This window comes from Musca domestica, unplaced genomic scaffold (assembly GCF_030504385.1).
Source record: "Musca domestica strain aabys unplaced genomic scaffold, Musca_domestica.polishedcontigs.V.1.1 6, whole genome shotgun sequence".
Classification (NCBI taxonomy): domain Eukaryota; kingdom Metazoa; phylum Arthropoda; class Insecta; order Diptera; family Muscidae; genus Musca; species Musca domestica.
The window spans coordinates 13,224,538-13,368,716 of record NW_026712363.1 but is presented as its reverse complement, the minus strand read 5'-3'; the positions used below and the strand labels follow the sequence as shown (position 1 = coordinate 13,368,716).

The 144,179-nt window shown below is 35.4% G+C and overlaps 2 protein-coding genes across 3 annotated transcripts in view; both read right to left on the bottom strand.

The window, feature by feature from the left end:
• The window catches only part of LOC109611688 (uncharacterized), a 400,312-nt gene extending 374,075 nt beyond the window's left edge, over window positions 1-26,237 (bottom strand). The window contains exon 1 of the mRNA XM_059129259.1: window positions 25,423-26,237. The gene's annotated coding sequence lies outside the window, so the exon portion shown is untranslated. The remainder of the gene's footprint in view (window positions 1-25,422) is intronic.
• A 51,948-nt stretch (window positions 26,238-78,185) lies between these two features.
• Window positions 78,186-139,224, bottom strand: LOC101888148 (hemocytin). 2 transcript variants are annotated; one of them, XM_005188771.4, is made up of 30 exons: window positions 139,074-139,224; window positions 125,430-125,537; window positions 125,114-125,329; window positions 124,883-124,984; window positions 120,863-121,264; window positions 120,680-120,807; window positions 120,314-120,610; window positions 120,081-120,250; window positions 116,878-117,035; window positions 116,652-116,806; window positions 115,990-116,592; window positions 110,057-111,746; window positions 109,587-109,903; window positions 109,131-109,507; window positions 99,739-99,910; window positions 89,853-90,886; window positions 89,448-89,794; window positions 89,130-89,382; window positions 86,067-86,808; window positions 85,822-86,002; window positions 85,456-85,766; window positions 85,295-85,394; window positions 84,815-85,230; window positions 81,600-82,083; window positions 81,321-81,526; window positions 80,940-81,250; window positions 79,571-80,864; window positions 78,837-79,508; window positions 78,624-78,776; window positions 78,186-78,558 (listed from the first exon to the last, which is right to left on the bottom strand). In XM_005188771.4, the coding sequence occupies exons 1-30, from the start codon at window positions 139,169-139,171 to the stop codon at window positions 78,326-78,328; spliced, it is 11,730 nt and encodes a 3,909-aa protein (XP_005188828.2). In that variant the 5' UTR covers window positions 139,172-139,224; the 3' UTR covers window positions 78,186-78,325. The 2 variants fall into 2 exon arrangements, with proteins under 2 accessions (XP_005188828.2, XP_011294685.2); XM_011296383.3 differs by lacking the exon at window positions 124,883-124,984.
• Window positions 139,225-144,179: the final 4,955 nt, after the last annotated feature.

The window sequence follows — 144,179 nt, the reverse complement described above, 5'->3', positions numbered from 1 at the left end:
TGAATATCCAGCACTACTAGCCACTTTAAATTAGTATTTTCAATATTCCTGCCTTGCACGAACCTTCTTCTGAATTTCAAAGTTATAACTCTTAAAGATAGCTATATAATAATGTTGTATTATTTTATATCTTAAATCCTGATATTCGTATAAGTTTTTTTGAAGTCTCGCCAATCGTTCAATAATACCAATAATTCAATGATAATGATTTTTGATTTTTATGAATTGCGAATTCCAAAATGCGCCTCTGCCTTAATACGGATCTCTTTTAAAAATGCAAAAAAATATAGCATGTATTTTAGTCTTTCCTTTACACATTAAAATTTTTTTGATTTAATTTTACTTCTGAACAAGTAGGGTCCTCAAATCTGGGTGGATGAGAATGATGTATTGCATGGATTAAACCTAATTCAATATATAACAGAGGTTTTCATCTTACACAAAAACTTTCAAAATCTTCTTTGAAAATCTTCAGAATCATCGAAAAGAGTCTCAACATTCTCAAGTGCTGTGCAAAATTTAAATCATTTTTGATATGAAAAATTTTAAATTAAATTTTGTCTCAGCCATCTTCACTGCAAGCTAAACTACACCTTCACTTTATCCTCACACTGTGACATACCTTTAGGCCACGGTTTCTAGATTTTCAGCATATACAAACCGTACCTGGATGGGACACACCAGAGAAAAAAAGCAAAGTCAGATAATAAGAATTCAGTTTTGGAAATATTAGCATATTTGGCTGCAAGAGAATGAATAAACTCCAACATAACACAAGAACCAAAAAAGCCAGCTCAACGAAGCGAAATCCCAAAAAACATGGCTGACTTTTAGGCTGACACTTAAACATTTTTTTGATGGAACTGAAATACAAAAAAAATTGAATAATTCAAATAACCTGAAGAGTGCAACAGAAAACCTCGTTTAATATACAGCTCGAATTTCACAACACTGACCTAAACTGGCAACGAAACAAAACCATGCAACAATGAACAAAAATAAAATTCTCCCAAAAATAGTCATTTATTGCAAACGAAACCAAGTAGTCATCTGCGGGCAAGGCGGAGAACTACCTTGTGGTATTTCGAAATAGTATTTGTTGGGGTTTTCACAACAAATGTTGAAATGTCCTTTTTGTGTCCCCCAACTAACTCGGAACTCTTCTCGAACTAAGCAGGCAATGACTCTTATTTTGACAATATTTCATTAAAGAAAAATTGCACAAGTGAGAGTTGGAGTGGCACACAAACACACACACGTAGACGAACAGCAACAACTGCCTAGAGGACTGGAAAGCAAAATAAAAGAAGGCAACAAACCTAACATAGCCACGAAAATATGAAGGGAAAACTCTAACTAACCTTATGGTTTTAAGTGTTTTCTAAGTGGAGTATAAATAATGAAAAAGAGACCTGTATTTGTAAAACCACGCGGGGTAATGAACTCCAGTGTCTAGTTGAGGCCGCCATCCAGCCATCCAGCCAGCCAACCAAGTAACCAACACACCGACGACCAATACCAAAACAACCTACACCCCCTAAATTGTGGAAGGTGTGGGGCGCTGCAACTGAAGTAGTTCGTGTAACACACTTGTGGGTCCAACGAGAAGAAATATGAAACGAAGTAAAAGTATAATTCAACAACATAAAATAAAAACAGCAGCAACAACAACAACCTTCAAGTCAGAATGACACACAACTGTAATGGTAACTTAAAGGACAGCCCAGAAAGACTCTTAGAGAGGGCATCCACCAACACACAGGCAAGCCGAAGAAAATGTAATCAACACACAGAGGCAAGCCAACAAAACGGCAGCAGGAGCAGTAGCGAGAGTAACAGCAACAGAAGAAATACAAACGAGTCTAAGCAACAACAATTTTCTTGTTTTTTTTTTTTTTTTTTTTTTTTTTTTTTTTCAAAATGTCACATACACCATCCAGAAGAAGTCGTCGTCAGCGAAGGAAAAGCAAGGCACGTAGCAACAAAAATATACCATGCAAAATTGTCGCACAAAACAAGAATGCAAAAGACTTCTTAAGAAGCGGGACGAAGACGACAAAAGCAAAGCAAAACATCTACAAGAGGAGGTTAAACATAAATTTATAATGAATTTTTTTCCATAAGATCGACTCTCAACAAACGTCGTTGAAGTACTGCCTTATGGTTATTTCTTCCCCACCAAAAAAATGCAAATAATTTTAAAGTGATTTTCAGTTTTTAGGGTCGAAACCTAACCGAATTTCATGCAATTGATTTAACTGAAATATTTTTTGGGTCTGTTATTTTTGGCAATACACTAAGAAGATTTTCTTGGTCCTGAAATCAAAACAATACTCACTTGAAGTTAAATGGAAATATGTCAAACATGCATGAGAATTTAATGTCATATTTCCAGTTAAATTCCAGCAAAGTGTTTTAAGAAATGAAAAGAGTTCGGAAAGGTCAAATGTCAGGAGGAGATTCCCATGGAAAGTGGCGTTAGCGCAGTATAAATTTAAAAGCTTATAAAATATATTTTTGTTTGTGAGCTTCATCTTAAAGTTAGTCGATTTCCACCAAATTTTGCAGTGGTATTTTCTATCGTAGCCAATCTCAAAGCTATAATGAAACATGGTTAAAGGTGCTAGTTCCAATTACACTGTTCAACCAAAAATTACGTGAAATTGTAGCAGATTATAAGAGTAGAGCTAAAAATATTTTGAAAAGAATTGGATGCTGATTTCGGAATTTTTGAGCGTTTTTTTATTAAAAAATTTGATCCCTTTGTAGGTGAGATACCAGAAGGAGTGGCACATCCTATCATCTCACCAGATCTAGTTTTATCAAAAATGTTGAGATGTCTAGAATTTAACAAGTAAAAAAACAGTAAGTTCGGCCGAACTTTGAATACCCTCCACCATTTGGAACGAATTAGAAAATTTTCAAAAAAATCCATTGAAAATTCTTTTAAAATCTTTAAAATACTTAATATCGGAAGGTGCCGTTATATGGGGGAATATACGGTATTGTGGACCTATATAGACAAATCTATGTCTGCCGTAAAGTACTCACAAGGAACTCCTTGTGTGGATTTTCAGATAATTCCATTGGGAAATGTGGCTAAAATCATCAAAATCCCGAATATCGGGGGTACCGTTATATGAGGGATATACGATATTGTAAACCTATATAGACAAATACTTTTCAGGGGTTAAAGTGCTCACAAAGAAATCCTTGTGTGGATTATCAGACAATTCCGAAAAATGAAAAATGTGGGTAAAATCATCAAAATACCGAATAACGGGGTACCGTTAAATGGGGGCTATACGATATCGTTAACCTATATAGAGAACTCTATGTCAGGGGGTAAAGTGCTCACAAAGAACCCCTTGTGTGGAATTTCAGACAATTCCGTTGAAAAATGTGTCTAAAATCATCAAAATACCGAATATCAGAGGGTACCGTTATATGGGTGATATACGATATCGTGGACCTATATAGGCAACTCTCTTTCGGGGAGTAAAGTACTCACAAAGAACTCCTTGTGTGTATTATCAGACAATTCCGAAAAATGAACCAGTAAGGAAAGCTCAAAAGTCGGGAGGGGCCGACTATATGATACCCTACACCACTATGCATATTTAGTAGAGTTCTCGTAAAAAGGTTTATACAGGGCATTTCAGAGCTCTATGAGATATTTGGCACAAAATCAAAATCTATCTAATTCTATCGTGCATTTTACGAACTATAGCTATCTCTGAACCGGGTTTCTCCAAATTTGACGTATTAGCTTCTAGACTGAAATCGGTCTTATGTACGAAAATTCATGCCATTTGATGCACAATTAACACGAAATCGGTTGAAGATATATATGGGAGCTATAGCTTTATCTGAACCGATTTTTACTAAAATTGGTGTACTTGCTTCTAAGCTGGTTTCGGTCGGATTTGCCAAAATTTATGCTATTACGGCCATTTGGTGGTCAATCACCCGAAATCGGATGAAGATATATATGGGAGCTATATCCAAATCTGAACCGATTTCGGTAAAATTTAAAACAGCTATTCCTGTGCTCCATCTAATACATGGTACCAAATATCACGGTTGTGGAGTGAATATTACGAATGTAAGGGACTAAAACACTAAATCGGATGAAACATATATATGGTTGCTATATCCATATCTGAACCGATTTTCACTAAATTTGATATACTTGCTTCTAGGCTGAATTTGGTCCGATGTACTAAAATTCAGTCCATTTGGACTTATATCGGCCATTTGGTGCATATTTAACCCGAAATCGGATGAAGATATATATGGGAGCTATATCCAAATCTGAACCGATTTCGATAAAATTACAAACAGCTATTTCTGGGCTGTATCTTTTATCTGGTACCAAATATCATTCTTGTGGAGTGCATATTACGAATGTGAGAGGCTTAAACACCAAATCGGATAAAACATATATATGGGAGCTATAGCTGTTTCTGAACCGATTTTCGCCAAATTTGTTGTATTTGCTTTAAGGCTAATCTCGGTCACATGTGCCAAAATTCGGGTCATTTGGGCTGATATTGACCATTTGGTGCCCAATTAACCCGAAATCGGATGAAGATATATATGGAAGCTATATCCAAATCTGAACCGATTTCGATAAAATTTAAAACAGCTATTTCTGTGCTCCACCTAATACCTGGTACCAAATATCACAGTTGTGGAGTGCATAGTAGGAATGTGAGGGACTTAAAGATCAAATCGGATGAAATATATATATGGGAGCTATAGCTATATCTGAACCAAATTTGATATACTTGCTTCTAGGCCGAACTCGGTTGTGTGTTCCAAAATTCAGGTAATTTGGACTGATAGTGGACATTTGGTGCACATTTAACCCGAAATCGGATGAAGATATATATGGGAGCTATATCTAAATTTGATCCGATTCTCACCAATTTCAATAGGGTTCGGGCCAAAAAAATGTTGCTTGGAAAATTTCATCCCAATCGGATAATAAATGCGACCTGCATTTTGTTCACAAGAATACATGGACAGACGGACGGACGGACGGACAGACGAACTGACATGCATAAATCGACTCAGAAAGTGATTCTATGAAGGTTCTCAAAAGTAACTATGGGTCTATCTCGTTTCCTTCTCCATGTTACAAACAAATGCACAAAGACATAATACCCTTACCACTATGTGGTGTAGGGTATAAAAATGTGGGTAAAATCATCAAAATACCGAATATCGGGGGGTACCGTTATATGGGGGCTATAAGATATCTTAATTCGTTTAGACTGTAGCGTGATTACAACAGACGGACGGACAGGTCTTAGAATTTTACGCTGATCAAGAATATATATACTTTGTTGGGTCTAAAATGATTATTTCGATGAGTTACAAACGGAATGACGTACTTAATATACCCTCCATACTATGTATGGTGGAGGGTATAAAAAGGATCTAATGTTTATTATGAGCGTTTTGTTATTCACAATTTTGAAACCTTTGATCACACCATATCTTGTGTTAGTAGAAATTTTGTTATGTGCGAAGTTTGAAGAGCATCGAATGCTTATTTGCATTTTATAAGAGTTATAATTATTTCACATTTTCACAATTTCTGTGGAAGATAGAGTGTACCGATATTGTCTATTTTCGCACCTGCCATAGCACTGACAAAAATATTGAGCATTGATAAGATTCCACAAAATTGGATGATTCCTTCGTGTTCTATACAACATATTATTTTCCATGATATTTTTAATCTTTTGTGATGGGGAGGTTCAAGAAGTGTTGGACCAATGTTGCTCATCTCCCAACTGGATCTAGGTTTGATAAAAAATATGACAATGTGCCAAGTTTGGATTAAATCGGACACTCCATTCGAGAGCTATGTTGGCACAAGCCAGACATACGGACGGATGCTCACCCTTAGATCGACTCCAAATGTTCTGAAGCGGATTTTGTCCGTTTTTTTTCGAGGTTTATTTCTGTATCCATATGTCCGTGGGTATAATTAAGAAATATTTATGGTTTTTTCGAAACACTGATGCAAAAATATTTTGGCTTACAATGAAAATAGAGATTTCTTTTCTTTGGTGACTTATAATAAAATTTGATGAAGAATGTTCTTGTCTCTGACCTCATACTTCACAAACGATAATTTGTTGGAGATTTTTGCACAAACTTACACAAAGTTGTTATACCCTACAACACTATGTGTTGGGGGTATTATAAGATTGATAGGGCCAAAAAATTATGTAGCACCTCGAAAAAATGGTTTCCCACATAGGAAAATATATATGGATCTTTCTATCTCGGCAAACTGAGTCGATCTAGCTATGTATGTCCGTCCGTCCGTCTGTCCATGTTAATTTGTAATCACTCTTCATGTCGCAATTATGGCCCGATCTTCACGAAATATAGAATGGAGATGGGGCTAGGGCCAGAATAAAAGCCTATTGCTTTTGGAGATGATAACATAATATTAAGGGGTTTGAAATGCACCAAAAACTGAAAAATTTCCTGATTTTGCAATCGCTCTACAGCTCGCAATTATAGACCAATCGCCGCTAGAGGAAGCATGGGACTAGAGCTTAGGCTTGGGCAGTAGCCTTCCAATTTTTTCATCGGGTCACATTTAGTGGGTGAGATAGACCATAACATTTGTGTTAAATAAAAGTAAAATTTTCCATTAAACCACGAATATTTTTAATCCTGGCGAAATCACAAATAGACGAACAGGTCAATTCTCACCGTTACGTAGATGCCGATAGTAATATGTATAGAGAAATATATAAATGTGTATATACAAAGGAAGAGGATGTTAGCTAGAATGCTTCTATCTCAAGAATGGTCGGACCGATTTTGACAAATTTTGTCAATTCAGAATGCCCTCTTGGCATAAAAGTATAAAATCTAAGAAAAATTGACCACTACTTTTGTGTGAAGAAATACCAGCATTACTTACAGGCGATATCCGATATACACAAATGGCGAACTTCTGGCTTTTTTATGCTGATTTCATTGACGAATATAGCCAAATGTCGTAGGCAGGCAAATCATATAGACGAGTCTGAGTCTGAGAAGAGAGTTTAGGACCGGGAAGAAGTTTTACATTTTGGACGACCATTGTATTATATTTAGCTGTTAAATAGACCGCTACAACTAATAGCACGACGGAGTGCGTAAATATTGGGCATATATCCCTGGTCTTAAAGGTAAGGGTAATATCTGGGCAATGCTCCCTGACATAATTTCAAAGCGAAATCTTCTAAAATGGATTTGGACATAAGGGGGCTTCTAACATATTGTAGTGTTGTAGGGTATCACATGGTCGGGCCGCACGACTATAGCCTTTGCTTACTTGTTTATTGTATGCTGTAGTATCCATTTCAAATATCAAATACCGAATTTGAAACAATTCCGTTGAAAAATGTCTCTAAAATCATCAAAATACCGAATATCGAGAGGTACCGTTATATGGGGGCTATACAAAGACGTGGACCTGCACATACAATCTTTGCATCCATCGCTAACATCAAATACCAAATTTGAAACAATTCCCGTGAATAAGGTCGCTAAAATCAAAAAAGTACCGAATATGGGGAGATACCGTTATATGGAGAGGTACCGTTATATGAGGGCTATACCAGAACGTGAACTGAAATGACCCATTTTCAATACCAAAAGTCTTGCAGACATAATATACATTTAAGCAAAATTTTATCTATCGACTTCATTTCGTTCGGAAGCTAGAGTGAGACGGACGGACATCGCTAAATCGACATAGAATTTTATGCTGATCAAGAATATATATACTTTGTGGGGTCTAAAATGTATATTTCTAGGTGTCACAAACGGAATGACAAACTTTCATGGTGTATGGTATCACATGGTATCAGGCGGGCTGACGTTTGATCTTTCTTTACTGGTTCATATTAATACTCCCCACATTAAAACAATAATAATAAACCATTTTTAAAAGCTTTATATATATAGGTTTATATAAACCTATTTTGACTTGACTAGAAGAATACATTATTTAGCTTAAATAAGAGAAGATTCTGCATATAAAGCTGAATATAATCTTTAAGTATTAAGCTGAGTATTAAATATAAATATTAATTTCGAATATTTAAATACTACTCATCATTATATGCAGGACATTCTCTTATTTGATTAAAATTCAGTCAAACTAGATTTATATGTATATAGTAGTCCTATATACCATTAATTATTGTCCCCCGTAAAAAATTGCTAAATTAGTACAAAAAGACATTTCACTCAACCGCTGAAAATCACAGAACCGTAACGAAATGTTAACTACCTTCCATATACTTAGAAAATTCCTCATCAAAAATTTGACATAAAATACGCTGGCACTTCAATTTGACATTGCAGGCGATGACAAATGACATGGCCAAATATGTGTGCAAGAATGTAAATACACGGTAGTTGGTACATACATATTTGAATTTGTAATGCAAAATAAGTCTATTTGCTAAACGAAGCAAATAACAAAGAAAAATTTATAGCCAAGAAAAGCATGACAAATTTGATTTATAAATCATTGTTTTTCTTTCTCTTTTTTATATTTTGACAATAAGAAAACAATGTTTTTTTACCTCAGCCTTAATGGTATTCTTAGGTTTGTGGTGTATCAAATTTTCTTAAATTCCATAAATTCTTATAAAGAAAAAGGAAGCTTTGTATTTTTTTTTTTGTTTTTTTTTTTTTTTATTTGTAAAAGTGATTATTTGTCCTTTCTTTAGTTTGCAATTATTTATGAAAAATGAAGCAAATATTTGAGGCCAATTAATATTTATTTTTTAAGAAATAATGCAAAACCAAACAGAAAAATAAAATCAGGTCATAGTTGAATAAGGCCGACTTTAATATACCTTACAAAATGAAATTCGGGCATCATTAACATTGTAAAGAAGTAATAAATACCCCCATTAGGGATGTACCCGAAGATTAGACCTAAATATCCAAACTATACGTTGGTAAAAATGTTGCAGAGAACTGGAGAATAATTTCGAATTTATGAACTGGCATAAACGAAGTTTGAAGAAAATCGGTAACTGAGTTTACTTTTTTAGAGCGAAGCAATGCACCAATATTTTCCACGACCATTCCTGCCGTTAGTTAAGATATAAATATTCCCCGCAGCTCTAGTGTTTAACTTTATAGTAAAGATAGACCGATATATTATATTTCTCCAAAAGGAAGAAAAATATTGTGATGGGAAGAATTTGAAGAAAATCGGATATTGATTCCCAACTTTGTTATTATTATTTAACGTTTGGGGAAGTACTAGAAGAGTGTACAAATATTGTTTATTTTCGGCCTTTAGCTAAGTCTTAAATAACACAATATGTCAAGTTTGAACTATATTGGGAATTTTCTGCGATCAGTATAAGACTTTTTTCAGCAAAATGTTAAACTTTTGTGAGATAAATTCCAGAGACAGTCAGTCTAGTGTTTTTTTTTTTTTTTTTTTGTGGTATTCCCCGATGGAGTTATGTGGAAACAAATACTTCTATACTAAAAACGTTTTTATGCCCAGAGGAACTAAACATTTAAAAATAACTCCTTTGACAAAATATTTTTATACTCAAGAGTTTGGTTAGTTATCAGCAAATATTGCAGAGCTATCAGTTGTCGTTGTGAACCAGCAAAACAGGCCAAAAGTCGGACAGGGCCAACTATGAGATACCCTACACCACTTTGTATAATTGGTAACAAATTAGCATTATAGTTTAAGAGAAGTTATAATTTGGAATCGAAAAGAAATAACATGATCGAAGTCTACCCTAAATCGATTTGCAGTAAATTTGATGCAGGTATTTGTACCCATGGTACAATAAAATCAAGATAGGGCTATGATACCATATGATTTTCATTTTTTTTTTTTCGGCTTAAAATGTCAACTTTATTTGTTTATGTGTGTGTATTTTTTCAATAATAAAAAAATGTTCAGAAAATATTCAAATTCGGTTGCTTTCAAAATGATTTGCAAACGTATGCATCGACAAAATTTACAGTTTTTGTAGCGAAATAAACCTGTAGAGATATATAGAACATGATTTTGTAAAGAAATTTTGACCTTTCATTCAGGTTTCGCGGTTTTCAATTATTTATTCATAATCAAAGCAACAAATTGTTTTGTTTTTTGATTGTTTTGATAGTAATTCTGATTACACTGCCAGCAAAACAATGTTAGCATATTTTGTCTTCATTGTTTCATATTTGTACCCCTTTCAACAAATAAATGATATGACTTTGAGATGACTTAAATTAAAATTAGTTTAAATTAAATTTAGTTCATATGCTTCGTAATAAATTCAGTATACCAAATTTAATACTATCGGGATTGACTCTACACATTTGCTACACAATAAACCTTAAATCGGATGAAGGTCTGTATGGGAGATGTGCTGCATTTAATATCTTGTACCGAATATCATCATTGTTAAGTGCAAATTGCTACGGCTCAGACTTAAACGTCTAAGAAAGGATGAAACAATATATGGGAGCTAAAGCTATATCTGAACCTAGTTTACCAAATTTAACACACTTGCTTCTAAGCATATTTCGCAACAGCAATTTGGATATTACACATTTGGTTCACAATAAACTTGAAATCGTATAAATATACCGATCCGAACCGATCGCGATAAAAATTTGGCAATATTGTTTCTCAGCTGTTTATATACGGCGGTGGAGGACTTAAATATAAAACCAGTTGAATCTTATATATGACAGCTATGGATATATCTGAACCGATTTTCACCAAATTTTACATACTTGATTCTAAGCTATTTGGGCTGATATTACACATATGGCGCACATTAAATCGGCAAAAGATATATATAAGGCCTATTTTTAAATTTGCACCGATTATAACTAATTTAAATTGCTTAAAATTATCCAAACCTTCTATGCATCCGACTAAATTTCTTAGTAGCCTTTCTTTTAGTGTGCTTTTTTACTATCCGTGTTCTTTAACATGCCCTTTAAAATATATATAAATATCCGCACCATTTGGCAACCTCTTAAATGCATTTGAAAGTATACGCGTCCTTTTAGTAGCATCTCAAATATATATAAAGGGTCCAATTTCCTTAAGTGGTCTTAAACAAATTTTAAATATCTCAACGCCTTTCTTCTTAAATATGTAGTTTCTTAAAATATTTAATAACAAAAGAAATCAGTAAAGAAAGTCTTAAAGTCGGGCGGGGCCTCATATTATGGCTGTGGGTAACAAATACAACAAATCGGATGAACAATATATATGGGAGCTATAGCTATATCTGAACCGATCTTCACCAAATTTGGCGTACTAGCTTCTAGACTCAATTCGGTCGTATGTGCCAAATTCCATCCTATTTGGGCAAATATTAGACGTTTGGTGCACAATAAATGGTAAATCGGACGAAGTTATATATGGGAGCTATGTCCAAATCTGAACGGATCTCGATAAAATTTAGCAAATGTATTTCAAAATAATTTTGTTACAGAGTGCATATTACGGCTGCGGAGGACAAAAAAAAACAAATCGGATGAACAATATATATGAAAGCTATAGCTATATCTGAACCGATTACGATCAAATTTGGCATACTTATTTTCAGGCCTAATTTGGTTGTATGTGCAAAATTCTATACTCGGGCTGATATTACACGTTTGGTGCACAATAAAAAGCAAATCGGACGAAGATATATATGGGAGCTATGTCAAAATTTTTACCGATTATCTCCAATTTCAATAGGGTTCGTCCTTGGGCCAAACAAATGATTTGTGCAAAATTTCATCTGGATAGGGCAATACATGGACGGACAAACGGACTGACATGCATAAATCAACTCAGAAAGTGATTCTATGGAGATCCTATATGGGGGCTATATGAAGACGTAAACCTGTATGAGCAATTTTCTGTCGTAATTTTTCGCTGAAAAGTGTGATACAAATCATCAAGATACCGAATATCTGGAAGTGCAGTTATATGGGGACTATATCGAAACATAGACCTATGCAAGGATGTCTCCTAGATAATGGGAACACAAGCTGCCAATTTAGAGCAATTTCAGATTAATATTGTGATTAAAACAACTAAAACCCTTAAATCCGTTGGTAAAGTGGGGGCTATACCAAAACGTGGACCAAATGTCCTGCAAATTTAACACACTACCTACTCATTCCCTTCGGGAGCTAGAGTGATTTCCACAGACAGACGGGCGGATGGACGGGCAGACTGATTATAAATATATTTTTGTGAGATCTAAAATGTATATTTCAATGTTATGAATACGGAATGACAAACACAATATATCCTCCCTAATATGCTGGATGGTAAAAAAAAATTCCAGTTCTACAAATTTTCAAAATTTTCATGACAGCTTTTGTGGAGCCATTGCGTATAATATAAGATAATTTTTTCCATTTCTGTTAAAATTTTCCGTCGAGATGAGATACTTTTTGCATAACTTCAAAGAAAAAACTCCACTCTGTAAAAATCAGTGTATTTCGTTGCTAACCTATATTTCTAATTTCTAATCGCCGTCACTTAATTTGCGACTTGTAAAGTTTAGGGACAAAGGTAGAGTGTAGGGTGTAACAGATTACTAATTTTCAAAAGTCATTCTAGAATTCTTTACTTAAAGACATTTAGTTAAACACATGCCAAATAATTTAATAAAACGTTGTCCATTACATCCATACATACGTATAAATACTTAAATACGCTCGAATTATTTTCATAAATAAAAATTATTTCTTTTCGCTCGCTGCCAATAAAGAAATAATCAAATTGTTGTTGTGTGTGTGTTCAGTTTCAACCCAAAACTCAAAATATAACAATTTTAATCCTATCAACTATATCATAAACAGCAATGGACTTTGCCTTCCTTACCTCCCAGCCACTCACTCACCCTCTGCTGTACTTCCTAACCTATCAATTTTTAATCCCAGTTTTTCTGGAACTTGCATGAAAACTATTACAGAGCATATGGCTGATAAGCCATATGACTCGAATTGTGGTAAGTACAAGAGGAGCTTATGTGTGTGTGTGTGGGTTTGTGAATAAGTTTTTCATGGCCCGGTTGCTCTTCGTGGCCACAAAATAACGCTTGTATTGGATTTTTGTTTCACTGCATTCGTTCAAGCTATGTGTGTGTGTTTGTTGAATGTTTTTGTGTGTCAAAACGCTCATTCACATTGGAGCCAATAAAAAACTTGCATTAAAATTATAAAAAAAAATTCGCTCACTTTCACACACACACACACACCCATACATTAACAATCAACAAAAATAACACTTGCCATTTGAAGAAGAGTTCAGGCTATGTCGTATGTGTATGTACGTATGCATGATTGTATGTGGTGCAGTATTGCTACGAAAAATTAAAATGTCAATAAATTTTTATATGTAAAAATAGCATTTTATTGTTGACTGACTATAATCCTTAGCCATAAAGAGGATTTAATGTGATGTTGATACCGCTGCTGCTGCCACAGCTACCAGCATCAGATGAAGTATGAAGTTTTTTTTCATTTCGTTTAATTCATCTTCATTTATATTCAAAAATAATTATTTTTGAACAGGGCCATGCCAATAAGCGGCAGCTAATAATAAAGAAATATAAAAAAAAAGATTCACTTGTGTTCACATAAAGATAAAATTAAAATACATTTATTTTTTGCATTATGAAATCCTTAAAGAGATTATGAAGGCTAATGGTTGAATTAATTGATAGCTCGAAAAGAAGTGATATGTGCATATACAAATGGTGGTTTTACTAGCCTCCTCAAATAATTTAAAAATTTCCATATCCGCTTAGTACCCTCTTCAATTCAATTTTTAATGCACAAATAATGTTCATATTATCTTATTACATCCTAATTAAAAGCTATGCTCTATGTAATTTTCACGTCAGTCCAAATACCTCCTTAAATTATTTTGATATATATTCGTATATGGCCTTCCAGTAACTTCCTAAGATTACCCAAAATTACATTAAATGAGAATATTCAAACACCCAAGGCGTCCTGTAGTACGATTCTCTGACTATTTTGTCATTGGAGACTTTCAAATGTTAAAATTTGGAGGACTTATAAGTCACATTCAGTATAACTAGTAATGACATTATTTGGCATTACTAATATTCCACAAGTAATGACAACTTCATATCCTCTACATTAGCAGCAAGCTAACAAATAATGACGTTTTCTTAACTAAATTGAAAAGCAAAATAACTTATTAACTAACAACGGTACAGAGCAAGCTCGACTTTATATGTTTTGTGGCCTTCTTACGATATTAGGCATCGTTATAGGGATTGCTTCATTATATCCCCGGTCATATGGCTACACAGACTACTTTTTTGTTACAAATTAAGAAGACGGGTAATATCTGTCGAATGATTCCCCTTCTAGTGCCCCATGAAAGAATTAACTAAATTTTACTAAATTGAATATCTCAGAGAGAGAGAGAGAGAGAGAGAGAGAGAGAGAGAGAGAGTACAGGAAGATGCGAAAATTGTCAATATCGGCCCTGTGGTACCTCCCTCTTAAAAGATCAAAAATTATAGCTTTTATAGCAGAACTAGCCGAAATATCATTTTTTTTGTATAAAATTTGAAAAAAAAAAAAATGGAGAGGACATTGAACGCGAGTTCGCAAGGGAACTCCACCCCGATGCATTGTTTCTGCAAACATTATATATTGTAAAAAGATGAAATATATAGGTCTCATATTTATGGTATGTCTCCAAAAAATAAATAATGTATATAAATAAAGAAAAGTAAAAAAAAAACAAGTTGAAAAGCAGTAAGTTCGGCCGGGCTGAACTTTGAACACCCTCCACCATTTGGAACGAATTTGGAAATTTTCAAAAAATAAAATCCTAAAAACATTCTGTTAAAATTTTAAAAATACCGAATATAGCCGTTATATTGGGGTCAATGTGACGTGGACCTACATAGCCATTGTTTGCCATTAGCCATTACCATATGCAAATTCAAAACTTGAAATAAACGGTGAATAACATAGCTAAAATCATCAAAATATCGTATATAGGGAGGTACCGTTATATCGGAGCTGTGCGAAGACCTGGCCCAGCATAGACAAATTTCTGTCACTGGCTATAGCATCCATTACTAACGTCAAATACGATATCTGAAACAATTTCGTTGGGTATTGTACCTAAACTCGTCAAAATACCGAATATATGGGGCCTATACGAAGACCTGGACCTGCATAGGCAAATTTCTGTCACAAACTGTAGTTCCCATTACGAACTCTAAATACGTAAATTGAAACAATTCCGGTGAATAATGACGCTAAAATCATCACAATACCGAATTTTGGGAGGTACTGTTATATGGGGCCTATACGAAGACGTGGACCTATCTTGCCTACTCAAAAAATAAACACGTGTGCAAAATTTTAGCCTTCTATATCAATTCGTTCGAAAGATTGCGTGATTACAACAGACAGACGGACAGACAGACAGACAGACGGACATGGCTAAATCGACTTAGAATTTTATGCTAATCAAGAATATATATACGTTGTTGGGTCTGACATGAGTATTTCGAGGAGTTACAAACGGAATGACAAAGTTAATATACCCTCCATAATGCTGAGGGTGTATATCATTTGGAATAATGTTTGGAGCTTTCTAACTTGTTTTAAGTCACAATTAGTTTCAATTTGCTAAATCTGGTTAACAAGATATATTTTGATTGATTATAGCCAAAACTTCAAAACATTTAGGAATTATATGTACTATTTTCAAAATACCGAATATCCGGTGCCACCTTAATATAAGGTTTTAGGAGATTTGGAACCGATGGAAGATTGTCTGTCCGTCCTCCTGTCTGTCTGGCTTGATGGTGGGTACCTTAACTTTCGAAGGTAGTATCCGATTGGATCCGAACTCGGAACATCGTAATATCATTGTCAAACTTAAATCGAGTTCGGAGATGAGCAACATCTACTCTTTGTGGTACAAAGTATGAAAAAAAGTTACTTATAGCAAGAGAAATTTCAGCAAACTTGGGAAATCACAAAATCTTTTTCAGTGCTATGTCAATTACGAAAATGGAAAATATCGGTTCACTCCATCAGGTACCTCCCCCACCAAGGGTCAAATAATTATAACCATATAACAATTCGTTCTTATACATCCCACCACAACGGGTCTAAATTTGGAATAACTTAAACTGATGTAAATATGGAATGCATAGGCGCACCCCTACTAGTACCTCCCTAACAAGGGGTAAATATTTTGAATAACTATAACCCTTAACTTTACTTGTTGAACTTTTCAACTAATAATTATTACTGTAGAATTGTAAATAAGTTTTGGATTTTCTTTAAATTTTGTACAACTCCTAATATTTTTACCAGAAATAAAGTGCAGGATGTTATCGAGATATATGAGTCAGGTTAATATATATGTAAATAAACAGACATTGGTTGAGAGTATACATCTGACGGAAAAGCTGGCTGATTCTTTTAAATACTATGACGGAGGAACCGTTATATGGGCGCAAAATCAAAACGTAAGCCATCTTGACAATATTCTACTACAAGGATTGTGTCCATTACGAGTCTTAGAATCATCAAAATGCCAAATTACTTAAAAAATGTGTGTGTGTAATACAGGCAGCAAAAGTAATTTAAGAATAGAGTATGATAACAAATATTTGGGATATATGCATGTACCAAATCGTTGACGAGATCCTAAGCTGGAAAATTAGGTCTATTGTTTGTTTACCCTCAACCTTATGGTAAGAGAGAATTTGAAAAATTTGATATGGTTGATATGGTTTGATATGGAGCTTTCAAGATACATTAAACCGCTTTTGCAGGCCATGATATGGGTCATAACCCCCGGATAAGGGTACAACCCAATTTTAAGTATATGTTACATTTTAACCATATTTGTCATACTAATTTCGGCAAATATTGGCAATTTGAGAAGAAACCATCCTTGCAAAAAATGATCACGTTTTAGTATAACAATCATATAATTGAAGCGGGGTCTTCGATACTTTTTTTAATCTTTTAGTTCTTTATTTGGCATCTTTGTTTCTTACGGGGCTAAAAACTTTCTTCTCATGAAATTTTAAATTTTCGAAGTAGGGTCTATCTTGTTCTTGACCACATTCATCAATTGATTTGGCTAAAAATTTGTATTTAAGCTACTCTGGGGTAGAGAATCATCTTACAGATAATTGTCCACATCGGCATTTATTTGAGAATAGTTCCCATATTAGTGTACCCCTGAGTCCACTTTCCCAACCAATGTGTGGTAAGAAAATAAAATTTTGTATTCTATTGAATTTGAAACTCCCAAGAGAATATTAGTTGGGGACGTAAATGTGGGATGAACGTCTATATGACCTAAGCTCCGAAATGTTAAATTGTGGCAGAATCATGAACAAATCACGAATATTAATTTCTTTGATCGTCATTGAATAATACTATGATGAAAAATATGGACTTTATGGGGTCGCACAATTTAAATGGCAAAAATAAATTAATTCCTATCTTACGGTAAGGGTGTAAAAGAGTAATTTTCTTTGACTATTTTGAAATCATTCTGCCCTCAATTATGGACAAAAGGTGGACAACAATAAATACCACGCAGTACGGTATTCTAAACATTGGAATTACAAATTCCAAATTACAGTTAATTTGAATGGAAAATGTTGCTCTTTGCAATACAAAAAATTGAGCTGAGTTTTCACATGGGGCTATTATAGAAGTTCTGTATCATACAGGTTTTTAACACTCAATTATATCTAAAACCGACGGTAGGTGATTATCTATATATATAAAAGAAAGTTGTGTTAGTTACTACGCTTATAACTTAAGAACCGCTGGACTGATTTTAACGATTCACACAAATTCGGAATTGTCTCCTCTCCGAAAAGGATAATATCCAAAAAAATCGCGTAAAAATGTTATATATTAACATTTTCATTTTGACTTTTGAAATGTACAATAGTAATGTTTTATTTTGCATGATTTTTTTCTTTTTTGACTTACTTTTTTCTAATGTACATTTGTAGTGTTTTTTATATTTTATTTTTGAAATCGAATATTAATTTAAATTGACTTGATTTCTTGAGAACTGATATTGATGGCGGGTTACATGGAAGTGTAGTGCCGAATTATGTGGTGGCGAAATGGAATATCGAAATAATTTAACGCTTTCACACCAAAGTTAAAAGATAATTACTTTTTCAAAATCGCTAAAAAATCACAAAAAAGAGATCTCATTGCAAAAATTCTCAAATCGGGAAAAAATCTAAAAAAAATCAATGGAATCGAATTTAAAAATAATTGTACATTCTATTGACAAACTTTACAAGGATCTTTAAACATTTGCTGTAAAAATCAGCGAACAAGTTGAAGATTTTTTCACTTTGTATTATCATATTGAATTCAATGGAATTTTTTGTGAACAAAATAAAGAATAATTTTTCAATATATATAATTTTTACCAAAAAAATGAAATAAGTGCGAAATACTATGTAAACTGACATCTACCTTTCAACTCCAGGGCCTACACCGTTTTTCAGCTGGAAGATGCGAACACATTTAAACAAACAAAAATGACCAAAAAACCTAATGGGGCTCATTTCAAAGCCTGGACCTACTTCTTTCAGGTGACAATAATCCGTCCAATGAGAGCTCAAAATGCAAAATTCTTTGGGAGTGCAATCAGTAAAATACTAAATATAAAGGGTGCAAAATAGTAGAGCGAATGGGACTTTTAGTAAGAAAAGGATTTCTATCCTTTCCAAACATTCAAGATACCTTAAATCGCTTTGCAGGTCATGATATCGATCATAATTCTCGGATAAGGGTACAACCCTATTTAACCCATATTTATATAACCTCCGAATGATTTAAGATATTTTTGCGGACTTGGCCACTTTTTTCTTTGTTTGGCCCTCATTTGGCATCTTTGTTTCTAAGGGGGTAGAGAACCTCTCCGCATAAAATTTGAAATTTTTAGAATAAGGCCCATATTTGTCTTGACCACATTCATCAATTGATTTGGCTAAAAAATTGTACTTATGTTACCCTGGGGTGGGGAACCATCATACAGAGTGCCACATAGGAATTTATTTAAGTAAAGTCCCCATATTGGAGTATCCCCAAGTCCACTTTCACATCTAATGTGTGGTCAGAAAAGAAAATATTGTATTCTATTGAATTTGTAACCCCCAAGAGAATATTGGTTGGGAACGTAGATTTGGGATGTAGATCTATATGAAATAATTTGTGAAAACATGAACAAATTACAAATATAAGAAAGTAGCACGGGACCAAATATTTGTTGAGTCGTCACTGAATTATACTATGATGAAAAATATGGTCTTTATGGGGTCTCCAACTTACAATTTAAATGGCAAATAAAATTAATTCCCATCTTACGGTAATGGGTGTAAAATCTATATATATAAAAGAAAGTTGTGTTAGTTACTACGCTTATAACTTAAGAACCGCTGGACTGATTTTAACGATTCACACAAATTCGGAATTGTCTCCTCTCCGAAAAGGATAATATCCAAAAAAATCGCGTAAAAATGTTATATATTAACATTTTCATTTTGACTTTTGAAATGTACAATGGTAATGTTTTATTTTGCATGATTTTTTTCTTTTTTGACTTACTTTTTTCTAATGTACATTTGTAGTGTTTTTTATATTTTATTTTTGAAATCGAATATTAATTTAAATTGACTTGATTTCTTGAGAACTGATATTGATGGCGGGTTACATGGAAGTGTAGTGCCGAATTATGTGGTGGCGAAATGGAATATCGAAATAATTTAACGCTTTCACACCAAAGTTAAAAGATAATTACTTTTTCAAAATCGCTAAAAAATCACAAAAAAGAGATCTCATTGCAAAAATTCTCAAATCGGGAAAAAATCTAAAAAAAATCAATGGAATCGAATTTAAAAATAATTGTACATTCTATTGACAAACTTTACAAGGATCTTTAAACATTTGCTGTAAAAAATCAGCGAACAAGTTGAAGATTTTTTCACTTTGTATTATCATATTGAATTCAATGGAATTTTTTGTGAACAAAATAAAGAATAATTTTCAATATATATAATTTTTACCAAAAAAATGAAATAAGTGCGAAATACTATGTAAACTGACATCTACCTTTCAACTCCAGGGCCTACACCGTTTTTCAGCTGGAAGATGCGAACACATTTAAACAAACAAAAATGACCAAAAAACCTAATGGGGCTCATTTCAAAGCCTGGACCTACTTCTTTCAGGTGACAATAATCCGTCCAATGAGAGCTCAAAATGCAAAATTCTTTGGGAGTGCAATCAGTAAAATACTAAATATAAAGGGTGCAAAATAGTAGAGCGAATGGGACTTTTAGTAAGAAAAGGATTTCTATCCTTTCCAAACATTCAAGATACCTTAAATCGCTTTGCAGGTCATGATATCGATCATAATTCTCGGATAAGGGTACAACCCTATTTAACCCATATTTATATAACCTCCGTATGATTTAAGATATTTTTGCGGACTTGGCCACTTTTTTCTTTGTTTGGCCCTCATTTGGCATCTTTGTTTCTAAGGGGGTAGAGAACCTCTCCGCATAAAATTTGAAATTTTTAGAATAAGGCCCATATTTGTCTTGACCACATTCATCAATTGATTTGGCTAAAAAATTGTACTTATGTTACCCTGGGGTGGGGAACCATCATACAGAGTGCCACATAGGAATTTATTTAAGTAAAGTCCCCATATTGGAGTATCCCCAAGTCCACTTTCACATCTAATGTGTGGTCAGAAAAGAAAATATTGTATTCTATTGAATTTGTAACCCCCAAGAGAATATTGGTTGGGAACGTAGATTTGGGATGTAGATCTATATGAAATAATTTGTGAAAACATGAACAAATTACAAATATAAGAAAGTAGCACGGGACCAAATATTTGTTGAGTCGTCACTGAATTATACTATGATGAAAAATATGGTCTTTATGGGGTCTCCAACTTACAATTTAAATGGCAAATAAAATTAATTCCCATCTTACGGTAATGGGTGTAAAATAGTAATTATATTTGACTATTCTGAAATCATTCTGTCCTCATTTATGAGGTGGATAAAACTATTTTTACTTATTTAAATCACTCGAATTTTTCAGTTTGACATGCTATGCTGTTCCGCTATGTTTTGATTTGGCCTCTATTTGTCATCTTGGATTATAAGAGGTAGAAGAAAGTTTTCAATGTAGGTCGGAGTAGTGCCCATATAAAGGTACCTCCTGATTTACCATATTTCTAAGAATTTGGCTAAAAATGTGTATTTGCGGGGTGAAAATCTTACACAAAAATTTCAAGATATCTACAAAATTTTAGAATTTTCTCCATGTAGTAGTACCCCTCAAGTTCACCTTTTGGCGGAAAAACAGACAGACATGGTTAGTGGGACTTATGAGGACTCTAATGCACAATGTAAGGTGTTACTGGGTTTAAAAAAGTAATTAACTTTGGCTATTCTTAAATCGTTCGGCCCTCAGTTATGAGGTGTAGAAAATACAGTAAATTCCAAATTACTGCTCATTTGACTGGAAAATTTTGCTACGATTTTTACCACACTAAAAATTAATTTAATCCCTTACATGGGGATACGATTAATATATACTTTTTAATAGATGTGTACATCCACACATTTGAAGCCCTCGGTTTAAATATGAAAGCCCACGGCTTAAAAATGGGCACAGGTATTTCAAAACACTTTTAATCGACCAGTACGTGAACACTTATATCAGTCATATCTGTGAATAATTATGCTTGGGAAAATATGCATAATAGACAAAAACTACGGGCCGGCAACGCGGACCGGGCCAGCTAGTCCATTATAATTTTTGCCATGAATGTTTATTTCTATTTAGAAATTACTATGGAGTTATTTTTCTTATAATAAAAAATGTGCCGCTTACATAATTCAGATCTGTGTTCTATTATGCTTTAAAAATATGCATTGAAGACCAAAAGTACGGGCCGGCAACGCGGACCGGGTCAACTAGTGTTTAATAAATTCCTGTACCCTGTAGAGAGAAATAAGTGTCCGATATATTTCGAACATCGTATATTTTAAACGGTGAATTAAGTTTCCGGCAGGTGCAAAAGTGAACAATAGTGGCTTCATCTTTCTCATGTCATAAAAATTTTTAAAGATACTTAGATGCCATTTATGGGCACCTTTTGCACAATGCAAAATAAGTTTTAGTGTAAAAATTGAATATTTAGCCTTTCTCCTACTGGTACCTCTACCACGCGGATTATAGAAAAATATATGGTAACATACTGAGGCTATATTTCTATTTGCAAAGTAGAGGTGTGTTGTGTAGTTCATAGTTCAGTACACCAGTTCCTAAACGTATGTGTGATTTCATAAAATTCATATCACTCATACGCAGAGTTTTATTACAACGAACGGAGTTCATACGTTGTTAGTAAATACAATGCTTGACAAAAATTCATTCAAAGTTTATCCCAATTCGACATTAAATAAAAGATTTCCCTCAACGGGTAGAAAAATACTTTAATTTTTATACACTCCACCATACTATGGAGGGCATATTAACATTGTCAATCAGTTTGTAACTCCTCGAAATACTAAATACCCAACAAAGTAAATACCCAAAAAAGTATACATATTCATGATCGGCGTAAAATTCTAAGTCGTCTGTCTGTCTGTATGCCTGCACGCTATCTGTAGAACGAATTGAGATGAAAGGCTAAAATTTAATTAATTAAAAAGCAAATTTAGTCATATTTTTCAATGGAATTGTCTAAAAATCCACATAAGGATTTCCTTCCGAGTTCTTAATCCCGTGGAGGATTATTGTCTATATAGGTCCACGGTATCATATATCCCCAATATAACGGTACCTGCCGATATTCGGTATTTTGATGATTTTAGCAAAATTTTTCAATGGAATTGATTAAATATCCATACTAGTTCTTTCCAAGCATTTTACTCCCCGGAAGAGAAATATCCCGATATTCGATATTTGGCGATTTTAGGGACATTATTCACTGGAGTTGTTTCAAATTTCGTACCTAGAATTCGTAAAGGGTACTACAGTTTATGAAAGAAAATTGTCTTCGTCTTCGTATAGCCCTCATATAACGGTACCTACCGATATTTGGTATTTTGATGATGTTAGCTATATTATTAATCGATTTTTTCAAGTTTCGTATTTGAATATTGTAATGACTTAAGACAAAAGTTGCCTATGAAGGTTCGCGTCGTCCTACAGAAACTTATATAATGGTTCATTGCGTATTCTTAAAATTTTATCAGAATATTTAACGGATTTAATTTTTTGAAAATTGAAAATTTTCTACAAATAATGGTTCGGCGCGGCCGAGCTTACAACTTTTTTAATTGTTATTTTTTGTTTCGAAAAAAAAAACAGTTAAAAAAATTTAAAGTCTACACCACTTTGCACATTTACTAGAGCTTCACATAACAAATAAGTTTTAATGAGGAATTTATGAGAATTTAATCATACCAAATATGATTATAGTAATAACTAAAAGTTCAAAGGAACTAACATATGGGAGGCATATCCTCCTCTGAATCGATTTCTACTAAATTTGTCGAGATATTTGCGCATTTTCAATTCGGGCTTGTATTACCTATTTGGTGCACAATTAACTTGAAACCGAGTTCTACCAAATTTGACATACTGGTTTGTAGACTCAATTTGGTCGTAAGTACCAAATTCCATTCCCTTTGTGCTAATATTACACGTTTGGTACACAATAAAAGGCAAATCCTAAGAAAATATATATGGGAGCTATACCCAAATATTAACCGATCTCAAAAAAAATTAGCAAGGTTATTTCTGAGTTATATTTCATATATTTCCCCAAATATTGTTGTTACAGAGTGCATATTACGGCTTCGAAGGACAAAAATAACAAATCGGATGAACAATATATATTGGAGCTACACCTAAATTTTGACCGATTATCTCCAATTTCAATAGAGTTCGTCCTTTGATCAAACAAATTATTTGTGCAAAATTTCATCTGAATCGGGCAATAAATGCGACCTGTACTTTGTTTACAAAGATACATGGACAGACGGACAGACAGAAAGACGGACGGACGTACATGCATGAATCGATTTAGAATGTGATTCTATGCAAAGCATCAAAAGGAACCATGGGGGTATCTACAAACAATTGCACAAAGACATAATACCCTGACCACCTTGTGATGTAGGGTATAAAAACAGAATTCGATTTGGCCAAATGAAATGGTTTCTTTGAACAAATCGATTTCATGTTATTTCAAAAAAAAAAAAAAATGCATTAGGCCAGACTTTTGATAACATCGTCCTTTTTCTGAAGACATCTTCATGTTGGTGTTTCTAGAAAATAGTTTCCATCCCTCGAATTTTCTCGAAACTCTTCGATACGTTCACATTGACCTGGTAAATATCACACGCACCATTGGAACGAAAACATAATTTATTTGAAATCTGAAAATTTGTCTCTTTTTCAAAAAAGTTAGACTATTTTCGCCTTATTCTCAAGTTTAAAGTCCATATTTCTTTTCGAGAGTCTCACATACTCTTGCAATAATTATTTTAAAGAAAATATGAAAAGATTCACATATTATTGTTTATAATTTTTTTAATTTCACTTTTCGGATAATTTTAGGTAATTTTTTATTTACAAATCTTTCATAATTGAAACATCAGATTATTGAGATTTTTTCACAATTTTTCTGAATAGTAGTTCTAATATTGATATAATTGTGATTGTTAAATTTTAAGAAACGGTATGAAACAATTCTATAATTTTATACCACAATTAAAAATTCTTCAGGCTTTAATTTTTCTTTCAAACGATTGCAATTTTGCATTTAGCCTCTCAACACTTTAAGCTAAATAAATTTCATTCAAAATTATGCTATCCTCAATTTTTTTTTTGTGTTAAAAAAATTGGTAAATTTAATAGAGAAATCATTTAAAACAATAATTCATGTCTTAAAGCTCTCCTGAAATTTGTAAAGCATCTTCACAATTCTTAAAATGTTCGTTTAGCTAATGCTTATTACGACCTTCCCTATTCAATATCTAAGTATTTGCTATGAACACGTTTATCCATAGCCTTAGATAAGATTTTTCAAATGAAAACATAAAATACGTTGCATATTTTTAGGAGTTGAATTTCATTTACAGCGACACATTACATAGCTTAACAAATGCCGTTCGTTATTGAATATTTATAAACCTATTTTCCAAGAACATAAGAATTCATTTGAAATTTTAATAGAATTTCAAAACAAAAGTTTTCTAAAGATTTTCATGTCTTCTATTGTTTTATTTATTTATTTATTAAAAATACCTTTTGTTTTGTTTGGCAAACAGTAACGACGAACTTTGCACAAAGAGTAATGAATGCTGTAGGTGTGGTAGGTTCCTTTTACATTGAAGACATTAATTCTGAGGATAACACCAGCTGTTTTATGTTTAATAACTTGCGAAGTTGCTGTTTTACGAATTTCAATTAAAATTTTATTCTTTATTTTTTTGACACACACACAGACACACTCACAAACACTGGCACATACACCCGCAATAGTGTAAGCAATATCTGCATGGAGAGGCTAAGATATATTTCAATATATAGAATACACAAACACTAATGCACTGAATAATAAATAATAATGAACTTTGTAAACCTTACTTATTTCAAAGGATATTCAAGGACTTTCTTTTCTTTAAAAGGATACTTCTTTATAATGCAAGCTATTTTTTTTTCTTAAGGCGGCTATACTGGGACTATTTTTAAAGCACTTTTTCTTAGAGAAATTTGAATTTTTTTCTTCCCACGTTTTAATATTGGTTTACGAGATATGGGACAGTATTGGTATTTTTTTTTACAAAACTTTTAATACAACGACACGGAACGACCGTTCAAACTCTTTTCTTTTACATAGAAGCGTTTCAAAACGCTCCAGACTTACGCAGAATAATAACGCACGTTTATTATTTTTTTACAACAAAATATTTTCACGCTCGTTTTACAAAATTTGCGACAATTTGTCATACGCTAAAAAAGGACAGAGGACGCGATTATTTCTCGTCAAAAACGTCAACGTTGTTCATACGGAACGCAACGTTCATGTGTGATAAAGCAAGTGTGAATGCAACGACTTCGGCCACACAACTGAATAGCGCCAACGTGTATTGAAATGTTGGTTGGTTCAATACTAAAAAACACACATTGTGTGAACGGCTGACAGCAGCAGTAGTAGTGGCATGCAGTGGTATTGGTGGTGTTGATAACAACAAGAACAACAACACCACCAACAGCAATAACAATAACAGGCCTAAAAGGATAGTTAGACAAAGGCAAAAACAAGGATAATGCAAAGGAATCATGGACGGAAACGGTGGGAAAACAAAATACAGCAATAGAGAGAATGGGAGAGAGAGACAGAGAAAATGTAGCATGCGGCAAAGATTCCAGGAGAAAATCAAAATAAAAATCCTGACTCTCTCCAACTAACCAATACTCATACAAATTGTGGGTGTTCGCAACAAACGTAAATCGGGAGATAGAGAGTAAAATAAAATCCGGAGAATAAAAAAGAAGACTCAGAGAATTATTCTCACAAAAAACTTAATTATTACAATTGTTCTAATGGTCATTGAAACATAATTATGACAGGTTATGATAATAATCATTTGGTAAGATTCTAAGCTAATGATAATTGGCATTTGTAATGACGTTCTCTTAGCATGAAGTCGGATGATGATGAATAGTGTTTGTTTGCTTTTTTCAACACGACATTTTTGTCGCTGATGATGCTGCGGCTGAAAACCGGGGAAGGGAGATTTCCTTTTTTGTTTCTTATAAAAAAGGTTAATGCATTTGTGACGTCATGTCAAAGCTTTTACTCCTCATACCATCATACCATGGCTGTAGACGTCTTAGAAACACATATTTCATAAATTCTTTAAAAAAATATCTAACACATTTAACAAGGAAGTGTTTGGGTAATTATTTATGATTTAAACTGATTATTTAAAGGAAAATTGAGTAGCGTATTTTGAGTAGCGTATTGAATTTCTCTTTAATGCTTTTTATTGGTATTTGAAGAAAGCAAGGTTCAGAAATTCTCTCCGAAGTTTTACTAAGAAATAGGGGAAAATCGGTATTTTAAAATTTTTATTTTTGTATTCTATTTCCGGATCTATTAATTTTATGATCTGAGATTGAATACATACTATATTTCGCCGAACAAAATATTGTGGCACCAACCAAAACTTTCATTTCGAAAAACCATTTAAAGGAATAGTAAACAAACTACTTTTTATACCCTCCACCATATATAGCATGGTTCGTATTAAGTTCGTCATTCCGATTGTTACTCATCGAAATAATAATTTTAGACAACCCAACAAGTATATATATTCTTGATCAGCATGAAATTCTAAGACGGAAGCTAAAATTACACCGATCTGTACTTTGTCTGCAGGCAGGTCAAATTAAAGATGGGCTATATCGTTTCACCATAACGTATATCCACCATATAACTGTACCTCCTGACAATCGGAATTTTGATAAATTTAGTCACATTTTTCAATTGCATTGTCTGAAATTCTACACAAGGAGTTCTCTGTGCGCACTTTACCCCCTGAAAGATAATTGCATATAGAGCTGCACGATATCGGGTAACCCTCATATAACTGTACTTCCTGACATTCGGTATTTAGATAATTTCAGTCACATTTTCCAGTTGCATTGTCTGGAGTTCCACACAAGGAGTTCTCTGTGAGTACTTTACCGCCTGAAAGATAATTGTCTATATAGCTTCACGATATCGTATAGGCTCCATAAAATGGTACCCCGATATACGGTATTTTGATGACTTAAACCACATTTTTCTGAAAGTCTGAAAACCCACACAAAGAGTTCACTCTAATTACTTTACCCCCTAGAAGAGAATTGTCTACATAGGTCTATGTTTTCGTATAGCACCCATTTAACGCTACTCCGAGATATTCGGTATTTTCAGATTTTCGCGACATTATTCGCCGGAATTGCGTCAAATTTCACATTTGAAGTTCGCAATGGGTACTACAGCATATGACGGAAAATTGTCTATGCAGGTTTACTTATCCAGCACCACGTCTTCGTATAGCCCCCATATAAAGTTTTTCATTTGAGCGGTAATTATCGACGGATTTTTTATACCCTACACCACATAGTGGTAAGGGTATTATGTCTTTGTGCATTTGTTTGTAACATGGAGAAGGAAGCGAGATAGACCCATAGTTACTTTTGAGGATCTCCATAGAATCACTTTCTGAGTTGATTTATGCATGTATGTCAAATTTGGTGAAGATCGGTTCAGATATTGCTATAGCTCACATATTTATTGTTCATCCAATTTGTTGTATTTGTTACCCACAGCCGTAATATGCACTCCGTAACAACGATATTCAGGGAAATATATCAAATACAGCTCAGAAATGTCTTTGCCAAATTTTATCGAAATTGGTTCAGATTTTGATATAGGTCCCATATATATCTTTATCTGATTCCATATTAATTTTGCACCAAATGGGCAATACAAGTCCGAATTTAAAAGATACAAATGCTTCGGCATATTTAGTCCTTTGAATTTTAAATTATAATTGTAATCATAGTGTGTATGATTGAATTCTCCCATAAAACTTTTAATTGTTATGTGGAGCTCTTCTTAATTAGCAAAGTGGTGTAGGGTATCAAAAAGTCGGCCCGCTCGACTTTAGGACTTTCTTTACTGTTTTTTTTTTTTAATTTTTAAGTTCCTTCCGAATGGTGGAGTGTACAAAAACTATGCTGCTTTTTTACTTGTTTTTTAAGTATAGTCGCAATATTTCCTAGCGTTCTTTAAGCGTACGCACACCCATTATCGTTCTGCGGAATAATCATTATTTTTCAAATTAAACAAAAAAACACATTTTATTGCGGATCCAATACAAAACTCAACCGATTTCCAGCATTGTGTGTAATTTTTAGAAGTATTTTGAAAAACATACTGAACTTAATAGGTATTTAAAATCTCATAATAAAAGTTACTAACAGAATTTTATCAACCAAATCCTAAATATATGGTACATGTTCAAATATATCTTTTTTATGTATATTCCCGTCAATTAAAAATTTAACTTGTACGACCGCCGTATAGATAAAAATGAGATTATTACACAAAGTTTTCTGATTTGATATATTTAAGGGCTTTATGTTGAAAATTTAAAAGAAAACAAGTTAAAAAGCAATGCCGAACTTTGAATACCCTCCACCATTTGAAACGAATTTGAAAACTTTCAAAAAATGAAATCTTTAAAGCATTCTGTTAAAATTTTAAAAATACTAAATATAAAAAATACTAAAATTCGGCATATAGAGAGGTACTGATATATGGGGCCTATATGAAGACCTGGACAATTTCCTCTCACAGACTTTAGTTCCCATTACGAACTCTAAATACGTAATTTCAAATAATTCTGGTGAATAATGACGCAAAAATCATCAAAATACCGAATATTGGGAGGTACCGTTATACGGGGGCAATGCGAAGACGTGGACCTGCACAAACAATTTTCTGCCTCAGGGTGTAGTACCCATTTCTAACTTCAAATACCAAATTTAAAACAATTCCGGTGAATAATGTCGCTAAAATAATCAAAATACCGAATGTAGGGAGGTACTGTTATATGGGGGCTATACGAAGGCGTGGACCTGCACTGACAATTTTCTGTCTTAGGCTTTAGTATTCATTTCGAACTTTAAATACCAAATTTGAAACAATTCCGATGAATAAAATCGCTAAAATCATCAAAATACCGAATATCGGGAGGTACTGTTATATAGGGGCTCTATGAAAACGTGGACCTACATGGGAACTTAACCTGCCTACTGGAAAAATAAGCATGTGTGCAAAATTTTAGACATCTATCTCAATTCATTCAAAATATAGCGTGATTACAACAGACAGATAGACGGAGAGACAGACAGACGGACATCGCTAAATCGACTTAGAATTTTACGCTGATCAAGAATATATGTATATCATTTGTTGGGTCTGACATGAGTATTTCGAGGAGTTACAAACGGAATGACAATGTTAATATACCCTCCATAGTATGGTGGAGGGTATAATTACTATCTCAAAGAAATTACTATCTCTAAGACGGATTTTCTGAATTATGCCACTCTTTGAGCGCTATATAACCTGTAACTACCACCGACAATAAATGCTTACACATGATTATAAATGGGTAAAGCTTCTCTTCGATTTCACATTTATCACACTGAAAAGACACTTATATTTTATATTTTACGGTTAATTTCCAGAGTTGACATCTTTATTTAAAGTACACAACATTTTCCTTGAGTGAGCCCATCAGACTTTTCCCCCTTTCTCCTGGTTTAATATCCCTTAAAGCCTACAAAAATAATTCTTATTGTATGATTTTAAGATTCATTTCAAGAATATTCCAAAATTTAATTTTTCTGTGATTATTTTCTGGAAGTATTCACTCCTTCAAAAAGACTACTAAGGCTTTGGTAGTTCTTAAACCATTTTCTTAAATCTTGTACATGTCGGTGATATTAAGAAATTCCAAGGTGTCCTTCAACTCTTTTCCTTAAATTCATTTTCTTCACAACTTTAATATTATCCAGGAATTTTAAATTAAAAATATTTTCAACAAACAAAGTAATGTCTTAATTATCATTAGAAAGCTTTTATTGTAACAAGCAAAAGCTTTTCTGCTCTCCAAACGAAATATTTCCAAATGCTCTTCTCTCCTATATGAATGAGAGAATTAAATATTCTCTTTGTATTGTGCTCTCTCAAAAAAACTACCGTTAGCCATGTGACCCCATGTGCTCAAACCCCAAACCAACCTACCACAACAGTTTATTACTTGGCATCTTCTTATCACACCACCGCCACGTTCGCTGTTAATAAAGAGTGTACGTGCATGTGTGCTTGTGTTTGATGGCAGCTTGAGAGAGGAATGAGAACAATTCTACACTCAACAGCGACAGCAGTGAGCCTCAACTACAGTACAATGAACACAGGACATAACACAACGACAGTTAATCGTTAGACTTTGACAACTCAAAATGTGTAGGCGCACAAAAACCGATAACGACTAAGGACGACTGACTGAGACACAAGTACCGCAAAAAGGGTAATGACGAAGGAACAGTCGAAGGGATGGGTTGGGAATGGAGCCTGGAATGTCATTGTGGACAAAACATATTAACACAATAACGATGTTGATGAATAAGATGACGATGACGACTACGTTTACGAAGATGAAAACAAAAACAAACCAAAAAAGTATACATCCAGCAATTGGAATAAAAGTGCCGCATATGGAAAATAAAAACATTGGCCAATGTGGCATGTAGATGATGTATGTGTACATTTTCCATGTGTGTGGCTGTGGCTGTATATGTGTGTGCGTGTGAGTGTAAATTTAATAAGAAGGCATGCAAGTGTTTGTTTAGTTACTTATTGCGAACATGCCCATTTAAAAGCTGATGACGATGACGACGACAACGATGTTGATGCACCCGTCATGTAGAATAAGAACAAGAAGAATCGCATACCAGTACGACATCGAAAAGAAACCAAGAAAGAACAACAACGCCAACAACGTATTCTATTCATAGGCATGTTAACGTACGATAAGAAAAAGGAATTGTTAATTTTTCGTTGCAGCGCAAGCGTTGATTTGCTTGTGATGCAGATTGCTGCTGTTGGCTGGCTGGCTGACTAACTGGCGTATTAGTGTTGGTTTGCCTGGTAGTGTTGATGATGGTGCTGATGCTCATCGTCCTCACGATGACGAAAATAGCATACCATGGATGCATTCGACTTGACACGATTTATAAGAAGAAACTACCCGGTAAAAACAGCATCATAGGCCTAACTTTCACAAATACACAGACAATGTTACCCTCTTGGCTACACCCATACAATTACCGTGGTACTATCAGAAATTTACTACCACCACCACCATCATCATCATGCCAACAACATCTAGGCCTATGGTGTATTTGTGTGGCATGTTGCAACCACACTTAAACAGGCAACAAATACAACGACACTTCGACAACGAACTAAAACCCCAGCAACATGAACGAATCACAAATATTTTAAAAGAGCCCCATTACAACTACAACAACAGCAGCGGCAGCAAGGAAATAGTAAAATAAACTAAAAAAAACCAACTAGAACAACAACTACAACAAGTTTGGTGGCATGCATGCAAGGCGGAGAAGGCCCATGTTTGATGATTATTTTGTTGAAACGCTGCCAAAAATACGAAGTTGAGAATAGTGCAATAACAACTTTTAGTAATAGGCCTGTCTAAGTACCCACCACCACCACTAGCACATCGAGAACAACCACAATAGTTCGCCGAACAATTTTCTCCAGTGTATTTTCATTGCTAAAATCAACAAACAAGAAATTATCCGAACTTTTCTAGCACCCACAGCCACCCCGAACACAATTTTTTTTTGTTACTGGAAAATTTGCTTTAAAGCAAATTTTGTTAACACTATATTCTTTAAATTGCAAATGTAAAGAAGTTTACAACTCCAAAGCAACAACAACAATGGCAATTGTAATACGTCATACTACCCCCTATTTTTGTTGTTTTTTTTTCTCTTTTTTTGGAGCCAAGCACGTGCTTTTTAGTTGTTGCCGGTATATAAAACGCATTCACATGCACACGCTTTTGTTATGGTATATAACAGGGTTGAATATATAAGCAAAGCAATTGTTGTTGCATTTGTTCGTAGAAATGTGTGCTAGTTTGTATGTGCGTGTATTTGCTGCCATTGAAAGCATGTTACACGCAATTTACTTTGTATACTTATATAGAATAATTGTATTAAAGTTAAACGGCTATGTAGAGTGGGGCCTAGGGAAAAGAATTTTTTAAACTCAAAAAACTCAAATTGTATAGGATATTTATACAATACATATGTGTATAGGTTTTAAAAGACGATGACACATTGGCAAACTGACTGATTGTCATTGGCTAGATGAAAAGAGTCACTAATGGTGCGCAGGTGGTATTTAAATTAATACCATTATTATTGGTTAAGGTAAGGATTTTTATATTTTTATACCATACACCAATAAGATTATTATGTCTCTGTAAGTTTTGCGGGTAGAGTTTTTGTACGGATTTATTTTTGTATAACAGTATTAATAATGCATGAAAAGAATTAGTACTGGCATTGGGTGACAAAGGTATTTGGATAACATTCACCCTCAGCCATAGGTATATATCATTTAATACGGCCAAAACGTACCTTATCTAAATTTTTAGACCCTAGGTCACTATGAACCAAATCCATTTCAGATCATTGGGAGTCGATCTAGGGGTTCCCGTCCTTCTGCGTGTCTGGTGCCAGCCTTCTATAACTCTCAAAGAGAGTATTCGATTTGATACAAATTTGGTACATCGTAATAATATTGCCAGACTCCTTCTAGTACCTCCCCCGCTAATGGTCAAAACTGTGTTTACCCATGAAGCTCATAAAACGCGAAAATAACATTCGATTCCATTTCAAACTTGGCGTATCATAATAGTTCTGTCAACACAAGATCTGTTATAGATATGATCGAGGTCGGACCATTTCTTCTGGTACTTCCCACACAAAGGATCAACATTTTGTAAAACAAAACGCTTATAAAACGGGAAATAAGCGTCTAACTCTTTTTAAATTACATACATCCAAACAATTTTGTTAACGCAAGTATTGTTGTGAAGATGACAGGCATTTACAAAACCCTCTGGTACTTTACATACAAAAGGTCACAATTCTCAATACTTTTATCTGACATAACTTGTGAAACAAGTAAGCGATTCTTTACAATTTACTATATTTAAATATATTTCTTAACCAAAAATTTGATATGGAAAAAGGAATACTTCAGCCAACAATAGCTGGTACCTAACGCACATTTCAATATGTTCCTAAAAATTATCACATATATCATATAAAATGAAGTAAGAAGTTGACATAGTCCAAACCTGGCACGCCGCAATAGTTAAATCAAATTTATATAGGTCTGATAAGATACGGACATTATTTGAGTTTGACTAATCATAACAGAAGTCAAAATATATTTATATAATCGAACATTGGGTATTTATATAATCGAACATCTGTCGGCAAAACCGACGGATATTTTTAACTTGTTTCTTGTTACATCTAGAATTCTGCTAAGGATTGGTAGGTGCTAGGTTTGTACTAATTTTAAAACTTGGTGTGAAGTGAAATATTAGATAAGAGTTTGTACTTTTTGGCCCTAAATAGAGTACCAAGAGCATACAGTGTATCAATAGCACACAGTGCCAATAGATTTCCACAGTTCTAACACCTCACGCAAAATACACATTTTGAATAATCATAACCAGCATAAGATAGCTGAACTATCAAAACTTTATATTGGTTCCGCCAAATAACTTTTTATACCCTTCCACATAGTATGGAGGGTATATTTTTAGGGTAACACCTCGAATTATACTTTTTAGTCTCCACAAAATATATATATATTCTTGATCAGCATAAAAATCTATGTCGATTTAACGATGATCGTCCGTCTATCTGTCCGTCAGTGGAAATCATTCTAGCTTCCGAACGAATTGAAGTAGGTTGAAAAACATTTTCTCAGATGTGTCTTTGGTCTGCTCAGATGTGTTTTTTTCGAATTCAAAATGGTCCACGTTTAGTTATAGCCCCAAATATAATTCCTAATTGGTACTACAATCTATGACAGAAAATTGTCTATGCTGGTCCAGGTCATCGTATCGGCCGGTACCTCCTTATATTCGGTATTTTTACGATTTTAGCGACCTTATTTACAGGATCTGTTTCAAATTTTGCATTTAAAGTTCGTAATGGGTACTACAGCCTATGACAAAAAATTATCTATGCAGTTCTAGGCCTTCGTACCTATGACAAAAAATTTTCTATACATATCCAGGGGCTGGATTCTTGTTCTATGAAAATATGAAACAAAAAATATTTCATTTACAAAAATTTTTATTTGACACTTCTTTCCTATATAAAAGTTTTTATTTCCCATTTTCATAGAAAAAGAGTTGAGGTCCAGGTCTTCGTATTTTTGAAAATTTTCAAGTTCCTTCCAAATGGTGGAGGGTTATATAAGTTGCCCCCTATTCAATTTGTATTAACAAAAATACGCTCAAAATTGTCAGATAACGTAAAAGCCACATTTCGATGGAAATGGCACAATTATGACTATGCGCCAAAATCTGCAAAAAACATTAACACGTACGAGGTGCATTAGCCTTGCATGCGTCCTGGTTTTCTCTGCCCCAAATGTGACAATCTGGCTTGTTTAAATACGGAGATGATAGTGATTCTCGCACACATTCCGCAACATTACCAAAGGAATGTCGTAATATTTCTCATCATTTTTCAAGCGTATGCTCAAATATAATCTTTGCGCGGAAGGACAACCAAATATTATTCATATCAGCAAAGTGTTACTATTCACGATATAAACACTAGTTGAGTAAAACGCCAGATTGCGGATGCCTTACAACTTATTAAGTATATATTATTTCCAACTTCGTCTGGTACAGCATTGGAGTACATAAGATTTAAGAACTGTCATATCAGTATATCTGGACGGTAAGAATAGCAACTCTAGCTGAGAGTTTTCAAACCGGAACATAGTTCAAATATAATAAAAGTCTAAAATATGAACGGAAACTCAACCATTTTGAACCTCTTGATACTTTTCGTGCCACACCGTCTCACTCCTGCATCAGGACTGACCATCGACGCTTAATTTCAAAGTTTCCGCTCTTTCGAATCGCTCAATAACAATGCTATACTATTTAAAATTCTCGGGTTCTGGTAGGAAGGTCGTAAGTTTGGATATTTCTCCGAAAAAAATTAAATCACTTATGTCTCCTAAAGTTAAATATGGAAAAGGAAACACCGCCGATATGACGTCACCGAAGTATCTGAACGGTGTAGATATGATATTTATAAATTAAATATTGGTCAAAAGATATACATCTTGCGGAATGCCAATTCTAATTTCTAGGCTTCATATTTGGAGTTTATTTTTTAATTGATTTCTTATTTTCCAAAATCGCTTAAAATTTGTAAACTAAATATTTCGCCTTAATTTAATTTTTAAAAATTTTAAAATACTTATTTTAAACTTTAACTAATATCCTCGCATATTAAATATTTCTAGTATATAACGAATTACTTCACATACCCATTCGCCTATTTGTTTACATAGCTATGGTAAATACTCTTTATTATATACAACAACAAAGCTATGTAAAATGCTTTGTGGCTAAATAGAAAGTCATCTAAAGTTGTTCATACCTGCACATCAAACTAAATGCTTGAGTTTTCCAATACCCACCCATACATCCAAGCAGCCACCTACAGCCTGGCGCATGAGGTTAGCACGTGTTTGCCTTTTGTAGCCAGTCAGCCAGCCAACCAGTTAGGCAGCCAGCCATGTATCCAAACACAAGTCAGTTGCTTTTTACAGTTTCAGTTGTTCCCACGTCTAACGTTACTATGTTGTCGTCGCTACGTGAGTAGGAATTTAGACATTTCTTTGTTAACGTTAAATTTTCCATTTTCTTCGTCTTCAACGAAAAAGCCAACATGTGTTTATTTCTTTAGCTGGCGGGCTGAAATAGCTAGCGTTGTTTGGGTGGGTGGATGGTTGTCATTTAAATGCATTTGATTGGGTGGCAGTAGGTTAAAAAAAGAAGACCGACGAAAAAACAAAAATCTTTCTCTCGTCTGAGTTGTTTCTTGCAGCTGCTTTAGCTATTTCATCGGATTGTTGCTCTCCTCTGTGGTGGTGGTGTTGGTATCGCTGTTGCAGCAGTGCCTCGCTCGTCGTTTGTCTCAGCTGCAGTAACGAAACTCATGTGCAAGCATGTGGCCCGAAAACAGACAGACTAAAAGAGAATTCCATGATAAATAAATAAGACTGTGAAAGGCTTAAGGATAAAGTGTGAAAGAAATTACAAGTGAAATAAATAACCAAGTAAATGCTGGCTGCTGGATTTTCTTGCCGCACTAAATATGGTTTGCAGTAATTTAAAGTTCTTAACTTTAATACTTGAAAGGGTGTTTTTGAGGGAAATAATTTTTGGGTTAAAATTTATGTCGAAGGCTTACTTTGTGTAAAAAAATGGAAGAAAACGATTGAAGGGATTGTTTAATCTTCTAAATGGCAATATTAATTTTTGGTAAAATAAAAAACAATCCCATGTGTCGTATACGTATTGGAGTAAATTGATAAAAAAAAATATTGCTCATACGCACCATACAGCAATTTTACGAAATGAACGTCAAACTATATGACGGAACAACTTTTTCTAATGAATTTATTTGTTTGGCCCAAGGACGAACCCTATTGAAATTGGTGAAAATAGGTAAATTTAGATGTCCTATATATTTCTTCATCTGATTTCGGGTTAGTTATGCACCAAATGTTCAATATCAGTCCAAATGACCTTAATGCTTTGGCACTTCCGATGGATTTCAGCATAAAAACAAGTGGTTCAAATTTTGGTGAATATCGGTTCACATATAGCTATAGCTCCCATACATATATTTCATCCGATTTGGTATTAAATCCCTCACATGCGTAATCTCCACATCAATGATTTTTGATATCGGGCATTAGATACTGCTAAAAAATACCTCTGCCAAATTTTATGGAGATTGGTTTAGATTTTATGTAGCTTCGATATACATCTTCATCTGAGTTTACGGTTATTACTCACTCTATATGTAATATCAGCCCAAATTGAATAGATATGCATAGTGGTGCAGGGTATCATTTAGTCGGCCCCGCCCGACCTAACCTTACTGGTTTTTAAATTTCTTATGTTGTTAAACGGCCTTTTAATTGGTTTTTCTTTTAAATTTAAGCGGAGATCTTTACCAGCTACCCTGAATTCTTAAGTTGTATGTGAGATATTGGTAATGCAGAGGATATGTGGTTTCCATTACGAATGTAATTTTTTTATTTTGAGCTTCATAGTGTATTTTTAGCTATATTTTTTTAAGAACTTTGCAGCCAAAAAAATTGTGAATTTTATTAATAGACTCTTTGGGCATACCAAATTAAGAAGACTTGTGATAATTTCTTTCTAGATGAAGTTCGTGATTATTTTAAGAAAATCGTGGAATTTTAAGAAAGGTTTTAGATTGTTTTTTTAAAAAAATTAGAGTTTGAAACATATCAAAGATGGGGTTTTACAAATAATGTCTGCTAGGCCTAAGACTGAAATGACGATGACGAGTATATGGCGACTTTACATACACAGACTAACATACATACTGCTAACACAAACTGCCAGTTTTCAGCAAATTCGGCTATGTTTAAAGCACCTAAAATCTGGCGGTTCCGTTCTATGAGAGACAATTCAAAATTAGGATAAACTTATTAAAAAAGGACGACAGATTTATACCCTTAGCCAATGTCCGTTTATATAAATATATTTTGACTTGCTTGCAAGTTATAAACCCTTCCAATAATTAACCCTTAGGATATTCAGAAGGAGTGGGCCAATATTATCCATTTTGTATCTGACAGAAGTCTGATCTAAATATTAAAACGCGCCAGATATGGACTCTATGTTTTACTTCCTTCATTTGAGATATGATATGATTTTTGGAAACTGTGGAAATTTGAGGGAGGTACCAGATACAGTAAATCTAACTATTTCACTTCATATATTGAAATACTCAAAATTTAAAGAACGTAGAATATTTATTTCCAATTGTAATTGTTAATTGGATGTACCAGAAGGATTATGTAAAACAAATTCCATATTCACGTCAGATCTGTGGCTAAGATAAATATTTACAAATACCATGTTTGAAAGATTGATGAGATATTAGTGTTGAAAATTGTGTCCCTTTGTAGAGGTGGCAGCAGAAGGACTAAACCGATATATCCCATCTTCACATTAGATCTTGTGTCATCAAAATGTTGGGAAGACTGAAATTTGAAGAGAATCAGAGGCGTATTTCGCATAACATGAGTTTTGCGAGGTTGGTTATTTAAAATGTTGACCCGTTTTGGGGAAGGTATAATTATTCAAAAATTCTACCAGTTGTAGGGAGATACCATAAGGAGAGATCTGACGCATTCCATGTTCATACCTTAATATAATATGTGTTGATGGGAATATTGGGATATGACAAGTTTAAAAAAATCGCATGATAATTTCGCGATAGATGAACTTATTCGAAATTTTGACTCCTTGTGGGAGAGTTACTAGAAGGTGTGGTAAAATTTTGCCTAGAACTCAATAATATTAGGATTTGCAAAGTTTGGATTTTTTTTTTTGCATAAAATTTTGACTATTTGTGGGGGAGGTACTCGATCTGCGTTTGATAATAATATTGCTATGTCTTAAGTTTATACCGATTTACTCCAGCCAAGAACGACTACATTATTCACCAGAATTATTTCAAATTTAGTATTTGAAGTTCGTAACTACAGCCAATGACAGAAAAATGTCTTTGCAGATCCACGTCTTCGTATAGCCCCCATACAACGATGCCTCCCGATATTTGGTAATTTCATGATTTCCGATTTTTTTCACGTGTCGCATTTGAATATTGTAATGGTTTGCGACAAATGTTGCCTATGCAGTTCCACGTTGTCGTATAGACCCTAAATTTCAAATTGCCAAATTCGTTCCAAATTGTGGAAGGTATTCAAAGTTTGGCCAGGCCGAACTTACAGTTTTTATACCCTACACCACAAGGTGGTCAGGGTATTATGCCTTTGTGCATTTGTTTGTAACAGGCAAAAGGAAACGAGATAGACCCATAGTTCCTTTTGATGGCCTGCATAGAATCACTTTCTGAGTTGATTTATGCATGTCAGTCCGTCCGTCCGTCCGTCTGTCCATGTATTCTTGTGCCAAACAACATTTGTTTGGCCCAAGGACGAATCCTATTGAAATTGGAGATAATCGGTAAACATTTAGATATATCTCCCATATATATCTTCGTCCGATTTGCCTCTTATTGTGCACCAAACGTGCAATATCAGCCCGAATAGTATGGAATTTTGCACATACAACCAAATTAGGCCTGAAAATAAGTATGCCAAATTTGATCGAAATCGGATCAGATATAGCTACAGCTCCCATATATATTGTTCATCCGATTTGTTATTTTTGTCCTCCGCAGCCATTCTATAACAACAATATTTGGGGAAATATATCAAATGCAGCTCAGAAATACCTTTGCTAAATTTTATCGAAATCGGTTCAGATTTGGATATAGCTCCAATATATATCCTTATCTGATTTCAAATTAATTTTGCACCAAATGGGCAATACAAGCCCAAATTTAAAAGATACAAATGCTTCGGCATATTTAGTCCTTTGAATTTAAATTAAGGGTATCATAAAGTCGGCCAGGCCGACTTTAGGACTTTCTTTACTGGTTTTACTTGTTTTATTTATTTATTTATTCATTTTTTTTTGTATTATATTTTTCATCAATGTTTAATTAGATCAGCAGTAGCCTTAAGATATTAAAATTGTTTTTGAACCAATGCGTTTTCAAATTTTGGGGACTTCCGAGACGGAATTTCCTCTCTGCAAGATATTAATGTTATTTATATGTTGCTTTTGTAAATATTTTCAGAATAATGTATGCATCTCCTATGTTAAAGGGGCTAGATGACAACACATGAGTTAGCGTTGCAGTTACCAAACGTACTATTTTTTAATGTGGGAATGTTTTACAGTAGACCTCGTTTAAGAAGGATTTTTAGGTATACACATTGAATCAAAAATGATGTATTTTATTGTATAGAAATATTATGAATATTTTCATAAGTATTCTCCAGAAAGTAACAAGTAATTATTGTTCGTTAACAAAAGGTTCCACTGTACACGTTAATAGACTTTAGAATTTTTTGGCTTACACCATTACACACAAAATGATGAAAAACTGTCTTTTACATTGAATTTGTTTTCCTCAGAACTTTAGGCAGACATGCAAGCACGCATTTTTAGAGCTATGCCATCCAGTGACTTGAGAGAGTGAGAGGGAGGGTTAGTCTCTAGATTTCCCTTTCACTGCCAGTGCATATACAGACATATATTTTTAATTTTTGCTCCCATTCTGTATAACAAAAATAGACTTCTATGCTGCATTTCATTTTACTTTTGTGTGTTACTGACGCATGTCATCGTCATGCCACCATCATCATCATCGTCATCTCGTCATAGACTACTAAGCCCTGCTTTGCAGCTTATTTTATTCTATTTGTAGTTTTGATGTTGTTTTTGTTAATACGTTGTTGTTCTAAAGAAAAACTTTCACTACTGCATGGGAGTTAAAGTAAAGGGAAAAAGTAACGTTACTCGGCGTAGAAGCGGGTTAACAAACTGTTTTGTTAATCTTTTGTCTTTAGCAAGTTGACTTGGTTCAGTTTTTACAATTCTGTGCCAGCAAGTAAATGAACAATGAACAGATATGTAAGAAGTGAAAGTTCTGTTAATAATTTAAATATGAAAAGGTATTATAATTTGTTTACATTATGCGAAATATTAAAACTTGATGTACGCATTCGACTGAAATATGATAAAACTTATAAGGAAACATCCTTATGAAGATACCCTAGCAAATTAAGTAGGGAGGTTATACAGGGTTGCCCATATTTGACGGACCCATCTGGGAACGCCATAACTTTTGACAGAGATGTCACATAGCTTAATGACATACCGCGTTTGAAGCGTCAGTCCATGCAGATTTTTACCATGAACCAATACACGCCACGCGAGCGCTCTGAAATAGTTGAAATTTACATTCAACAGAAGAAGTCATTTGTGAAAACTCAACGTGCTTTTAAAACATTAAAACATGTGAGAAGTGCGCCTTCTAAGAACACCATTAAGCGTTTATACGAAAAATTTTCGACTGGTAAGGCTCTTTCTAATCCGAAGAGGCCATATAAAAGTCGACCAAGGCGATCGGCCGAGAATATCGCTGCCGTACGAGCCAGTGTTGAGAGGTCCCCAAGAACATCCCAAAAACGCCGTTCTCAGCAGTTGGGCATGGCTCGGTCCACAACGGATTATTCGCATTGATTTGCATTTGTTCCCGTACAAAATTCAATTGACGCAAAGAATGTTGCCTGCGGACAAGCCTCGTCGATTGGAATGGGCCAAAAGAGTCATCGAAAAAAACACGGGTCCGTCGAATATGGGCAACCCTGTATGTAGTTTGTTAAACCACAAACCACTTGAACCACATCAGAATATTTTAGGACAACAAATTGTTGTACTCTTAAAACTATAACCATCGTAAAATCTACTTCATTCTTCTATGTTCCAGATTGGTAACTCAAAAACATAATACAAGTGGTAAAATATGTAACATTTTTATACCCTCCACCTTGGAAAGGAGGATATATTAACTTTGTCATTCCGTTTGTAACATCCTTAAATATTCGTCGTAGACCCCATAAAGTATATATATTCATAATCAGCATAAAATTCTAAGTCGATTCAACGATGTCCGTCTGTCTGTCTGTCTGTCCGTCTGTTGAAATCACGATACAGCCCACATTATTTGACGTGGAGCGCCAATATTTAGCAGAGCAATTTGTATTGTGTCTAGGATGGTTGGTATTGAAAATGAGATATATCGGTCCACGTTCTGGTATAGTCCCCATGTAACGGTACCTCCCGATATTCGGTAATTTTATGATTTTTACCACATTTTTTCACGGATTTGTCTAAAAATTGATATTTGTGGGTTATAATGGGTTCTAGTTCGTGTGGCGAAACATTGTATGTGTAGGTCCACGTTTTGATATAGTCCCTATATAACGGTACCTCCCAATATTCGCTATTTTGATGATTTTTGACACATTTTTTCAAGAATTTCTCTGAAAATTGGTAGTTGTAGATCATAATGGTTGCCAGTTCGTGTGGCGAGTAATTGTAATTATAGGTCCACGTTTTGATGTAGGCCCCATATAACGGTACCTCCCGATATTCGGAATTTTGATGGTTTTTGCCACATTTCTTCTAATGTTGCCTTTACCCTAAGGTGGAGGGTATTAAAAGTTTGTCCCGGCCGAACTTAATGTTTTTTTTACTTGTTATAATTTTTTTTATCCCCTCGTATAGAGGGTATATTTAGTTGGTCATTCCGTTTGTAATTCATCGAAATAATAATTTTAGACCATTCATCGAATAATAATTTTGTATTCTTGATCAGCGTGAAATTCTAGGACGATTTAGCCCTGTCCGTCTGTCTGTCTGTTGTATTTTTATGATTTTAGCAATTGTCTGAAATTTAACACAAGGAGTTACTCGTGAGTACTTTACTCCCTGAAGGAGAATTGTTTATATAGGCCCACGATATCGTATAGCCCCCATATAATAGTACCCCCGATATTCGGTGTTTTAACGATTTTAGCCACATTTTTCAATATAATTGTCTGAAATTCTACACAAGGAGTTCTTTGTGAGTACTTCACCGTCTGGAAGAGAATTATATATATATAGGTCCAAGATATCGTATAGCTCCCCTATATCGGTACCCCCCGATATTCCGTATTTATATTTGTAAATTGTTTATATAGGTCCACAATATCGTATAGCCTCCATAAAACTGTACCCTCCGATATTCGGTATTTTAATGATTTTAGCCACATTTTTCAATGGAATTGTCTGAAATTCTACACAAGGAGTTCTTTACCCCCTGAACTAGAATTGTCTATATAGGTTCACAATATTGTATATCCCCCATATATCGGCATCTTCCGATATTCGGTATTTTTAAGATTTTAACAGAATTTTTAATGGATTTTATTTTTTTGAAAATTTCCTAATTCGTTCCAAATGGTGGAGGGTATTCGGCCCGGCCGAATTTACTGCATTTTCACTTGTTTTTTTTTTAGAATTTCTAAAATAGATTTTCTTAAAATCAATGATACTAAATTATAATAATTTTTTGCACTTTTTTACGCATTTCCAAAACATTAATTTTAGCTTTGATGTTGATATTGATAAGTTGGAGAAATACTCGCACTCTTGCAAAGTTATGGTCACTCTGTCACTCCGTTTGCAACACGTCGAAATATTCTCCGGAGATCTCGAAAAGTACATATATTCCTGGCCAGAATACAATTATAAGGCGATGTACCGATGTCCGTCTGTCTGTTGAAATCACAATAGAATTCACATTTTTTAGTCTAGACCTTTGAAATATAACACAAAGGTTTGTATTATATTCCGTCTAAATTATACTGAAAATTGTCTATATTGATACACGTTTAGGTATAGACTCCATATAACGAACGGTATATTTAATATTTTCGGTATATTTAAGGTTTCTGCCACAATTTCCAACCAAATCAGCTGAAACTTTACCTTTGGGATTCTTGAAATATGTGTTCTCTCCTTGAGAAAGACATTCGGTTCAGGTACACCAATTGGTATAGCCCGATTTTCGGTACTTTGATGATTTTTTCCACAATTTCCAACCACATTAGCTGAAACTTGATAACTGGTGATCTCGGTAAGTCCGTTCTCTCCTTGAAAAAATGTTTGACAGCCTCTATAAAACGATACCTCCAGATTTTTAGTATTTTGAAGGATTCTGCCACAATTTCCAACCAAATTAGACAAAACTTTACATTTAGAGTTCTTGAAATGCTTGTTTCCTCATTGCTAAAAATTTCCGATTAAAGTCCACTAATTGGTATAGTCCCATATATAACGGTACCTCCCGATATTAGGTATTTTGATGATTTCTGTCACAATTCCCAACAAATCAGCTGAAACTTGACATTTGGTGTGCATGCATCAGGGATTTTTAACTAAATTTTTGATTATCTTTTAGCTGAAAACTCTGCCTTGTTTAACTCAGTGGTTTAGCTTTTATCGATAGCTCAAAACGATATTTTACCATTTTACATCTGTCTTTGTCTTTGTGCCTTTGTTTGTAACAGGAAAAGGAAACGAGATAGACCCATACTTCCTTTTAATGATCTGCATAGAATCACATTCTGAGTCGATTTATGCATGCCCGTCCCTCCGTCTGTCCATGTATTGTTGTAAACAAAGTACAGGTCGCATTTATTGCCCGATCCAGATGAAATTTTGCATAAATCATTTGTTGCACTTAAGGAAGAACCCCATTGAATGATAAATGGTCAAAATTTAGATATAGCTTCCATATATATCTCCGTCCTTTTAATGGTGCATGAAACGTGTAATATCAGCCCGAGTAGTGTGGAATTTTGCACATACAACAAGGTCTGAAAATAAGTACGTCAATTTTAATCGAAATCGGTTCAGATATAGCTATAGCTCCCATATATATTGTTTATCCGATTTGTTATTTTTGGCCTCCGCAGCCGTAATGTGCACTCTGAAACAACGGTATTTGGGAAAATATATCAAATATAACTCAGACATACCTTTGCCAAATTTGATCGATATCGGTTCAGATTTGGATGTAGCTCCCATCCTTCGCCCGGTTTGCCTATTATTGTGCACCAAACACATAACATTAGCCCAAATGGGATGGAATTGGACACTTACGACCAAATTGAGTATAGAAACAAGTGTGTCAAATTTAGTGAAAATCAGATAAGATATAGCAATAACTCCTATATATATTTTTCATCCGATTTGTTGAATTTGACCTGTACACCCGAAATATATCAAATACGGTTTAGAAATACCTCTGTCAAATCGGTTCAGGTTTGTATATAGCTCCCATATCTTTATCCGACTTAATATGGGTAATACAAGCCTGAATTGAAAAAGCACAAATGTTTCGGTAAATTTAGTAAAAATCGATTCAGAGGAGGATATTCCTCTCATATATTAGTTCCTTTGGACTTTAAATTATAACTATAATCATAGTTGGTATTATTTAATTCTCACAAATTTCCCATAGAAACTTTTATTTGTTTAGTGAAGCTCTACGAAATATGTGAAGTGGTGTAGGGTATCATAAGCCCGCCCATTAATACTTTTTTAAACCTCAAAGTAAAAATGTCAAAAATATCCTACTTTACACAACCCCACTACACATGTACTCTTGTGAAAAAAATGCAGGTTACATTTATTATCCGATTGAGATGAAATCTTGCAAACAATCTCAAGAACGAACCCTATTGGTGATAATCGGATCAGATTTAGATATAGCTCCCATATATCTTCAACCGATTTCGGGTAAATTGCGCACCTAATGTCTAATATAAGTCCAAACGACCTGTATTTTGGTACATCCCACCGAATTCAGTCTAGAAACAAGTAAATCAAATTTGAGAAAATCGCTTCAGATATAGCTATAGCTCCTATATAAATGTTTCATTCGATTTGTTGTTTATGTCCTTCACATCCGTAATATGCATTTCGACAACATTGATGTTTGGCAAATTTTATCGAGAACTGCAAAGATTTGGATATATCTCCCATATATATCATTAATCCGATTTCAGGTTTATTATGCAAATAATGGCTAATATCAGCCCAAATGGAGTGAATTTTTAATATAATCCTCCTCCAAGTGGTATTATCCACTCTATAGAAACTATAACTGCTCTAAAGCCAAATGTTATGTATGATCTACTTGAAATAATTTATTTTGTTACGGAAGCTCTACTAAATATGCATATGCAATGATGTAGGCTATCATATAGTCGGCCCCGCCCGACTTTTGACCTTTCCTTACTGGTTTTTATTATTTTTTGTACATTAAAACAACTAATTTTTAAATATTGTTTTTTACCCAAGATTTGGGCTCAAGCTAAATTTCCGGCTCTTACTAAGGCTTTTTTCTCAGCTCTTTTTGTCACTACGATGCTTAGAAAATACTGGCATATTTCACACTCTACACAAATAGTGACACCAAATCCAAAGTTCTAAAAAAATCTAAAATTTTGTTTTATTTTACCTCTCAAGACGAAAAACGTAACTCATGCAAAATTTGGAAGCTATGATTGTTACTTATCGCTCAATACAATTTGTTGTACCATTTTGCACCTTTCTATACTTCTCGTACGCTTGCTGTACAAGTTTGCGCAAATCTCACCTTGACTTAAGCAAGAGAGATCATTAAACAAATTTCTAGCACTTATAATTCGCTTAATAGGAATATTATATTATTTCGCATATTTTAGTCCCTGTTGTCTTTTAAGAATAAAGTTCCGAAATCTTTCTTCATCTTGCATCTTACATTCAACACAAAGAGTCACACGAAAACCAAATTTAAATATTCAAGCTCTTGTCGATTGCTTAGTTGCAATATTGTACATTAGGTACCTCTTAGTATTTTTTATACCCTTAAAGTACTAATTTTTCTAAATCTCCCGCCATATTTTTCTCATGTGTGCTTCTCATACATAAGTTTATAATTCTGGCTCGTAGCACTCACTCAAAAGCAAAACATTTTAACTTGGTACTTTTGAAGTAGGAATTTTCAAAAGCTATCCTTATTTCATATCATAGCTTAAGGGATGATCCACATATAGAATTTCAGATCTGTAATACTTGCTGATCGGCACAAAACACTGTAGCAAAATTTTAAAATTTTTTGTACTTTTAGTACCCTTTAAGAGTTTGAATACATGAATCCATTTTAAAATTTATTATATCGGACTAACTCCAAATTGTGGGTGGTAGTGTTGTGGTTGTATGCAGCTCTGTGTGCATTTCTAGTTTATGCTCAACACGTTTATGTTGTTATCACATGCGAAAGCTTATCATAAATGTCTTCCTTTTCATGTTTCATGGGATGTTGCTGTAGCACAAATTTTGAAAACTGTTTTGTAAACTAGTTCAACCACATGCACGCACACTCACACACACTTGTAAGCTTCCAGATCCGTAGTGACAGTTCATAGCATATTCAGCTGTTTATCATCGTAACCATCATCCAAGAGTGCGAGAACACGCTGTACAACAAGCCAACAAAAAAAGAAAAAATCTAGTTAAAATAAAAATTTCTATTTTTTTCCGGTTAATGTTGCTGTTGTTTTTCTTGTTATAGTTGCACATATAAGAATTGCTTTTTTTGGTTGTAGTGACAATTTTGTTGTTATTGCTGTTGTTAGCCGAATTTTAGGTGGTCCGCGTTGTTGCCGCTGTCGTGTAATATGTTACCTCTGGTGTCACGTGACATGTGTTCTTTGAAACAAATTTTAGTTTATTTTTGTTGTTTTTTTTTACTAGTGCTTCGCTATTAGCCAGTATTTTACTTTTAGTCGGTAGCTGTTGTCGTTGATAAAGTTGCAAAAAATTCATCATGCCCCTGTTATTCATATTTTTTTATACTTTTGATATGTTAACATAAATGTCATGGTTGCCATGTGTTACTTCTTTTAAGGAAAGTTATGGTTTATATGCCAAGAAGCACTACTTCACTGCTGAATGAAACATATAAATTCATACAAGGAAAATTTTAAAACATAGGAATAGGAAATTTTTAAAATTCTAAATAACTTATGACGAACGCCTTTATCATATTTATTATATTCTTTCCGACATCAGCTGCTGAGGTTTCTTATTCTTTTCCTATAGAAACATTCCAAGATCATTTTACAACATAATTTTTATGTACAAAATTCCGTAGTTTCTCCTATAAAACCGGTATCAGTCTTTTCTATAGAAAACCCGTAAGGAACGGTCAAAAGTCCGGCGAGGCCGACTATAGGACTCCTACACCACTATGCTTATTTAGTAGAGCTCCAGTAACAAAAAAGTTCATAATGGGAATTTAAGTGAAGTAGATCGTACCAACTATGATCAAAATAACATTGCTGTATAGTGCATGATATGAGTTCGATAAGGATCATATTAAAAAATATTTATTGGAGCAAAAAAATTCCAGTAAAATTCGGTTGAATATGAAAATTTTATTTATTTCAATTTATTTATTTTTTATTTTATTCAATTTGGGCTGATATTATATATTTGAATGAAGATTTATATCGAAGCTATATAAAAATCTGAACCGCATGCAGCATTTGATGTGCGGTACCAAATATCATTGTCGAAGAGTGCATATTATGAATGTGATTGACTTTAACACCAAATCGGATGAAACATATACATGGGAGCTATAGCTATACATATATTAACCGATTTTCACCAAAATCTGAGGCGCTGGCTTTTAATCTGAATTCCGTCGGAAGTACCAAAATCCAGTCCATTTGAGCTAATATTACCCATTTGGTGCACTAAAAACCTGAAATCGGATAAAGATATATATGGGAGCTATATCTAAATCTTAGCCGACCTCTACAAAATATTAAACACTTATTTCTGAGCTGTATCTGATATCTGGTATTAAAGATTATTGTTGTGGAATACATATTACGCATGTGAGGGACTTAAAACCCCAAATCGGATGAAACATATATATGGGACCTATAGTTATATCTGAGCCGATTTTCTCCAAATTTAATGTACAGGGTGGGATGAAAAAACTGCAACCAGACTGTTGTCATTTCTAAGCCACTCGTTCGATAGCTGTTAAAATTATTCCAGTGACAGCTCATTATATTGTTGACAAGCGTACAAAAGCATTTTGGTCAGAAAAAAGTTATTCGTGATGGAATTCAAGCGTGACAATGTGATTTCTTTATATTTGGCTGCAAAACCACAAGTGGCAATCGTTAAAGCACTCCAGCGTTTGAATGTGAATAAATCTTTTGTGACTCGTACCATCACTTGTTACCGCGATAATGGTAGCGTAGAAGTGGATGGAAGAAAACAGCAATATCAGCAGAAATGGTTCGACAAATAAAGAAGCGACTTGATCGAAAAATGGAAAATTTCACTTGGCCGAAAGTGGTTAACTGCCGTATTTGGTCTTCTCCGAAGAAAAAACATTCGTTATCCAGCAGTTACTTGCCAAAGAGGTCAGCTGAAAATGTGCACCTTCGGTTGGTCACCAGAACTCAAGCGCCCGCCATGGTGATGGTGTGGGCCGCCATAACAGCCGATGGTCGCTCTCCGCTCGCATTAATCGACCGTGGCATTAGAATAAATGCCGAATAAAAAGCCTTGGACGCGCAAACATTTTGGCCGCAGACCTTGGACATTCCAACAGGACTCAGCACCATCGCACTCAGCACAAAATGAGGTTTCTCGCTTCATTTCCAGCGCACAATGGCCACCAATCTCTTTGACTATTGTGTCTGGAGTATTTTGGAAAGCAAGGTTCGCACTAAAAAGTACCAAAGTGTCGATCACCTCAAGCAAGTGCTTCGTTAGGAATGGGCAAAAATGCCGCAGAGCAACATTCGGGCAACGTATGGCGGTTTCATTGGCCGTTTGAAGGCCATAATTCGTGCCAAGGTGATCACTTCGAACAAATCTAAACTTCTTACAAAATTTGATACTATTTCCGACATTTTTTGTTTCATTCAATAAAATTTTGAAAAAACAAATGTAAAAATTATGGCGTTTGACTTTGTTGCAGTTTTTATACCCTCCACCATAAATACTATGGAGGGTATATTAAATTCGTCATTCCGTTTGTAACTCATCGAAATAATAATTTTAAACCCAACAAAGTATATATGTTTTGATCAGCGTAATATTCCAAGACGCCCGTCTGTCCATCTGTCGTAATCACGCTACATTCAAAACGAATTAAGATAGGAAGCTAAACTTTTGCACAGTTCTCTCTTTTGTCTGCAGGCAGGTCAAGTTCGAAGATGGGCTATATCGGTCCACAATATCGTGTGGCCCTCATATAACGGTATCCCCTGATATTCGGTATTTTGATGATTTTGCCCAAATTTTGCAGCAGAATTGTCTGAAAACCGCATAAGGAGTTCCTTGTGGGTACTTTATCCGTTGGAAGAGAATTATCTATATAGGTCCACGATATCGTATAGCCCCTACATTACGGCACCCGCCGATATTCGGTATTCTTAGGTTTTAGCCACATTGTCTAATTTAAAGTTCTGAAAATCCACACAAGGAGTTCCTTCTGAGCACTTTATCGCTTGAAAGAGAATTATCTATATAGGTCCACGATATCGCATACCCCCATATATCGGCACTTTCTGATATTAGGTATTTTGAAAATCTTAACAGAATTTTTAATAGATTTCATTTTTTGAAAAATTTCTAATTCGTTCCAAATGGTGGAGGGTATTCAAAGTTCGACCCGGCCGAACTTATGCTTTTTTACTTGTTTTGTCTCTCCCTGTATTCGAATGTGCAAAATTTGAAGGAAATCGGACATTTATATCCAATTTTATGCGAAATCATAAATTTCCATAAATTACATATCCATATCAGATTTCTGGTTTCGCAAGTTATGACAGATATAAGTATCGGAAATTATGACCCTTTGTGGTAAAGGTACCAGAAGAGGTTGGCAAATATAAATCATCTTCACAACAGATCTTGCGTTAGCAAAAATATTTGGATGTATTCTTTGCGATCATGAACCCTATGTGGGGGAGGTATCAGAAGAAATGATCCGATCTGTACTATCTTTATAACAAAATTTGAATGTAATTAAGTTAATTTTGCGTTTTATGAGTTAAATGGATATTCAAAATTTTGACCCCTTGTGGGAGAGGTACCAGAAGGAGTGAACCGATATATTCCATTTTAACAACAGACCTTGGGTTAATAAAAATATTTTGATGTGTGTAATTTCAAGACAATCAGACACGTACATCACATTTTATAAGAATTTAAAAAGTATTTAAAATTATGACCCTTTGTGGGTGAGGTACTTGATGGAGTGGACCGCCAATGTCCATTTTCTCAACTGATCTATTACTGATGTAAATATTAGGAATTGCAAAGTCGGAGCAAAATTGGATTATCCTTTATCTTTCTATGCAATAACTTATTTTCTTTGAAAATTTTGACCTTTTCTGTGGGAGGTACAAGAAAAAATGGAGCGATATTGCTCATCTCCGAACTCGATCTAAGTTTGACAATAATATTACGATGTACCAAGTTGGATCAAACCGGATACTCCCTCCGAGAGTTATCGTGCGCACCAGCCAGACAGACAGACGTCTGAGGGTATAAAAATCCGACCTCAGTTGCTGAGGTATTTTCTTCTATAGAAAAAAAGTGTCCTGAAACGGATTTGGTACAAAGAGACCCATAGACTAAAATATTATTATTTCAATGAGTCACGTTTTGGCCGCATCAAATGATATATACCCTCTGTTGCCATATAGCTCAGGATATAAATACCACAGGTGCCTTTTTAGCAACATCATCGAATTACCATAACTTCTCTCTGACTCTGCGTATTTTTGTCTGTCTGTGGAAAAAGCAAAAAAAGAAACTTTTCCATTTATCTATAACTTCAGCAGGAAGCAAATGATTAATTAAGTCTCGAACATGGAGTATATCAAACAATCATTCATTAAATTAACAAGCAAATAAAATGAAACACCTTTTAAGACGTAGTCGTAAGAAAATCATACCCTGGGATCGCAAGGATAGTCTGAAGACATTCGATGACGGCAAAGTAATGCCGGCAAAGAAAACGGCGAAGAAGGAGACGGAATAATTTCATATATATTTCACGCAAAAATATATTAATGATAAATTGATTACACAGCTACTTGTTAAGTTCTGCATGCCTACAGTCATATAGCTCATTCGTAGCCAATTACCGTTTTCCCCCATGCCGCCATGGCGTGGAAACTGTGGTGAGAATAATGACACCATAAGTAGAACTTAACATAAATGAATTGAAGATATTAATGGCAATGTGTGGCAGAAGAGGGGAAGGGAACTCCATATAACAAGAAATTATTTAATAATATTTAATCATCATCGTAACTGGCAAAACTACAAATGAACTTAATTGAAATACAAAGTTTGCCAACACGCAAATACATGATTAACCAGCCAGCCAGTCAGTCAGACAGCCAACCAGTCAACCCAACCACCCCGGCCAACTAGTCAAATGTTGGCATGAACACTAAACATTCTCAGCCATTCCATGACAGCATTAGCTTCGAATTGGGAAACATTTTAGCTTGTTAAGAAACAAACGTATTCAGGAGCCTCAACAAGCAATTCAGACATCATAATGTCAAAATAGAACAAGAACTGGAATGAATATCCTCAGCATTTGTTCTTAGTATGATACTTAATGAAATTTTCATAGAATGGTGATTACGGAAGGATTGATAAGAAATGAGTTTTCTTTGGGAAATCAGACTTATTTATGCTCCCAATTTGTGTTTCTTGAGGACCTCTTTTGATTTAATACCACGGATCTTCTTGCAAAGAAACACCATATACGGGGATAATAATGGGTGTAAATGCATACTAGTTAGGAAACTAGTGACTGTATATCTGTCACCATTTTTTCAACACCCTTCGTCATATTTCACTTCAAAGACGAAAAATTGAAATTTTCTTAGATACATAAATAAGGAAATTAAGTAATTTCATCATCATAATAAACTTATGCCGTGTTTTATGTTTGAGAATAAAAAAGGACAACAGCAGGATGGGGAGACGTATCAAACAGGAATATGGAAAAATGTGCTAATTTGGCAAAATATAAAAGGACAACATAAAACCAACAAAAAACTAGTATAGAAAGTCTTAAAGTCGGGCCGGGCCGACTTCACGATACCCTACACCACTTTGCTAATTTAGTAGAGCTCCATGTAACAATACAAAGTTTTTATGGAAGAATTCAATCATATACGCTATGATTATAATTTTAATTTAAAGTTCAAAGGACTAAATACGCCGAAGCATTTTTATCTTTGAAATTCGGACTTGTATTGCCCATTTGATATATATGGGAGCCATATCCAAATCCGAACCGATCTCCATAAAATTTGGCAACGATATTTCTGAGCTGTATTTCATATATTTCCCTGAATATCGTTGTTACGGAGTGCATATTACGGCTGTGGTAACAAATATAACAAATCGGATGAACAATATATATGGGAGCTATAGCTTTATCTGAATATATCTTCACCAAATTTGACATACTAGCTTCTAGACTCAATTCGGTCGTAAGTGCCAAATAGTAAGTGCATAATATTAGACGTTTGGTGCACAATAAAAGGAAAATCGGACGAAGTTATATATGGGATATATATCTAAATCGGAACCCATCTCGATAAAATTTAGCAAAGGTATTTCAGAGCTGTATTTGATATATTTCCCCAAATATTGTTGTTACAGAGTGAATGTTACGGCTGCGGAGGACTAAAATAACAAATCGGATGAACAATATATATATATCTATATCTAAACCGATTTCGATCAAATTTGGTATACTTATTTTCAGGTCCAATTTGATCGTACGTGCAAAATTCCATACTATTCGGACTGATATTACACGTTTGATGCAAATCGGACGAAGATATATATGGGAGCTATATCTAAATTTTGACCGATTATCTCTTTCAATAGGGTTCTTTCTTGGGCCAAGCAAATGATTTGTGCAAAATTTCATCTGGGTAGGGCAATAAATGCGAACTGTACTTTGTTTACAAAAATAAATGGACAGAGGGACGGACGGACGGACATGCCTAAATCGACTCAGAATGTGATTCTATACAGATCATCAAAAGGAACTATGGGTCTATCTCCTTTCATTTTGCCTGTTACAAACAAATCCACAAAGACATAATACCCTGACCACCTTGTGGTGTAGGGGGTAAACACTTGAAAACACTTGAAAAACACAGTCGAAGCTCTCTGATGAGACAACGACTGTTTATCTTGCTATAGAGAAAGATATGAAAACTCAATTCAAACGTAGAAACTAATTATATGGTTGGACATATCTGAGTAATTTATAGCTAACATTTATGTACTACATCACAACATTAGAAATTAAGTGCATAACTGGAGTTGGCACTTACACCACACATGTAAATACTCGTAAATGGCCAATTCTAAGTATTTAATAGGGCATTTATTCCAGATTTATCTCCAGTGCAGTAATATAAAATAAAAATAAATGTTTTCTATAATTTGTTATTAAAAAAATATATATACATTTTAAGCGTATTTTCGTTAATGCAGTAGACCTCAATACTTGGTACAGTTTAATTTAATAGCTTTTTTTAACAGATGAACAGTAACTGTGCTCTTAGGGTACATAAAAAAATAGTGAATTCTGATTCTAATTTATAATTTTTTTGGCATTTTGTAGGTTAGAAAAAGAAAACGTGGGCCGATATTACCCATTCTCTCATGCCACTTATATATCTACATGGCAAGTATGGACTACATAGGGTACTGACATTTATCGACATTTCGCATCGATCTGAAGGGTGTTCGTCCGTTCATATGCCTGTCTGGCTGGCTGGTGCGCACAAGCACTTTCGAAGGTAATATTGTTGTCAAACTTTGATCGATTTCGGAGATGGGCAATATCGGTCCACACCTTCTGGTACCTCCTCACAAACGGCGGAAATTAAAAAATAATAATAATCAAATTTATATATATAGAATGTGAAATAGTAGTTCGATTGTCATTAAATTATGCACATTCTCATATTTTTACCAGCGCATGATCTTATGTGAAGATGAGCAATATCGGTCCTCTTCTCCCGGTACCCCCATGAAGTTAATAAAACGTGAAATAAGCATCCAATTACTTTCTACCTCGCCATATCCTAATTATGCCCTACAACACTATGTGTTGGGGGTATTATAAGTTTGATTGGGCCAAAAATTATGTAACACCTCGAAATATTGATTTCCCACATAGGAAAGTATATATGGATTTTCCTATCTCGCCGAGTTGAGTCGATCTAGCTATGTATGTCCGTCCGTCCGTCTGTCCATGTTAATTTGTAATCACTCTACAGGTCGCAATTATGGCCCGATCTTCACGAAATTTAGAATGGAGGTGGGGCTGGGGCCAGAATAGAACCCTATTTCTTTTGGAGATGATCGCATAATATTTAGGGGTCGAAATGGACCAAAAACTGAAAAAATGTCGGATTTTGCAGTAGCTATACAGGTCGCAATTATAGACCAACCGACGCGGAGCTTCGCATGTAGCTAGAGTTTAGGGCGGGGAAGAAGCCTACCAATTTGGGTGGTCATCGGATAATATTTAGCGGGTAAAATAGACCATATCTTTTGTGTTGAAAAAATGCAAAATTTTTCATTAAACCGCGAATGTTTTAATTCACGGCGAAATCACAAAGTCATGACAAGGTTACTCCTGATCTTTACATTGATGTTATCATCCAACAAAACGGATATATAGCAAAATATGTGCGATATATATGTCTATCAAAGAAGATATGCTTGAAAGATGTCTTGTATGTCGAGAACGGCTGAACTGATTTCGACAGTGCTCATTAATTCAGAATGGCCTCTTGGCAGGAAAGAAACAACGTCTAAAAAATCGCATAAAAATATCTCTCTATAGATAAAAATATTGATTTTGTAACATTTTCTTATATTTTTTCAATTTTTGTCATATTTTTGGCATTTTTTCATTTTGAATTAAACATTTGGTAATATTTCTACAGCTAACAAAACTAAGTAGTTAGGATATCAGGATATCATATACAGATCGCATTTATGGCCCGACCCTAACGAAATTTTGCATGGGGATCAGATGAGGGTAAGAATAGATGTTAATAAATGCTAATCTTTTGCCACTTCTGAGAGATTATAGGTCTTTGAGAAATATTGGTTCCAGATCTAGGATGACCATTTACATGCAACATCTACCAATAAATTGGAAATGAGCAAATTGTTTTAATTTGCTGTGTCGATTCTTTGTGATACCTCCCCAACAAAGAGTCAAAATTTTGAATAAAAAAATGAAAAAAACAGTTATAAATTTCTAACTGAGCGTCCAATTCTCTTCAAGTTTCAGACAGGAGATCTTTTTTGAATATGGGTCAAAAGGGTCAATATTTTCAATAACAAAACGCTCATAAAATGCGAAATGAGCATTCGATCTTTTGTAAATTTTCTTCTTACTCGGTCCATTATATATGGTACCTCACGTAAATTTCAAACTTTTCGAAAAATTTTCAAATATCTCATATAAAGTCAAGGAAGTAGTCGATATAAACAAAATCTGAAGCCTTCTGATATTTATATCAAACTTATATCATATACGAAATGGATAATATCGGCCCTTTGGAACCTCTCCTATGAACTGTTAACCCGGTATAAAAAATCATAACGCAATTAGAAAAATATGTAAATAACCGAACATTGGCTGGGGGTATGCAACGGTTGGCAACACCGACTGATTCTTTTTCTAGGTATCCGAAATAGTGACTGATTTTTTTTTTATTTACAACTTGCTACATTATTGGCAAAAATATTGGGATGTGGAAAGATTTAAGAAAACCAGACACTGATTTAACATTCTACGAAATTTAATAGATTTCTAAATGTCGACCATTTGTGAAGCTATGAGAAATAGTTAGGCGATATTTTCCATATTATCATTTGTGTTATCATTTGAGTTAGAAGTACGAGAAGAACATTTGATATAATATGGGTGGAAATATGTCATTGCACTAAGTTAAAAGGACATCGGTAAATGAGCTAATTTCTTCCATTTATAATTGAAAGGATTGTTTAGTTTGAACGAAATCGAATGCCGAAATCAAAATAAGATATGGAAAGAACCGTTGATGTAACTGTCACTCTACATAGCAGTCTCACGACACCTTATTTTGGAAATTACTGACGTTGACGATTTTCAATGGGGTATCATAGCAAAGCCCGTCCCGTCATAATTTCGTCCACCTCATCACCCTTATTATTGTAGGGGTTTTGCCTACCCTTCCAACAAATGTAGAGTATTACGAACACGAGTAACGTTGTCGAAGTTTCTGGAAGCTACCTCCCGCTCGCGACGTAAACAAAATGGATTGGACTCTTATAGTGTCAGCAACCCCTTTGTATTTTACTTTTGTTCTTTAGAAGATGGAATAATTTTCACACTATTGTGGTGTAAAACATCGCCGATCTTTTTTTTTTGGTTCGAAAACTGGCTGTAGGTTGAAGTTCTATCAAGAGACTCGACCCTATGATTTTGATTTACTCCAGCAGAATGAGATGTGTCGGAGCCACCCAACCACCATACGCCATCGATAATGGCATTTAACCGCCAATTACTGAGGACCATATCAGTTTATCTCATCTATCATATGTTTTCCTGTTGAAAAACAGGGTTCATTTCGTTAATATATTTGATTAGCTACCCTTAAAGTCTGACACTGGCCTTTAAATAAGAACACCGCTTTTTCTACAACAAACCTCTGACAAATAAAGTTAAGTTTTTAATCCAAAGTGTCTCAAATTACACTGCCGTTTAAACATATTCAATTTGCAGCCAATATCAATTTTACTGGACAGTGTTGAGACTCTATGGCTAAGTATTCATTTTTCATGCATTTGATTTGATTTGCCATATTTTTATTTAATTTTAGTTATCCACACGTTCAGGAGGGACTCTGTTTATTCATATCCCATGCACATTTTTTCCTATCACAATACAAATAAAACTCTTAACAATAAAATTTTCGGGCACGCATACATACAAATCTTCAGGCACGCATACATACAAATCTTCATACAAATTGGGACACTCTAGTAACTATATTACTAGAGTGTCCCAATGAAATGGCAATTGATAAGATAAGTAAAAGTTATTGAAAGGAGAAGGGTGTGAGTTCAAGACTTACGGTTGGCAAACGAAGAAAAGCTTAAAAAAATACGATGAGTTGTTGATGTAGATGCACGAATTGAAACAACCCTTATGTACATAACCGTAATATAGGGTACTGAATAGCGGACGGGACCGAACTTTGAATACTCTCTAATATTTGGAAGGAATTTGGAAACTAAAAAAAAGTATGGTGAAAACAAGTAAGCAAAAGCTATAGCCGGCGGGTACAGCTTTAAACTCATCTATATAATTTTCTTGTCAACGATATTTGTCAAAGAAATCAGCATAAAAAAGCCAGAAGTTCGCCTTTTGTGTATTTCAGATATCGCCTGTAAGTAATGACGATATTTTTCACACAAAAGTAGAGATCCATTCTACCCGCTGCCCTTAACCCTAACTTTATGCGAGATTTCGTGTCCTTTGTGACCTTTATAATGGCAGCAATATCAGGAACATTTTTGGTTGTTGGCCCATTTCAACCCCTAAATATATTCCGGACATCTTTGAATACAATAGGCCTAACCCTTTTAAGCCTAACCCTACCCTAGTGAAAAATGAGGTGTTTTAATGTCAAAAAAATATTATAAAATATGCAGTTACAAATACGCCCATTGCTAACATACGCTTCGAGTGGTCTATAATTGCGACCTGCAGAACAACTGCAAAATCATGAAATTTTTCAGTTTTTGGTCCATTTAAACCCCTAAATTTTATGCGATCATCTTCAAAAGCAATATTCTGGGACTAAATTTCGTGAAGATCGCGACCTGTAGAGTGATTACAAATTAACATGGACAGACGAACGGATGGACATACATAGCTTGATCGACTCAACTCGGCGAGATAGGATGATCCATATATACTTTCCTATGTGGGAAACCAATATTGCGAGGTGTTGCATGATTTTTTTCCCAATTAAACTTATAATTCCCCCAACACATGGTGTTGTTGGTTATAAATACTGTTAAAAATCACTAAAATTCTGAATATAGGGGGTACAGTAATATTGTGGTCTATACGATTACGTGGACCCGCATGGGCAAGTTTTATCGGATGAATTCGATAGGAAGTCACAAGATTCAGTTCATTTGGGCTGATACTAAACATTTGGTGCACATAAACCTGAAATAGGATAAGATATATAAGGGTGATAAATCCAAATCTGAACAGATCTTGACAAAATTTTAGCACTTATTTCTAAGCTTTGCTTATACCAGAAGTATTTTCGAGCTGTATCTGCTGTCCGTTATCAAATATCCTTGTTGTGGAGTGCATATTACGCATGTGAAGGACTTTAAGACCAAATGAAAATATACATGGGAGTTATATCTAAATTTGAACCGATTCTTACCAATTACTATGGGGTTCGTCCTTGAGACAAAAAATATTGTTTGAAGAATTTCATCTTAATCGGATAATAAATGTGACCTTCATTTTGTTCAGAAAAATATATGGACAGACGTACAGACAGACTGTCATGCATAAATCGACTCAGAGAGTGATTCTATCAAGATCCTCAAAAATAATTATGGGTCTATCTTGCTTCCTTATCCATGTTACAAACAAATGCACAAAGACATAATACCCTTACCACTATGTGGTGTAGGGTATATATATTTATTGGAGCAATAGATATACCGGACTGAATTTCCTAAAATGGAAAAATTCTATTGTATATGAAAAAATCTATCCAATTTAGGCAGATATTACTTATATAGTGAATAATAACAGTAAAATCGGATGAAGATATATATCAAAGGTATTTAAAGCTCTGAACCGATCTTGATAACATTTGGCTGAGGTATTTTCGAGCTGTATCTATCATATTACGCATGTGTGGGACGTAAAACGTCAAATCGCATGAAACATATATATGGGAGCTATAGCTATATCTGAACCGTTTTTATACCCTACACCACAAGGTGGTCAGGGTATTATGTCTTTGTGTATTTGTTTGTAACAGGCAGAAGGAAATGAGATAGACCCATAGTTCCTTTTGATGATCTGCATAGAATCACATTCTGAGCCGATTTATGCATGTCCGTCTGTCCGTCTGTCCATGTATTTTTGTAAACAAAGTACAGGTCGCATTTATTGCCGGATCCAGATGAAATTTTGCAAAGATCTTTTGTTTGGCCCAAGGACGAACCCTATTGAAATTGGAGATAATCGCTCAAAATTTAGATATAGCTCACATATATATCTTCGTCCGATTTGCCTTTTATTGTGCACCTAACGTGTAATATCAGACAGAATTGTATGGAATTTTGCATATACACCCAAATTAGGCATTTAAATATGTATGCCAAATTTGATCGAAATCGGTTCAGATATAGCTATAGCTCCCATATATATTATTCATCCGATTTGTTATATTTGTTACCCACAACCGTAATATGCACTCCGTAACAACGATATTTAGGGAAATATATCAAATACAGCTCAGAAATATCTTTGCCAAATTTTATTGAGATCGGTTCAGATTTGGATATAGCTCCCATATATATCTTTATTCGATTTCAAATTAATTGTGCACCAAATGGGCAATTCAATTCCGAATTTAAAAGATACAAATGCTTCGGCATATTTAATCCTTTGAACTTTAAATTATAATTATAATCATAGCGTGTATGATTGAATTCTCCCATAAAAACTTTTAATTGTTATGTGGAGCTCTACTTAATTAACAAAGTGGTTTAGGGTATCATAAAGTCAGCCCCGCCTGACTTTAAGACTTTCTTTACTGGTTTATAATATTTTAATATAGTTACATCTAGACTAAATTCGGTCGGATGTGCCAAAATTCAGGTTATTTGGACTAGCATTGGCCATTTGGTGCACAATTAAACCTAAATCGGTTGAAGATATATGGGAGCTACATTCAATTCTCGCAAATTTCAATTGGGTTCGTCCTTAGGCCTTGGAAAAATTAATCTCAATCGAATAATAAATGTGAACTGCATTTTATTCATAAAAATACATGGAAAGACGGACGGACGGAATGACATGCTTAAATCGACTCAGAAAGTGATTCAATTGAAGAATCTCGCTTTCTTTTCCATGTTTCAAACAATTACACACAGACATAATACCCTTACCACTATATGGTGTAGGGTATAACAACAAAGTGGGTGGAGCCGGCTCCAATCAAAAAAGGTATGGCTGGGGGCCATATAACGGGAATCAATATAGAAAATTATGAAAATACCGAATATCGGTCGGTACAGTTATATGTACGCCACCGGAGATAGAACCCATTATAAATGCTAAAAAAATTAGACTAAACCGTGGAAAAATGTGGTAAAAATAACGAACATCGGAAGGTACCGTTATATGAGGACTATACGAAAACGTGGACCGATATATCTCAGTTTCAATCCTAGGCGCAATACAAATTGTTGTACCAAATTTTGGAGCTCTACATCAAATAATGTGGGCTGTATCGGATTTCAAAAGACAGGCGGACATCTTTAAATCTACTTAGAATTTTATACTGATTATGATTAAATATAATTTATGGTACCTACGACAAATATCTAGGGATGTTACAAATGGAATGATAAAGTTAATATACCATCCTTGTCAAGTGGATTGTATAAAAATATGTAAAATAGGTCTTCCTTATATTTTCTGTAGACTCTATTATCATTCATGTACGTGTGTATAACTATTATTGATGTTGCGTATAGGTTTTTGTGCTTTGAGGCTCACATAGATTTTCGGGTGTATGAGTGTTGTTTTTTTTTTTCGTTCTCTTTCTTGTTTTGTGCCATTGTTTGTATGCGGTTGTGTTCTGTTTGTGTATTTTGTATTGTTTACCTTGTGTTTGTATTTTACGAGTTTTGCAGAATTTTTGATTTGTTTTATTTGTTTAAAGTGAAATTTGTGGCTTAATTTTTGTGATGTTTAACTAAGAGGATTTTGGATTTGTTGGCCCCACACATGTGGGAAGAGTGTTAGTTTTGTTTTTATATTTTATTTCGGAAAACATAAGTTGCGGAAAGGGTTTGTTATGCACATTTGTTTAAACATAAATTATAAAACAATTACCGGTATCATGGAATGCAAGATTAAAATTTAAATTTTTGGTAACTATTTAAGACAAAGTCGTAGTTTGATAAATTCACTTCAAAAATATTTAATGTAATCATGTTATGTCTTCAACAAATTTGGCGGTGTTCTCTCGTTGAACTTTACATTATTTAAAATTACACAAAATGTTGATGAATTGAATTGAAGACTGAAGACTAAATTACAAATATTTATACCCTACAACTCCAGGTTTTGGGGGTATTATAAGTTTGATTGAGCCAAAAATTATGTAACACCGCGAAATATTCGTTTCCCACATAGGAAAGTATATATGGATCTTCCGATCTCGCCGAGCTGAGTCGATCTTGCTATGTATGTCCGTCCGTCCGTCTGTCCATTTTAATTTGTAATCACTCTACAGGTCCCAATTATGGTCCGATCTTCACGAAATTTAGAATGGAGGTAGGGCTAAGGTCAGAATAGAACCCTATTTCTGGAGATGATCGCATAATATTTAGGTGTTGAAATGGACCAAAAACTGAAAAAATTCTAATTTTGCAGTTGCTCTACAGACCAATCAAAGCAAAAGTTAGCATGGGGCTAGAGATTAGGGCTGGGCAGAGGCCTTCCAATTTTGATGGTCATCGGGTAATATTTAGTGGGTGAATAGGCCACAACATCTGTGTTAAATAAAATTCAAATTTTCGATTAGACCGCGAAAATTTTTAATTCCGGCGAAATCACACATAGACGAACAGGTCAATTCTGACCGTTACGTAGATTCCGATAGTAAATATATCGGTTATATATAGCGAAATATATAGAATGTTTATATACAAAGAAAGGGGATGTTAGTTAGAATGCTTATATCTCAAGAATGGTTGGACCGATTTTGACAAATTTTACCAATTCAGAAAAATCCCAGAAAAATACGCCAATAATGATGATAATATAGATTTTGATTTGTTGTATTTTGTGACACTTTTTATTTTCTCATATATTTTATAGCATGAGATTTTTTGATTTTGACTTTTAATATTTTGTAATATTTTTTCACCTTACAACACAGGTTGGGGATATTATATAAGTATTGCAAATATCGTCCGATCCTCACGAAAATTTTCACAAGGGTATGGTTGAGCTCAGAAGGGCTAGGCCTATTGTTTTCAAAGATGTCCGCAATATATTACGGGTTGAAATGGACCAACAACTAAAAGTTTTCCTGATTTTGCACCCGTTATAAAGGTCAAAAATAGAAACCAAAGGACACGAAATCTCGCATAAAGTTAGAGTTTAGGACAACGGGTGCAATGGACTACTAATTTTGTGTGAAAAAATACCAGCATTACTTACAGGCGATATCTGAAATACACAAAAGGCGAACTTCTGGCTTTTTTATGCTGATTTCGTTGACGAATATAGTCAAATATCATAGACAATCAAATCATATAGATGAGTCTAAATTTGGAGATACAGAGGGGCTTCTTGCTTTTGGAGATGATTACAAAATATTTAGGGATTCAAATTAACCAAAAACAGAAATGTTTTGAAGCCACAATTGAAGCCAATCGACACGCCTGTGAAGAGAGCTATGGACAGGGAAGAATTCTAGCACTTTGGATGTCCATTGGATTATATTAAGTTGTAGAATGGACTACAAGAACTAACAGCCCGACGGAGTGCATAAATATTGGGCAAATGTCCCTAGTCAAAATCCCAATTTCAAAAGCGAAATCTTCCAATATGGATTTGGACATAAGGGGACTTCTAACATATTGTAGTGTTGTATGGTATGACATAGTCGGCCCCTCACGACTATAGCCTTTGCTTACTTGTTTTATATAAAAAAACATTTTATTTTTTCTAGCTGTGGTTGTACAATTTTCTTTTCTTTAGTTATATGGAATTTTACGGCCCAGCATTGAAAGATGCATTCCTTAGCTCATTGATAATGGCACGAATTTCATAAAAAGAGAAAAACAACCAACACAATAAACGTGCCGTACTTTACAACTTGTTATTAAGAATTCACATTGGGTGAATTTTTGTTAGCGTTTGTCTGTTATCTCACTAGTGTCTCCACAAACAAGGATCATTTTGGTGGGAAATTTTTAACCCTCAAGCAAGTCACCAAAAGTGTATTTTTAGTAATTTATTAAAGCGGGATCGGGAAAATTATTTGCCATGAAATTCTACTACAGGTCTCGGAATCTTACAAAAATCCCAGGAGTCTTAAAAGATCTAATGATTTTTTCATATGAGTTATGAGAAAAATTCCCCTGCAAAATATTATTTTGTAGGATAACGTAAACGACAAAAATATACTTCATTAAATATAAGAAATCTATATTATCATTAAATATAAGAAATCTATGTGTCAAAAAGGGAAATTTTCTCCACCACATTAAACTAAAAACAAGTAAAAAAGTATCGGTCGGTTTTGCCGACAGTTCTATACCCTCAGCCAATGTTCGATTATTAAAAAATATTTCGATATCTGTTATGAATTTTCAAACTCTTGACCCTCTATGGAGTGGGTTTTGAAAGAATGGGTCAATATTATCCATTTCATATCGGACCTAAATAAATATGATGTAAATATTATTATGAATATATAAGAAAATCGAACATTTATGTCAAATTTTTGGGAAATCTTAAATTCCACATTCATCTTAGGGTTCTGTTTGAGAGACATATATTTAGATATAGCAAGTTGTAAAGAATCGCTAAGTTGTTTCGCAATTCATGACAGATAAAAGTATGGAAAATTGTGTCTCTTTGTGGTACTAGAAGGGGTTCGCAGATATATAGTATCTTCACAACAAATCTTGTGTTAGCAGAAATGTTTGTATGCGTGAAATTATAAGAGAGTTGAATTTTATTTTTCGCATCTTTGAGCGTTTTGTTTTTCAAAATCTTGAACCCTATGTAGAGCAGGTAGCTAAAGAAAAAGTACGATATCTACCATCTTTATGACAGATCTTGTGTTGATGGAAATATTTTAGATATACCATGTCTGGAATGAAATCGTATGTTGAATTCTCTTCTTATGAGCTTCATGGATATTCAAAATTTTGACCATTTGTGGGGGAGGTCCATCAAGTGGACCGATATTGCCCATTTTCACACCTAACTTAGCACTGTCGCAAATATTAGGATCTGCAAAATTGGAGCAAAATCGGACCCATTTCGACCATTTGGGGGGAGGTACCAGAAAGAGTGGACCGATATTTCCATCTTAGTACCAGACCTTGGTTTAATATAAATATTGGGATGTGTGAATTTTGAAGACAATCGGACTCTTACATCACATTTTATGAGAGGTGTAATTATTTAAAATTTTGACCCTTCGTGGGGGAGGTACCAGAAGGAGTGAATGAATATGGCCCATCTCCGAACTCGACATAAGTTTGACAAAAATATTACGATGTACCAAGTTTGGGCCAAAGGCAGCCAGACAGACAGACGAACAGACATCGCTAGATCGACTCCAAATGTTCTAAAACGGATTCGGTCCAAAGAGACCTAGGGTCTAAAAACGTTATTTCGACTAGGCACGTTTTAGCCATATGAGAATTATCTATATAGGTCAACGATATCGTATAGCCCCCATATAACGGTACCGCCCGATATTCGTTATTTTGATGATTTTAGCCACATTTTCTAATGGAATGGTGTAAAAATCCACACAAGAAGTCCTTTATGAGTACTTTATCCCTTGAAAGAGAATTATTTTTATAGGTCCACGATATCGTATAGCTCCCATATAACCCATTTTCGGTATTTTGATGATTTTAGCCACATTATTCAACGGAATTGTCTGATAATCCACACAGGGAGTTTCTTGTAAGTACTTTGTCATTTGGAAGAGAATTATCTATATAGGTCTATGATATCGTATAGCCCCTATACAACGGTACCCCCGATATTCGGTATTTTGAGGTTCTAGTTACATTTCTCAACGGAATTGTCTGAAATTGTACACAAGGAGTTCTTTGTGAGCATTTTACCCCCTGACGGAGAATTATCTATATAGGTTAAATATATTGTATAGCCCCCATATAACGGTACACCCCCCCCCCCATATTCGGTATTTTTATGATTTTAGCCATATTTTCCAAATGTATTGTCTGAAAATCCACACAAGGAACTCCTTTTGAGTACTTTACCCCCAGACATAGATTTGTCTATATAGGTCGACAATATCGTATATCCCCCCATATATAGGCACCTTCCGATATTAGGTATTTTAAAGATTTTAATAAAATTTTTAATGGATTTTATTTTTTTTTTTAAATTTCTAATTCATTCCAAATGGTGTAGGGTGTTCAAAGTTCGGCCCGGCCGAACTTTCTGCTTTTTTACTTGTTCTTTCTTTGGTGCCACCAATTATTTGTATTAAGTCTCTTAGAGACTTTCTTTTTTCAAGATTACAAGGACCTGGCAACGCCGTACAACTTTGCAATATACAGGGTGAGATGAAAAAACTGCAACCAACTTCAGACTGCTGTCATTTCTAAGCCACTCGTCCGACTGCTTTTAAAATTATTCCAGTGACAGCTCATTATATTGTTAACAAGCGTACAAAAGCATTTTGGTGAGAATTTTCCAGAAAAATATTATTCGTGGTGGAATTCAAGCGTTATTTCTTTATATTTGGCTGGATAACCACATGTGGCTATCGTTAGAGCACTCCAGCATTTAAATGTGAATAAATCTTTTCTACCATCGCTCGTTACCGTGATACTGGCCGCGTAGCCCGACGCCAAGGAAGTGAACGGAAGAAAACAGCAACATCAACAGAAATGGTTCGAAAAGCAAAGAAGCGACTAGATCGAAGCCCGCTTCGCAGTGGCCGAAAAATGACTGGTGAACTGAACATATCGCAATATTCCATTGGGCAAATATTGAAAAATGAGCTCGGGGTGAAGCCATTGAAATTCCAAAAAGTGCAAGCACTTACACCGCAACAGAAAGAAAATAGACTCAAAAGACCTAAAGAGTTGATTCGCTTGGCCGAAGTGGTCAACAAGCGCCGGCCATGGTGATGGTGTGGGCCGCCATAACAGCCGATGGTCGCTCTCCGCTCGTATTAATCGACCGTGGCATCAGAATAAATGCCGAATATTATCGCGAAAATATTTTGGCACGCAAACATTTTGGCCACAGACCTTGGATATTCCAACAGCACTGATGACCATCGCACTGAGCAACCAAGAATGGTTACAAAATGAAGTTCCTCGCTTTATTTCCAGCGCACAATTGCCACCAAAATCTCCGGATACCAATCCGTTGGACTATTGTGTCTGGAGTATTTGGAAAGCAAGGTTGGCACTAAAAAATACCAAAGCGTCGATCACCTCAAGCACGCGCTTCGCCGGGAATGGGTCGAAATGCCGCAGAGCAACATTCGGGCAGCATGTGACGGTTTCATTGGTCGTTTGAAGGCCATATTTCGTGCCAAAGGTGACCAATTCGAACAAATCTAAACTTATTCTAAAATTTGATGCTATTTCCGGCATTTTTTGCTTCCATTCAATAAAATTTAAAAAAAATGTAAAAATTATGGCGTTTGACTTTATTGCAGTTTTTTATCTCACCATATAATTGAGTACTGAAATAGAACATATGATAAATATTAGCAAATATATAATTGAGGCTATGCTAATTTCGTGGGGTCCCAGCCTAAAGAGACTAATGATGGGGGTTGGACGGAATTCGTTTTAACCATGCCAAATTTGGTAACCATTAACTTTTTTTTTGTAATATAATTTGTGTATTCGATATGTAAAGCAACAACGCAAAATTTCAAGTTTCTTAAAAAATTGCTCGAAAGTTTCTAAAAAGGTGTCCATTGTTTGTCCGTACAGTAATGGTGCAATACTTTATAGTTTTGTTGCAACATCTTTCAATATCTTCCAATCGATCGTAGAGCTTGGGACACAAATCACCCAATACTGTTTGCTCTATCGAAATAAACCAAGAATTCTACGAAACAACAATTTATTTATGAATATGTATTTGATATTCCACGTAGTGTAGCCGAATAGTCGATGCACAAATGACTCACAATGTTCAAATAAACCAAACTACAGAAGCAATAACATGTCAAAGAACTAAAATAGAAAAAATAAATAAACTCTAACGATAACCTCAAAAATATGGAAAAGCAAACCCAAAAATATTAAGGAACGATATTTCGGTATTTTAGCGAAACATTCCATATTTCACGAGAGGACATTCAAAGCAAAGTATTCGCTTAGAATCGGTAATGTCAGGAAACTTATCTGAGGAAACATATCAATTGAGGTAGCTCCTTAAAATGGCTTCTAATATATTACGAGTTGAAATTTCTGCAGCCGAACAACACAAAAACTGTTTCTGTTATATTTATGAATAAAGAATGTCGGTAAAGCATTAACCAGCCAAAATTTGACATTTTACGGTCTCTTTGAACACAACATCCCCACTCTCGCAAAGGAAAAATTTGTATTTCGCCCAGCTCCTTAAGATCCTACTATTTAGATAAATTGTTTCATTTGAAACATTTTGAAAGCCAATATGAAGCTACATTTATAACTGCCATTATTGTAGAAAAACGTATTTAGCCAACATTTATTCCTGAAGTCAAATGAATATTTGTCACAACTGTTTATTAAACATTCATGAAATTGTGCTCTTTGAAATACTGATGTTTGAAGGATAAACACAAAAACTTCAATTCAGCTACTATTTCAAACATAGTTATTCATGCAGACGTTGCTTATTTTTTTACGCAGAGAATCAAAAGCATTTCGACATTGCATATATATTTTTAACCAAAAAAAAAAACAGATATTAATAAATGCAAATGTGTGCGCCTTAAAGTATGCAATACTTAAGAACTTAAATAATCACAAGGTAACTCATATAAATCTTTCTTCATAATAAAAAGAATTTGATTACGTGTTTTCTCAACCACATAAAGGGTGTTTTTAAGCTAGATTAAATTGTAACAAGTAAGCAAATACTATAATAAACGACACTGTTTATATAGGCGAGATACTCGAAAGAATTCCACAAGATATTGTGACATATTATAAAAGAAAACCATAATAGCAACTTAAACTAATTTGCTCATTTCCAATTTATTGGTAGATGTTGCACGTAAATGGTCTTCCTAGATCTGGAACCAATATTTCCCAAAGACCTATAATCTCTCAGAAGTGGCAAAAGATTAACATTTATTATTGGTTTTTGACTGAAACGCATCTATATGAGATACAGACATTTGACTATATTCTTCCACGAAATCAGCGTTAACGAAATAGTCAGAAGTGCATCTTTCCTGTATTTGTGAATTCTCCAAAAAGTCACTGGAATGGACATTTTCGTATTTTGTCTACAAAAGTTGGCAAACTATTTCACACATTGAATATTTTTGGATGGCCATACAAAACTGCTTGGCTTTTGCAATGTCCGGTAACCCCCAATCAAATGTGCGTGAGGGTCGGGCGATAATTACGACCTGCTGACAATTTTGCAGTTTTTTGGTCCATTTCAAATAAAAATATTGCGATCATCTCCAAAAAGAGTAGGCTTCTATTCTGACCCTCATCTTATCCCCATGCAAAATTTCGAAAGGATCGGACCATAAATGTGATCTGTATATGATATGCTGTTATCCTAACTACTAACTACTTGATAGCCGTAGAAATATTACCAAATGTTTAATTCAAAATGAAAATATGCCAAAAATATGACAAAATTGAAAATATATGAGAAAATGTTACAAAATCAATATTTTCATCTTTAGAGAGATATTTTTATGCAATTTTTTAGACGTTTTTTGTTTCCTGCCAAGAGGCCATTCTGAATTAATGAGAACTGTCGAAATCAGTTCAGCCGTTCTCGACATATAAGAGATCTTTCAAGCATATCTTCTTTGATTGACATATATATCGCACATATTTTGCTATATATCCGATTTGTTGGATGTTAACATCAATGTAAAGGTCAGAAGTAACCTTGTCATGGCTTAGTGATTTCGCCGGGATTTAAAATATTCGCGGTTTAATGAAAAATTTTGAATTTTTTCAACACAAAAGATATGGTCTATTTTACCCGCTAAATATTATCCGATGACCACCCTAATTGGTAGGCTTCTTCCGCGCCCTAAACTCTAGCTACATACTAAATTCCGATTCGATTGGTCTATAATTGCGACCTGTATAGCTACTGCAAAATCCGATATTTTTTAGTATTTGGTCCATTTCAACCCCTAAACATTTGGCGATCATCTCCAAAAGAAATAGGCTTCTATTCTGACCCTAACCCCACCTCCATTTTAAATTTCGTGAAGATCGGACCATAATTGCGACCTGTAGAGTGATTACAAATTAACATGGACAGACGGACGGACGGATATACATAGCTAGATCGACTCAGATCGGCGAGCTAGGAAGATCCATATATACTTTCCTATATGGGAAGCCAATATTTCGAGGTGTTACATAAATTCTGGCCTAATCAAACTTATAATGCCCCCAACACATAGTGTTGTAGGGTATAAAAAGTAACACAAAATTGTAAAAAGTAACACAAAAAATTACATTTTTATAAAACTTTTTTTTTTTTTTGTTTCAGTATACTCTGACAAATCATCATAAGAGACCAATATATACGTCGTTCTTTCGCCGATTGGGCTCTAGAGCAGTTGGCAAATGACCCGTTGTTTTATTGCAAAATTGTGTTTAGCGATGAGGCGCATTTTTGGCTTAACGGGTTTGTTAATAAGCAAAATTGCCGCATATGAAGTGAGATCAATCCACACGAGACCCTACAGACTCCATTACATCCAGAAAAATGCACGGTTTTCACGCTGGTGGCATCATCGAACCTTATCTCTTCAAAAATTAAGCCGTAGCTAGCGTTACGGTCAATGAAGATCGTTACCGCACCATGAGCAATGATTTTTCGTTCAAAAATATTGATGACATTGATCCGGAGGAGATGTGGTTTCAACAGGATGGCACTACGTTCCATACGGCGAACGCAACCATTGATTTATTGAAATCAAACTTTTGCGATAAGTTGATTTCGAGAAGTGGACCTGTCAATTGGCCTCCAAGGTCGTGCGATTTGACACCTCTCGATTATTTCCTGTGCGGTTACGTGAAGTCACTGGTTTATGCTGATAAACCAGCAACAGTTGACGCCTTGGAAGCCAGCATTGTTCGTGTTATTCGTGACATACGGCCAGCAGAGCTCGAAAAAGTGTCAAAAAATTGGACGTCCAGAATGCACTTCGTCAAGAACACCCGCGGTGTCCATATGCCCGAAATCATTTTCAAATATTAATGTCAAGTATTGATCTTGAAAATTTAATTTTTTTTTTTTTTTTTTTTTTTTTTTTTGTTATTTTTTACAATTTCAAGTTCTATTGGGCTTAAAAAACACCCGTTATTTTATATTCATTTAAGAATTACTTCAAGAAATTTATGATAAATAATCGAGAAAACAATGTCACATTAGTCACAGTAAAGAAAGGTCAAAAGTCGGGCGGGTCGACTATATGATACCATACCTCACCATGCGTGTTTAGTAGAGCACACGTAACAAAAAAGTTTACATAGGGAATTTATGTAAAGTAGATCATACCAACTACGATCCAAATAACATTGCTGTATTGTGCATGATATAACTTTGATAAGTATTATATTAAAAAATATTAATTAAAATTTAATTAAATTATGAAGTAAACTACAATAAAAATTATATATTATATAATTCAATAAAAAGGTATGGCAGAGCTATCTATAATTTATTATATATCCGACTTCCGTCGATTTAGTGTTTGTATTTATTGTTTTAAAAAATAACAACAAAAACAAGAATACGAAGCCGCTAAGTCGAACTTCCATTATTTGGAAGGAACTTGCATAATGTAAAATAAAACAAATACAAAATTCCGAATATCTTGTGTTACGGTAATATGGGGTTATATGAACACGTGGATCTCTACATCCTATTATCTGCCAGAGACACCGTATATTGTGAAGTACCGTTATAAACGAAAAGGTGGATCTGTATAGGCAATTTTCTGTCATAGGAAGTAGTACCCATTCCGAATTCTTGGTATTTGGAGATTGAAATAATTCTGTTTAAAGGTGTGACCTAAATCATCAAAATACCGAATATGTGGATAAAGATTTATATGGGGGTTATACATATAGCCATTTTAAATTCCAAAAGTGCTGCAAAACCTAAAAAAACATCTGAGTAAAATTTTATCAACCTACTTAATTTCGTTCGGAAGCTAGAGTGATTTCCACAGATGGACAGACGCACGAACATTGCTAAATCGACATAGAATTTTATGCTGACCAAAAATATATATTGTTTGTGGGGTCCAGAATTTATGTTTCGAAATGTTACAAATAGAATGACAAACATAATATACCCTCCATACTAAGGGTATTGTATAAAAACTAAAATTGATACAAGAGCTGTTGGCGAAGTTATTCCCGTTTAAAAAATGTCAGTAATCGTTCACAAAATTAGTTTCAACCTCCATATTTTCTGTAATTATACCCTACACCACATAGTGGTAAGAGTATTATGTCTTTGTGCATTTGTTTGTAACATGGAGAAGGAAACGAGATAGACCCAAGTTACTATTGAGGATGTCCACAGAATCACATTCTGAGTTAATTTATGCATGTCAGTCCGTCTGTCCCTCCGTCCGTCTGTCCATGTATTCTTGTGAACAAAATGCAGGTCGCATTTTTTATCCGATTGAGATGAAATTTTCCAAACAACATTTGTTTGGCCCAAGGACGAACCCTATTGAAATTGGAGATAACCGGTAAAAATTTAGATATAGCTCCCATATATATCTTCGTCCGATTTGCCTTTTATTGTGCACCAAAAATGTAATATCAGTCGGAATAGTATGAAATTTTGCACATACAACCAATTTAGGCCTGCAAATAAGTACGCCAAATTTGATCGAAATCGCTTCAGATATAGCTATAGCTCCCATATATATTGTTCATCCGTAATATGCACTCTGTAACAACAATATTTGGGGAAATATATCAAATGCAACTCAGAAATACCTTTGCTAAATATCATCGAGATCGGTTCAGATTTGGATATAGCTCCCATATATATCTTTATCTGATTTCAAATTGATTTTGCACCAAATGGGCAATACAAGTCCGAATTTAAAAGATACAAATGCTTCGGCATATTTAGTCCTTTGAACTTTAAATTATAATTATAATCATAGCGTGTATGATTTAATTCTCCCATAAAAACTTAAATTTGTTATGTGGAGCTCTACTAAATTAGCAAAGTGGTGTAGGGTATCATAACTGACTTTAGGACTTTCTTTACTGGGTTTAAGATTTCAGCCAGAATTTCCAACCAAATCTGCTATAGTTTGACATTTAGATTTTGTGGAAAAAGAGTTTTTCATGACATTAAATTCAGATGTCATAAATTGGGCCACACTGAATTGACAAAAGAATTGTCAGGTTCTTAGTGACAGAAAATTGTTTCAAGAAAAAACGTCCGGTTTTAAAATGTGATCCAATGCCTTGCCATTACTTGCTTTTAATTAGGAAGAAGGAATAGTGGAAGGAATAGAGATATCTTCAAACTTCCTTTAATTTTTTTGATATATTATGACCGACTCTAATCATCTCTAAAATTATAGGGTGACCTTAACCCGACCCCATGTAAAATTTAGCGGAGAATCGGTATTAAATTTGATAAAAAAAAATATCAAGTTAAATCCAGATAAAAAGTTCGGTCCAGCCCTCCACTAATTCAAAAGTAACACCTACAAGTGCCGAAATTCCAGTATTTGAGGAATAGACATTATTTCTGTCACTAAGAGCATACAATCCAAATTTCAAACAGTTATATTGAAGACTGTGCTAGAATCATCTAAATGCCGAAAATTATAAAAATATAGGCAATATTCTAATCTAATCAAAATATAAATACCGAACATTGAGCAATTTTATTAGAAAATGTTCATGAGTTTATCAAAATACCGAATGTCGGTGCTTGCTATATGGGGAAAATAGAAATACGTGAACCTTTATGGACAATGATCTTCGAGAGAAGGATTTAATATGATGGGTATTAAACTCACCCATGTTTTTTTTTTAAAAAAAAAATAAAGATTTGGCGGTTGGCAATGTTAATCATTTAATTTGTTCCAAGTAGATTTGTTTACATCAATTTTTGAATATGATATCTCTCAAATGGCCGCCTCTGGCGTTGATGACGTATTGTGCCCTTTTTGCTTCATTTTCCATCGTTTTTGCCAACATTTCGGTCGGAATAGCGGCTATTTCTTCACGAATGTTGTCCTTGAGCTCTTCTACGGTCCTTGGTTTGTTAACGTAAACCTTTGACTTCAAATATCCCCACAAGAAGAAGTCAGGCGGCGTCAAATCGGGCGAACGCGGTGGACAGTCCAAATCACCACTTTTCGACATCAAACGGCCCGGAAACAAATTCTTCAGAAAATCGATTGTTATGCGACTTGTGTGCGGTGGAGCGCCGTCATGTTGAAACCAGAGCTGCTCATACGCTTTCGACGAATAATTAGCATCACAAAATTGGTCATCATGTCGCGATAACGCTCCTGATTGATGGTAACAGCATGGCCATTTTCATTTTGGAAGAAAACGGCCCAATGACCGTTTTCGCACTAACGCCGCACCAAACTGTGACTTTTTCGTCATGAAGAGGCACGTACGGCAGCGATATTCTCGGCCGATCGCCTTGGTCGACTTTTATATGGCCTTTTCGGATTAGAAAGGGCCTTATCAGTCGAAATTTTTTCGTATAAGCGCTTAATGGTGTTCTTAGAAGGCGCACTTCTCACCTTTTTTAATGTTTTAAAAGCACGTTAAGTTTTCACAATTGACTTATTCTCTTGAATGTAAATTTCAACTATTTCAGAACGCTCGCTTGGCGTGAATTGATTCATGGTAAAAATCTGCTTGGACTGACGCTTCAAACGCAGTATGTCATTAAGCGATGTGACATTTCTGTCAAAAGTTATGGCGTTACCAGATGGGTCCGTCGATTATGGGCAACCCTGAAAATACCGAATTTTAAACAATACTATCAGGAAATGTGGCTAAAATTCGTGAAATATTTGTTGGGTATAAAATAAATATTGCGTTGAGTTATAAACGGAATGGAAAACTTAATATACCCTCCATAGTATGGTCGAAGGTATAACAAGTAAAAATACATTAAGATCGATAGGAGAATGGTTAGAGCGGTTATATGGGGGCCATAATATAGCGGGAGCCTATATAGCCAATTTTATACTACAACGATTGTAATCTACTGCGGATCTTATATACCAAATTTTACATAATTGCAATTTAGGTAAATATGACTAAGATGACTAGGACCAATATGGACATTGTTTTGACGCCGTTTGTAGAACCCATTATTAAGTACAAATACCAAATTTCACACAAATCTATTAGACAATTTGGCTAAAGTCGACAAAATGCCGAATATCCATTATATGTGTACTATAAAATCTAGAAATTTAATGTGGATCTAGATATTCAATGTTCTGCCACCGGAGCTAGAACCTATTACGAGCTACAAATACCAATTTCTAGACAAATCCGTAGAAAAATGTAAGTAAAACCAACAAAATACCGATTATGGGGAGGTACCGTTATATGGGTGATATACGAAAACGTGATCATATATTTACAATGTTCCGCCACCGGAGCTAGAACCCATAACGAACTACAAATACCAATTTTTAGATAAATCCGTGGAAATTTGTGGCTAAATCTATCAAAATACCGAATATAGGTAGTACCAGACACAAAGCAAACAACGGTGCGGGTTTAAAGCTCTGCGTCAAATAATGTGAGCTGTATCGTGATTTCAACAGACAGAAAGATGGACATCGTTGAATCGACTTAGGATTTTATGCTGATCATGAATATATATACCTTATGGGGTCTATGACGAATATTTAAAGGTGTAACAAACAGAATGACAAACTTAATTACCCTTCTTTCCAAGGTGGAGGGTATACAAATTTGGACTCTATCTGAATTTCAACAAACATACAAAGGAAAACCAGTAAAGAAAGTCCTAAAGTCGGGCGGGGTCGATTTTATGATACCCTACACCACTTTGCTAATTTAGTTAAGGTCCACATAACAATTAAAAGTTTTTATGGGAGAATTCAATCATACACCCTGTGATTGTAATTATAATTTAAAATTCAAAGGACTAAATATGCCAAAGCATTTGCATCTTTTAAATTCGGACTTGTATTGCCCATTTGATATATATGGGAGCTGTATCCAAATCCGAACCGATCTCGATAAAATTTGACAAAGATATTTCCGAGCTGTATTTGATATATTTCCCTGAATATCGTTGTTACGGAGTGCATATTACTGCTGTGGGTAACAAATACAACAAATCGGATGAACAATATATATGGGAGCTATAGCTATATCTGAAGCGATCTTCACCAAATTTGGCATACTACTTTCTAGACTCAATTCGGTCGTATATGCCAAATTCCACCCCTTTTGGGCAAATATTAGACGTTTGGTGCACAATAAAAGGTAAATCGGACGAAATTATATATGGGAGCTATATCAAAATCTGAACCGATCTCGATGATATTTAGCAAAGGTATTTCTGAGCATTTGATATATTTCCCCAAATATTCTTGTTACAGAGTGCATATTACGACTGCGGAGGACAAAAATAACAAATCGGATGAACAATATATATGGGCTATATCTGAACCGATTTCGATTAAATTTGGCATACTTATTTTCAGACCTAATGTGGTTGTATGTGCAAAATGCCATACTATTCGGGCTGATATTATATGTTTGGTGCACAATAAAAAGCAAATCGGGCGAAGATATATATGGGAGCTATATCTAAATTTTTACCGATTATCTCCAATTTCAATAGGGTTCGTCCTTGGGCCAAACAAATGATGTTTGGAAAATTTCATCTCAATCGGATAATAAATGCGACCTGCATTTTGATCACAAGAACAAGACGGACTGACATGCATAAATCAACTCAGAAAGTGATTCTATGCAGATCATCAGAAGAAGGAACTGCGGGTCTATCACATTTCCTTTTGCCTGTTACAAACAAATGCACAAAGACATAATACCCTGACCACCTTGTGGTGTAGGGTATAATTAGACAGATTGATGGAGTATCATAAAATCGATTTCTTCACTTCAAATAGAATGACATATTTAAGGTTCCCGCATCCTACGACTAGAGATACAAAAACTAGCTTTAAATAATTTGCATTAATATTAAAATGTTTATTCATTAAAAATGTTTACAAAATACCTTAAAACTATATAATATCCAATGACTAAACTAAGTGATCGCTTGTACCTATAAAACTAATGCCCGAGTCAAAAATACGAAAGTTGAATTACTTCTTCTTAATTTTTATCAATTCAGCCACTTGCAATGGTTGGAGACGTATGTCGATGCCATTGCCCACTTGATATTCGCTGGAATCTGAACATGGTTGGCAACCACAAGCCGAGGGTATTTCCAATTGTTTCGAGATCTTGGTGCCATCTTCACAGGTTAGCTCCACCGTAATTGATTTGTACGATTTAATGTTACAGCAGTGGCAAATCTTGTCTTGGAGAAGGGTTTCTGTCAAGGGAGGAGAAGTAGGGGTTAATAATTAAATTCTTTGGTGAAGGGGAGAAATTCCTTACCTCTGTTATATTTAGATCCAGAGTTACAGGAACCCATGCATTCGGTAAAACCTTGTATGGGTTTCTCATTAATGCAAATACCATGGCCCATGGCATTGACCTTGACCAAGTTACGGGTCTCAGACTCAGCCAGGGAAACTGGCAGACAATTACCTATAACAATTTCGGGATATTAAGTCAATAAATCTTTTTCAAATTCCTGTCAAAACTTACTCATATTCTCCGGTATCGGCTCTTCCTTGCAAATCTTGCAACAGCTGTCCTTTTGATCCTCCAACAAATGTGCCGGACAGTTGCTTACATCTGGACATGTTTCCCGCACCGAGCTCACAATTAGACTCTCACCCTTCTCAATGCAGGCAAAAGTGGTGCAATTGTCATCGGATTTCCATTCCTGTTTGGGCTCGTACAACTGGCCATCCAACACACATTGCGTTTGGACACATTCACCGCAGCATTTGTTCAAATCTTTGCGTTTGTACTCGAAGCCAGGACCACACTTAGTGTCACACTTGACTTGGGTGGTGAGTAACTTGGCGGTGTCATGTGGACCATAGGTACACTGCAGAATATTGCAGGGATCCTTGGGATCTGTCCACATGTCGGCAATTTTCTTGGTATATTTCTGGTTGGGTCCAGCCTCAACAATGCACTCATCCTTCGGTGGGGCACAATAGTAGATGGGACAGCAATCTCCGGGTTCCTGTTTTGTAAACACTTCGTAGAATTCTTCCACACAGAATTCAGGTTTCTTGGGACACTTGGAGGTGTCGCAGACAATCTTCTGGGTAGGACAACAGCCGGCTTCTTCCTTGACCAGTTTTTCACCAGGTTTGAGGGCTTCAGGTTCCGTTAGAGGTTCACATTCTTCCTTGGGTTTGCATTCTAAAGAAAAAACAAATAAAAATTTAAACAATGTTCGGAAACTCTCCCCAGTGAACACCTACCACAAATGTACTGAGGACAACCATCAGGTCCAGTCTTAATCTTCTTGAATTGCCCAGGACCACAAATGGGCATTAGCGGTGCCAAACAGTCTTCACGAGGCGGTTGCTTCGGTTCTTGGACACATGTAAAGCGTGGACAACATTGATCCTCCGAATCGGCAATCTTTTGTTGTACAAATCCTTCGGCACAAATATTCTCCTCTACCAAACACTTGCGTTCCATACACTGGGTCTTACCCTTCTTGTCACACAAACATTCGGTACATTTGTCCTTTTGCCATCTCTCGCCAGGCATGTGGTCGGGATCTTCACATTTGACACACATCTCCTCACTTATACACTTGCCATTTTCCATCACCTTGTGTGGTGGACAGAAGCAACCCTCATAACGTTCATTTGGAGAACACAACTCCTCGGGATCCATTGTATTGACCATGGTATTGGTGTTGATATTGACAGCTTGGAATTCATCAAGACGTTCTAGACTATCACAAGTCTTGGTGCAGCCACAGGATTCGTAATGCATGTCGGCAGGGCAATCATAGGGACACAATGTGGGGCTACGCCAGTCCAGGCAGATACCTTGTTTGGCACACTCCTTGGCATAGGCAGCCAAGGATTCGCAGGAGCCCTTTTGATCATTACCCGGTTTACACAAATCCTGTTGACAGGTCGATATGTAGGGCAGTGGGTCGACAATCATGTTACATTTTCCAAAGATGTTCTCATCGAATAGCAACATGCAAGGATCCTTCTCCGGTGGCAATGGCAGACATTCCTCCTCAACATGGGTCTCACTCAAACACTCATCGGGTTCCAGGCCCAGCTTGGGTTCCTCTGCCTTCCATGAGTCGATAACATCCACCAATTCCTTGCCAATCTTTTTACCTCCCTTCTGCTTCTTCTTGGCAGGATTTGGTTGTAAATCATTGTTGGGATTGCCATCACAGTCGCCGCACAGACCTTCCATTTTGCTGCCATATTTAACACTTGGCACGCCAATGGAGAATATCAAATCATCGAATGCAGCCTTCAGTTCAACTTGGGCCTCAGTTAGACTGAGTACCAATTCCTTGCCGGGTATATCCTTGAGATTAATCCAGGTGTCCTTGTAAGGCAGTTTCTTGACCATAAATCCGTCGACAATCACTTGCAGGCTCTTTGGCTTCTTGGGGTCGCGTTGAATATGTATGAGATGGTCACCGTTAAGGATGTGCAAGGATTTAGCACAGCTCGAGTGTTCCGGAGCATTCAGTTTGCCCAATTTACGGCAGTCATCCATGGTTACATAGACCTGAAGGGAGATTTATAGGAAGTTGAATTTGGGATTATGAAAGTGAATATGAAAGTAAATATCACGTTCAATTACCTGGAATGTATGGACACCGGGCAGGACAATATCTCGGGACAACAAATAAGTACAATTGCCATTGAAATTGAAATCTTTGCGATCATAGGTGAAATACTTCTTCGAGCCAATTGTATCGCAGACACAATCCTTGCACTCAGAGATGGGTACACAGGTCTCGCCCTTGCGCACCGTACCCTCTGGGCAGTAACAGCCGGCGAAACAGACATCGGATATGACAGGGCAGTCATCCGAGTTCAAAGTATCACAAGATGGTTCACAACGTCTCTTATAGCAATCCGAGTGGACAAATGGAGCGGGACAGGCAATTTCTGTGTTAAAAAATAGAGGAAAATAAAATATAAAATCTTTAGATATATTTTACCCGCCTCTGTTACTTACCGCATTGATGTTTAGCTCTCCAGGTATCCAATTTTACATTTGGATTGACAGCCAGACACTGTTTGACATAATCCTCCATTAGATTGCAGCGACATTTCTTCACATCGCCATTGTGGACACGCAGACATTCACATGTTGTCTCCACACACTTGCTGGCGAAAGGCTTGTAGCTTACGGACTTCTTGCAATTGATGAATTCATCAAACCTAAAAAACACACACAAAACAAGATTTACAAATCCGTTCCTACCTCCCTCCCATTCACCGCCCTAATACTCACTTAATGGAATTACACAATGTCAGTGCTTGTGTTCGCATCTTCAATGGACATGTCTGGGGATAACATTGATCCTTGGGTGTTTTGTTGTCAAACCAGCTGTCACCGAATTTCGCCGTATTTGTCATTAGCGTACCATCGGGTGTACGTTTATCATTGCTGGCATTGCCATCGTAGTAGCCACACAAACCATCGACGGTTTTGATGAATTTCGACGAGACGCCAATGCGAATATAACCAATATCATCGTAACGTACCCAGAAGCCACGTTCCGGAGAGACAACCATAACGGTATCACCAACTTGCGACACAACAAAGGAGGCCTTACAAATGGGTGAGTTGATCAGTTGAGCCACAGAGTAATCGAATCCGTTGAAATTCAAACGTTTACGTGGCATTACAATGAGGGTGGCACCACGTACCATGTCCTTAATCGTTATGGTTTTGCGGCATACCTTACGTGTGGCATCTGTGCATTCCAGGTGGACTAGAAGTAGAGGAAAAAGGGGGAAAAGGAATTTATTTAGCAACATTTCGGTTTGATTATGGGACTTGTATCAACATATGTTGTTCTAAAGGGTTTCTTTCCAATTAGAGCTGTTAAAGGACTTCGATCCATGGACTGCATATTAAAATTCGACTATATATAGAAGAGTTATACCCATAGAACACCTGTTAGAGGTCGGCTAATCATAAGCAAAAATATTAAGGCAATTCTATTAACTGAATACTTAATAAGGGTATTCCATAAAAAAAAACACTTTTTTAGCGTCATTTATTTAGGGAAGTGTTATGAGTCCTTTATCCATACCTGTTAAGGGTCATTCATAGAATACCGGATAAAGTCTGGGATCCATTGAAAGCTCGTTAAAGGCCTTCTGTTCATAGAACAGCAAAGGGTGTTCTATATATAAAAAGCCTTTCAAGGGTTTTTGGTCCTTTGAAGACTTGTTAAGGGCACTCACTCTCCGAAGACCTGTAAAGGGCTTTAATTTTATTCCAAGAATACCAGAACCTAGAATTTTATTCCTAGAATAGTAGGACCAACTGAAAAAGATATTCTATATGTAGAAGATCTTTCAAGGATCTTTGGCCAATTGAACCCTATTAGTGTCCTCTTATCAATAGAAGGGTTTTTGGTCCTTTGAAGACTTGTTAAGGGCACTCACTCTCCTAAGACCTGTAAAGGGCTTTAATTTTATTCCTAGAATACCATAACCTAGAATTTTATCCCTAGAATACCAGGACCAACTGAAAAGGGTATTCTATATATAGAAGATCTTTCAAGGATCCTTAGCCCATTGAAGACCTATTAGTGACCTTTTATCAATAGAAGGGCTATTGGGGTTTTGTATTTATGTAACACCTGTTAAGGGTGCTGTATCCATAAAACGCCTGTTAAGGGATTTCTCTATCTTCGAAGACCTGTAAAGTGCCTTTATTTCATAGAAGGATCTTCATTCCATTGAAGACCTGATGAGAGAGTTTTTCTCCTAGAATACCATTGAAGGATATTTTACTCATACAAGGTCTGACCTTCTATTCATCGATAGATCTTTTGAGGATCTGCAATCCATAGGGTTTTATATCCATACAAACGCTTTTAAAGGTTTTTAATCCACAAGAGTTCTGTGAAGGAACTTCAATCCGTAGAAGACATCTTCAGCGGCTAATATCTTTAGACGATCTAAGAGCCATATGATATCAATTAAGGACCATCTATCAATTGGAGACCTTTTAAGGGACTCCAATTCATAAATTTACCGATAGAGAACTGCAAATGCCACTTTAAGTTTCTCGACCTATAAAAGACCTTTTTCGGGTCTTTTTCATAGAACAACTGTAGGACCTTTTAGGATCCTTTTATTCATTAAATACCTCTTTAGGACCCTCAAACCATAGAAGACCAGTAAAGGCCCTCCAATCAAGAGAAGATCTGTTAAAAGATTATAATCAATAGAAGACCTGTTAAGGGTATTAATGTATAGACTATTTTAAGGTCCTTCTATCCATTTTTCTTTTATGGATAAAACGCAATTAACAGGCGTTTCATGGATTTAAGTCCCCAAAGCTTCTCCTATTGATGAAAGACCCCTAAAATGTCTTCAATGGACCAAAGACCCTTGAAAAATCCTCTTTACATAGAAGACCATTTACAGTTGGTATAAAAGAGTTCAGGGTCTTCTGTCCACGATTCTTCTATTAAGGATCTTCTCAAAAAATCGTACATCCAATATGCCAATTGTAGCCAAATTGTAGGAATTGTCTGGAATTCTATAAATGAAGTTCTTTGTGTTGTAATCGCTGTTGCAGAAAATTGTCTATGTAGGTCTAAGTTATTCTATAGCCCACTTTATGGTATTTTGAAGGCTTTAACCCTTTATAACAGCCGCAAATGGTCTTCTATATAAAGAAGACTTTTCAAGGGTCTTTGGCCCATTGAAGACATGATAGGGGCCTTTCATCAATAAGAGAAGCTTTGGGAACTTAAATTCATGAAACACCTGTTAAATGCGTTTTATCCATAAAAGACATGTTAAGGAGATTCCTTAGAAGACGTGAGAAAGCTTCATTCCACGGAGCGAACTTCATATTATTGAAGACCGGTTAAGGGTATTTTACTCCTAGAATACCTTTAAAGGGTCTTTTGTATTCACGTTATCATATTGACCGAAGACCCGTTAAGGGCCTGTGAAGGCCCAATCCATAGAAGACTTCTGAAGCGTCTTATATCTCTGAAAGACTAGTTAAAGGCCATAGAATATCAATTAAGGGCCTATTAATTGTAGATCAAAAACCCTTAAAGGACATTTTATGCTTTTCGTTGTTCGAAGATATTTTACGGGTCTTTTTTCCATGGAAGACCTGTAGACCTATTGAGAAGACATGCAAAGGGCCTACAATCAAGGAAAGGTACAAAGACCTTTTAATGGCCTACTATTCACAGACATGTTAAGGGGTCTCTCTCCATTGCAGACCTAAATTTTGTCATTTGTTCAGAATTCTTCGGTAAAGGATCTCCTATACATATAAGAGTTGGTAATCTCTTCTGCCCTGTAAATGAGCTTCTGTACATATAGAAAAACTGTTAAAAGAACTTTTACCTTCTATCTTTAGCACATGGTTCCGCAGCGGAACTTCTATGTATTGATGACCCCTCGACCATCTTCACTTTCCATAAAACCTATAGGTTCTCTCCATTTTAAATTTAAACTTACCTGATATAACCCACGATGAATTCAGCAAATCTCTGGCCAAAATATGACTGCATGTCTCATAATTGAATTCGGTGCCATCGAAGGTTCTGAACATTTTTCCACTGATTTCGCAGAAGTCATCTTTGCTGGGTTTGAGGACACAAGTGTAGGGTGGACAATCGCCGGGCTTGGTGGACGACATATCCAATTCGACAACATATTTCTCGGGGCACACGGGTGCTGAACAAGATTTTGTAACATTTTTCTTAACCACAACCTCCTTGATGGGAACACAAGTGAATTCGGCACAATCTTCTTCCTTGACAATTTCCAATTCATTGGAAGGACGATCCAGGAATTCTTCTGAAGAAGTGATAACCTTTGTCTTGGTGACCTTGCCATCTTCATCGCGATTGACGGTGACCTTTTTGGTGAATCTTTAATGGATAAACATAAAATTAATATTGATTGCAAAGGTCAATTTTGGAAAAGGCAACTTACGTTGACGAGAACATGCTGGACATTTTCCTTTGTTTCTTTTCGGTGATTTTCATCATCATTTTGGGTGGACATTCTGGCACCGGGCAGGATATGACTTCAGCTGAAATTAAAAAGACATTTAGGAGACTTCCTAAAAAGGCTTTCACAATTAAACTACTTACTCTCTGTGGTAGTAACATTAGGTTTGTTGTTGACATAGATGGTGTTGGAGCAAGTCTCATCTTCATCATCAGCACAATCCTTAATACCATTACACCACAAGGCCTCAGCAATACAATCACCGCTAGAAGGACATAACTTCTGATGTTTGGGACAAGGTTCACACTTGCAATAGCAACCAGTTCCAACAATGGGACGTTGATCGGGTTCCTTGCATGGTGGACATTTCTTGGGTTTACAGCTGCTATGGCCACCCAGCACACAAGTACATTGCTCGCAGAGTTTATTCTCAAAGGTGGAACCAATGGGATACCTGTAAAAAAATGCAATTAAAGCAATATATATTTCCCTATCTGTCTTTCACTTACGGTATATAGTTCTCCACACAGGGACACAAATTGCTGGGCACACACTTGTTGCCATCCCAGAACAAATTATCCTTGCACTTGCAATTTCCATCTGTGGTGGAGGAATCAACAATGCCTTCACACACCAAACACTTGCTCGGTTTGGGTTTCTCAACTTCCACAATATTCTCACTGACAATGGCTAAGGAGAGATAAAGAGAAAATTAAAACCTCCGATTGGCTTTTAATTGAAACCCTGGACTTACGATATTTCTCGAAACAACCCAATGGCTCAATACGCATATTGATGTTCTGCTCATATTTGGCTGGCACCAGCTTAATGTACTGTGTCAATATCGGTGTCTTAAAGTAATTCGTCTGTTCCGTATCCTTGTCATGATTACCGGGGAATATACGTGGCTGGCCATCAACATCCAAAACCTTGTTCCATATGAGTTTATTCTTCGAGAACATAACCTTGTAGCCGGTGACCCAACCATCTGGACCACCTTTGGTGGTGAAACCGGAAATGTTGCGTGGTTCCAAGAAATCAAATTCAATATATTCATTAGGTGTATTCAAGGCGGGTCTCCAGCCCACAGGTGATGATAGTTTCAGCAAATCCAAAAGTTTTGGTTTCTTAGCCGGTTTGGGTAGACTCCAAACGGTGCTGGCCTTTACTTGACGTGGACTCATTTCATTGTTTTCAACACCCATCTTATCGGTACATTCCAATTCATCTTCCAAATGAATGGGATGTTCAGTGATGGGAGTGGTCTTTGGCGGCACAGTGGTGACTTCGGTGTGGCTACAGCCCAACAACTCAACACGCATAGCAATCGAGTTATGCCATTTTAGAGGATAGATTTTCACGGATTTAGCCTCAATGGGTATTTTGAAGAGGGTCTTGGCTGGGGTACGAGCATTTTGTGGTCCATTGAACAATTGAGGTTTATCGGTTTCATCGTTCAAGGCATGATATGCTTCCCCATCGTGACTGTAGAAGATCTGAAAAGGAGCAATTTGGAAAAGTAAGTGTAAAATTGTATCTTATAAATCTAATGGTTAAATTTGATGGAGAAAAATTCCCCCCTTTACCTTACAATGTCATGGACCATACCTTATGGGACAATTTGAGATAAATTCGCAAAATTTACAACTTTAAATTTAAAATGTGTTTTCAGAGTTAAGAAAATGTTATAGCCACAGCTATATGATACGGCCAAAATGTACCTCATCGAAATAAAGGACTTAAAATCCAGGTCTCTTTGAATGAAATCCGTTTCAAGACATTTGAAGACGATCTAGTGAAGCCCGAAAACTCACGAAGGGAGTATCAGATTTCCTTCAAACTTACATCGAATTATTATTATCTAAATTAGATCGGGTTCGAGAAAGGGCAACATATTTCCACTCCTTCAGGTACTTACCCCACAAATGGTCAAAATGTTCATAGAATATAATTTACCTCATAGAAAGGAGAATTATCATTCAATTTGGCTCAAACTTTATAGCAATATTTGTGCCAGCTCTATGTTAGGTGCAAATATAGATAATATCGACCCGTTTCGTCTAGTACCTATCCCCCACAAACGACTAGAATTTAAAATAATCATAACTGATATAAAATGTGTATAGGTGTCCGACTGTCTTCAAATTTCGCACATCACATTATTTCTAAAAAAAACTTGTTCTGTTTGGAAGATAGGATGGAACGAATAATTCCTTTAGTCGAGGCCAATGTGAGCACTTCCAAAAAAAATTGGATACTCCTCAGAGTTTTTTTTATTTATATGCATACTACCAATTGCTCGCTACCCTAAAATTTTAGATTCATTCCAACAGTTCTTGTTAGGCTTTCTTAGTATTCAAAATGCACATTTTTTTTTTTTCAATTAAAAAAAAATTAATCCACACTTCACACATTTTACAACATTTTCAGACTTTCAAGGTTTCACATAATATTCATAATACCCTGCAACACTATGTGTTGGGGGTATTATAAGTTTGACTGGACCAAAAAAGTTGTAACACCTCGAAATATTGGTTTCCCACATAGGAAATTATATATGGATCTTCCTATCTCGCCGAGCTGAGTCGATCTAGCTATATATGTCCCTCCATCCGTAATCAAGCTACAGGTCGTAATTATGGCCCGATCCTCACGAAATTGAGGTGGGGGGGTCAGAATAGAAGATGGAGATGATTGCAAAATATTTAGGGGTTGAAATGGACCAAAAACAGAAAATTGTCCTGATTTTGCAGTTGCTCCGTAGGCCACAATTATGAACCAATTGACCCGAAAATTTACATGGAGCTAGAGTTTATGACTGGGCAGAAACCTACCTATTTGGACATTCGGACAATATTTAGCGGGTAAAATAGATCCTAACTTTTATATAAGAAAATACGAAAATTGTCAAAAACCACAAATATTTTTAATCCCAGCCATATCACAAATACATTAAGAGATCACTCCTGACCATTACAGGGATGCTGATAGCCAAGAAATCGGATATATAGCAAAATAGGTACAATATATATGGAAAAAAAATAGATATTATTTATTCTGCTTATAAGTCAGGAACCACTGGGCCGATTTTCATAATCTAAAAAAAATCGCGGAATAATATACCAATAAAAAAATGAACAGCTTTTGTCTCAAGGGGTAGGGTTAGGGTCAGAATTAAAGCCTTTTGTCCCTAAGATGTACATTTAGGGGTTCAAATGGACTAAAAATTTAAAATTTTCTAATTTTCTAGTCACTTATAGGCCACAATTGAAAACCAATCGATACGGAATTTCGCACCAGAGGAGAGTTAAGGACAAGGAAGAAGTCTAGCATTTAGATGGCCATTGGATTATATTTAGCTGTAATATGGTAAAACTTTCGTGTAAAATACCTAACAACACGACGGAGTGCGTAAATATTGGCCAAATTCCCCGGCCTCAGGGTAACATCTGGGCTGGGCTCCTTGACATTTTTTCAAAAACGAAATCTTCCAAAATGGATTTGGACATGAAGGGGCTTCGAACAAATTGTACCCTAAAATATCACATGGTCGGCCCGCACGGCTATAGCCTTTGCTTGTTTGTTTATTTTTCGGAAAGGAAAATGTTCACTGAAAAGTGAAAGTGGAGCAGAGAAATTTTAATCGATCATGATGGTAGATTTGTCATAACGTTGCCATATTGACTCGTTCGTCCTACGACCTACTTCTGTTAAACTAAGGCATATATGAGCAAAATATGAACAACATCAATAAATCATCCCTATTGCATAAACCAAAAAAAAAAAAACATTTTTGTGCCTTTGTGTAAATTCTTACCTTAAACAGTGTAACATAATTATCAAAATCAGGGCTACCGGCCATAATAACACCATACAATGGCTCTGGATGAGGTAGAACAATTTCCAAATATTGATTTTGATCATTGATCATGGGAGACCAAGCACCCGACTTATCGGTGGGGCTATCTGATAAACGTGCCATTTCGGGGGCATATTTGGGACCCAATGAGGAGTTGGCCTTGAAAACGGAATCAGGCAAGGGTTCGTCAGTTTCAATTACGGGGACCATTCTGTAAAAAAGCAAATAAATTGAATAAAATATTACAAATCTACACATCTTTAGGCTGTTACTTACAATTCTGGATTACATTTCTTGGGTGGTGAAACTGTAACCGGGAACAGAGTTACAACCTCAACTTCTGGCTCTGGTTGTGGTGGTGGTTCGGTCACGACTTCCTCAATCTTATTCGGCAAGCATGAGTAGGCATTATCCAAACACTGGCAAATTTCCCATTCTCCCACAAATGGCATGTGGGGTTGGACATATTTCTCCGTCTTATCCATGCAAGGGCAGGCATCGGCTTCAACACAGGTATTCTCATCACGCCAGTATTTACCGGCCGAACATTCTGGGCGTGTTGCAGGTACACAACCGGGTTTGCAGAGTTCACCCTCTTTGCATAGGCCGCGTTTAATCAGGACCTGAATATAAATAAATTATTTTTCAACTTCCTCCTAATTCTTAAATAGTCAAACTTACCATTCCGTAGTAGTGACATGTGCGCTCACATTGATTGGCACACTCCGACCAAACTTGACCTGGAGGACATTGCAAGATCGGTACTAGACGATCCTTCTCGCTACTGCCACATGTGGGTTTCAAATCCTGCACAGCGCTAATGTGATCACAAATATTCATGATGGGATTAAACATCATCGATTCGCCACAGGTCTTCTCCACATAATGCCAGCTGCCGTCGGTTTTCGGTTGGCAATGCAAGAATTTGTGACAATCACCCGGATATTCCTTATACTCAGCAATGACACTATCACAGGCCAAACCAATTTCTGGTTTCTCAGTGGGCTTAGGAGTTGTAGTCGGCTCAGCATCGCATTCACAGAACACTCGAATCTCATAGTCATGACAATTACCCACACAATTTAGACCATTTTGTAGATTACAGAACACGTTTTCATCCATAAAATCTGACGACTCATGGGTACCCACCACCCGACATTCAATCTTGGTCATGAATTCCTTTTTGCAAGTACCATAAATGCTTTCGAGGCGATCATAACGTGGCAATTTTTCACTATCGTCCAAACGGATGACATTGTTCGAAGGATATGGATCATCATCGAACCATCTGGTCCAACCCTTAACACATTTGGGTTGCGTTTCAGTTTGCAGCGGTCGAGTTGTAGTTCCCTCGACAATGATCGGACTTTTGGTAATAACATCCTCAACACATTTAACACCACTGCAAATTTCCTTTTTCTTCGAACAGCGACATGTCGAACAGTCATCTTGGTAGGTGATATCACCCTCATAGAACGTTTTGCCATCCTTGATCATACAAACCGGTTTACATTCAGATTTTGGTACACACTCCCGATAGGTATCGTTGAGATAGATTAAACCCTCTTCGCACGGCTTGATCTGGCAACCTTCCATACAATTTTCTTTCTTACACATATGTTCGCCGCCTTGCATCAAGAAGTTGTCACAGGTCTCCACGGGACATGCCGGGGTGCATGATTTGTATTCGGAACAGTGGGGATCACATTGCATTGCTGGAAAAGGTAGGCAGAGTTATTTTGAGATATAAGTAGTGCTAGGCAAATAAATGTTAAGAAATTGGAAAAGTGATTTTAGATTTAAAAGACCTCGAAAAAACGGAAAACCACAAGTGGCTATCGTTAGAGCACTCCAGCATTTAAATGTGAATAAATCTTGTGTGTCTAGTACTATCGCTCGTTACCATGATACTGCTAGTGTAGCCCGACGCCAAGGAAGTGGACGGAAGAAAATAGCAACATCAGCAGAAATGGTTCGAAAAGTGCAGAAGCGACTTGATCGAAACCCGAGTCGCAGTGGCCGAAAAATGCTCGTGAGGTGAAAAATGAGCTCGGGGTAAAGCCATTGAAATTCCAAAAAGTGCAAGAACTTACACCGCAGCGGAATGAAAATAGACTCAAAAGAGCTAAAGAGTTGCTTCGCTTGGCCGAATGTGGTGAACTGATGTATTTGGTTTTCTCCGCTCCGATGAGAAAACATTCGTTGTCCAGCAGTTTGTAAACCAACAAAATGATCGTGTTTACCTGCCAAAGAGGTCACCTTCGGTTGGCCACAAGAACTCAAGGGCCGCCATAACAGCCGATGGTCGTTCTCTCCTCGTATTCATTGACCGTGGCATCAGAAGAAATTCCGAATATTATCGCGAAAATATTCTGGAGGGTGTATAAAAGCCATGGGCACGCAAATATTTTGACCGCAGACCTTGGACATTCCAATAAGACTCAGCACCATCGCACTCAGCACGCGCCAATCAAGAATGGTTACAAAATGAGGTTCCTCGCTTCATTTCCAGCGCACAGTGGCCACCAAAATCTCCACATACCAATCCGTTTGACTATTGTGTCTGGAGTATTTTGGAAAACAAGGTTGGCATTAAAAAATACCTCAGTGTCGAGGACCTCAAGCAAGCGCTCTGCCGGAAATGGGCCAAAATATCGCAAAGCAACATTCCGGCAGCGTGTGACGGTTTCATTGGCCGTTTGAAGGCCATATTTCGTGCCAAAGGTGACCAATTCGAACAAATCTAAACTTATTCTAAAATTTGATGTTGTTTCCGACATTTTTGCTAAAATTAAAAACATGTAATAATTATGGCGTTTGACTTTGTTGTTGAAGCTAAATCTGAACCGATTTTCACCAAATTTGAGGTACATGCTTCTAGACCGGATTCGGTCGGATGTGCCAAAATTCACAATTAACCTGAAACTGGTTGAAGATATATATGGGAGCTATATCCAAATCTTAGCCGATCTCGATAAAATTTGACAAAGATATTTCCGAGCTTTATAATATATCTGGTACCAAACATCATTCTTGTGGGGAGCATATTACGAATATGAGGAACTTAAAACCCCAAATCGAATGAAACATATATATGGGAGCTACAGCTATATCTGAACCGATTTGCACTAAATTTTATGTACTAGCTTCTTAACTGAATTCGGTCGGATGTACCAAAATTCAGGACTTTCGACTGATAGTGGCCATTTACTGCACATGTGGGAGTTATATTTAAATTTGAACAGATTTTCACCAATTTCAATTGGTTTCGCATCTTATCTCAATCTGATAATCTCAATCTCGCTTCCTTCTTCATGTTACAGACAGGATTTGTGGTAGGATTTGTCCTACCTTACTGTACCGACAGATTTATTTATTATTATTATTTTTATAACCTCCACCATAGTATGGTGTTTGTAACACCTCGAAATACACATAAAATTCTATGTCGATTTAGCGATGTCCGTCCGTCTATCCGTCTATTCGTCTGTTCGTCTGTGGAAATCACTCTAGCTTCCGAACGAATTGAAGTAGATTGATAAAATTTTGCTCAAATGTATGTTATGTCTGCAGGACTTTTGGTATTGAAAATGGGCCATGGTATAGCCCCCATATAACAGTACCTCCCGACATTCTGTATTTTTATGATTTTAGCGAGATTATTCGGAATAGTTTCAAATTTGATATTTAAAGTTCGTAACGGATACTACAACCTAAGACAGAAAATTGTCTTTGCAGGTCCACGTCTTCGTAGAGCCCCCATATAACCCTACCTCCCGATACCCTACTTCGAGCAATTCTGCTACTTTTCCACCTCTTCTAAGCATTTATGACTTTTATAATCTGTTGATCACAATGAAATCTTAGTTACTCCAATTAAACTTATCAAGTCCAACTATAGTAAACTACGTCATTATAACCCATCCAATAACATGTTCTTTTTCTCAAATTAATTTATCAATATTACAGTGCACGCCCTGATTAAATTCTATTGAATACATGTCCTATAAGGATTATTCTACATGTCAAACAAATATTTGAAAATCAATTTTTCCATTGTCAATTAACTTGGGTTCTCCAATAAATTCCTTGTTTTTCAATAACTAACACACATACGAGCATCTCTTGTTCGCATATTTACTCGAACAAAGAAAAAAAAAACTCGAGGAGAACAAAAAGGACTCCAACATAATCCACAAATTACACTTCCTTTCAAGTAAAATTTAACTTAATGACAAATTTCCGAACGACCCTGCTGCCATTATCCCATACATCAACATCCTGCTGTTGCTGCTACTGCAACAATTTTGAATAGCCTCAAAACCTTTGCCAATAAGGAATTAAGTCAACAAGCTAAATGCTTGGATGGCTGGATGGATGCTTTGGCTCCCAACCCATACCGGATTGGTCGACGTCGTCGTGACAAATCTCTAACAACCACAATAACGATTATAAGATTATACAAATCAACTAATGTTCCATGGATACCCCCACATGCATGTAACGAAAAAGTCTTTAAGGATCCATTAAAGCCGTAAGAGGCACTTCAAAACTTCGGTGTCGTCCCATTGTTGTACCGTCCTGTTGAACAAAAGCGTTGAGGATGGCGGACAAACGAACGAACGCCAATCAAGTCATGTATGTCGCTTGTAATGCATTACTCGTTTACCTATGCATGTGAAGTGAATGAATGAGTGAATACTTACTCACTCTATTGCCGTGTGTGTGTGTGTGAATGTTCACAACAGACTCTGGCGATATCCCATCCTAAACTCCACAAGAAATCGAAGGGTAGACTTGGTGCTTGTGTGTTGAATGCTTGTAAATGTAGGATATAAAAATCCACTGCCAGTGGAATGACAATGGCAACATATTGAACAATGTGCTTCAGAAGCATTTGCGTTTGTTTTTTAAACATTTCTCTCACATCGAGCAGTAGGAACACATGCCGAAGCTTTACCATAGCTGCATATGTGGTATGAAATTCGTGGTGAAAATGATGTTATGATTTTCAAATAAGGATTTTTAAAATATAGAAAACTTTCTTTTCTTTATAGAAAGACCTAATATTGCTCTCCTATACGATAAAGTATTTCAGTGGGTTTCTTTTATGCATCAAATGCGTTGAAAATATGTGACCAAATTCAGCTTAAAACTAAGTTACTTGAATTTGGTAAAAATCGGTTTAGATATATCATCATATATATGTTTCATCCAATATGACATTTGAGAACCTCAAAACCGTAAACTGATATCAGTAACAATGCTTTTTGGTACAGAGTAGACTAGAAATACCTTTGCTCTCTCATCTATGATTTGATTAAGTTACATTTTTAATCATACGATCAAGTTCCGGCCAAAATAAATTCTGTCGAGTTGAGACCAAATCTATTTTAGAAAATGATGTAAAGACAAAAATATTCTAAATCTAATTGTAGGGTCCTTTTCATATATGGTTTAGGCTACATATCCACTTTAAATTTCCTACATCCCAGATTTGCTGTTTTATATTTTAAGACAATTTTCTACGAATTCTGAAAAAAGTATTAAATTTGCCGAGAGTAAACCGTTTTTATTTTTAATATCTGTGGTGTCCCACATTATATATATATATATTACTATAATACGCTCCTGTTAAGAATGTAAAACTATTTATATGAAAACTTATGTAGCTATGTACAAGTAATTTATAATGAGAGTACGTAATAACACCAGTATCAAGATAACTAATTAATAACATAGAATTATTCTCATATAAGCACACACGCTCTCTGGTACTCTCCTCATTCGGCAATACCAACCAGTAAAGAAAGTCATAAAGTCGGGCGGGGCCGACTTTATGATACCCTACACCACTTTGCTAATTTAGTAGAACTCCACATAACAATTAAAAGTTTTTATGGGAGAATTCAATCATACACGCTATGATTATAATTATAACTTAAAGTTCAAAGGACTAAATATGCCGAAGCATTCGGAATTGTATTGCCCATTTGGTGCACAATTAATTTGAAATCGGATAAAAATATATATGGGAGCTATATCCAAATCTGAACGGATCTCAATAAAATTTGGCAAAGATATTTCTGAGCTGTATTTGATATAATTCCCTGAATATCGTTGTTATGGAGTGCATATTATGGCTGTGAGTAACAAATACAACATATCGGATGAACAATATATGGGAGCTACAGCTATATCTGAACCGATCTTCACCAAATTTGGCATACTACCATCTAGACTCAATTCGGTCGTATGTGCCAAATTCCATCCTATTTGGGCAAATATTAGACATTTGGTGCACAATAAAAGGTAAATCGGACGAAGTTATATATGGGAGCTCTATCCAAATCTGAACCGATCTCGATAAAATTTAGCAAAGGTATTTCTGAGCTGCATTTGATATATTTCCCCAAATATTGTTGTTACAGAGTGCATAACAAAATAACAAATCGGATAAACAATATGTATGGGAGCTATAGCTATATCTGAACCGATTTCGATCAAATTTGGCATACTTATTTCCAGGCCTAATTTGGTTGTATGTGCAAAATTCCATACTATAAGGGCTGATATTATTATTTGGTGCACAATAAAAGCCAAATAGGACGAAGATATATATAGGAATTATATGTAAATTTTGACCGATTATCTCTAATTTCAATAGGGTTCGTCCTTGGGCCAAACAAATGATTTGTGCAAAATTTCCTCGGAATCGGGCAATAAATGCGAACTGTACTTTGTTTACAAAAATACATGGACAGACGGACGGACGGACATGCATAAATCGACCCAAAATGTGATTCTATGCAGATCATCAAAAGGAACTATGAGTCTATCTCGTTTCCTTTTGCCTGTTACAAACAAATGCACAAAGACATAATACCCTGACCACCTTGTGGTGTAGGGTATAATTAAAGAAATAGAATCCGTTAAAAATTCTCTTAAAATTTCTCAAAAATATTGAATAAATGGTTTTACCGTAATTTTGTAGTCTATAGAAGACCTGAATTTTCTGTCAAAATCTGTAGTACCCATTACGAAGTGCAAATACGAAATTTGAAACAAATCCAGTAAATTATGTTGTTAAAATCATCAAAGTACTGAATATAAGGAGGTATTGATATTTAGGGGATCTATCTGCATAGACAATTTTATACCATAAGGTGTAGTACCCATTAGGAACTTCAAATACGAAATATTATACAATTCCGGTGAATAATTTCGCTAAAAAAGTCAAAATGCCGTATGTAGGAAGATACCGATATATAAGGTCTATACGAACACCTGGACCTTCAGAGACTATTTTTGTCATAGACTGTAGTACCTATTATTAACTTCAAATACGAAATATGGTTAGATGAGAACTATAACTAAACGTGGACCTACATAGTCCATACCTACAGACCAAACACACATTCGAGTAACATTTTATCAATCTACTTCAAATCGTTCGGTGGCTAAAGGGATATCCACAGACGGACAGACAGACTGACTGTCATTTTTAAATCGACATAAAATTGTATGTTGATCAAGGATATATATACTTTGTGGGGTCTAACATGTATATTTTCGTATTTTTACAAACGGAATGACAAACTTAATATACCCTCCATACTATGGGGGTGTAAAAAAACTGTAAGGATTTCAAGAAATCTCAATTTAAAACTTTCCAAATACCTGGAAGTGGGGGACCTTGCACGGTATTTTGCATACTTTGCTAGGTAAACGTTCAGATCTCCAATACACGTGTCTTCCATTTTTAGCTCCACTCTCATAATCTACAAAAAATTTTCCTTTAAATATTTTTTGTGTTGCACAGCGTACCGGGTACTTCCGGTTTTCATTATTTCATCGCAGAAAACATCTTAATGTGTCAATTATGTATGGAAGAACACTTAAGGCTCTTAGCCTTTATATAGGTCTTCCTATTGGAGTTTATATTCAGAAAAGTTCCAAAGGATATTTTAAATGCGGATGAACTCTCATTGATCTTCCAAGTATTAACAAGTAAAAAAGCAGTAAGTTCGGCCGGGCCGAACTTTGAATACCCTCCACCATTTGGAACGAATTAGAGAATATTCAAAAAAAAAATAAAATCCATTGAAAATTCTGTTAAAATCTTTAAGATACCTAATATCGGAAGGTGCCGATATATGGGGGGATATACGCTATTGTGGACCTATATAGACAAATCTATGTCTGGGGGTAAAGTACTCACAAGGAACTCCTTGTGTGGATTTTCAGATAATTCCATTGGGAAACGTGGCTAAAATCATCAAAACCCCGAATATCGGGGGAACCGTTATATGGGGGATATACGATACTGTGGACCTATATAGACAAATACCTTTCAGGGGTTAAGGTGCTCACAAAGAACTCCTTGTGTGGATTTTCAGACAATTCCGTTGAAAAATGTGGGTAAAATCATCAAAATACCGAATATCGGGGGGTACCGTTATATGGGGGATATACGATATCGTGGACCTGTATAGACAATTCTCTCTCAGGGGGTAAAGTACTCACAAGGAACTACTTGTGTAGATTTTAAGACAATTCCATTGAAAAATGTGGCTAACATCATCAAAATACCGAATATCGGGGGGTACAGTTATATGGGGGATATACGATATCGTGGACTTATATAGACAATTCTTTTTGAGGGGGTAAAATGCCCACAAGGGACTCCTTTTGTGGAATTTCAGACGATTTCATTGAAAAGTGTGGATAAAATAATCAAAATACCAAATATCGGGGGTACCGTTATATGGGGGCTATACGATATCGTGGACCTATATAGATAATTCTCTGCCGAGGTATAAAGTACCCACAAGGAACTCCTTGTGTGGATTTTCAGACAATTCCGTTGAAAGATGTGGGTAAAATCATCAAAATACCGAATATCGGGGGGTTCCGTTATATGGAGGATATAAGATATCGTGGACCTGTATAGACAATTCTCTCTCAGGGGGTAAAGTACTCACAAGAAATTACTTGTGTGGATTTTCAGATAATTCCGTTGAAAAATGTGGCTAAAATCATCAAAATACCGAATATCGGGGGTACAGTTATATGGGGGCTATACGATATCGTGGACCGATATACCCCATCTTCGAACTTGACCTGCCTGCAGACAAAAGATAGATCTGTGCAAAATTTTAGCTTCCTATCTTAATTCGTTTAGACTGTAGCGTGATTACAACAGATGGACAGATGGACAGACGGACAGACGGACAGACGGACAGACGGACGGACAGGGCTAAATCGTCTTAGAATTTTACGCTGATCAAGAATATATATACTATGTTGGGTCTAAAATGATTATTTCGATGAGTTACAAACGGAATGACGAACTTAATATACCCTCCATACTTTTTTGGTGGAGGGTATAAAAAATGTTTAAGGGTCTTCTGTGTCTAGAAGAACTATTAAGGACCTTCCATGTAAAAAAGCCGTCTGAGCAATCTTCTGTTTGAAGAATACCTTCTAAAGGGCTTCCACATAAAAAAGAATAATACTTCTTCAGCGTCTCAATTCTAGGGGTTTTTTACGCTAAGAAAAAATCTGAAGGGTCTGCTGCATCTTTTACCTCTTAAGAATTTTCTTTATATAGACGACCTCATAATGCATATTTAATATGAAGAAAATGTCTGATGGGAGTCTACTTTTAAAAGAAGTCTTCTATATATTAAAGACCCTTATGAATCTTGTCTACATAGACGAGTCCTTAAGGGCATTTTTGTATAAGTCTTCTAAATAAATTGAACTTCCTACGTGTATACTATGCATAAAATACTTCCGAATATCTTCTATATTCATTTGAGGGTTTCTCAAGGGCTAACTAATGATATTTTTTTTTATTAAGATGATATCTTCTATGTATAGTTGGTTTATATAGAAGTGTATGTGTTCAATACGAATAGAAGGTCCGCTTCTAGGTATAAACACCCATAATATGTCTTTTCATATGGCCCTCGTTAAAAAGGAAATTATTATTTTTCTACTTCATTTTGCCATATGGATGGGAACAATGAACATGTGAAGTGTACGACAAGTATGTGACGATTTTCCATAATGAATAATTGAAAACAATAGTTGAACATTAGCACACACACACTCATACATTGAATAAAATCACCGTCGCAAGTCCTTTAACAACAGCTCAATATGAAGATGAGTACAGCAACCCAAAGCTTCTAGGAGTAACATCGACCACAAAGGTTTAGAGGTTAGGGGTAAATGCTGTACAGTGCATACTCGAAGAGCAGAGGTCTCTTTAACCATTCCAAAATCGGAATAGCATGCAACATGTTTTTTGCGAAGCCATTGCTTAATACACAGAAAAGGAAATGTGCTTCAAACATATAAGAGTATGGGTGTGTGTGTGTGTGTTAGTATATTTCCCATATGAATTGACTTGAAATTATTTCCTTGATCTATATGTACGACAGCATGTGCCCCGCTCCAATATAAATGTGAAAATCAATGAGAAGTAAATCGTTGTAAATGACTATCTGAGTGTGTAAGGTTATATCCTTTCGCAAAATGCTTGGGCAATTGTACTTACGACAGAAGTGAGGTGTACGCCATCTAATTTGTATGCCCTTTTGCGAACAGGCATGAGCATAGGCTGCCACTGCCGTACAAAGACATTCGCAATCGCCACCTTGATCACAGGCACAGGTATCGAATATGCAACGTTTCAAGTATTTTTCAACAGGCACTTCACCATGGCACTCCTACAACAGCACAGCACACCGCACACAGATTGTCCCAAAACATCAGCAGTTGCATAGTATTTCCAAATGGTGGTCACAAAAATGGCATCAGCAAGAATTTTCACAATCGCATACGGGTAGATAGGTGTGTGTGTGTGTTCATGTGACAGTCAGCAAGATGAGTGGCAAGAAAATGAAAAAAAAAAAGAAAAAGGTAAAAGATGAAAACAAAGAATTTTAATTACATTACAATCCGAATAGCACATAACAATGAATGAATTTTATTGTCAAAGTATTTTAAAGCTTCTGGAGATTACGGTGGGATTGACTGCAAGAATGAATTTTTAATATTCGATAATGTCGAATGAAATGGCGACATATGTTAGGTAGGTAGGTAGGTAGGTAACATACATTTATTGAAGCAGTTATAAAATTATTATTTTTTTTTTTTTATTTTAAATTCTTAATATAATAGGCAGTAGGCAAGACTTAGCGCTGTGAAATAAATACATAGCTTGGAGTTGTGCAAAAAATTGGGACTACAAAAATAATTAGATTGCTTCGTATTCTAAATAAAGAAGCGAGTTGGTAAATGATATGATAAAAAAACGTCCTAAGACTTTTAAAACCTCCCAATTCTTCAAGACATCATAAAGTTGTCCTAAATACGGAAGACACCTTATTTATTTTTATACCCTACAACACTATGTATTGGGGGTATTATAAGTTTGATTGGGCCAAAAATTATGTAACACCTCGAAATATTGATTTTCCACATAGGAGAGTATATATGGATCTTCCTATCTCGCCGAGCTGAGTCGATCTAGCTATGTATGTCCGTCCGTCCGTCTGTCCATGTTAATTTGTAATCACTCTACAGGTCGCAATTATGGCTCGATCTTCACGAAATTTAGAATGGAGGTGGGGCTAGGGTCAGAATAGAACCCTATTTCTTTTGGAGATGATCGCATAATATTTAGGGTTTGAAATGGACCAAAAACTGAAAACTCCTGATTTTGCAGTTGCTCTATAGGTTGCATCAAAGCAGAAGTTAGCATGGGGCTAGAGTTTAGGGCTAGGCAGAAGCCAATTTTGATGGTCATCGGGTAATATTTAGTGGGTGAAAACGGCTACGACATATTTTTAATTCACAAATAGATGCCGCTATATTTACGTAGATGCAGCTGGTAAATATATATAATACTAGCTGAACCCGGTGCGCTTCGCAACCCCTTTTGATTTTATATGCACTCAAAATTTTATTTACGAATATACATTGGTTAAAAAAAAAAACAAATTTAAAAATTAAAAAAAAATTATTGCACTACTTTAAATAAATAAACAAAACCATTAGAAAAGCAATAAAAAGACATACATACACGGGTTTGTCCTTCGGATTTATTTATTTCATAGCAAATACCAAGCGTGCAGTAAACTGCAATCTTTTGAAGTTGAGTGGCATTTCTATTGCAATTAGTAAATTCGAGATAGCAACATACTTCGCCGTAATAAGCGTATTTCAAATTAATTGTTGTGTTGTTTTTTAGTATTAGCCTAAGGCGTTATGGGTCAATGGTTCATATTAAAATCATATCCCAATCTGATCCGATTTAAATATAATTTTAAAAAAATTACTTTTACACCAAATTCCGCCACACCTTTCATATTTCATTGAAATTGGTGCGTCTAACATGTGAAATCGGCCGAAAATATATATGGGAGCTATATCCAAATCTGAACCGATTTCAATTTAATTTGACAAATTCATTTTGGCTCCCAATTCCGTTACTTATTTTAAATTTCATTAAAATTGGAAATACATATCGTGTTTGGTCCACCAAATACATGAAATCGGCCGAAAATGTATATGAGAGCTATATCCAAATCTGAACCGATTTCAATATAATTTGGGAAATCAATCTTGTTGATAAATTCTATCACACGTTTCAAATTTCATTGAAATTGGTGATACATAGCGTGTTTGGTGCATCAAATGCTTGAAATCGGCCGAAAACATATATGGGAGCTATATCCAAATCTGAACCGATTACAATATAATTTGGCAAACTTATTTTTGTCCCAAATTCCGTTACGCTTTCCAAATTTGGAGACTGTATCTTTAACCAATCAATATATATGTGCATATAAAATCTAAATTTTTGGGAGGTACCTCCGATTCTGATGCTATATCTCCAGTTCCAAGTGGAAATTCAAAAATGTATATAGCCTATGTTACTTTCAGGCGATGTTGCAGTATATATGGAAATTTTCAGGAAAATCTATTCAGCGGGTTTCGAGTCCATAAATTACAAACAAACAAACAAACAAGCAAACATACAAACATTTTCCTCTTTTATAGATATACTAGCTGAACCCGGTGCGCTTCGCTACCCCTTTTGATTTTATATGCATTCAAAAATTTTTTTAAGAATATATGTTGGTTAAAAAAAAAAAAAACAAATTTAAAAAATTAAAAAAAAATTATTGCACTACTTTAATGCGTAAATAACCAAAATGACATACATACTCGAAGGGTTTGTCCTTCGGATTTATTTATTTCATAGCAAATACCAAGCGTGCAGGAAACTGCAATTTTTTAAGTAGAGTGGTTTTTCTATCGCAATTAGTGAAATCGAGATAGCAACATACTTCGCCGTAATAAGCGTATTTCAAATAAATTGTTGTGTTGTTTTTTAGTGTTAGCCTAAGGCGTTGTGGGTCAATGGTTCTTATTAAAATCATATCCCAATCTGATCCGATTTGAATATAATTTTAAAAAAATTACTTTTACACAAAACTCCGCCACACCTTTCAAAATTCATTGAAATTGGTGCGTCAAATATGTGAAATCGGCCGAGAATATATATATGGGAGCTATATCCAAATCTTAACTAATTTCCAATTAATTTATCACATTTATTTTATTTATAACCAAATTCCACCACACATTCTGAATTTCATTGGAATCGGTCATATATATCGTGTTTGGTGCATAATATGTATGAAATCGGCCGAAATATATATGTTAGCTATATCCAAACCTCAACTGATTTCAATATAATTTGGCAATTTTTGCTGGTACCTGATTTTGTCTCTCTCGCTTTGGGTGCATCAAATATGTGAAATCGGCTGAGCTATAATCACATCTGAGCGTATTTGAATATAATTTGTCAAATTTATTTTTGTATCAAATTTAGCCACTCATGCCGAATTTCGTTGGAATCGGAAATACGTATCGTGTTTTGTGCATCAAATATTTGAAATCGGCGGAAAATATATATGGGAGCTATATCCAAATCTGAACCGATTTTAATATAATTTGACTAATTTATTTTCTAATCAAAATCCCGTTACATACTCCAAATTTCTTTGGAATCGAACATATCGTGTATGGTGCATAAAATACATGAAATCGGTCGAAAATATATATGAGAGCTATATCCACATCTGAACCGATTTTAATATAATTTGACGAATGTATATTTGTTTTAATTTCCGCTACACATTCCAAATTTCATTGAAATTAGAGATACATAGCGTGTTTGGTGCATCAAATACATGAAATCGGTCGAAAATATATATGGGAGCTATATCCAAATCTGAACCGATTTCAATATAATTTATCAAATTCATTTTGGCTCCCAATTCCGTTACTTATTTTAAATTTCATTACAATTGGAAATACATGTCGTGTTTGGTCCACCAAATACATGAAATCGCCCGAAAATGTATATGGGAGCTATATCCAAATCTGAACCGATTTCAATATAATTTGGGAAATCAATTTTTTAGATAAAATCTATCACACGTTTCAAATTTCATTGAAATTGGGGATACATAGCGTGTTTGGTGCATCAAATGCTTGAAATCGGCCGAAAATATGTATGGGAGCTATATACAAATCTGAACCGATTTCAATATAATTTGACAAATTTATTTTCGGATTAAATCCCGTCACACATTCCAAATTTCATTGGAATCGAACATTCATATTGTGTTTGAGGCATCAAATGAACGAAATCGGTCGAAAATATATAAGGGAGCTATATCCAAATCTGAACCGATTACAATATAATTTGGCAAACTTATTTTTGTTCCAAATTCCGTTACGTATTCCAAATTTGGAGACTGTATCTTCAACCAATCAATAGATATGTGCATATAAAATCTAAATTTTTGGGAGGTACCTCCGATTCTGATGCTATATCTCCAGTTCCAAGTGGAAATTCAAAAATGTATATAGCCTATGTTACTTTCAGGCGATGTTGCAGTATATATGGAAATTTTCAGGAAAATCTATTCAGCGGTTTTCGAGTCCATAAATTACAAACAAACAAACAAACAAACAAACATACAAACATTTTCCTCTTTTATAGATATAGATATAACGAAATGGCTTGACATATTTTGACAAATGATATCAATGGGCTCAGAAGGGCTAGGCTTATTGTTTTCAAAGATGCCCGCAATATATTAGGGGTTGAAATGGACCAACAACTAAAAATTTTCCTGAATTTGCAGCCGTTATAAAGGTCACAAATAGAAAACAGGGGACACGAAATCTCGCATAAAGTTATAGTTTAGGACAGCGGGTACAATGGACCACTAATTTTGTGTGAAAAAATACCAGCATTACTTACAGGCGATATCCGAAATACACAAAAGGCGAACTTCTGGCTTTTTTATGCTGATTTCGTTGACGAATATAGGCAAATATCGTAGACAAGCAAATTATATAGATGAGTCTCAATTTGGAGATAAAGAGGAGATGCTTTTGGAGATGATCGCAAAATATTTAGGGGTTCAAATGGACCAAAAACAGAAAAATTTCCTGAAATATTGGGCAAATGTCCCTGGTGACATAATTTCAAAAGCGAAATCTTCCAAAATGGATTTGAACATAAGGGGGCTGCTAAGATATGGTAGTATTGTAGGGTATCACATGGTCGGCCCGCACGACTATAGCCTTTGCTTACTTGTTTCTTAATGAGGAAGGCATCAAAAGTCTCTCAAAACAACAGCAAACACTCCAAAAGGATCTTTCAAATAAGAAAGACGCCTCACAGCCAACATGAAGTCCCTGTACTTAATTGGAAAGATGTGTTAAGACTCTAAAAAAAAGTAGGATACGGTTGTCTAAATAAAGGAAAAGTTTTAGAACAGTGTCGTCCAGACTTTTCACTAAGCATAAGAAAGAGAACAAATGCTTTGATTTTTGTGTTTAATCGCTTTGAATAATATTCTCTAATGATAATATTGAAAAAATATTTATATATGAATTCATCTACTTCTATGACAGCTTAAGAGCCTTCTCTATACAGGGTAAGATGAAAAAACTGCAACCAACTTTAGACTGCTATAATTTCTAAGCCACTCGTCTGACACAAGTGGCTATCGTTAGAGCACTCCAGCATTTAAATATGCATAATTTTTTTGCGTCTCGTACCATCGCTCGTTGCCGTGATACTGGTAGCGTAGCCCGATGTCAAGGAAGTGGATGGAAGAAAACAGCAACATCAGCAGAAATGGTTCGAAAAGTAAAGAAGCGACTTGATCGAAACTCGCATTGCAGTGACCGAAACATGGCTAGGGAAATATTGAAAAATGAGCTCAGTGTAAAGCCATTCAAATTCCAAAAAGTGCAAGAACTTACACCGCAACGGAAAGAAAATAGACTCAAAAGAGCTAAATAGTTTCTTCGCTTAGCCGAAAGTGGTGAACTGCTGAATTTGGTTTTATCCGATAAGAAAACATTCGTTGTCCAGCAGTTGATAAACAAAGAAAGTTATCGTGTTTATTTGCCAAAGAGGTCAGCTACAAATGTGCACCTTCGGTTGGCCACCAGAACTCAAGCGTCGGCCATGGTGACGGTGTGGGCCGCCATAACAGCTGATGGTCGCTCTCGGCTCATATTAATCGACCGTGGCATCAGAATAAATGCCGAATATTATCGCGAAAATATTCTGGAGGGTGTATTATAGACTTGGGCACGCAAACATTTTGGCCGCAGACCTTGAACATTCCAACAGGACTCAGCACGCGCCACCCAAGAATGTTTACAAAATGAGGTTCCTCGCTTCATTTCCAGAGCACAACCAAAATCTTCGGATACCAATCCGCTGGACTATTGTGTCTGAAGTATTTTGGAAAGCAAGGTTGGCACTAAAAAATACCAAAGTGTCGATCACCTCAAGCAAGCGCTTCATCGGGAATGGGCCAAAATACCGCAGAGCAACATTCCGGCAGCGTGTGACGGTTTCATTGACCGCTTGAAGGCCATAATTCGTGCCAAAGATGACCAATTCGAACAAATCTTAACTTATTCTAAAATTTGATGCTATTTCCGACATTTTTTGTTTTCATTCAATAAAATTTAAAAAAAAAATGTAAAAATTATGGCGTTTGCCTTTGTTGCAGTTTTTTTATCTCACCCTGTATATCCATAGATAGGCGGCTCTATGAGAATTGATGACAGTTTGCAAGATCTTTCAAAAAATCCGCATTAATGTATGCTCGTGAAACCCAACTTCGACATTTTCCTCTAGGAAATATTATTTACTAGTTGGCCCGGTCCGCGTTGCCGGCCCATAGTTTTAGTCTTTAATGCAAATTTTGTATAGCATAATATTTCACAAATCTGGCTCATAAAGGTGAGGCAAAATAGTTTCTGAATAGTCAAAGTTAATTACGCTTTTACACCCATTACCATAGCACCTCAAATTGCGCATTACAATCCCCAAAAAGTCTATGTTCTTGTTCATAGTAAAATTCAATGACGATTAAAAAATGCCCGTGTTGTTGTCAGCCAATCGGTAAAAATCACTATAGATCGGCGCGCCTGGGGACTATATGGGGACTGTACCAAAATATTTACGTATGTTAACATTTTTCTGTAAGATGGTTCTCTATTCACAAAGTAGCCTAAATACAGCAAAATAGATTGGAAAATGTGGTCAAGACCCTCGAAATAGAAAAGCCAAGATGTCAAACATTGGCCAAATCAGTTGAAAAACGTGGCCAAGTCCACAGTCATAGCTGAAATCAGGGATACATTCATATGAGGGTTATACCAAAACGTGGCCCAACCAATATTCTCTTGGGGGTTGCAAATTCAATAGAATACAAAATATTTTTTTCTGACCACACATTAGATGTGAAAGTGGATTTGGGGATACTCCAATGTGGGGACTTTACTTAAATAAATTCCTATGTGGCAATTATCTGTATGATGGTTCCCTACCTCAGGGTCGCATAAATACAATTTTTTAGCCAAATCAATTGATGAATGTGGTCAAGACCAATATGGGCCCCACTCCAAAAATTTCAAAGTTTATCCGAAGAGGTTCTCTACCCCCTTAGGAAAAGATGAAAAAAGTAGCCAAGATCCCAAAAATAGCTTAAATCATAAAATGGTTATATAAATATGAAATTGGGTTGTACCCTTATCCGTGAGTTTTGATCGATATCATGACCTGCAAAAGCGATTAAAGGTATCTTGAATGTTTGGGAAGAATTTTTGGAAAGATAGAAATCCGTTTCTTACTATAAGTTCCATTCGCTCTACTATTTTGCACCTTTTATATTTGGTGTTTTACTGATTGTACTCCCAGAGAATTTTGCATTTTGAGCTCTCTTTGGATGGATTATTGTCACATGAAAGAAGTAGGTCCAGGCTTTGAAATGAGCCCCATTAGGCTTTTTCGGTCATTTTTGTTCGTTTAAATGTGTTCGCATCTTCCAGCTGAACCACGATGTAGGCCCTGGAGTTGAAAGGTAGACGTCAGTTAACATCGTATTTCGCACTTATTTCATTTTTTGGTGAAAAATTATATATAGTGAAAATTATTCTTTATTTTGTTCACAAAAAATCCATTGAATTCAATATGATAATACAAATTGAAAAAATTGACAAAAGAAGAATAACAAATTGAAAAAATCTTCAACTTGTTCGCTTATTTTTATCGGCAAATGTTTAAAGATCCTTACAAAGTTTATCAATAGAATGTACTATTATTTTAAAATTCGATTCCATTGAAATTTTTTTCGATTTTTTCCCGATTTGAGAATTTTTGCAATGAGATCTCTTTTTCGTGATTTTTTTAGCGATTTAAAAAACTAATTATCTTTTAACTTTTTAACTTTTATTCCGTTTCGCCACCACATAATTCGGTACTACACTTCCATGTAACCCGACATCAATTTCAGTTCTCAAGAGATCAAGTCAATTAAGTAAATTGGTATTAATATTCGAATTCAAAAATGAAATATAAAAAACACTACAAATGTACATTAGAAAAAAGTAAGTCAAAATGGGAAAAATCATGCGAAATAAAACATTACTATTGTACATTTCAAAAGTCAAAATGAAAATGTTAATATGTCACATTATTACGCAATTTTTTTTGATATTATCCTTTTCGGAGAGGAGACAATTCCGAATTTTTATGAATCGTTAAAATCAGTCCAGCGGTTCTTAAGTTATAAGCGTAGTAACTAACACAACTTACATTTATATATATATATATATATATATATATATATATATATATATATATATATAGATTTTTATAGCTTCAGCCTCATGACTACATTTGATAAAGCTAAAATGGCCTCATCAAAATAATATTCTTAGACCCTACGTCTCTTTGAGCAAACTCTCATTTCAGCATTAGGTCGATCTAGCTATGTCCGTCCGAAATTGAGTTCGGAGTCAAACATTTTGGTTTGTCCCCATAAGTCCACCCTTTCTTCTAAAAAAATAAACTCATATCCAGTTAAAAGTTTCTTTTTCATATCATAATATTGAGATGAGACTTAGATCAGCTGCGAAAATGAACATGACATACAAAAGTTTAAAATGTTCAAAAAAGATCTCACATTTATTCATGAAAATATGCGAAAATATGTTCCCACTGTATCTCGTACCTCCTCCAAATGTTCAACATTTAAATACAAATAACTTTCGTAAAATGTTGAATCAGTGTCTGATATTCTCCAACCTTAGCACATGCCAATATTTTCGTCTACATTACAGCAAGTGTAAAAATAGGGGAAATCGGCCCACTCTTTCTGTAAACAAACTGGAGGTAACGACCTCATCAAAATATAGATCTTAGCAAAAATATTTCCTTACAAAGTCTTTTCCAAACACAAACACATTCTTCAAAAAGAAGCCATCGTAACAAATTCTCAGCCAATTTCCCACCGCCCTTAAATTTTCAAATCCTTTAAAATGACTTACCTTAAAATGATCCGATTTCAGGATACCACATTTAAGTTGAGCCCATGTCTCACGCTCTGGATGCTGTTTGCAGGCATCAATTGGTATGGTGGGCATTGCACAGTACTGCTGCACCTTCCACGAATGGCCAAAAGTCAAAGGACTTGTCTCCAAGGCCTGCGATGGTGTTTGCATATCATCCATGGCATTGTCATTGTAATTGCCGCACAAGCCGCTAACTTTGTTCTTCCATTCGTTGCCCAATTTCACATAGACGCGAGTTCCTTCGTCCCATTTAATTTGCAAGTGTAGAGGTAGAACTTCGACCACAACAAAGACACCGGCCTTGTAGACATTGAAGGCACCGTGGGCTTTGGCATTGATGGTATCGCGGATTTCTGAAAGCATACACAAGCGATGATTTTTTTTTTTTTTTTGAAATATTTCAAATCGAAGTGACCTCCGTCCTCAACTTACTGTTTATTGTCGACTTATTTGGTATGTCCAAATACGAAGCATCACTGGATAGAATCAAAGTATCTTGAACACTACCAGTTAGAGCAATTTCCACCGATTTCGAACAGGTAACACCCATTGTGCCGCACAACACATTTTGAATGGTTATGGTAAAGCCATCCCCGTTGCTGGCCATACCCTTGGAAAGGACATAATCACAGGCTCCTTGGAAATCAAAGTCATGCTGATCAAATGTAGTGAAATGCGAATCACCCCATACCGAACATGTGGATTCACAGCCATTCGATGAACACTTCCAATTACCAGCTTGACACACACTAAACAACGAGAAAAACACAAACAGCAACAACAGAATGGTTAGCAAAGAAAATGCTGGAAAAAGTGCGGCACGTTTTATATTGAATTTCTCTGGATTTAGAGCGACGAGCAACGAACGCAATTGCAACGGAATGAAATGCGAAAATACTCACCATGTATTGCAATCTTCTTTCATTTGTTCGCCGTCACCATAACTTTTGCCACCATGATGACAAGAGCATTTTTCGGGTAAGACGCACATTTTCAAAGCGGTGTCATACACATAACCCTCCATGCACTGGCAGCCGGGCACGCATTCATCCAAATCGGGTTTGTATTCGTGCATGTTCTTGCAGGTCTTGGGTTCCTTGGCCACACATTTGGTGAATTCAGCATAGGGGCGGCTGGCACATTCGGCCCGCAACTCAGAGGAGGGGGGATATTTCTTTTCATCATCCGGTTCGGCCTCTTCACATTCCCACAGGCCATTCACACAAGTACACAAATCCATAAATTTGGAACCTGGACGCACCTCTTTGTAGCCGGGGCGGAAGGTCATGCCATCGTAGGCACAGTGACATTTACTTTGGGGCACACATTCATTTTCATCGTTGAGATATTCGCCGTGGGGACAGCGACAACCCTCCACACATTCCTTGGTACAGGTATCTTTCGTTTCCAAATCTTCGCAGGTTAGAGCGCAGCTGTCGCCACATTCTTCGTAGATTTGTCCCAAAGGACATTTGACGGCACACTCCTTGACAGTCATTCTCCAGCCGGTCTTAATACCTTGACGCATGCATTCGGCACCATAGGCCGATAAGATGGGGCAGAAGCATTTGGCAGGATCCTCTTTGCAAGCACATACATCATACAAGCAGTCTTCATAATACTTTTCAGTATCCACGGTCCAATGGCAATCCTGGAAGATATCATCCATAATCCAGGCACAATATTTCTCAGCCTCTTCACGCTTATTAGGATGGGCCGTACAGGGATGGGGACTGATGGCAGTATCACCCAAATAATCGCAAGTATCCTTGGTACGCCATTTATCGGCAAATGCCTCAACGGCCGTTTCAATATCACCCTCCGGTGTTAGGAAATCATCCTGGGTATTCGAGTTGAAGGTACCACAAAGACCAGCTGTCTTATCTCTATACGTGGGTGGGGCATCAATGTAAACCCTGGAAACACCATCCCACCATATGCGTATGCCATCGGGGAATTCCACAGTCATAAACGACGAACTGACTTTACGTATCAACATCTCTCGGTCGCCCAAAACTTTGGGATATTTCATTTGTTCTTTGCCATTGACCGTGGCCACCAAACCCTGATCCAATTTGATGGTCGTGGGAACACCATTCTTCAGCACATAACGTACCGTAACCGATTTCGTGCACGAAGGATTTTCGGCAGCAGCAAAATTCAAATTTTCCGAAATGGCGCCCGAACAGGCAACATTCTCAGCCTCTACCGAAAGATTCATTGTTTTCAACAAATAATACGAACATTTACCCATGAAATCGAAACGTTTGCCATCGAAAGTCTGATAATGAGGATCACCAATGGCACCACAACGAGCTCCACACAATTTATCCGTACATTCCCACTGGCCGCTCTTGCAGGTGCAGGTGTTACATTGTTTCTTAATGGTGGTATCGGGTTTAAATTCACGATCACGCATATTGCAGGGACACAATTCGGGTGTGATACAAGCATCCTTGTACTGTACTGTGCCCTCGGGACAGAAGCAACCTTCATTACATTTACCCTTGGTTGGGGTAACAGCCGATTCACAAGTGGGCTCGACATCCGGACCACAAGGAAGGTAGACACGACCGAAAGCGCAACTGATAGCTGTAAGATGGTTAAGAGAAAAGGGTAAAGTCTCTATAATGGTTCCTACTATGTGAGATCTTATAAACATGAAACGATCTTATACATTGTCTATTCAAACCAATTTGGTTTTTTAATTCAAACTATTTAAATATGTTTTTATATAAATACTAGCAATGAACCGCTACTTCATCAACGAAAAGTTCACCTTAATGTTTAAGATTCCATGAAATGATTCGTGTACGGTCTTTTTAGCACTCAAAACGCAAACTCTTAGGTTTTTTCCTTTTCGGAAAAAATAATAGGAAAATGTTTAAATTTTTTTTAAAAAGTCTTCAATTATGCAAAACTAACACTAGATCTATCAACAGAGATTTCAATATACAATTTGAGGATTTCAGCACTATACATTCACCCAATACCAACTTTAACAAGTAAGCAAAGGCTATAGTAGTGCGGGGCCGACCATGTGATACCCTACAACACTACAATATGTGAGAAGCCCCCTCATGTCCAAATCCATTATGGAAGATTTCGCTTTTGAAATTATGTCACGGAGCACTGCCCACATATTACCCTTATCATTTTGACCAGGGATATTTTCCCAATATTTATGCACTCCGTCGTGCTGTTAGTTTTTGTAGTCCATTTTACGGCTAAATAAAATCCAAAGGTCATCCAAAATGCCAAAATTCTTCCCTGTGCTTAAATATCTTCTCAGGCGTGTCGATTGGCTTCAATTGTGTGATCATGATTTTTTTTTCTGTTTTTGGTTCATTTGAACCCCCTAATATTTTACGATCATCTCCAAAAGCAACAGGCCCCTCTGTGTTTCCAAATTTAGACTCATCTATATGATTTGTTGTCTACGATATTTGGTTATATTCGTCAACGAAATCAGCATAAAAAAGGCAGAAGTTCGCCTATTGTGTATTTCGGATATCGCCTGTAAGTAATGTTGGTATCTTTCACACAAAAGTAATGGTCCATTCTAGCCGCTGTCTTAAATTCTAATTTCATGCTAGCTTTCGTGTCCTTTGGTTTCTATTTGTAACCTTTATAACGGATGAAAAATCAGGAACATTTTGAGTTGCTGGTCCATTTCAAACCCTAAATATATTGCGGACATCTTTGAAAACAATAGACTTAGCCCTTCTGAGCCTAACCCTACCTTTGTCAAAAATTTCGTGAGGATCGAACGATAATTGCAATCTGTATATAAATAATAACCCCAACCTGTGTTGTAAAGTGCAAAAATATTACAAAATATACACTTCAATATTATAACTCAAATTGAAAAATACCATGCGATAAAAAATATGAAAAAATAAAAAAATGCCACAAGATACTACAAAATCTATATTAACATCATTATCGGCATCTTTTTATGCGATTTTTTTTAGATTTTATACTTTTATGCCAAAAGGGCATTCTAAATTTGTGAAAATTGCTCCAGCCATTCTGGAGATATAAGCATTCTAGCTAACATCCCCTTACTTTGTATATATACATTGTATATATTTCTCTATATATATCCAATATTTTTACTATCGGCATCTACGTAACGGTCAGAATTGGCCTATTCGTCTATTTGTGATTTCGCCGCATTAAAAATATTCGCGGTTTAATAAAAAATTTGACTTTTATTTATCACAAATGCTATGGCCTATTTCAACCACTAAATATTACCCGATGACCATCAAAGGAAGGCTTCTGCCCATCCCAAAGCTCTAGCCCCATGCTCACATTCGCTTCGATTGGTCTATAATTGTGACCTGTAGAGGAACTGCAAAATCAGGAAATTTTTCAGTTTTTGGTCCATATCAACCCCTAAATGTTATGCCATCATCTCCAAAAGAAAAAGGTTCTATTTTGACCTTAACCCCACCTACATTTTAAATTTCGTGAAGATCGGGCCATAATTGCGACCTGTAGAGTGATTACAAATTAACATGGACAGACGGACAGACGGACGGACGGACATACATAGCTAGATCGACTCAGCTTGGCGAGATCCATATATACTTTCCTATGTGGGAAATCAATATTTCGTGGTGTTACATAATTTTTGGCCCAATCAAACTTATAATACCCCCAACCCAAAGTGTTGTAGGTTATAAAAACACTTATTACTTTACGTATTATTTTTGAACACATTTCCAAAACCACCTCCATATCTCAATTCCAGATACGAAGAGAGACCTCAATATCACATTTGACGATTACAGCCATACCCTTTCACTCAATAAAAAAATTGTGTTCCAATTTAGTACTCTTTGGAAAAATATAGAACGCATTTCCAAACCACCGCGAAACCTCAAACACAGATACTTGCAGTAATCTTGATGTCAAATTTCCGAATCTTCTCCTTATCCTTTCACCTAATATCAGATTGTATGAAATATAAGACTATCTCGTACTTTTCGTACTTGTAGTACACATTTTCAAACCACCTCCATATCTCAATTCCAGATACCAACAAAGACGTCAATATCTCATTTGAGCATTCTAGCCCTGTCCGTTCACCCAATACCAAATTTAGTACCATTTAGTACTTTTCTTTTCCAAACCACCGCCAAAACTCAAATACAGATAGCATCAGTAATCTTAATATCAAATCTCAGAATTTTATTTCTGTCCCTTCGCCCAATATGGTATTATATACTTTCCGTACAATTAAAATACCAATTTCCGAAACCACATCCATATGTCCAGGCTACACATGAACAGCGATCCTAACAAAAATGTCAACCTGCATGCACCATATGTTCACTCAATACCAAATTCTAGCAAATATTGTATTATTTTGTACTTTTCGTGCACTTGTAATACACATTTCCAAAACCTCCTCTTTATCACAGACCACAGACCAATACAAAATTAAAAAATTCAAGCTTCATCCGTTCACCCAAAAACCAAACGATTCTAAATTTAGTACCACTTATTGCAGTTCACACGACCAAACTTCAAATTTATTGCTCTTTATGTTGACATAATAACAAATGGTACCATCTGAGAACTTTTCGCAGCCTTAAAGTCCGAATTTCCAAAAAAACCTTTGGTACATGTATCCTTCATTTAATCCTCTATCAGTGACCCTCATTCCGAATTTCAAAATTCAAGCTCATTACGTTTGTCCAATACAAAGTATTTAATTTTTAGTGCATTTTAGTACTTTTCGTACACTTTCCCACGCCAACGCACCAAGACTGATCCTGGTGCAAAATTTCAAGATTCAAGCTACGGGCTTTCCATCAGGGTGTTGATTGTCGATCAGTCAAACAAAAAGTCAGTCTGTTCCTTACTACTCCACAAATAAAAAGCGACATCTACATGTCATGAAACAAAATGAATGTTGTCTTTTCTATACCCTCTTAATATACCCATTGAGGGTATTTATCATTCCGTTTGTAGCTTCTTAAAATATGCATTTTATGGGGTCAAAATGTATATTCCCGATCTGTGTCAATTCCATGTCATGTCCGTCCGTTTGTATCTCTGCCCCAGTGAAGTACGATCTGAAGTAGGTGAGCAAAATTTTAGATCCGTAGAATTTTTGGTATTGAACATGGAATATTGTTTTTGTCCATATAACGGTACAACTCGTATTTCGGTATTGTTGGGGTTTTAGTCACATTTAAATCCGAACTGGATGTTAAGCGGAATTTTGTGTTCCTAGCTTACAAAAACAAAATTTGGCAATAAACTTATCGTATGGGTCCAAATTATGTATAACGCTACCTCCCTTCCCTTCTTTGGCAGGTAATTGTCCGCGCAAATTTTTCGTTCTTATATAACCCCTATATAAGGGCACCCCCGATAATCGCTATTTGGATTTTTTCACGGCAATTTTTTCAATGTTGGTATTAGCATTTCATCATAGGCCACAAGTTTTTTTTCCATCCTAGTCCATATATTCGCATAGCTCCCATAAGATACCCCACGCAATATTTGGTATTTGGATGATTTTTGGCTAATTTTTTAAAGAAATTTTCTCGCGGTTGGTATTTGAAGTACGCCATAATCCATAGGCATCCTGAATTTCAGTACTTAGACGATTTTAGCTACTTTTTCTACAAACAATTCTAGTATTTGAAGTTCGTATTGGATACCTGCCCTGTGGTAGAAAATTATCTATATGGTCCTAGAATTTATGATTTGACTTTATAACTCTCAAATATTGACCCTGAACCCTGAAAATTCCTCCCTTCAGATAACTCCCTTTTTACAAAATTTTTCTTTGAAAAATAACAATGGTGCTTACGACAAATTTCCAGATTCCTCCAACCATGTTCCATTTTGATACCCTTGAAAGTACATTCTTTGGCCAGCATGGACAAGGCATCACAGTTACATGTTTCAGGATGCGCTTGATTCGGGCAATTGCAGTAGTCATCAACACACGTCCTCATCAGCGCCTCAAAATTGAAAGCCTTTATACATTCACCCAATTTTTCGTTAGTCAACAAACGTTCGCAAACTTCGATGGCCTTCTTGCGTTTACTGGGATCACAATTTTTCGAATCAAATTCCACTTCGGCACTATTTTCCATGGTACACAATTCCGAGTTGTCTTCGACACGCCATGAATCGGTAAATGATTTTACAGTGGCCACAATTTTGCCCGTCTTGGTCATTAGATCATTCTTATAGTCACCATCCAGAGAACCACACAAACCACCGACACGACCCCACAAGGCAGGGCTGGCATGGACACCCACATATTGATGACGATCCCAATCGATTTTCAAACCAATCGATTCCAAATCAATTTGTAAATGTTGAGCCACTGGTACAACTTTCATGCCCATAACTTGTACTGGTATGGGTAGACGTTTTGTGGGAGTTTCCAGGACCACGGTGCCATCTGCAAAAATCATAATTTGTTATAATATTATTTTCAAATTTTCTTTTTCCAAAACTTACTCAAATTCTTAAAGGTATACAAAATCGACTGCCAATATACAACGAGAATGTGTGAGCAGCCATATCCGGAGCCATAAGGACATCCCTTGAGCGTAATGTCAAAGGTGGCATCCTGCTTGTCATTAATAAGCGTATGTGAGCAGGATAATGGGGCCCTATGAAATTGTTTTTTGAAAAAAAAATTGTTAGAAGTTTTCTAAATTTAGTTTCACGTTTTTTGACTTACTTGAACACCAAACCATCAAATGTCTTCATGTTAATGCCACCCCAGGTTGTACAGAATGCTGCCTTGGGTGTACGATCTATCATGACATTGATATCACCGCTTTCATAAAGGGAGTAACTGCTTGGAATAACATTGGCCTCTTCTGAAGACCACCATTCCTGGAAAAAATAAAAATTTTATGAATAGGTATTGGGATTATGGTGTATAAACCAAAATAGGGTCAAGGGAATAAATTATGGCTGTGTTAGTCTTCTTTTAGAATTCTAACCGAATACCAATTTTCCTATTGAAGAACGTCTCGTTGTTTGTCTCCAGTCAAATTCTGATTAATATGAAGTTTTATGTGATGTCTAATAGCTTCTTAATGGGAGAGCAAACATTCTCTCAAGACCTTTCAGAACAATTATTTTTGTTAGCAACAGTTTTTAACCGATTATCCGAGCTATATTACGGAGACGTTAGAAATATTTTTAAAATTAAATAAATAATATTTATACATTTTTTTAGAAATTATCGCAGATTTTAGAATATCTTTGTATACTTTGTGTCTCTTCGAAATAATGGTTCAGAACATAGGTCCCATTTGACCAAATACCATATGGCTACAAAGGGTATATATCGTTTAATACGGATAAAAGTTACTCATTAATATAACACTTTTAGACTCTGTGTCTCATTGGACCAAATCAGTTTTAGGACATTTGGAGTCGACCTAGGGATGTCCGTCCGTCTGTCTAGTTGCCTGGTAAGCACGATAACTCTCGCAGGGAGTATTCGATTTGGTCCCAACTTGCTACATCGTAATATTATTATCAAAATTTAGATTGAATTCGGATATGGGCAAAATCGGTCCACTCCACATTTTCAAAGAAAATAGTTTACCTAATACAAAGGGAAAATATCATTCCATTTTGTGCAAACTTTGCAAATTCCAATATTTTTGTCAACGCTATGTCAGGTGAGAATTGAACAAACAAGTACCTCCCCCACAAAGGGTCAAAATATGGAATAATAAAAAACTCTCATACAACGCAAAATAAGAATTCGGCTGTCTTTTAATTTCAGACATCCCAATAATTTTGTTAATACAAGACCTGGTGTGATGATGGGATATGTCGGTTCACTCCTTTTTGTACCTCCCCCACAATGGGTCAAAATTTTGAATAGTCGTAAAGTTTATAAAATTCGAATTAAGCACCAGATTCATTTGATATTTCACATATCCCAATATTTTTACTATAACGATATCTGATATGAAGATGGAATATATAGGACCACTCCTTATGGTACCTCCCCCACAAAGAGTTCAACATTTTGAATAATTATATCTCTCATAAGAAGCGAAAAAAGCATTCGATTGTCTTAAATTTTCACACTTTCCAATATTTTCACTAACGCAAAATCTGGTGCGAAGATGGAATAAATCGGTTCATTCTTCTGGTACCTCCTCCGTATAGGTGTACAAATTTTGAATAACAAATTTCCACAGATCTCAATATATTTATGGCTTCGTCCTACCCCTTCTGGTACCTTTTCAGCATTTATAGCTCTCATAACTTGCAAAACAAATTGTCGATGCCTTTCTAGCCAAATACCTCTTTCACCATAGATGTCCTTCCCACTCCCTTAACATTTTGTTTATAATTTATTTAAATTGGGCACGTAGTAATATTTGTATTAGACTTAGGTCAATATGGACAATATTGCCATCTCTGTCACCACTTAGATACCTCCCTCATAAATGGTCAACAGTTTGAACACTCATAACGCATGGCTGAGGGTATACATATGCAGGCAAACCGGGCTTGTTTAAAAAAATTCGAATTAAAGAAAGAATTTGAAAGTTTCAAAAAAATTCCGTCGAAAGTACAGCTCAAATGAAAACCTTTATATAGGGTCTATACCAAGACGTGGTGCTGGTTAAGTAATTTTTTGTCATAGGCTGTAGTAACGATTCCGAACTTCAAATACTAAATTCGAAACAATTCATGTGAATAATGTCACTAATATCATCAAAATTCCGAATAAAGAGAGGTACCGTTGTATGGGGGCTATACTAACATGTAGAACTGCATAGACAATTTTCCGTCATAGGTTGTAGTAACCATTACGAACTTCAAATACGAATTTTGACGCAATTCCGGCGAATAATGTCGGGAACATCCTGGACATACCGAATATCTGTGGTAGCGGTATACGGGTGCTATACTAAAACGTAGACCTATGTAGACAATTTTTTTCCAGGGGGTAAAGTACTCATAAAGAACTCCTTGTGTAGAATTTCAAACAATTCCATTAAAAAATGTAGCTAAAATCATCAAAATACCGAATATCGGGGGCACTATTGCAAAGGGGCTATACGACATCGTGGACCTATATAGGCAATTCTCTTCGAGGTGTTAAAGTAATCACAGAGAACTCCTTGTGTAGAATTTTAGACAATTCCATTGAAAATTTTAACTAAAATCATTAAAATACCGAATATGGGGAGGTAGAATTATAAGGGGGATATACGACATCGTGGACCTATATGGACAATTCTCTTCCAGGGGATAATGTACTCATAAAGAACTCCTTGTGTAGAATTTCAGACAATTCCGTTGAAAAATGTGGCTAAAATCATCAATTACCAAAAATCGGGAGGTTAAATTATGTGGGGGATTTACGATATAGTGGACTTATATAGACAAGTCTCTTTCAGGAGTTAAAGTAGTCACAAAGAACTTCTTGTGTAGAATTTCAGACAATTTCATTGAAAATGTGGCTAAAATCATCAAATACGGAATATCGGGATATAGTGGACCGACAGACAGGTCGGTACAAAATTGTATCTTCCTATATTTGTTCGTTTTGACTCTAGCGTGATTACAACAGACGGACGGACAATTCTAATTCGTCTTAGAATTTTACGCTGATCAAAAACATATATACTTTGTTGGGTCTAAAATTATTATTTCGATGAGTTACAAACGGAATGACGAACTTAATATACCCTCTTTACTATGTATGGTGGAGGGTATAAAAATGTTTTTGAGGAAGTTTGAAGGATTTTTTTTTTTGCATTTTTTAAAAATATTTTTTAAAGTAGGCTAGGATTTCCTTAAACTTCATCGGGACCTTTGGATCAATTTTCATAGGTTTTAAAATATTTTTATGCGGCGCGATTTAAAATTTAAACATCCAATTCCTTGCCCCATACTCACACTTCTTGTATCATATTCCTTATATTTGGCAACAATTGCCAAAATCTTTTCCCTTTCAGTCATATATTGATATCCGTAGCTGCCGCCAGCGCTGCTGCCAGCTCCATTATACGACTGTTGTTGCGTATAATGCGAAGACTTGGAACCGGCATGAATAGTATATCCCGATGCTGTAAAATAATTTGATTATTAATAAAGAACAGCTTCATAATCGCCCATCAAAAACTACTTACGGTATACACACTTGGGCAGGGGCGTAGGATAGAATTTGCCCACATCATATTTACATTTATATTCGACATTCAAACTACCACCCTCGACTTTGAGCCCAGGTACTTCGGGACACATAAACGTACACTTGGCCAACTCATTGTCATAAGAACATTTGTAGTTTCCATTGAAATTGGTTTTGGTTACATTGCAGGAACTGATGCTAAACTGGCAATGGTCACCGCGATAGTTCTTGGCACACTGGCAGACATTGAAGGAAATGCAACGGCCACCATTCGAGCAGGGAGGATCACAAATAGCTATGATGGGAGGAAACAGAGATTTTAGGACTCATTTGGAGATTCATATCTGTTTCTCATAAAACTTACGTCCACAATCTGGTGGTTTGGTCAAACCCGTCTTCTTGTGAATCCACTGATCATTGATGCATTCAATATTGGTAATGGAACTGCCGTCGGGAAATTGGAAACCGCGGAAACACTCAGCATTGCAAATACTACAAAATTTAACAATTAAACATGAAGTTCCTCAAAGAGAATAAAAAGTCTTACCCATTCATGCAGCTAACTTTGGAGTTCTTTGGCACTGGGACCTTAGCAGCACACACCGATTTCTTGTGCTGGCACAATGGACCCGAAAAATTCTCCGGACACTTGCAAATGCCCGCCTCAATGCAGATGCCATTGTTTAGACATGGTGGATTGCATGTTGCCTGACACGGCGGTACCTCAACATATTCCGAATCACGAATAATCCACGAATCGCCAATGCACACCATTTTCAAATTAGTTTTGCCATTGGGGAAACTATAGTATGGTGGACATGATATTTCACACTGATCGTTGCGACATTTATGCACCACGTTCGGGGGCAATGGCGAGGCCGAGCATCTACCATATTTCGGCAATTGGAGTATACGTTCAGCATTGAGGAAAGCTCCGGTATTTACATGGCTATAAAATAACATTGACAATCAGTATAAATATGTTTTTAAAAAATTTTAGCTTTGAGAAAATTTTTTTTTTTTAACAATACACATGGCCAATTCGTGTGGTTTGGAAATAGAAATTTGGAATTTGGAAAACAACTTGTTTTAAATTTGGCTATTTTGTAATTCAGTATTTTTTTGTAATCCGTTTTTTATTTATTTTTCAACCGCTTTTGTGACTATTATGGGAAGTTATATATATATATATATATATATATATATATATATATATATATATATATATATATATATATATATATATATATATATATATATATATATATATATATATATATTATAGATATAATTGTAGATAGAAAATATTTTTCACGGACTGTCAGTAGCCGCAGGCTTTTTTAAGAATATTTTCACATACGTGTTTAATAAATAACTGTGGAACCTTGATTTAAAAGAGGAATAGATCCGTAACTATTTTATAAATAATATATTTCGATTGGTTTAAGAGTGCGTGGGGCTTTCGTGTATTTTTTTTTTTTTTTTTGTTTTTTTTTAAGGGATTGGATTGTGAATTTTTAGACATATTTTTGTTGTTTTATTTAAATATATATTGTTTAAGGTATTTTATCGTAGATTTTTAAGAATATTTCACAAAAGTTTCTTATGAAAATTTGAGGATCTTTGGACGTAGATTTTTAAGAATGTTATTTAAGGGGTATCTGTTACAAATTAATTAACCTTTCAGTATATTACTTAAGCGAATATTTTCCAAAAATGTCAAAGTTATTTTCATCGACAGGAGGGCTGTCAAAGTCATAATCGTGGATACTTATCAGTAATTACAAGGCCATGTGTATTTTATTTAAATATCTTTCAGGGGCAGTCAAAGCTGCAAATCTCGTTTAATATACTTTTTTAAAATATTAAATATTTTTGTGTTGGATAATATTCAGAATATTAGAAAAAAAATCAAATTTATCATGTAGAGCTTGTGCTTAAATGAGAAACATAGGCCAGTAGCGAAAAATGATAAAATCAGCCATCCCCCTCAAAAGGAGGTGAAACAATTCACTCCTTTAGAAGTACCAAATAGAAGAGAAGGAGTGTACCAAACTTGTTTAGTTCGTATCTGACATAAGTTTGATAAAAGTATCTATAAATTGGGATGTAAAATGATTTAAAAGAAAATCGATCATTTATTTCCAGGTTAATCAAGATTTTAGCCTTTTGTGGGTGAGTAACCCAACGGCGAGGACCGATAAATTATGCATTCACATCAGATCTCTGATTGAGAGAAATTTTTAGATATGCCAAGTTTGAAAAGATTCGTTGAATTATTTCGCAAGTTATGAGTTATATAAATATTTAAAATTGTGAGCCTTTGTGGGGGAGGTACTTGAAAGAGTACGCCGATACATCCCATCTTTACACAAGATAAATATTGTGATGTGTGAAATTTAAGGAGAATCAGATGCCTTTTCACATTTTATGAATTATAATTATTCTAAAAAATTGACCCTCTGTGAGGAAATACAGAATGGGGGGTCCGATGTATTCCATCTTCACACCTGATCTTGTGTTGATTGAAAAAGTGGGATGTGTCGAATTTGAAAGTAATCGGATTCTCATTTTGTGATTAATAAATTTAAGGGCTGATCAAAATTGTTACCCGTTGCGGGGGAAATAACAGAATGATAGAACGGAGTCTATCTCTTCTTCAGAATCAGATCTTGTATTCAAAGAAATATTGGGATGTGACAAATTTGAAGACATTAATAGAAATGTTGATCCTTTTTTTTGGAGGTTGTACTAGATGGAGTAGATCTTATTGTCCATTTCCGCACCTGACCACTGTACCACTGATACAAATATTAAGATTTGGAATGTTTGCACAAAACTGGACTATCCTTTGTTGTTCTGTAAGGTAAATTATTTTCTGTGAATTTAGAACTTTTGTGAGGGAGGTACCAGAGGAGTTGATCGATAATACCTATCTCCGAACTCAAACTTAGTTTGACAATAATATTACGATGTAAAAAATTTAGTCCAAATCAGATACCCCTTCCACAGTTATTGAGCACACCAGACAGACAGATGAAAGGAACTTCCTAGATCGACCCCAAATGTCCTGAAACGGATTAGATCCAGATATACCAATTGTCTAAAACCGAGATTTTAATGAGGCAAGTTTGGCCGTATCAAAAGATATATTCATGTAGCCAAATAACTAAGGACATAGCAAGTAAAATAGCTGCTAAGTTCGGTCAGGACGAACTTTTAGTTCTCTGCACCATTTGGAAAGATGTATAAAAATTCCGTTGACAAAATGCCTCTAAAATTATCTTGCGTCGCAGTTATATGGGAGATTTAAGAAAGCGTGGACTTTTATTGTCAATCATCTGCCAGAAAAGCCCTATTGCGAACCCCAAATTCAATTTTGGAAAATAACGTAGGGAATGTGTCGGAAAAATACCATATATCGGATGGTACTGTTATGTGGGGGATGTACGAAGATGTGGACCTTTAAAGGTCCAAATACGTACCAAATTTGAAACAATCCCGTCGAAAAATGTAACATCGAAATACCGAATATTGTTACGTACAATTATATGGGGACTATAAGAAAATGTTGGCCTATATAGATAATTTTCTTTCAGAGAAAATTGTACCTATTGTCAGCACTTAACACCAACCTTAAAGTAATAATAAAATCTCAAATATAGGAGGCCGTGGACCTATATTGGACATTTTCTGTCATAGAAAGTATTGCAAGTAATACGGGAGGTACAATAATATGAGGGCTATACGAAAACATAGGCCTGTTTAAGCAATTTTCTGTCATAGAAGGTACTACTTATTACGAAGTCCAAATGCCAAATTTGAAATAATTTTCGTAAAAAGTTTGACACAATTCATGTGTGAACTATACATATAATATTAGAATCAAAAAGACATATCTCTGCAAGGTAGTTTCCTACACACTGGGTAAACAAAATGCGAATTTACAGCAAATTTGGGTTAAAATTATGACTAAAACGAGCCAAACACCATAAATCTGCCGGTATATGGGAGATATGGGAGCATACCAAAACGTGGACCTTTATAACTCTATTTCATTGCCAAAATTTTTTCAGACCTAAAATACTTCTAGGTAAAATTTTATAAACTTTTATAAATTTTATAAACCATTTCGATTGGAATCTAAAGTGATTTTCACAGGCGGACAGACAGATGGAAGTTGCTAAATCGACATAGAATTTTATGCTGATCATGAATATATCTACTCTTTAGAGTTTAAAATGGACATTTCCAAGTGTTACAAACTTAAGGTATGAGTTTGTGCGCAAGGTATAAGAAATATAAATATATTATTGCGGAGGTACCTGAAAGAGTGGACCTTTATACCCCATCTTCACACCAGATAGCATATTAGTAGAAATATTGGAATGCGCGAATCACATGCTCATTTCGCATTTTAGGAGCATTCTGATTATTAAAAAAATTTACATGGTGGTGAAGGTTATCTTCTCCTCCCTACGCGAGTTTTTTTTTGCGAATTTTGAAACAATACACCTGAATTACAAAATCACCCGAATTGATAAAAATATCTTCAACTTTCATTTACCCATGTTGATACATGTTGCTTGGATTGCTTCCATGTGTGTAATGCCCGTAATTGTAGCGTTGCTGACTACTGCCATAATGAGGATTATAACCATGTTGGTGACTAAATATATTTAATGTAATTAGATATTTTTTTAGGAAATATGTGTGTAAAAAAGCATATTAAGTACATATTTTTTAATGCAGGACATTTTAATAAAGCGACATTTTTATTTTAATAGCAATAACTTACGTTTTAAACCCGTAACCAGTATTGCCTCCATATCCGGTATTACTTCCATAACTGGAGCTACTACTATAGCCAGTTTTACCACTACTGCCGCCACCAAGGCTCAATGAAAGTTCTGGTAAGAGTCCACTGATGCCATAACTGCCACCGACACCACCACCACTGCCACCAGTGCTACCACCATATGAACTGCTGTAAGAAGTCTTATAGCCGTAGCCCCTATAACATAAATCAAAGTGTTTAAATATCCATCCATTCAGGTTTGCTGTTGTTGCCATATATGGGGACATATATAAACTAAATCTACAATAACACTTACGTGTTGACAGGGGGTGATGCTGCTGCAGGTTTTTCCTTTTTGAACATATCAAATATACCACGTTCATCGCGTTCCTTATCATGGGCTTCTTCCAAAACTCCAAGAGGACTGAAAATTAACAATAAAAAAGCGAATTAGTTAATTTCTTAAAATTGATGAAGACACAAATGTTGTCGGTATTCTTCAAATATAACAAATTTTTATTTTAAATGTCCCCATTGGAAGGGAATTTAACAGAAACACTATTTTTCAATTTCAGAATTGGAAAAATACCTACAAATTTTATTAAATTTTTAAAAATTTAAGATTTTACCAATTAGGAGAGAGGAACAGAGTATTTATGTAAAAATTTATATAATTTCACGTCTTATGCGAGTTGTAATAATAAAAAAAATTATACTTGTATGTGACTTTCGTAAAGAGTACAAATTTCCACATTTATCACCAGTTAGAACTTTTTGTACACGTTATAGTACGCCCAGCGAAATTCAAAGCCATATCTAAACGCTATACACTCACAGTGATAATAATGCCATTGAACCTAATACCAAAGCACTATTCCTATATTCCTACTGAATTTGGTACTGTTCGTAAACTATATATCAACTGTTCTTTGTCTAATCATCATACCAAACTCTTAGATTCAGCTCTATTCCATTACTAAAAATTTAATACCATTTAGTAATTTTCGTACAAGTTATAGTACAGATGCCCGAATTTGTCTCTTTATCAAAACGCTAAAAATGGACTGTGATCTTAATACCAAAATACACAACTGTAGCTCTTTTTCTATATTTTGTACCAAATTTTGAGGTTTTCTTTCACGTTATGGTACACATGATCAAATTCGTCTCCCCATCTAAAGACTACACACTCACAGTAATTTTACACAAAGTAATTTTCCCAGCTGTATTTTTGTACTCCCTTCCGAATTTATACTTTTCATTAACTCTATAGAATACATATCCTAAAACTGTTCAATGGGATCCGAATGGCAAAATTCATAAGTTCAGATATACGCCTACACTCATATGAAATTACGGTATTAAAGGTTTCCAAATTCGTATCCCCATCTAAATACTATACACTCAAAGTATTTCCTATAACGATATTCACAATTCTTGCTCTTTTCCTTTCTATACCAAATTTAGTACCAATTAGTACTTTTCGTACACGTTATAAAATGAACTTGTAAATCGCCTCACATTTGGTACAACAATTCATAATTCAAATTATATTCCTACACTATTAGCCAAATTTAGTACCATTGAGTACGTTTACTACACTTATTGTACGTATCTCCAGAATATTCTTATTCTATACGAACTTGCAGCATTTCACATTTATATATTCGCGCAAAATCATATTTTACCAAATTTAGTACTATTTAGTATAGTTCTTGCACTTAGTTAACATTTCTAAAACTACCTAATTATTTCAACCCTACTTCTTAAACTTTATTTGTACAAAATTAAGTACTTTTAGTACACTTGTAGTTCGAATAAAAAAAACAAGTAAAAAGCTGTAATTTCGGCTGGGGCGATCTTTGAATACCCTCCACCATTTGGCAAGCATTTGGCAACTTTCAAAAAAATTAAATCTGTTAAAAATTCTGTTAAAATCTAAAAAAAAAACGGAATGTAGCTTTTATTTTAGGGTCTATACGACGACGTGGACTTGCATAGGCAACTTTTGTCATAAGCCAATAGAACATTAAAATGCGAAACTTGAAAAAAAAATCGGTGAATAATGTAGCTAAAATCATAAAATTTCCAAATATATGGACATGAACCTGCACAGACAATTTTCTGTCTTAGGATGTAATATTTATTACGAACTTCAAATACCAAATTTGAAACAATTCCGGAAAATAACGTCGCTTAAATCACCAAAATACCAGAAAAAAGGATGGTACCATTAAATGGAAGGTACCAAAACGTGGACCTACATGATCCATTTTCTATACCAAAAGTCCTGCAGCCATAATATACATTTGAGTAAAATTTTATTAACTTCGGTATATATATCGAGGTGTTACAAACCGAATGACAAACTTAATATACACTCCATAATATGCTGGGAGGTATAAAAAATTAAAGTTTTATACTGACAGGTCGGCGCTTAATATATATTCAGATAGAGAACAAAACCGGAGGTTTCTAAGGGCTTCTAAAGTTCCAATTCACAAAATGTACAAGATGTCTAAAATATTGTATCCTAGGATGAACAACCCCAGTACAGAAAGTCGAAAAGTCAGGAGAGCCGACTTTATGATATCCTACACCCCTTTGTAAGCTATTAGAGCTTCATATAACAATACATATAACAACCCAGTAAAGAAAGTCTTAAAATCGGCAGGGGCCGACTTTATGATACCTTACACCACTTTGCTAATTTAGTAGAGCTGCGCATAACAATTAAAAGTTTTTATGGGAGAATTCAATCATACTCGCTATGATTATAATTATAATTTAAAGTTCAAAGAACTAAATATGCCGAAGCATTTGCATCTTTTAAATTCGGACTTGTATTGCCCATTTGGTGCACAATTAATTTGAAATCGGATAAAAATATATATGGGAGCTATATCCAAATCGGAACCGATCTCGATAAAATTTGGTAACGATATTTCTGAGCTGTATTTGATATATTTCCCTGAATATCGTGGGTATGCACTCGTTGGAGTGCATATTACGGCTGAGGGTAACAAATATGACAAATCGGATGAACAGTGTATATGGGAGCTTTAGCTATATCTAAACCGATCTTCACCAAATTTGTCATACTACCTTCTAGTCTCAATTCGGTCGTATGTGCCAAATTTCATCCAATTTGGGCAAATATTAGACGTTTGGTGCACAATAAAAGGTACATCGGACGAAGTTATATATGGGAGCTATATCCAAATCTGAACCGATCTCGATAAAATTTAGCAAATGTATTTCTGAGCTGAATTTGGTAAATTTCCCCAAATATTGTTGTTACAGGGTGCATATTACGGCTGCGGAGGACAAAAATTGCAAATCGGATGAACAATATATATGGAAGCTATAGCTATATCTGAACCGATTTCGATCAAATTTGTCATACTTATTTTCAGGTCCAATCTGATACGTGCAAAATTCCATACAATTCGGACTGATATTACTCGTTTGGTGCACAATAAAAGGCAAATCGGACGAAGATATATATGGGAGCTATATCTAAATTTTGACCGATTATCTCCAATTTCAATAGGGTTCGTCCTTGGGCCAAACAAATGATTTGTTCAAAATTTCATCTGGATAAGACAATAAATGCGAACTGTACTTTGTTTACAAAAATACATGGACAGACGGACGGACAGACATGCATAAATCGACTCAGAATGTGATTCTATGCATATCATCAAAAGGAAGTATGGGTCTATCTCGTTTCCTTTTGCCTGTTACAAACAAATGCACAAAGACATAATACCCTGACCACCTTGTGGTGTAGGGAATAAATACAACAAATTAGATGAAAATATATACAAATATAGCTATCTGAACCGATTTGATCCAAATTTGACATACTTGTTTCTAGGCTCAATTTTGTCGTAAGTGGTCAATTCCCTCCCACTTGGACTAATATTACACGTTTGGTGCACAATAAAAGGCATATTGGTCGAAGATATATGTGCGAGATTTATTCAAATCTAAATCGATCTCGATAAAATTTGGTAAATACATTTCTGTACTGCAGTTGATATATTTCCCCAAATATCGCTGTTACAGAGTGCATATTACGCCTCCGGAGGACAAAATTTTTCAAACCGGATAAACAATATATATGGGAGCTTTAGCTATATCTGAACCGATATGGAGCAAATTTAACATACTTATTTTCAGGCTTTATTTAATCGTGTATGCAAAACCATACATACAAGGCAAATCACATGAAGATATTTATGGGAGCTATATCTAAATCTTGACCGATTATCCAATCCAATTTCAATATGGTTCATCCTTGGGTCAAGCAAATGAATTGTGCAAAATTTTATCTGGATAGGGCAATAAATGCGACCTGTACTTTGTTTAAAAAATACATGGACAGACGGGCGGAAGTTCATCAATCGACTAAGAATGTGATTCTATGCAGATCATCAAAAAAAAGTATGGGTCTATCTCGTTTCCTTTTGTCTGTTACAAACAAATGCACAAAGACATAATGTGGACATAATTATGTGGTGTAGAGTATTAGAATGGATATATCATTTATCATATAGAAACAAGTAAAAAAACATTAAGTTCGGCCGGGCCAAACTTTTAATACCCTCCACCTTAGGGTAAAAGAAACATTAGAAGAAATGTGGCAAAAACCATTAAAATGCCGAATATCGGGAAGTACCTATAATTACAATGTTTCGCTACACAAACTAGGACCCATTATGACCCACAAATACCAATTTTTAGACAAATCAGTGAAAAAATGTGGCAAAAACCATCAAAATACCGAATATCGGGATGTACCGTTATATGGGGGCTATATCAAATCATGGACCCATGCATGCAATGTTTCGCCACCGAAGCTGGAACCCATTATGACCAACAAATACCAATTTTCAGACAAATTCGTGAAAAAAGGTTGCAAAAATCATCAAATTACCTAACATCGGGAGGTACCGTTATATGGGGGCTATACCAAATCATGGACCCATACATGCAATGTTTCGCCACCGGAGCTGGAAACCATTATGACCCACAAATACCAATTTTTAGACAAATATGTGAAACAATGTGGCAAAAAAAAATAAAATACCGAATATCGGGAATATCGGGAGCTATACCACAACGTGGACCAATGCATGCAATGTTTTGCCACACGCTCAGGGACCCGTTATGACCTACAAATACCAATTTCCAAACAAATTCGTGAAAAAATGTGGCATAAATCATCCAAATACCGAATATCGGGAGGTACCGTTATATGGGGACTATACCAGAACGTGGACCGATATATCTCATTTTCAATACCAACCATCCTAGACACAATGCAAATAGCTCTGCTAAACTTTGGCGCTCTACGTCAAATAATGTGGGCTGTATCGTGATTTCAACAGACTTACAGACAGACAGACGGACATCGTTAAATCGACTTAGAATTTTATGCTGATTATGAATATGTATACTTTATGGGGTCTAAGTCGAATGTTTAAGGATGTTACAAACGGAATTACAAAGTTAATATACCCTCCTTTCCAAGGTGGAGGGTATAAAAAGTAAGTATTTTTCGAAGAAGGAAAAGTATTCGTCTCTAAGGTCAAGCCTGTATTTTGCAATATTTAATCGAACAGTTGGTGATTACAAAAGATTGGGATTTTAGCTAGGATCCTGGGCTCCAAAACTGTAAAATTTAATGGCATTTTTTCTTATTTGTTCCATTGTGTACAAAATACTTTGTACATCCTTTTGTGTGCGGTTGAGGCGCTGGGAAAATCTAACAATTAAAAATAAATATTTAAACATTATCAGTTTCCCAGCGGTCATAAAATACCACATGTGTACAATTCAGTGATCTTGTGCGCTGTCGCATATGGTAATGTGTAAAATAATAAAGTCCATGACCCACACACACACACAATTATCGATGCGCCAGTAGGTAGCCAAGACCACTTGAATGAAGGGACAAACAGCTACGCAATGGTTCATTGTAAATCTAAAAATAGATAAGGACAATTGTGTGGCTGCGAATAGGTTAAGTTAGATCAGTTTTTGTAGCAGTTAAGAATAATATTTTTGAAAATAAAATCAGATTTAAACCAGCAACCCAAACGAGCGGTTGTGTTTTATTTCTCAGGAGTGAGATTTGGAACTGATCTCAACACAGAGTGTTTGGTTTCCCTTCTCGCCCTTAATCATTTGGTCCTTCGAGCCGGATCGAGAATGGATTCTACACCCGAACAAAGCGGTGGTCTATCCTTCTCGATGCAAGAATTGATTATACACCCGAACGAAGCGGTGTTATATCTTTTCTCGCTATAAGAATTGAATCTACACCCGAACGAAGCGGTGTGTTTCTTTTCTCGCCAAAAATTCGTTTCCCTCAAAAGCGGCGGATACAATCAACACCTATACAACACTAACTACATACAACTTTAACAACATCGAGTGTGGTAATAGCAGTAAATCAACTCACCAACCACAAAACTCAACAACAACAAAATCTTCAAGAAATTTAATCACCGATCAACAACAACATTTTCAAAGGACTTCCTCAAAATGCTTAGCTGCCAAGAAGCTGGATCAAGAAGTGGAGCCGTTTACCTAGCAGAAGGCTTACATTATTATAAGTATTAACTGTTTACAAAAATCAACTGTCCCTTTAACTGTCCCTTTGGTAAAATCAGATTTAAAAAATAAAACTAAATGTATACATATTAAACCCGGCCGGGAGAATGTACAAAATACTTTGTACATCCTTTTGTGTGCGGTTGAGGCGCTGGGAAAATCTAACAATTAAAAATAAATATTTAAACATTATCAGTTTCCCAGCGGTCATAAAATACCACATGTGTACAATTCAGTGATCTTGTGCGCTGTCGCATATGGTAATGTGTAAAATAATAAAGTCCATGACCCACACACACACACAATTATCGATGCGCCAGTAGGTAGCCAAGACCACTTGAATGAAGGGACAAACAGCTACGCAATGGTTCATTGTAAATCTAAAAATAGATAAGGACAATTGTGTGGCTGCGAATAGGTTAAGTTAGATCAGTTTTTGTAGCAGTTAAGAATAATATTTTTGAAAATAAAATCAGATTTAAACCAGCAACCCAAACGAGCGGTTGTGTTTTATTTCTCAGGAGTGAGATTTGGAACTGATCTCAACACATTGTTTCCCACTTTTAATGGTTTTCGCATAAATTCCTGGCTACATCGACGTACATTGAAGTGTAGCTTCTCTCCAATTTAACCTTTCCCCTACTTTCTCATATCACTTCTGAATGCGTTATTTTAAGGTTCTAAAAATAATTCAATTTGCACAATCTTTAATATTTTCTTTTAATTACGCTTTCAAATTAAAATTATCCAATACTCAATGTCAAATGATATGAATTCATTTGTATTATTGTTTATGAATGAATTTCTACGTTAATCATAATTCTGTTTTTGAGTTTGAACTACATTTCGTTCAAGTGCCGATAAAATAAGAGCACATTGTTTTCATTTTTATACGTAAGGTCAGTTTATCAGAGAGCCCACTTCCTATGACGGTGTAGGCTTACTTTTGTCGTTGTTGTTGTTTTTGTTACATTACATAATCGTAAATTAAGAAGACATATTAAACACAATGTCAAGGTCTAGAAAATGTGAATAGAAAGAAATAAAATTCAAAATTTCTATATGGTTTATTTCGAATTATGGTTTGGACTGAACAACTATTAGAAAAAGTCTTATATTGTTATGTTTTCGCAAATAAAATATTTAAGAACTAGATTGCTATTTGAAGATGTATCATATTATGTGTATTAGGAGTATGAAATAAAATTACACAGTGCGTTTAGACTGTAGCGTGATTACAACAAACGGACAGACGGACGGACAGGGCTAAATCGTCTTAGAATTTTACGCTGATCAAGAATATATATACTTTGTTGGGTCTAAAATGATTATTTCGATGAGTAACAAACGGAATGACGAACTTAATATACCCTCCATACTATTTTTGGTGGAGGGTATAAAAAAAATCCGTTACAAATTTGGTTAAAATCTTAAAAATACCGAATGTAGCCCTATATTAGGGTCTATACCGCGACTTGGACCTGCATAGGCAACTTTTGTCACAAGCTATTACAATATTCAAATGCGAAACTTGAAAAAAAAATCTGTTTATAATGTAGCTAAAATCATCAAAATACCGAATATCGGGAGGTACCATGGGGGTTATAAATGAACATGCCAAGACAATTTTTCTGTCATAGGCTGTAGTACTCGTTACGAACTGAAAATACGACATTTGAAAGACTTCCAGTAAATATTGTATATAAAATCGTCAACATACCGAATACAGGGAGGTACCGATATATTGTGGATATAGGAAGACCCAGACTTGCAAAGACATTTTTCTGTTATAGACTGTAGAACCCATTAGGAACTTCAAAAACGAAAATTAAAACATTTCCTTTGAACAATGTCGCAAAAAACATCAAAATACTGAATATAACCGTGAACCTATATAGCCCATTGCAATACCAAAAATTCTGCAAACCAAAAACACATCTGAGTAAAATTTTATCCACCTACTTCAATTCGATCGGAAGCTAGAGTGATATCCACAGACGGACCGACATTGCTAAATCGACATAGTTTATGCTGATCAAGATAAAAATGTTGAAACTGCTGGGAAATTTCCCTTTTTAGTTACTTTTTAAATGCCGATACACCTGGCTTTTCATATTACGTCTACTTTTATGATCTACTGAGAAAAAATAATTTTGTTGCACAGTGTTATGAACCGAATATTTGCTGTGGCAAATCACCGAGATGGCATTGAAACACATCTTACGGTGACGCAAACCTGAATCTAATCTTCAAAATATATAACATTTGAAACGTAATTTATTTCCAGAACGATTTGTATTTTGAATGGGATACATTTAAGGATAACCGAATAGGTTGCAAAATGTCAATTAGAAGATTTAAGGAATAGAAAATATTTCTTCTCAAAATATATGTCAATCGAAAGGAAGATTTATAGCAACACATATTTTCGTTCGAATGTTTCTATATATATTGTGTGTAAACTGGTATCTAGATTTTTTCAATTTGTATTTAATCAATAGTTGCCCTAAATTTCTTACAGATTTCTATACCCTTCACCATAGTATGGAGGGCATATTAAGTTTATCATTCCGATTGTAACACTTCGACATATAGACCCCTACTGTATTCACATATTCTAGATCAGCATACGGTTCTATGTCAATTTAGCCATGTCCGTCCGCCTATCTTTGTGTCCTTATGTCAAAAAAATTATCTATCTTCCGAACCAAATTAAAAATGTTGATAATATTTTATTCAGATATATACTTAGGTCTGCAGGGTTTTTGGAATTGAAAATAACAATATAGGCCCACTTTTTGGTATAGCCCATATAACTGTTCCGCAGATTTAAGGCGTTTAGGGCGTTTCAGCCACAATGTAAAACATAGGAAATATCCTATATAAATAGATGTATATAGATCCAAGTTTTAGTATATTCCCCATATAAATGTACCTCTACATATTTGGTATTTTTTTCATATTTTCGTATAGCCCCCATATAACTGTACCTTAACATATTCGGTATTTTGAGAATTTATTTTAGATCCATTTTCAACCCTCTACCTTGGAAAGGGGGTATATAAACTTTGTCATTCCGTTTGTAACATCACTAAATAGTCGTCGTAGACCCCGTAAAGTATATATATTCATAATCAGCATAAAATTCTTAGTCGATATAACGATGTCCGTCTGTCTGTCTGTTGAAATCACGATACATGCTACATTATTAGACGTAGAGTGTCAATATTTAGCAGAACAATTTGTATTGTGTCTAGGATGGTTGGTATTGAAAATTATATGTATCGGATGACGTTTTGGTATAGTCCCCATATAACGGTACCTCCCAATATTCGGTATTTTTATGATTTTTGTCATATTTTCCTACGAATATGTCTAAAAATTGGTATTTGTGGGTCATAATGGGTGCTGATGCTTCCTTTACCCTAAGGTGGAGGGTATTAAAAGTTCTGCCCGGCCGAAATCAATGTTTTTTTACTTGTTTTACTTGTTCTATATAGGCCAAGTATCGAGAGTTTTTATGTCTTAATATGTAACACCTCGAAATATATATTTTAGACCCTACAAGGTACATATATTCTTAATCAGCATAACATTCTATGTCGATTTAATGATGTTCGTCCGTCTGCCTGTCTATCTATCTGTGGAAATAACTCAAGCGAACAAATTGAAGTAAGTTGATAATTATACCCTACACCACAAGGTGGTCAGGGTATTATGTCTTTGTGCATTTGTTTGTAACAGGCAAAAGGAAACGAGATAGACCCATAGTTCCTTTTGATGATCTGCATAGAATCACATTCTGAGTCGATTTATGCATGTCCGTCCGTCCGTCTGTCCGTCCGTCTGTCCATGTATTTTTGTAAACAAAGTACAGGTCGCATTTATTGCCCGATCAAGATGAAATTTTGCACAGATTATTTGTTCGGCCCAAGGACGAACCCTATTGAAATTGGAGATAATCGGTCAAACTTTAGATATAGCTCCCATATATATCTTCGTCCGATTTGCCTTTTATTGTGCACCAAACGTCAAATATTTGCCCAAATTGGATGAAATTTGGCACTTACGACCGAATTGAGTCTAGAAGCTAGTATGTCAAATTAAGTGAAGATCGGTTCAGATATAGCTATAGCTCCCATATATACTGTTCATCCGATTTGTCATATTTGTTACCCACAGCCGTAATATGCACTCCGTAACAACGATATTCTGGGAAATATATCAACTACCGCTTAGAAATATCTTTGCCAAATTTTATCGAGATCGGTTCAGATTTGGGTATAGCTCCCATACATATCTTTATCCGATTTCAAATTAATTGTGCACCAAATGGGCAATACAATTCCGAATTTAAAAGATACAAATGCCTCGGCATATTTAGTCCTTTGAACTTTATAATTATAATCATAGCGTGTATGATTGAATTCTCCCATAAAAACTTTTAATTGTTATGCGCAGCTCAACTAAATTAGCAAAGTGGTGTAGGGTATCATAAAGTCGGCCCCGCCCGACTTTAAGATTTTCTTTACTGTTTTTTTTTTTTTTTTTTTTTGAAAATTTCCAGATTCTTTCCAAATGGTGAAGAATATTCAAAGTTCCGAACATACCGCTTTTTTATTTGTTTATGATTTGAAATTTCTACACACATCTTCAGACTATTCTAGCAAGTTTTGTTCCATTCGTTCTAGAGGAAATGTTGACCGAAGGAATGTGAGGTTTTGTAAAATAAGGGAGTTCCTCTTCTTCGTATTCTTACAGGTAAACTTGTAATTTTTTCGTCAAAATTACATTTCGCATCTATTGTCATAAAGATAAAACTGTGATATTTAATTTAAACGTTTCAAGGATGAAGAACTAGAATAAAACAAGGATATTATAAATATGCCTTCCAAAATTCATAACAGCATAAAAATACCTCCTTCAAATTTAGTGCTAAACAATTAAAATTAAGATATACGTTCATGTTTTATGTCCATCCGATTTCATATTAAAATCGCTCTATAATAATCAATCAGTAGCGATCAAAGTTGATTTGTTTTATTTCACACAAATTTCCAATATGAACGTATATGCGTAGATGTGCAGTGTATTATATAGTCCGCCACAACTTTTGAAAAAATCTGCAAAAATCGGTCCACTTCTTCTAATACCTTCCCCACAGAGCATCAACATTTTCAAAAATAATGACTCTCATAAAACTCGAAACGATTCATCTAATTTCTTTAAATTTTCTACTAATAATACTTCCACTAATATAAGATTATTTAAAAATGAGAAAGCACACACCGTTTTGTATAACTAGATCCTTCAAGATATTGAGCCTAAATCCCGTGAAACACACGACCCGGTCGAACCTTAAACATTGTAAAATATATATCGGACTCTCTTTCTAGTCCTCTCTCACGAGAGGATACAATTTTGATTTATCATAACTCGCATAAAGTGTAGAGTTCTGTAGAATTCTGAAATAATTATCTGATTTCCTGAACTTAGCACATCATAATATTTCTATCGAATTAAAATAAAGATCGATTATGGGATAGTTTCGTTAGTATATCCTCCATGAATATTAAAAACTCGTAAAAATGTGAAATTAGTTTTCAATTTTGACTAAAATTGTCAAATTCCTGTACCACCCCAATAAACGGGAAAATGTAGGGTTCCATTATCATATCTGAAATAGGTTTGATACAAATATCATGGTATTTGATCTTAGTCGATGGCGTTCCTTCAGGATATAATATTTTTCGAAAAGTTTAGAGTTACTGGACGGATATATCTGTATATCGACTGCAAATGTTTTGTTAAAGGAGGCATGGAAAATACGCAAAACAACAAATTTAGCATTTTTATACCATACAACACAAGGTGGTCAGGGTATTATGTCTTTGTGCATTTGTTTGTAACAGGCAAAAGAAAACGAGATAGACCCATAGTTCCTTTTGATGATCTGCATAGAATCACTTTCTGAGTTGATTTATACATGTCAGTCCGTCCGTCTGTCCATGTATTCTTGTGAAGAAAATGCAGGTCGCATTTATTATCCGATTGAGATGAAATTTTCCAAACATCATTTGTTTGGCCCAAGGACGAACCCTATTGAAATTGGAGATAATCGGTAAAAATTTAGATATAGCTCCCATATATATCTTCGTCCGATTTGCCTTTTATTGTGCACCAAACGTGTAATATCAGCCCGAATAGTATGAAATTTTGCACATACAATCAAATTAGGTCTGAAAATAAGTATGCCAAATAAGTATTCGAAATCGGTTCAGATATAGCTATAGCTCCCATATATATTGTTCATTCGATTTGTTATTTTTGTCCTCCGCAGCCGTAATATGGACCCTGTAACAACAATATTTGGGGAAATATATCAAATGCAGCTCAGAAATACATTTGCTAAATTTTATCGAGATCGGTTCAGATTTGGATATAGCTCCCATATATAACTTCGTCCGATTTACCATTTATTGTGCACCAAACGTCTAATATATGTCCAAATGGGATGGAATTTAGCACATACGACCGAATTTAGTCTAGAAGGTAGTATGTCAAATTTGGTGAAGATCGGTTCAGATATAGTTATAGCTCCCATATATATTGTTCGTCCGATTTGTTGTATTTGTTACCTACAGCCGCAATATGCACTCCGTAACAACGATATTCTGGGAAATATATCAACTACCGCTTAGAAATATCTTTGCCAAATTTTATCGAGATCGGTTCAGATTTGGGTATAGCTCCCATACATATCTTTATCCGATTTCAAATTAATTGTGCACCAAATGGGCAATACAATTCCGAATTTAAAAGATACAAATGCCTCGGCATATTTAGTCCTTTGAACTTTATAATTATAATCATAGCGTGTATGATTGAATTCTCCCATAAAAACTTTTAATTATTAAGTGGAGCTCAACTAAATTAGCAAAGTGGTGTAGGGTATCATAAAATCGGCCCCGCCCGACTTTAGGACTTTCTTTACTGTTTTTCTTATTTATTTATTTATTTTTTTTTTATATAATTTTGACTTAAAGGAGATTCCTAAAAATTATGTCACTATCCATTTCTCAAAATGAAAATAAAAAAGGAAAACCGTTTTAAAAATTCTTGAAAGGAAATAGCATTAACAAAGCAAAAGGAGTTACAGACAAAAATCGTAATTATAAATTCGAAGTACTTTTCATATTTTTCAAAAATAAAAATGTTTATTAAAACCTATTTCTAGAATTTGGAAATTCGTATGCAATGTTCTTTATTCATAATAGGTCCTGAAAATATTTTATGACACATTTTTAAAGAAAATAGTAGTAAACTTCCTACTCACTTTATATCCTCGGTATCAACGACGTCACCATCATCAACATTGGCAAAAGCGCCACCGATTGCTATAAGCACTCCGATAAATAAATATAGTTTCGCCATTATAAGGCACCTTGTCTTTTAAATGCAAATGATTTATTGTTGTCCTTATTTGAAATACACACGAGATTTACAATTTTTAATTCATTATTGTTTCATAAAATTCACTTTGTTATAAAAATAATTGTTTATTTTTCATTTTAAGTGTTTAAAGGCACTAAAGGATTTATTTCAATATTATCCTTTGTTTTGATATATTTTTTCTTAAGCACTTCTAATTGTTTGACTCCCGCTCTGTACGGAACTACGTTACCAACAAACGGTTTAATCCGCACTGTGATTTCTTAATCTCGCCGTGGAGTCTTTTATAGTCGGTGTGCTCTTGAAAATTGTTATCGCAAAGACGCTGGGCTTCGTTTTGAGTTTGAACAGTGTTTCAGACTGCTATGTGGCTTATTTTTAGAAATGTGTAATGCTTACACTGTGAAATATTTGAGTAAATACAAGGGCGGCACCATCTAATTTAAATACAGGGTGAGATGAAAAAACTGCAAGCAACTTCAGACTGCGGTCATTTCTAAGCCATTCGTCCGACAGCTGTTAAAATTATTCCAGTGATAGCTCATTATATTTTTTACAAGCGTACAAAAACTGTTCCAGAAAAAAAGTAATGGAATTCAGGCGTATAGTGTGATTTCTTTATATTTGGCTAGAAAATCACAAGTGGCTATCATTAGAGCACTCCAGCATTCAATTGTGAATAAATCTTTTGTGTCTCGTACCATCGCTCGTTACCGCTACCGCTATTCGCTACTGGAAGCGTAGCCCGACGTCAAAGAAGTGGACGGAAGAAAAGAGCAACATCAGCAGAAATGGTTTGAAAAGTAGAGAAGCGACTTAATCGAAACGCGCGTCGCAGTGGCCGAAAAATGGCTCGTGAGCTGAACATATCGCAATATTCCATTCAGCAAATATTGAAAAATGAGCTAGGGGTAAAGCCATTGAAATTCCAAAAAGTGCAAGAACTTACACCGCAATTGAAAGAAAATTGACTCAAAAGAGCCAAAGAGTTGCTTCGCTTAGCCGAAAGTGGTGAACTGCCGAATTTGGTTTTCTCCGATGAGAAAACATTCATTGTCCGGCAGCTTGTAAACAAACAAAATGATCTTGTTTACTTGCCAAATAGGTCAGCTAAAAATGTGCCCCAGAACTCAAACGCCGGCCATGGTGATGGTGTGGGCTGCCAAAAATGTTGGCCGAATACTTTGGACATTTCAATAGGACTCAGCACCATCGCACTCAGAGGCACACGCCACCCAAGAATGGTTCCAAAATGAGGCTCCACGCTTCATTTCCAGCTCACAATGGCCACCAAAATTGTCGGATACTAATCCGTTGGACTATTGTGTCTGGAGTATTTTAGAAAACAAGGTTGGCCTAAAAAATACCAAAATGTCGACCACCTCAAGAAAGCGCTTCGCCGGGAATGGGCCAAAATATAGCAGAGCATCATTCGGGCAGCGTGTAACGGTTTCACTGGCCGTTTGAAGGCCATAATTTGTGCCAAATATGACCAATTCGAACAAATCTAAAGTTATTCTAAAATTTGATGCTATTTCCGACATTTTTTTGCTTTCATTCAATAAAATTAAAAAAAAACATTAAAAAATAATGGCGTTTGACTTTGTTGCAGTTTTTTATCTCACACTGTATATACAATGTTCAGCCACTGGAGAAAAATTCGTCAGAAAATATGGGGAAATTCATGAAAATACCTTTATATACCAAAGCGTGGACCTATACATGCAATGTCTCGCCACACGAACTAGGACCTGTTATGACCTACAAATACCAATTTTCAAACAAATCCGTGAAAAATTGTGGCATAAATAATCAAAATACCGAATATCGGGAGGTACCGTTATATGGGGACTAAACCAAAACGTGGACCGATATATCTCATTTTCAATACGAACCATCCTAGACACAATACAAATTGCTCTGCTAAATTTTTTGGGCTCTACGTCAAATAATGTGGGCTGTATCGTGATTTCAAAAGACAGACAGACGCACTTCTTTAAATCGACTGGAAATTTGATGCTCAATATTTAGGGCTGATGCAAACGGAATGGTAAAATTGGAGTATCTTAACTATTTTCAAGGTGAGGGGTATAAAAATGGAAAAAGTTATACACTAACCACACATTAAACCAAAATAATTCGAAATAATTTATATATATGTAAGAAAGTTGTTTTAGTTATACTATAAGTCAAGAACGAATTTTCGGATGTGGCTGAATATTTGTGAGGAGGTAGCTTAGAGTCTGGAGGCGGACATATGATACCATTTATTCCGTAAATATATAAAATGTACTAAAAACGCAAGTATGTAACAACTAAAAACTTAAATGTACTAAAATCTTGAATGAAGCTACTATATTTGGTACCATTTGGTATTATATAACCGGATAGGGCTGTAATGTAGACATTTGGTGTAATAATTAAGCTGGGGAACTAGGATTAATATAAGATGCTGGTTCTTAAAATATGTACCAAGTGTAAAAATTGTACTAACTTTGTTACAAATTAGATTTGGGTAAACGGCTGGAGCTGGAAATTTGTAATGTTAAAGTGGGGTTGATATATGGGGGTGGATTTTGAGAAACGTATCAAAAAGTACGAAAAGTTCTAAATGGTCTTAAATTCGATATTAAGGAAAAGGATGGAGCTGGAAAACTGAATTTTAAAATTAGAGTCTTTGGTTTTGTGTAGAATGGAAATGTTGTTTTATGGAAATTCGTACAGGAAGTGTAGCAAAAGCCCTTGATCCGATTTGGACTGATACTATGCATCTGATTTGCAATATATACTATTTTGGGCTATATCTAAAACTGAACCGATATTCACCACACTTGAAACACAGGGTCGAATCATGTCCAGGTATTCAAAAAATGAATTCGATACGGACTTATATTACTTTTTTCGTGCCATATAGTTATGAAATTGACCGATACTATATATGGGAGATATATCCAAATCTGATCTTATTATCATGAATTTCAATTAGGTCGAACAAATGTCCTGTGTAAAATGTTATCGGAAAATAAATACATGGACGAACAGACGGACAGATCGATGGACATACATAAATCTATTGATTTGTGATTCTATGGGGATCCTCAAAAGTAACTTTGGGTCTATTTCGTCACCTTCCTCATGTTACAAGCAAAGATAGAATACCCTGCAACACAGTGTGGGGTAGCTAATAAAAATGGTATGAAAATCAAGTTTATAAAGTAGTGTTCATTACGAATTCTGGTATTGGGATGTTTCTGGCGGGGAAGAAGCTTCTAATCCCAGCCAGGCTCAATGCTGAAAATATTTTTTGTTTGGACTTCTGAAAAATTGTTTCACATCAATTGGCACATGCATTTATTGAATCATGTATGCATAAATGGAACTTTCCAAAACTGATCTTCGAATAGCCGCTAAAAAAGCATAAAATATGCCTGATGAAACGCTTAACTAACGGCAAAACACTTCAGTAGTTAGATTTCTATTTTCAATGCCATCTCCTTATCCACCAAAAATTGTATTCGACTTAAAAGGCAACATTTTTCGAAAGAAAAGGAAATAGTTTTTATATTACGAACTACAATATTTAATGTTACGAATTACAAGTGAAATAACTAAATAATTTACGAAATTAATATTTGTCTAAATCCAAAATGATTTTCTTGTTCAAACAAAATATTTCCATGTAAAAAACACTGTTTATTGGTTAAAAACCTCTCTTGAAGCTCTCTATTTAATTTTCTTAAGTCTAGATAATAGGTTTCTTTCTCATTTAATTTTGTGTTTATCTTGAATTTTTATTTACTTTTTTATTGAGCTTGAGCTTGGACTATATTTTATTTGCTTTTATTTTTCAACACACAAAGAAATCAAAAACAAACGTTTAACTAATTTCGCAGAAAAAATGATTTGGTTTATCACCGCACTTCCTTTGGTCACCAAGAAAAGGTCGGTTTCCAAATTTGCTGCTACAAACTGACCTTGGTGTTTGCAAAAATTAGTTTGGTATGCTAACAAAAGAAAAATTTGCACAAATTTTGATAAATCGCGTGCGTTAGAAAAAAAATGAATAGAAGTTGCAGAGATGGCGGTTTGCAAAATAATAAGAATTTTTAAGATAGCCCAACGAAATTTTTAAAAAAATTATTTGATAATGGTTTACAATATTAGTCACATTTAAATTGTTTTAGTTATTAAACTTTCAAAAATTTTCTATTTCAAACTAGGTCACAATTCGTGATTTTTTAGAACCATTTTTAGGGGTTTCTAAAAATCCAAAGACTTATTTGATTTTAAATTTTCAAAACTTTGCTAGATATTTGAAACTAAGCCACAATTAAACTTAAAATTCAAGGACCTTTTTGAAAGAGCATTTTTGAAATCCAAGCTTCGATGATTGATTTAAAGTTCTCGCAGCAGCACGTGATCAATAAAAAAATGCAACAAAGTCAAACTCCATAATTTTTATATGTTTAAAATTTTATTGAATGAAATCAAAAAATGCCGGAAATACCATCAAATTTTAGAATAAGTTTAGATTTGTTGGAATTGGCACGAATTATGGCCTTCAAACGGCCAATGAAACCGTCACACGATACCCTAATGTTGCTCTGCGGTATTTTGTCCCATTCCCGGCGAAGCGCTTGCTTGAGGTGATCGACACTTTGGTATTTTTTAGTGCCAACCTTGCTTTCCAAAATACTCCAGACACAATAGTCTAAAGTCCGGACATTTTGGTTGCCATTGTGCCCAGGAAATGAAGCGAGGAACTACATTTTGTAACCATTCTTGGGTAGCACGTGCTGAGTGCGATGGTGCTGAGTCATGTTGGAATGTCCAAGGTCTGCGGCCAAAATGTTTGCGCGTCCAAGGCTTTAATACACCCTCCAGAATATTTTCGCGATAATATTCAGCATTTATTCTGATGCCACGGTCGATTAACACGAGCAGAGAGCGACCATCGGGTGTTATGACGGCCCACACCATCACCATGGCC

Excerpts from the sequence above, each read along its gene's own strand:
- LOC101888148 (XM_005188771.4), bottom strand. The coding sequence starts at position 139,171 with ATGGCGAAACTATATTTATTTATCGGAGTGCTTATAGCAATCGGTGGC. Across the intron at positions 82,084-84,814 it reads TTCATCGTGGGTTATATCAG|TCCACCTGGAATGCACAGAT; the intron begins GTAAGTTTAAAT and ends CTCTACTTCTAG. Across the intron at positions 80,865-80,939 it reads CCGGTGTCCATACATTCCAG|GTCTATGTAACCATGGATGA; the intron begins GTAATTGAACGT and ends ATCTCCCTTCAG.